At 41.1% G+C, this 144,179-nt stretch overlaps 3 protein-coding genes across 11 annotated transcripts; 1 reads left to right on the plus strand and 2 right to left on the minus strand.

Moving 5' to 3' along the window:
• Positions 1-58,618: 58,618 nt before the first annotated feature.
• On the minus strand, positions 58,619-61,965 carry LOC124195037 (phospholipid phosphatase 3-like). Of its 2 annotated transcripts, none has more exons than XM_046589502.1 (7): positions 61,223-61,965; positions 60,139-60,293; positions 59,833-60,062; positions 59,651-59,768; positions 59,433-59,548; positions 59,281-59,341; positions 58,619-59,202 (listed from the first exon to the last, which is right to left on the minus strand). In XM_046589502.1, the coding sequence occupies exons 1-7, from the start codon at positions 61,356-61,358 to the stop codon at positions 58,981-58,983; spliced, it is 1,038 nt and encodes a 345-aa protein (XP_046445458.1). In that variant the 5' UTR covers positions 61,359-61,965; the 3' UTR covers positions 58,619-58,980. The 2 variants fall into 2 exon arrangements, with proteins under 2 accessions (XP_046445458.1, XP_046445459.1); XM_046589503.1 differs by lacking the exon at positions 61,223-61,965 and adding an exon at positions 60,408-60,931.
• Positions 61,966-70,870: 8,905 nt separating this feature from the next.
• On the plus strand, positions 70,871-111,214 carry LOC124195038 (tyrosine-protein phosphatase Lar-like). Of its 8 annotated transcripts, XM_046589504.1 has the most exons (19): positions 70,871-71,483; positions 74,156-74,351; positions 79,290-79,610; positions 89,786-89,842; positions 91,082-91,206; positions 92,040-92,205; positions 97,212-97,412; positions 97,920-98,030; positions 98,175-98,447; positions 98,569-98,859; positions 99,123-99,146; positions 100,004-100,104; positions 100,419-100,748; positions 100,880-101,030; positions 102,027-102,338; positions 103,047-103,058; positions 105,330-105,469; positions 105,536-109,474; positions 109,561-111,214. In XM_046589504.1, the coding sequence occupies exons 3-19, from the start codon at positions 79,520-79,522 to the stop codon at positions 109,633-109,635; spliced, it is 6,399 nt and encodes a 2,132-aa protein (XP_046445460.1). In that variant the 5' UTR covers positions 70,871-71,483; positions 74,156-74,351; positions 79,290-79,519; the 3' UTR covers positions 109,636-111,214. The 8 variants fall into 8 exon arrangements, with proteins under 8 accessions (XP_046445460.1, XP_046445461.1, XP_046445466.1 ...); XM_046589505.1 differs by lacking the exon at positions 103,047-103,058; XM_046589506.1 differs by lacking the exon at positions 99,123-99,146 and having other exon boundaries at positions 70,872-71,483.
• On the minus strand, positions 110,358-113,777 carry LOC124194817 (lethal(3)malignant brain tumor-like protein 3). Its single transcript, XM_046589202.1, has 3 exons — positions 113,769-113,777; positions 111,638-112,048; positions 110,358-111,534 (listed from the first exon to the last, which is right to left on the minus strand). The coding sequence occupies exons 1-3, from the start codon at positions 113,775-113,777 to the stop codon at positions 111,394-111,396; spliced, it is 561 nt and encodes a 186-aa protein (XP_046445158.1). The 3' UTR covers positions 110,358-111,393.
• Positions 113,778-144,179: the final 30,402 nt, after the last annotated feature.

Here is a 144,179-nt window from a genome sequence, read left to right on the forward strand (position 1 = left end):
GAAAAATTTAGATTGGTTAAACCCGTGTTCCTGAGACGAAGACTGTTTGAAGATGTTCACATATGTATTTATGTATCAATGAAAACAAAATGAAAAAAAAAATTTGCTGTTGCATGAACATGCAACAGCATGAACATCGCGATAGTGACGAAACTTGAATTTTTCAGAATTTAAATATAACTGGAAACTTCCTTCAAAGTCTTTATGCCTTCCACCACTACGCTGTCCTCGGCCTCCTCTGCGTTAACCATTTTATTGTTGGCGACGAGGTTGCTGCATTCGTGAATGGTGTAATTGACGTCCCTGTTTATGTTGTTTTTGGCGTAACGGACTGCCACTAAGCTGCTGGTGTTGTCGCTGAGCTTGGCGTGGTTGTTGTTGGATTCGAAGGGGTCTTGCAACTTGAACTTGTAAGTTACGAGCCCTTGATTCTCTTGATAGTGAACGGTAGAGCAACATTAATTCCACTCTTCTACCACCCCAGCCAGGACCAATAATCAGCGCTTTATGCAAAGATAAGTGAAAAGTGTTAGAAAGTGTTAGAAGATAAATACGAAATAAGTAGATAGCATTTTAGACACAACGACGAAAAGCGTCAGGTTTTGTGTACAACTGTGGTGTTTAATTTTACTTCTACTCCAGTGGTGAATGTTGGGTCGATTTTCTTCAATTGTTTCTGTATTTCGCGATGAGCTTTGAATTGTTGCGTAAGAAGGGGTTAGTGGAAGGAAAAGTAAACCATAAAGGAATCGTGAATAAGACGATGGTGGTATTGATTACCCGTTACAGCCCTAGCCCTATAGTTATATCTATTACAGGTAAACCATTATTAAGTCAAATTTATGTCTGGAAAATTCAAGAACCAATACCAAATCCAGACAACTAACAACCGAAAACTAAGTGTTAAATCAAGAACAACACTTTCCGTGTCGCGTGTCAAATGAGCAGACTGACGCTAGCCTTGTAAAAAATAGCGTAACCGTGGGAACGAAGGTAATTTCAAAATAAGATTGCACTTCAATTATGGCTACTCAAAAAATTCTGTGACTACATTTTGTCTGTGTTACAATGCATTGCAAAGAATGCAAGTTACAGGAGAAAATGAATTTTTACAAAAAAGAACTGAAGTTACATTAAATTTGGGACATCCAGCCACCGCACTGCTTTCAACATTTTGATTTTGATTTCATGATTAACGTTGTTGACCATCAAAGACGTTGCTTACCACGTTGTTGACGACGTTGATTCCTATGCCTCTGTCCACGCTGACGATTATTAATTTGTTGTGGTTTCGTGGTGCTGGTTAAGATCTTTTGAAACTTGGTGGCATCTTGGTTCTCTAAGAAGTGAGAGACCACATAAAAAGAAGAAACCACATAAAAAAAAGCTGCACACTTCTTCCTCTCTAGCCAGGACCAACTATCGTAGGTTGCTGCAAAGAAGTAAGTAACAAGAGTGCAGTAATAGAAATACCAAGAGGGGAGATAGTTAAAGCGACATACCGATACGAAAAACCATGTGTTGTGCACGAGGGAGTTGTTGAATTTATATTAGATTCCATAAGCGGTTTATCTTCTTCATACTTTTTTACATTTGACGTTGAGCGTTGCACTGATGGGCGAAAGAGAGATTTGTGGCAGCATCCCTGGAGCATTGTGACATTCTATCCCAATGGTGAACGTTGGATCGATTTTTTATCAAACTTCTCTGTATTTCGCGATGAGCGTTGAATTGTTGCGTGAAACTAGGATTAGTGGTCAAGTAAGCCAAGACATCTAGGATACGGCGCTGATGATATCCATTACCCGTTACAGCCCTCAACGTCGTCAACCAAATATTGTTGTTGGCGACGAGGTTACTGTATTCGACGTGTCAGCTTATGTTGTTATTGGCGTAACGGAATGTTTTGTTACTTGTACGGTACTTGATGTTGACTGGAACGTGGTTGCTGGTGTTGTTGTTGAGTTTGGCGTGGTAGTTGTAGGATTTGAAGTGGTTTTGCAACTTCAACTTAGTTCTCTCAAATGCGGTTAATTTTTGTCGAAGGCTTAAAGCTTTGGTAGTAGACACATCTTTAGATTTCCGCTACGAAAAAGAGACTGAATCAATACCATTTTATCTTCTTTTGTTTCTTTTTGGGGTTTTCGTATTCTACTTTTTAATTAAAATTAGCTATTGAATTTCCTAAGTATTGATACTTGTTACTTTGTTCCTGTATTTTAAGAAAAATTGAAATGTCACGATCCAAAATTTTAATTTTTGTTAAAAAAAATGTGTTTCTTAGAATTCTGAATCGAAGATAAATATCCCTTTCAACTTCGTCCAGTGTCTTCCAATCTGCAATTGTGGAATTCGGATTCAATTGCTTGTAAATACTAAATGGATGGCAATTAGCTCTATCTTCGAAAGTTTTTAATTACAACTGTGTGCTGTCTTTACTAGTAACTGGTATCTTTGATAATTTATCTAACAAACTCGATAATATAATTACAGAAATTTATTTTTAATGCTAGAGATGAGGCAACATTAAAGAAGAGCTTCCATATAACCATGGAACATTGGTTTTTCTATTGCCATAGATTACCGTTAATAATGTACTATTGCCATAGAACATGAATTGAGAATAAGAATAAAATATTTCAACATGTTAAGAAAATAAAAGAAATTTTGTTTAAATTGTTATTTCATCTTGTGGTCAATCCCGTTAAATCCAGAGTTTAATGTTTCTTGGTTAGCTAACATGGAAACTACATAATATAGCTATACTACTCAAACGCAATTGTATCATCCTGCTGATTTTAAAAAATTTGGCTTTATGTTTATTCTACCAATTTTGCTTTAGTGAGTATGTGACAGAGGCAGTTGTTACACCCAATCAGCATGAAAAGAAATCCATGGGAAAAAGGATCGTCGTGATGAAACGAGTTGCACGCCAAAAGAAATCATCTGCCACACTCATTTATCCGAACTCGATCAACAACCAAGTTTTCAAGGGAATGAGAAATCGGGCATATCAAAGTATTTAAACGTATAGATTGCTTTAATGACTTTCTATCAAAATTAATAAAGATATTTCTGTTTGTTCAGCCCAAGAAGATGAAACTAATTGGTGTATGGAAGGCCAGAAAATGTTTCGTTTTAAACTTCGTTTTAACTTCTCGTCTTTTACTATCCAATCACGTCAACAATAGTCATTCAAATTCTAGTATATTTTTTAAATTTAAATTTTAAACGAACTGTTTTTTTTCCAATTCCCATGTTATGTTTGTGGTAAGATATTCACAACTAGAGAAATACTGAGAATACACAAAACACGTCTTCACGAAGGTAAATTTCAGTAAATACATTTTATTCGTTTCTAGCCTAAAATCTCTTTAATTGCACTTTTTTAGTTGATGAAAAACGTTGTGATTTGTGTAGTAGGGTGTACAGAAATAGCTTCTGTTTAAAATTATACGGAAAGTAGTTCATCATTGCGATTATAATTATTTCATTTAATGTGTGAAATCTTTAATTAGTTATAAATTTACTTATCCTTAGATGATTAAGTTACTTGTGACGAGGATGAAAGTTTTAGGAATCTATGACTTTTAAAGGAGCATAGAATTCGAGTACACTAAGGTTATATAACAAATTCAATTTGTTTCACACGTTAGAAGAATCTAATAACTATTTATTTTTGAAAGTCGAGAAAGTTATTTGTGATGCTTGTCTAAATATTTTTAACAATATTCAAAATTAAAATAGTCACAAAAAATTCGTTCATGAAGGTTAATAGTAATATTTCTTTTGCTTGCTACTTTATGTCTGATCATAATTGAAATTTCAATTAATTAGTTGGGAATGCTGTTTGTGGCGAATGTGGGAAAACGTTCAAGAATAATAAATATTTTAAGAGTCACAAAATTAACGTTCATGGAAGTTAGTAATATTTGTTTCGCTTGCTATTTTATGTCTGATCGTAATTGAAATTTTACTAGTTGAGAATGCTGTTTGTGGTGAAAGTGGGAAAAACTTCATTGTTTGAAAGCTCATAAATGCAATGCCCGAGGCGACAAGTCGGTAAGATCTCCTTTCTCTTCGCTTTTTACCACTGATCTCTCAAAACATTCAAGAGAAAACGTACATTATGGTGAGAAACCTCAACGTTGCTAATGTTCCTTTGTCTTGTAGAGAATACCGTATGGTGGCTGCGAAGAGGGCTTGCTTGGCAAATAAATTCCTGTACTGTTGCCTGGCTAACTCAAGGTCACTGCTCACAAATCAGACTGTCATACAGAAACACATCATTGAATCTGACCTAGACCTTATTGCCATCACCTTAACCTGGCTGACCCCTGAACACGGCGAGGAGATCATCCGATCTGTCTGCCTTGACGACTTCAGTGCAGTCAACATTACAAAACCTGGGAAAAGGGATGGTGGCCTGGCTATCATCCATCGAGACCATCCGTGTAAGTTCGCTTCCGATGGAAGCTCACACAGTCTCTTTGAAACAGCTGGCTCTCTCCCTCCAGTTCAACTCAAACGGCTTCAACCTTGTTGTTATTTACCGCCCACCTGCTAGCAAAACTGACGTCTTTCTGAGTGAATATTCTAACTTGTTGTAGGTTCTTCTTGCCCTCCCTGGCCGTTCGCGGATTGTGGGTGATTTCAACATCCACATAGACAACGCGTCCTGTTCCATTTGGTAGGGGATTTCTCTACATGGTCAAATTATTTGGCCTGCTTCTGCATGGATGAAGCTGGCCCCCGCCCCCGATCTAACCCAGCTGTCCACACGATGAGCCTAGCTAAGGATCGTCTTACACAATAGCAAAACCAGCGAAAAAATACTTGATTAACACCTTGGGAAACTCAGTAATCTATAATTATGAAAAGCGAAGCATGCAACCATAAATTATCAATAGAAAAGTCTTCTCAGATCGTGTAACAGCTAGGCATACTATACAACCAAAACTGCGACAAAGAAAACTCTAGAATGGGAAACAACAACAAACAGCGGCAAGTGACCACCCCTCAATTAACAAGAAATAAAACGCAAAGCCCTAGCCTAAATCTACTCTTGATTAATAAAAGCACAACTTGAATCAATGACGATCCCGACTCGTTACAAACAGAATCTCTGGGAACCAGAAAACATGCAAAAGGTGGCAACAGAACGCATCGAGGCCTCACACACTCAAAAACAAGCCAAACCTATATGGCGTTAGGCATAATAACATACCGATTAGAAGGGCACTAAAATGGACGCTGATGAAAACCTTCCTTAAATAAGTACACAGGTATTTTTTAATAAGTTTAATTGATAATTTTTTAATTGTGATATAATTAAACGATTGAAAGTGATAAGGTCAAGCAATGCAATAATATAATTAACTCTTGTTATTTTTTTTTCATAATCTACGTGGATAAAAAGTGATTAATAGTTCACGATTTCTTTGATTACTCTCCAGCTTTATGATGCAGCATTTTATCAACGTCTTTCTCTCCTCTCTCTAACAACCATTTTATTTGAATCTCTGTGGGAATTGCGATGTGTATACTTCTGTGTTGTGTTTTTTTTTTTTATTTCTAAATTGTTTGGGAGTCTTTCTTTGCTTTGATTTTGGAATATTATTACTTTTTCATGGAGGACCCGTAGTATGGACAAGTCAGAGACCAAGATGCACTCCCTTTTTAACCACAGAGGAAGAATATGTAACCGGATGTGAGTTATAAAAAGAAGCCAGATGGATCAACCGTCTACTACAAGATATAAGGCAGGATAAAACTTTTCTGAGATTCCGACTTTTCTGAGATTAGTGGAGCAAAAGTGGCACCCTAAATGGTAATCGGTTGGATGAAAAACAAGTTTTTTTAACCATACAACTTATTTGAATCGTTAAAGGAGACTATGAAAGCATGAATGTGACGAGTAGAGCTGATACACTGGATTGCGTTGGGGCTAAGAATGTTACAAAAAAAACCCTGTAGATTTGAAAGAAAAGTGGTATGTTATACAGTTAAGGAGAGAAAGAAGGCAATAAGCTGTGTGAGCTAAAAAACACAGTAACCATACGCCACGCAGTATGAAATAAAGGGGTAGTGGATAGCACCGGATATACTTAATAGAGCAAATAATTTACCCTCTGTCATCGAAACGGAGCCACCCACCAAAGTGAAATTAACAAACAACGAATCAAATGGTTTATGAGAAAGTAAATCAGTATCCATCCCAAGTAGAACACGATACATTAAATATCTTGTAGATTTCAAATTTTCTTCCCGTCTTTAAGTTTTCTTAGACAAAAGGTATCATTGGAAATTGTCTCAGATACTTCGCCAAGACAATGATTTAGGAATCAGATATTTATAAGCCATTACAAAACAAAGTTTTGTTTAAAAATTTTAAAAATTTCCTCGACCTAATGGATCTTTGAACAGAATTTAGAAGTCGATCATTCATTGTAGATAAGTTGATTAAACTCAGTTATATTAATAAATTGATGACTTATATTAGTTAAGTATTAACTAATACAACTTCAAGCAGTAACTGAAACATAGTCATTGAAACAGAAAATTGACTCGTACAAAATAGTCCATTTTAAACGGCAGGTACATAAACTGCAGCAACAGTTTGTGAGCTGTCTCGTTCTGCAGATCAGTTACATATATCTTCAGACCGGACGTTGGAAGCAGATATATGATGGTCTCTCAAAATCGTAGGCAAAAGTCCATCAATTGAATAAGATGATGAAGATTCCATGCCGTTTTAAGCTATTTAAGGAGCGCATTACCTTTAAAGCTAATTTGACTAGAATTATCATTAAAATGCTAGGATAATACGATGCGAAGAGCCTCTTTGTTTTTTGCAATATGGCAACTCTGATATGTGTTCTTAGACTATTTGTGTTTAGTGATGCGCATAAATGTCCGGTAGAGGGCCACCAAGGGCGAAGGAAGAAGCTGCCTCCGTCTAATAACTCATTCCGTCTAACACCGGTATGTAGAGAGGTTATCTTTCATGTCCGTGCATGTTTAATTTCTGGCGTATGTAACCAGATATCATACTGGTTTTTTAGTCGCTTATTTTTATGAATCCTATTCCCGTGATGAAATAGTTTACTTGGCATTTTTTGCCTTTACGAAGACTTTTTTTCTATTTAGTAGTTTGAAATAATATGTCAGGGCTATGCCGCTAGGAACTAGTTTTCTCTACAGGGTTCCCATTTCCACCCTTTTTTAATTCCTGTATTCGAACTTCCTGCTATTCGATCTTGGGCGACAGGGCCTTGGCGACGGTGGTTAGGTAAACTGGGCGGAAGAGGGTTATAATCACCGTCGCCATCGCAATGATTCGAATTGCGGTGAAAATGAGTTTTTGTCCTTGAGTTTCCTAACACCACGCCATGGCTTTCGATACCGCGCCATACTTCCCAACATCTAAATATTCATGCCCAATACTTCTTTTTTCAATTATATCCCAATTTACATGAAATTAATCATAAAAAAAAAATAATCACATCCGGAGAATCCTGAAGAATATTTCGGAACTAGTAGACTACCGAGTTTGCAACCCAACGCCATAAGCGTTTAACACCACGCAATGAATTCCAACACCGCGCTTTTAGTACAGTTCTGATAACATGGATCCAAAGGTCTTTCAAGAAAACTCAGTGACGACCCCGTTGTTGATTACGACCACCCCGTTGTTGACCACGACGTTGACCACGACCCCGTTGTTGGGCAACTCGTTGTTGACGCTGAGGACGAGGACTTTGATGTTGGCGGCGTTGACGGCATTGTTGGCCAGCTTGTTGTTGTTGTTGTTGTGGTTGTTGTGGAAAGGGTGGGCCAGCTCGTACTTGTTGACCACCTTGATGTGGTTGAACTCTAGGTTCTCGCTGGACAGATAAGTACATAAGCATGAGTTGGGCCCTCCTCCCTCCCCAGCCAGGACCAATGATCGGAGCTTCCTGCAAAAAGGTAAGTGAAAAGGTATGGTTAGAAAAATACCAATACGGGTTAGTCCAACAAAGAATATAACAAGATAATTAAAGAAACTTACATGTACGAAAAGCCAGTTATTGTGTGTCACACAATTGTTGAACTTGTACTCAGTATCATTGGTGAAGGTATGATTGACCTTCTTAAGACTCCTTTGGATCTCACGATGGGCGTTACATTAGATGATGAATGAATGGTTTCCAGAAGCCAAAAACCTCATTGCTTGACGAATTCGGCGCTCATGATACCCATTTCCAGTGACCGAATTGGCCCTGGTTTAATCAATCTCACGAATTACCATCTTTGAATCCGAGAGTGTCGAATAATCAGAGCGCGTGCGAGCGAGCAAGGCGAACAAGAGCGAGCGAGCGTGGGAAAAAAGCAAGCAAGCGTGGGAAAACAGCAGACTGGTTCAAAATGGCGGCTCTTTAGGTAATCTGTATATGTCCCGTTTCTCACATCCGGAGAATCCTGAAGAATATTTTGAACTAGCAGGCTACCGAGTTTGCAACACTACGCCGAGCTATACTGTTTTAATTAAAAACACAATTTGCCACAAATTTTCGTCAAATTCTTAAAAAAACACATTCAGAATTGGATACAATAAACGCTATCTGCTTGAATGTTCCTAAAAAAAACAATTTTTTCTCTTATAAAATTCCTGGAAAGAAAAAAGAATCATCTTCGCTTTGACTCGAATCTTCTGATTCACTGCTATCATGTCATCTTGTTCTGTATGTGACATTTTCTAGCTCAGGGTCCTATAATTTACATCAGAAATAAAATGTTGGATTGTCATTATCCTCGCAAAAAGTTAGCAAAAATAATTAGCATTTTAACGATTTCATCCGCTCGAAATGATGGGTCAATAAAACAGTGATCTTTTCGGAGATGACAATCCACTTCAATCTGTCTCCTTCAAGATCCTGCTTATCGGGATGATAGTGAAGCAACGCTGTCTTGTACCGAGATCGCATTAAAGGCTCAGTCGACTTGGTTCCTCGCTTCGGCGGATGTTTGTCGTATATATGATTAAACAGCTCCTGGGCCGATATCTTTGATGCTTCTTTTAGTTTATCCAGGGCTTGTTTCAACTCGATAAGAATAGTTTCTCTTTCGTCCATGTGGCGGCTTGGCGGCGAATTCGGCTCGTTGCGGTCAGCTCTCACAGTACAATATGGTATATGTTGCATATAATTAGTTTTACTTCCGTTACTAATTATCAAGTATACCAGGCAATGTTTACACTGTGCCTTCTAGAATTGAAAATACCTACTCATTCATACAACTTATTTTTATCTTCTTACACCGGTCTCACCCACCACAGAATTTTTTTTCGACACCACATTATGGCTTTCAAACACCAAGCCATGAACTTCAACACCACGCCATGATCTCCAACACCACGCCGGGACGTGTAACCTCCCGTCATGCCCTATATTTACTCAACAAACAAGTTTACGATATATTAGGTCGAATCCTTGTGTATTTTTCACCTTCTTCCAAATTTCAATCGACCACACATGGCATCCAAGGTTTTCCAACCACAAATTAACATTAGTCAACTTCAATCTCGATGCCGGACTCCCCATTGCCATTACCTATATTAACATGCTTATTTAAATCAAACAAACTTTCAAATTAAAACAAATAATACAATTAAAAGCTTGATAAACAATCTCGACTTCGAATCCGATCGATTCCTCACTTAAATCTTCATCCTCGACTGTGGTATCCATCTCCTGCTCCAATTGGGCCAAATAAATATATGTAATGTAATGTACGTATTTATATGGCGCCTTTCCATTATATATCATGGGATTTGGTTAAGGTCTACCACGTCCGCCATCGCCATCAATCCCCTTTCCGCCTATTCCAACTAGGCCACAAGATTCCATAAGATTTTCCTAAGAAGGGAAAATAATAGTTATTAATATTTAGTTAATATTTTAATTTTTTTAAACTTACCAATAGAAATGCCCACGGGTGGTGGACAACTATGTTGTTAAGACGCCGTTCCTGCCCCAACTGATAAATAAACTATTTAAAAAGAGATTATACTGTTATTACACTTAAATGCATGATAATGTATGAAATATTTACATTGAAATATTTTATAAAAGAATTCTTGTTAATTTGTTGAATCTCTTTGTGAGTGAAACTTTCCGTGAATCCATGGTCGTTGCAAAACTGGGACACATTCTTATCCATTCCCAATATACAGTTAATATCTGGTGGCGGACTTTCAAGAGCCCGAATCTCATAACTAGTCTTTATATTTTTACGACCAGTCATGTTTTTTTTGTTTGTTTCAGGAAAACAAGACAAGATATGATGGGTGTGAATTACGAGAATAAGTTGACGCTCAACTAGGTGTGAACAACTTAACGTTTAAGAGAGACTACGTGCGATATCTAGGGATGTATGATGTATGGCAATCCGTTTAACCGCAATTTTGTCTGCTCTTGTCTGCACCCTCTTTTTCCTTTTTTTGCGACACCTTGCCATTTAGCGCTCATCACTGAAACCCCCTATTTTTGTCTTGCAGACTTCTTCGATTCATGTTTTGAATTTGGGGGCTGTGGGTGGCGGAGGGATTGGTGGCTGGCGATGGTGGTTACGACGTCGTGGAGGGGTTGGGAGGACTGGGCGGAAGGGGTTTGTTGCGACGGCGACGGCGGTTCTGTGGGCGTTGGTCTACCGCATCTGCTATAAACATCAACTCTTCTTCCCGCCCATTCCAACCGGGCCCTTCAATAGGATGTTAAAAAAAAGAATAAGTTTTAAATTTAAATTTACATTTTAATTCGTTTTTTTAAACTTACCAGTAGAAATACCCACGGGTGGTGGGCAACAATGTGGTTAAACTGCCTTTCTTGCCCCACCACCAGTTCGGGAAAGATGATTTTGAGATTCTTCTGGAGCTCCCGATGGTATATACACTGTACCGTGAAATTTGTTACCCGAGGATATCCCGAACCTGCCTTTCCGCGAAAGTGACACCGGTCACCGATTGGGCAGCCACCATTTGGTCAGCAGTAACAATTTACGATACCACATCACACTTACAGCCAATATTATGCCAATGATAGTGTGATGTGGTTAAATTTAGGGCACTAAACTAGACTTTTATTTAACAAAGACAAAAATTCACGGAACCACGACCGGGAGCATCCTCTGTACATACATACATACAACTTAACTACACGCATTGCATACACACTTTTATGAATGAGCACTACCCCAGACGGAGTCTGGATGCTCATACCAATACAACAAAAAATCATGAGCACTACCCCAGACTCCGTCTGGATGCTCAGACCAATACATTAAATAGAAAACAATGACATAATAATATAAAAATTACTCACAGTACACACTTAATCCAACGAAATTTAAAAATCCATCACAAAAGAGTGTTAAAAGTCACACAAAAGAGCGCTTTACACCTCTTCTTCCGTAATTGGACCGAATAGGTCTTCAGGTAAAAATGTTTTCCGAAAAAGCTTTGCGGTTTCAACTCATTGGATCGTCACTTTGGGCGATTGTCTAGCGGAAGTCACCACCCGCACTGTTGGTGGATTGCCTCGAGTTCCACTTCCTTCACAGCGTCACAAGCGAAAAGTTAGCTTGTTTTTATGAATATTGAATGTCTAACCTTAAAGATAAACCTTATTGGTTTCGGCAACCAATTATTGTTTTCCTTTCCAACACCTCCTCTCAAACATATTGGTTAAATAGAGATAGGATGAACGCGATCATGATAGAAAACAAAAACCGACAGAAATATTACAAGGGGTACACACTTATTTGTTTCTGGAGCTGATTGAATCCCGGAGTCGGAAGAGGTTTCGTAAACAAGTCAGCCAGTTTATTTTTTATTGGAGTGTGGATGATCCCGATTTCCTTATCCTGATGTTTTTCGCGAAGTTCGTTGGTGGAACTCGGGGTTTTTCACCAGACGAATTGCACCTTCATTGTCACATAGGAGTGGGGTTGAACCCTTTTTTACGCAAAGAATTTCAGATAACGGCGAGCGTAGCCAGACTGCTTCTTTTTTTGACTCACAAGCAGCAATAAACTCTGCTTCCGTAGTGAAAAGGGACATACAACGTTGTAGCATGCTTGACTAGGAGATTCAGCAGCCACAGAGCATGAAGAAACGACGATTATCAATATTGCATAGTCTGAATCAAAATAACTGATCAGTTTTTCTTGTTTGTTGCCATCAAAGAGAAGACCAAAATGTGACGTTCCAGTGAGATAAGCCAGGATCATTTTGACTCCATTCCAGTGTCCTTTTCCGGGATTCTCGAAAAATTGAGAAGCTTGGCTTACCGAAAAAGCGATATCTGGGCGAGTCATTGTCATCACGTAGATGAGACTTCCGATGGCTTCACAATACAGCACTGGAGGCGCATTTTGGTGGTCATTGACTAAATCTGCAGGAGCATTTGGTTCTACTGGTTTCACTTTTGGGAGACAGGATTGCATGTTGAAACTTTCCGGAATTTTTTAGATGAAGTCAGGCTGTGAGAGGTGGAGTTAGCGTTTTCCATGTTCTCTGTTGATGTCTAGTCCTAGGAAACGATTGGCTGGAAAAAATCGTACTTCAAAAAAGTTTTTAGATGTTCAAGTATGTCAGTTAGTGTGTTTGCCCTGTTACTGCAGACTAAACCATCCTCAAAAACAATGAGAACAAAGGTGATTTCCTCCTTTTGACGGTGATAGTAAACACAGTGATCGGACGAGCAGCGAAACAGACCAAACTTGACTAAAAACGCACTGAATCTCTTCTCTTCCCTCAATCTCTTGGTAATTCAATCCACATTTTTTAGTGAAGCCCTTGCCCCTTGGCCACAAGTCTGGCTATGTAACGGATTAGAGTATCCTTAGAGCCAGGTCTAATCTTGAAAATCCACTTATCTCGTATCGGAACTTGAGGTTGAAGAGCCCAAGTCTCATTTGTCTTTAAATGTGAGTAATCGTCATCTATGGCAGCTTTCCAGAGGAGTGAATCATCAGAGGCCAGTGCTTCGGTGTATGTCTGCGGTTCCTGAGGATCGACTAGTGATATCAATCCTAGTGACTCTTTCCATTCTCTTTATTTTACTGTGGGGACGAGGTACTCGTATTGAACGCCTTGGTTCCAGTCTGGATTGTTCTTGAACGACTGCTGGGACGTCCAAAGCAATGTTAGGGACTGGAGCGATCTCACTTGGGCTGGTTTCTTCGATGGGGTTGGTTCTAGATTCCGTTTAAGTGTCCATCTGCTCTGGTGAAAGCATCGGTGATGAGAATTCGGTTGTAGCTTGGGTAAAGACACATGTGTTGTTTTTTTCCGGTTCAGGAAGTGTTAATTCAGGTTGTGTCTGAAACGGGGAAAACGTGTTTAAGAACCTGTATTGTATGTGGCAGGAAAAATTGTGTTAGTTTCATCAATGAACACATCGCGACTGGTAACAACTTTTTGTATACTGGGAATCCACTTTCTAAATGCTTTTGAAGGTTCACAATAACCTACAAATACACATTCACGACTTTTTGGATCTAACTTCTTGCGAAGTGATTCTGGGATGTGTACAAGTGTCCGTGAGCCATATATGCGTAGATGAGATACATCTGCTCTTTTCTTGTACCATGATTCATATGGAGTTACTTCGGCTGTGCTTGAGAGGACTCTATAGTCGTCCTTGAATGTAAAAAAGTATCTTTCCCCAGATGGCGATAGGTGTTCCATGGGACCGCAGACGTCGGAGTGGACTAAGTTGCCTACCGTGGTTGCTCTTTTTCTACCAATGGGGAAAGGTAGACGAGTCATTTTTCCAAGTTTACAGCCAACACAAAGACTATGGGACGGGGTAATGTTTTTGAGATTCAGCCCGTCTGTAAGACTTAGAGCCGACATTCTTAAGATGGTGTTGTCGGATCTATGAGCGAACCTCTCGTGCCAGGTTAGCACGAGAGAATGGATAAGTGAAGATGGATAAGAGAATGATATGAGAATCCGATAATGGACAGGAATGTTTTGCAGCCATAGCATCATTGGTCTCCTCCATATCTATTGAGATGTTGAGGCAGTATATGGTGCTTCTTGTTCGCTTTCTAAACAGATGAAGTTTTCCATCACTGTAGAGGTGTACTTCGTCGTTCGTGAAAGTAGCCTTTACGCCTTGTGATGTTGCAGCGCCAATTAAAATAGATTGGTTCATGATTTTGGGATATAGAGTACATTTGGAATTGGTATTACAGTTGTAGTACCATTGATGGTTGACTTTGCTTCTATGTCTCCTTTTCCTCTCACACGTAAACGTGTGTTGCCAATTCCAGTGAAAAACCATGACTCATGTTCAACGGGAATGAAATTCTCGAATACTGATTTCAGATGAGTCATATTTTGTGTCGCTCCGGATTAGGCGAACCATAGCTTGTCTTTATCGTGAATTTGAGCGGTTGATGGGAGAAAGGACTGGTAGCTGAAGTCAGCAAGGTCTTGGTTGTTGTTTGTCTCTGAACGGGGTTGTTGTATGTCGGTAGCGATGTTTGAGATTTTTGTCTTCTTGGCTTCTTCCTTTTCGGCTTTGATTCGCTCACGACTCGTTGCGATGAAGTGGCTCGTCCCTCCACAAAAATTGGCATTTTCGATTGGGCTGGGACAGATGTCCACTTCTTCTGGCTCCAAAACCTCCTCTGCTTCGTTAGCGTTGTCCTCTGAATAACGGCCTTTGAGGTTGACTTGAGAAACCTGGATAATTGGTTGAACTAGATTTGATATCTAGACAAAGCTTGCTAAAATTCTCTTCTTTAAAAAGACACTTAGTAAACAGAACTTTATTTTGGTCTGACGGTACATTGTCCCAAACTGACAGAAAGTATCTGAAGCTAGACGGAATAGTGATAAGGATTTTTTTAGAAGTTGGGATTCAGATATAGGTTTTTGAGATCATTCAGTTGTGAAGCCAGTTGTTCAATGGTTGGTATGTGTGTCATAACATCATGTTCTAGAGAGAAGAAAAGGGAAAGGAGTTAAAGTAAAATTTATACACGAAGCAAAGAAATGTCACTGATACCTGGTTGGTATTTGTACTAAAAAAATTCCCGCAGAAAAAGATGCTTTTTTTCTGCTGCACTCTGTGCTTAAACTGTCATCTATGTTAAAACGAAAAATCGTTGCCTCATGTCATGTGAGGTTCTGCATCCAAACAGTGTACTCTGTTGCTTCCTCGCGATGAGGGAAAATAAATAATTCCTGGCATTGAAATCTTTCGACTTCCACTCATCAATCATTTTCTGCTTGGTAACAGCTCTCTTGACTATAACCTGTATAGTGAAGAAAAAAATACACGAGTAAGAAAAACTTTTACTCGTAAACTTCCAAACATGTGACTTACTTCACCCAGGGATCTTCTAGATACCATAAATGACATCAATTAAGCCACGTGTCTCAAGAAGTAGCCTGCATCCAAATTTCAATTCATGAAAATTATTTCCATCAAATTTCACCAAGTGGCTAATGTCTTTTAGTGTTGAGCTGACCATTCTGACGAGTCGCAGGGCAATTTGTCTGATAGGTTTACATACACAAAAGAATATATATTTTCGGAATTCTGGTCCCGTAACCTAATAGCATGAATAAACCAAAGATTGTTTTCTTGATGGTCGTTTTGCCGGATTGCAACAGTTTGTACACAGTCATTGAAGTCCAATTCCAGGGGCGTCACCAACAGTTATAACTGATCCTAATTGGGGTAGTTGTCGAATTTTTCTTGATGTAATGCTACAGGTTTCCAGTCCGTGAAGCAGGCACTATTTCAATGAATTGATTGTCCAATAGGTCTTGAATCGACTTGCTGAAAATTTGAAGAGGGTGGGTTCTTTTTCCAGACTCGGAAGAATACCCTGAGTAATGGTGAAACCATTTTGAAATTTGATGGGAGCTGTGGATGCTCTTTCTTCGAGGAAAATTTAACAACATATCTCCTGTCTTGATAGCTGACGTTTTTTTTTGCGTATTCGGCCACCTCCTCCATTTTTTCGGTTTGTGGGTTAATTTCCAGGGATTCAAGACTCCATAAACAAGAAACGTCTACTTCTTCGACAGCTGTGATGTGGAGAAAAGAAATTTGGACTGATGACTGGTGTTCAAACAGTTCATACACATTTTGTTTTTTATGACAAAGTTCATGCGTTCTTCGGGTGTTGAATACTTGAAGTTGTGTAGTTGAAGGGTGTTGAGTACATTGAAAGGTTAAATGCTCAACGCGGAAAATACTTGCAGCTGAGTTTCATCGCACTGTTGAAAAATGACGTAGTCTGATGCGGAGATGGTTGAAATGGAGTTGATGATCTATGGCCGGCTTCGAGCACTTGCATTCTGGTACATAGAGTAGGTTTTAGGACGAGCCATAAGTTTGGGAACGATCCGTAGATTTATATGTGAAATAGATAACTTAAAGGAATAGAACTATAGAATAAGTTAAGCTAAAACGACGAGGATTTCTAAAAAAATGTACAGTTTCACAACCTCTACAACACTTTTAATTTTCAGATTTTTCACATTCAATTCATTGTTTCAATTGTAAATAGAAAAAAAAAACGAATTTACTTTTTTCCAAGGTCCAGTCCCTTTCTTCCCCCTCATCCCCCCGCGCCTTTTACTCTGTTAAAAAGAGAAAAAGCAAAAAAGGCGTGATAATCAGGGGGTGACAAATCCACGTGTGTGGAAATGGGGGGGGGGGAGGGACAAGTGATAGCAGGCATCTTTTTCATGAAACTTACGAACATCCGGGCCCCAATCATCCTCATCTATACCAAGGGATCGGTCATCAATATTCCTTCCTCCTCCAGTTATTTCGTCTTCATCCCGTAACTAAATGAATCTCAGTCCTGGCGCCTCAACCAAGGATCCAGTATTTTCTCGGCTGAAATACACGTTGTTCAAATACCCTGTCCGCCATCTATGGATCTGATTCCACAGTTCCGGTAATCCACATCTTCTCTGACTCTAGCTTCGCAATCAAAGCTATCTCGTCCTTCGATAAACCTACGAACCACTGCATCGCTGAAATAAGGAATCTGCTGAGCTGCCTCAAGTACAGCGGATCCAGCAGCAATATTAGCTGGATTTCCATCAACTCTGGGATCGCCGGAAATGAAGAAGTTGGCAATTGACAAGGCTGCATAAAGCCACATTTTGATGGGCGTTCGTAGAGGAAACTAACACCCTACGCTTACGTATCGGTTACTGTCACGACAAAATGACAAATTGACTATCCAGTCAGTAATAACTTTGAAATATAGTGGAATTTTGGAAACAAAAATATTTCCAGCTCTCACCCGTTATTTATGTATTTTTTCGATTTAAAATTATCATTGCTGCATGTTTCAAACTATTGGTTGAACTTAGCGATTTTTCTTAAAATTAACATTAAATAACTTGAAGCCCAATTTAGCGTTATACGTACATTTATTTTGTTTAGGAATTGCTGTCCCAACGCGTGACCAAAGCCGAGCAGATGGTACGAAAGGCACAGGGGAATCTCAGGATATCCCATTTCGAGCCGTTATTTGAACACGTTGCACGTTTTAATCTTGTCGTTAACTTTTTTTTACTCTCTTTCTTAGAATAGATTGATACGTCCCATTTTTAAATTTTGGCTCCATCGTGACCCTTAGAAAATTACGGAGAAATCGTCTTTGTTTTATTGAGGAATATTTTTTCTGAAATCTAATTATTACCTCTTCATTCTATCGTGTAAAAAATTATTCGTGACATATCTTTATAGTACTGGCAACGCACCAGTACGGTCTGGGTTCGATCCCCCTATTCGGGAACATATTTAAAAAACATTCCATTCAAAATAGTTTAATTAGTGAGGTCTTTCCAGGTATCCAGATCCGCGTTCCAACGTGAAATCTTATTAAACACAATCCGAAAAGGAAAAAAATATAAAAAAGGGAAAGTTAAGAAAAAGGAAAAGAAAATTCGAGAGAGTCTAGAAATAATTTATTGTTATTGACTGATTTCTTCCCCGTTCCAAGTACGTCCATAGTTCTACCAAGATAGGGAAGGGTATCCGATCTCGGCAAAGCGGATATTACCCATACATAAAAGATGTCCAAGGAATGTCAACTTTAGAATCTTTTATGTTCCAAGTACATCTCACACGTCTACAAGTAACGTGTTTGGGACGTCTCTTGTACGTACGACACTGTGTTACCTGGGTTATTAAATTCATGTGTAGAGTCTGAGGTGGGCGTCAATTGAATCCAATTGATAATTTTGGCACGGACGATATATATAATATACGATATATATAACAGGTATAAAAGGGAAAAGTAGTGTTCGTCACACAATTAACTGCAACGGAAAATATCCCTAATTGATAGACGATGGCTAATTTTACACCAGGGGTTTATTTATATTAGAAATCAATTAATTACTTTATGTTTGTGGAATATTGCTATTTTATTTCCAATTTTAATTTAAATTTAGTTGACAATTTTGATAATTCAATTTCAAAGGGCGTCAATAAAACTATGGAAAGGAACTTTTGGTCACCATTTTCCCGAGATTTAGTATTGTTAAATGGGGTACAGAAGACAGGAAAAAAAATTGCAGGGGATGTCTCGCAATTTTGTGTGCCCCTCTAGGACACTGCCGCCATTTTCCTTGATTTGGGGACAGATTTCTATATTTTTTTCCACCAATGTTTTACAAAATGTCCAAGCACGCTCACTACACTGACTTGCTTGGCTTCCGTGTTAAAGTGGGACACACGAGCGAGAAAAAAATAGTTTGTAAAAGGAGATCTGTCTTGGATTTTGTGAGCTTCATATTCGGGAATGTCAGTACAAATGCAACAGAGAGGAACGGCATGAGTTCTCTCGGAATTGACGCAGAGGACCTTGCGCAGTCCAGCTGGGTTACTGAATAGCCTTCAGGGAACTCACCAACAGGGAAGAAAGAAGCAGTTAAAAGCAATCAGCAAGGAATTTTGAGAGAGAAGTTGGAAAATAAGAAGCCGAACCAGAGGAGGAAGTGGAAAGAGGAGAGGTAGGAAAAGATCAAACACAGACCTGGTGAGTTTGTCATGGTTCAGTTTTCGAGCATAACCGTTTCACTGCAACATTTCGTAAATTACTTTTTTCCTACAAGACACATCACCTACACAATCACTGCAACAGTGTTTTTGTTGTGATATTCATTATATACAGTCTGTCTTAAGCTGAAAATAATTTTTGTTTTATTAGAAACTTTTATTACAGGGCTTTTTGAACGCTGTATACCTAGAGACTGTTAATTTTTATTTTTCCATTTTTTAACCTTTTCCATTTTTTAACCACAAGGTGTACCACCTCGCGGAAGTACAAAATAGTGGTATTGGTAGCTAAGATTGTTGTTCCAATAATGGGAAATTTGGCAACTTATATGGCGATCGACCATCGTCAGCAAGATATCTTCACGCAGCGATTCTTGGTGAGAAAACTTCCATGTGTCACGATGACACATGGATGTCACAATTTTTCCCCAATTCCAAATACCACTGAAAACCATTTGAAATTTTTGTGGTCCACGTTGTGACATTAAATATGCCAGCATTTTTACCAATTTGAAAGGAAAAGACAATAATTATGGTCGTTTAAACTGAATTTTCTATCACTTATAATCACCACCGCCTCCTTTCTTCGTCAATCACAACGTGGGCTTTACCGAAAAGGCCCCGTTCTTGATGATCGTTTTCGCTGAAAGTTTCAGGGTACAACACCAGCCGCACTTGGTGTTGTACTTTGAATTTTTTGTTGAACTTGGTGTAATAGAACTTTGAATTTTTTTGAACACCAGCCGTACTTTGAATTTTGTTGTTGAACACCAGCCGTACTTGGTGTTGTATTTTGAATTTCTTTTTTTACTTGTTGCAGTACTTTGAATTCTTTTATTGAACACCAGTCAGACTTGGTGTAGTACTTTTAATGTTTTTTGGTTGACGGGCCTGAAGGGTACCCCATTACGGGCCTGAACGTCATGCATCCGTGTAAATAAACTCCCCTAAACTAGACTTTTACCTTATGTTAAGTGGCAAAAGGATGTTCCCGGTCGTGATGCCATGAATTTCCTTAATTTTAATTTTCACTTTAAACGTTTTTTCAGATGGTTGTCACTACCAACCAAATGTCGGCTGCCCTCTTGGTGACCAGTGATACTCCCGTGGAAAGGTGGATTCAGGATATCCTCGACGCCCTTCCTTATTCAACTGAATTCAAGACCCAGTGCCTTTACCATCGGGAGCTACAGAAGGCTCTCAAAGTCATCTTTCCCGAGCTGGTGGTGGGGGAAGAACGGCAGTTCAACCACGTTGTTGCCCACCACCCGTGGGCATTTAGACAGGTAAGTTTTAAAATATAAATTAAAATATAAATTTAATTTTAAAAATTAATTTTTTTTTAGGAAATGATCACTGAAGAGCCCGGTTGGAATGGGCGGAAGGAGGAATTAAGGGCTGTTGCAGCCACCGTAGATCAACGCCCGCAGAACATCAACCCTCCTTCGCCCAATTCGCTTAGTCCATCAAACCCTCCACGACGTCGTAACCGCCACTGTTAGCCACCTATTCATTTCCACCCCCCCCCCTCAACAGAAATAGTCGCAATAGGCGACGTGATCGACAGCAGTTGATGACAGCAGTTCATTTACATTTACACATACATAACTTCCTGTGAGACGGGACTGTTTTCAACCTGCTCTAGCACCTGGCGAAATCCATCACCTACGCGGACAAAGTACTCGGCAGCCCCAGCTTCAATTTTCTATAAAAAAATTTTAAGAACATTTCGCTCAATTATCTCCTACGCACCTCAAATTCGATTTCGTCATCTTTTAATTCTTGGGCATTTTTCGCCATTGTACTTTGCAATTCTTTTGCTTGTTTGTCGATTTTAGCTTGTTTCTCTGCAAACCTGTAAAGAAAAAGGTATTTATGTATTAACAACGTCTTTTCAAATTATACTTGTTCAAAGTTTCTATGCTTTTTTGGAGCATTTATAATTCAATTTGCTGACGCATTTCAAGTGGATCGGAACGCAGAGCAGCGGATAAACTCTCCATCTCAGCCAACTCAGAAAGGTACAGTCGTTCGTGCACGCCATAAATTATTTGATGATTATGCAACAACGGAAACAAGAATAGCTCTTACCATTTCATAATGCTTAGCTGCTCGGCTTTCACATTCTGAAGATTTTCTTCTAGTCAAGATTTCAGATGTCCGGTGTGTTTCAATTCCATCTAAAAAAATTACGTTGGATATCGAAAGTGTAGAAAACAACGCGTTTGCATTTCATACCTTAAAACTGTGAGATTTCCGCAAAAATCCGCTCCTTTCTCTCTTTCAAGGCATAGCAGCGACTCTCGATATCCGACAAATTGCTTATTTTGGCTTCCAGAAAATTTTTCAGGGCTTCCTGTAAGATTTCAGTTGGTATAATATCAACAAACAATGACAGAAAGAAGGAAATTACCTTAGGATCCATGCCTGCCAGTACAGTCATTCCCATATCCATAAGATAAAATATTTAACTCACGATCAATTTGATCATGCTGAAATTAATAAATCGCAATTTGATTAGGATAGGATTATGATGGGATATTTTTATTTTTGATCTTACCTCGGCCGCGATATTGGCAAGCTGCATTTCACGTTCCTCTACGAGTTTAGCCACTTGTTTGCGCTGCTCTGAGGCAGCAGCGTAGTCTCTCTTATTGGCAGCGATGGCAGACTTTATGCGACGAGCCTCGTCGGCGCTGAATTTACAGTTTTTGATACCCGAGGAAGGGAGTGGAGGATATGCCGAATAAAGACGTTAATGAAGAAATTGATGCCATCAGGATGAATAGAACTGTGATTATGGTAATTGTTTTTTACTTGCTATTATTTTAGTTCCTTTTGCTCCAATTTATATGCGTTATTTGCAGGAATCAGGAAGTGAAGTGAGAAATGTTGAGCTAGACACCAAAAGGATTTATCAGAATGAAATTGAAATGTAACAGCGCTGCCAAGAGCTTCTAAAAGAAGAAAAGACACTCACAAAGCGCCTCAAATCGATAGGTAAGTTTCTATCCTCTGTTCCCTTACAATGAACGTCGAAATAATCAATGGAAAATTTGAAAACCCAAAAAAGAAAATGGTTGTGGTACAGAAAAGCCTAAATGCTACACAATCCTCGATCAACAAATTTCACGGTACAATGTATGCACCATCGGGAGCTCAAGAAGAACCTCAAAATCATCTTTTCCGAACTGGTGGTTGGGCAAGAAAATGTTGAGAGTCCTAAGAAAGGCAGTTTAACCACATTGTTTAACAGTTGCTCGGGTTCCTCCACTCCTTTGGCCGCAATCGTATTAACCGGGGTGACGAAGAATTTCAATTTGTTTCGCTGCTAATCGTTCGAGACCATTCAGGCCACGATGTTGCTATACGGTTTCCAAATTTGAGCAGCTTTCAGCCAACTTTTCGGAAAATGTAGTTTTCCCTTCTTACAACTGGGTTTTGATCGAAAGTTATGGAATAAACATAATTCTCATATGCTCAACCATAGCTTATGAAGCAAAGGAAGATAATTTAGCTGTTACGTCTTCCACTAACAGAAGACTCAGAAGGAATAGAGTCAAATGAATTAACAAGTTTAACCATTTCTTCACGAAAAAATCTGGCTTATCACAGATCAAATTTGGAATATGGAAAATTTTTGAAAACTGTGCAGACTTAAAGCTGAATTTTACCTGAATATAAATTTCAGGTATTAGTGGTTGAGAGGACGAAGAATAGAGAAAAGGAGGATACAATAGTTCGAGCGGCCTTCAGGTCACACACCAATCGTTATTGTAAGTTCTTTTAAAGCATGGCCTACTCTAATCAGGGTTTAGAGGCTGATAGTGTAATTTTGTTAACATCTTACTCCCCTCAGACGACGACGACGACGATTTCGATATCAACATACATTGGGTTGACCTTGAACGTTGGGGAACTGCAGGATGGATCCGGTATTTTGGAGTGGCAAAAATTTTGCGTAACAATTTTTTTTTTTGCTTTTTTTGCGTGTGTGATGAATAAATTGTTTGATAAATCTTAAAACCGATGTCTGTTATCACCAAACGACCCTGCCCTCCTTCAACCCACCATCCAACCTCACTCATGACGGGGGTGTTACGTTTTTTTTCCTACGGCTCGATGGCTCTTTTGGTAAATTTTTTCCATCTTCATGATCATCATCATATGACGTCCGAGGAGCTAGCTAGTCCTGGGGATACTGATACCAATACAGCGATATATCTTAAAATTCCAAATATCGATACAGATACATGTAAAATGCGATATATCGGTGTATCCCCAAACAACGCCATCTATCCATAGCAATTGAAACAATACTTTTTATTTTCTAATTAATAATTATTTCTTAACTGGGTCTACCTAATAAAACGCAGTCATTAAATCTGTCAGTGCCAATTTTGTTTTTTTCGATTAGTAGGGAGTTTTACTTTCTAAGTAGTTACGGGAAAAAAACAGTACAATATGGAAAGTCCTTCAGCAAGTGAGTGTGAACGAAAAGGAAATTGATGTTTGTTGTTAATTCAAAACAACAGCTTCATAGGTGTCCAAAACAAACTAATAGCAGTAAAAAATAAAAATAACAGTAAAGTAACACCACTTATCTTTGGTTAATCTTGAAGGTGGAGACCAAATACATAAAAATGAATTTGCCATGATATTATCGCTCAAACAACCGGCCAATAAACACAAAAGAACATAATCTGACCCTAATAGACTTCTCGACGCAATGACAGAGACAATATGATGACGACGTGGATGCAAATTCCTCTACCGTGTCATCCACCAGTAATAGTATACCAATATAAATATTTTGTATTGTTACAAAATAATAATATAAATCTGTAAATTCTAAGACTGAAACAGGTTCACAAACTTATGAAATGGGTACTTATGTACATAAAAGAAATTTTGTGAGTGCTTGCTATGTTTCTTGTCAGGGGCATGCATCCTCTCAGCATGATAGAGTACACACACTTTAGGGAATTAATCAAGGTGATTGATCCGCGAATCAAATTACCAGCCGGACAACTTTGTCGCATAAAATTATTTCTGAATTGTATGCGGAGGCGAAGGCGAAACTTCAGACTGAGCTTTCTCAAGCAGAATATATTGTTATAATACCGGACTGTGAGACCTCATTACCAAATTCCAGTTACATGACTGCAACTGTGTATTTTCTTAATGAGAAGCTCAAAATGGTTTCCTGAGTTCTATGCACATTGGCAATTGAAGTGAGCCCCACAGCCAAAAATCTGGCAGCTGATTTAAAATCCGTCACTGTGGAGTGGAGAATTCTCCATGAAAATATTGCTGAAATTGCTAGCGATAATGCGGCCAATGTCCGAAGCAATTGTTTTAATTTGCAAATGGCACCATGTGCAATATTTTTCTCATACATTGAGTCCCGTTGTAAAAGATGAAATTCATGAAAATGTTGAATTCTCAGGTTCTTTATTACTTTTAATAATAATGATAATGGTAATAATGCTAATATCTTTTGTACATAAATTCTAACCAAGTGCATCAATATCGTAACTTTTTTATCACAGCACTCCCGCTACTATAAAATAAGTGCATAACAGCCCTGGGAAAAAATTTAAACTTCAACAAAAAGTACCAATGCACTGAAATTCAACACTAATAATTATTATGAGTATTCTAGGTAGTTAAATATTCATAGCAATTTTTGCATAATTTCATTCCATGACTTATTAGAATTAAAGGAAGCAGTAACTGAAACACTGAAAGTTATGGATCGCCAGGATTTGTGGCTATCGGTCTGTGAATGTGAAACCCTTGCTGGCGCAGCTGTTCTCCAAAAAAACATTTGATATCCTTACTCAAGATTAAGTTCCCAGCATAACCATCTCTATAAAAAAAACTTCCTTCAGTATTTCAACTTCAAGACCATCTCAAAGAATTTTAAGGGATAGAATTCAATGTCGTTCTCATTATGATGAACAGTGCTCTCAACTTAAATCTGAAAGATCGTTTCAATGATGAATATTAATAATACTGTAAACACAGTAGCAATCTATATGGATCTACGGTAATATTAATAGCATTAACAATAATAACGTAAACTATATTATTGTCAATCAATTGTTTATAGTTTTCAAAAGGAATATCTTGATCCATCTGATAAAACTAACGATATAACAAATCAGACGCCATCTCTTGGAGAAGAATCGGCAGAGAAACATGTTATTAGTGAAATTCGATGAGCTGCTAACCGCAGTCGTCAACAACATGATTCTGACGCTTCAACCAGAAATCAATCGGAGGACAATACCGATGAAATCCGTTTCCTCCATGATAGCTGGATTTCAAAGCTAAATGCAGATACAGGAGGACAAGGAGACATTTCTGCGGCGTTACATAGTCGTTATCAGTGAATATTTAAAACTGCCACTTTTTCCTTGGGAAAAATACCCATTCTATTATTGGCGTTCCAAAAAGTATGAAGGTCTTTTGATTCCCATTTTGATTCCCAGTTGTAAAACAATTCCAGCCACATCGGTACCGTCCGAACAGATATTTTCAAAAGTTGTGGATCTTGTTCGGAAGAAAAGAAGTTCATTGTCCCACAGACATATTGATTTGTTATTATTCTTGAAATGCATATGCCAGTCAGTGCTTGCTTAAAATGCTTTTAAATTTTTTCCATCCTCTTCCAATTTTTGTGAGTTATTTACAAGTTGCTTTTTCGTTAAAATCAAATTGTGAGCTTTATTAATAGTTGCTAATTCAAAATCCTACTCATAAGAATCGTACCTGATGCTACCGTGTCGCAAGCCAGAACTCTTCGGCTACACCTCACATAATTTGGCTTTAATGGTGAACGTATCGCCAGTATTGACTTCATTACCGATACAAATACTGTGATGTATAATTCGACCGAATATACGATACATAGTGTATCGGAAAAATTCCAATGGTTTTCCAGGACTAGATAATCAGACAAATCAAATTGATAAAGTTCAACAGCAACAGGTTTCTTTGTGTGGCACTTTTTGTTATCTAAATCTTCAGTTTTCATTCTTCATTCGGTAGAATTTTTTTGGCCAAATAATTTTTTTTTTCCAAATCATACTAAAGAAAAAAACGTGGACGAATAAAAAAAAAAAAGTTTTTAGCCTTATGCGATTTTTTCAATTGCTTTTTGCAAATTTTTAAAATGCGTAATACAGCATTAAAAAATGTAGAATTCGCCGACGGCCAAACCATATACAGTTTACCAATACCACTAACAAATGTTTTCCCAGAAATCATCCCGTCATGAAAAATTTCTATTCAACATCGATTCACATCTGATTTATAACCCTCTGATGTCTAATAAAAAAACTTCGCGACAGAACAATGAAACCTGACTCTCTGATCAAATTCTTCGCGTGGAGGTACAGTAAAAATATGATTGGACCATAAAAAACGTTAATAATTATTCCTAATCTATCAAAATCAATTCATGCAAAATCCTCATAAGTAGAGAAATCAATGTTTATTATGAAACAATGTAATGTTGTTTGGCTGACTCGCTTTATCCTGTATGGTCTATCCCTGATTGCCTGTATGGTCAAATCTAATTAATTAGTTTATTTTGAAATTATCTTTACTTTAAATTTCTATTTTGATGTTAAAATTGAAAGTGGAACAGGCTGGACAGGTTGAAACAGGATGGAATGAATCCGATATTAATCTATCGTCCAACTACTTCCAATTGATGTATACTACAAAAGATGGCAAGACTTTTTTTTTAAACCTCATACGCCACCAGACAAAGATTAAGTTCAATAAAAAGGCAAGAAACGCTAAACAGCCGCCATTTCAGTGTTGATTGGTTTATTTTTGTACAAAATTTTATCAATTTCGATAGATTGATTGTTATTTAACAAAAAAATGGTAAATGATCAAGAAACTGGAACACTAGTCTTTTAAAACAAAATAAATTATTCTTAATTAATTTTTTTCACTTTTTTACTTGGACGGCTAATTGGAATCGGATAATCGGATGGGAAAATTGGATGTCGAAACATCCCGTTTCGACAAAATTAGAGATTCAATGGTCTATGATGAAAAACAAATGTATGTATACGCCATATCCTTCACGAATGACGTTTTAAGTTGAAAAAAAATTGAAATCCATTGTCGCACCCTGTGCCTGTGTAATTGTATAAAAGTAGCCAGTGTTTGTATAGACAGTGATGCCCCCGTCATATTCATATTGTCAGTGAAAAACGTAGCCAGTGTATTCATGCCGAGCTGTCCACATGTTACCATTTTCGTAAATATCAGTTGCTTTTTCAAGGGCCACGATGAGAATGGTCTTACAATAGTCTTTTTTGGGATTTTCTGTAAACAAAGATAGCTTTCTTAACTTTAGCTAACTTTTATGTAACCTCTTTATGCCTTGCCTGCAGGCAAGGCTAGCCAATACATCCACCAAACTTACTTTTTCAACAGCTCTCAACGGATATCAATCGCCATTAATGAATAACTAGGTTTAAATTCAATCATTGCACAAGTATTTTGTGGAGGAGTGGAGATTATTACCACGGTGAATGAATTTTTTGAAAAATGAAAGGGAAATGTTTTTGAAATTAAAGATCGACGAGTCAATCAATTGATTGAAAGCCAAGGATTTCAAAATGTCACCAACCAATGGACACCATGGACCAATGGACACCAACAGAATTCATACAGGTCAGACTAGCTACAAAATGTTTCGGTTGGTTGGCTCTCTCTAAACTAAAAACCTTTTGATCAAAGCTCCGTATTTGGTCATTTGTGAGATAATTAGTTTGGCAATTATTAAGTTTGTCAATAGTAGAAGAAACTTTTCAGCGACTGAGGTTAAGAAGTGGAGACCATTCATTAAGCCTCTGCAAAAGAAAATTGACCCACTCGTTATCCTTCTTCTAATAGATGCCAAATTGAGGAAATTGTACTAGATGATTAGGGTTGCTAGTTTTGAAAATACTGCCTTTTTCGTTGAAGAGTTGAAATTCTGTTTCCACAACAGTTTTTTCGGCTTCAATGTGATTTTTTATGTGACACGCACAATTGACGAATCAAGTAGAAGAAAACTTTTTAATGAGGAAAACAGTAAAGAGTTCATGACTTCCGAATGAAAAAAAAGTTCTTTGACGATCAGTTCTTCGTTGCAACTTTATCAGCAACTTTCTTCACCATTCTTTGATAGAGGAGGGAACAGCCTCTTATTAACTCCGAAGCATGTAACTGGATAAGCCGCTGTAGTGTTGTATACAAGACTGTAGTCAACACTGAAATCTTTTACATCAGCTGAAATTCTTGTGCTGAAACTCCGTGTGCGCGTTGGTTTTTACTGTTCGGAAAACAATTTTATGTCCAGTTACGGCGAGCCTGTCATAAAAGAGGACAGTCGAAAGTGAATTTTTGAAGTAAAAATCTTTAATATATCAAATGTGAAACAAATATTAGGAAAAGAATCATTATTTTTCAAACGATTTCATTGTTGTACTGAAATAATCTATCTAAAATCTCTGCGTCTATGCTATCAACTAAACAAGCAGCAGTAACACAATATTGTTTTTTCATGAATTTATAAAAGTTCCTAATCAAATTAATCAATGGCCTTGGAGCCATTTATACAAAATTTATTTGGTTGATTACTTGTCGAAGAGTCCCATTTTTGGCAGCTGATGCATTTTTTGCTACGGGCATGTAATTTCGAAGTTGTTTAACCAACGCCTAAATGCAAGAACAATTTGAGATGCTGTTTTGGACGGATCGCGACTCACCGTGTCTTGGAAATCGTGAAACAATTGTCAAGGCGATTGTTCGACACCTTCAACAGAGGAAGGAAATGTCCTTTCTGGTTTTATTCATCGAGCTTCAAATTATTATGAAAGTTGATAGAGGTTGACAAGGACATCTATGAATAAGTACCTTGAGATTGGGGTTAGACAAACGAATTGAAATGTAAACTGTAAAATATTTATACCGGCAGGGAGCGACATAAATGCTTGGCAAACTCATTTTGAGTTTTCAGACATGTAGTAACACCAATTAAAACACTCGAATCACTCCGATTCTTTTCGTGTGATAGCAATGATAATGTTGCCCAGTAATGAACATTTTTTCATATTCATGGTAGTGCAAAATGTTAATCTAGATGACAAAACCTGTACTGTGACATATTTTTCTCCCTTCTTACGAAGTATTACTATTTCGTCACTGAAAGAAAAACATTAACAAGTCTTTTTTTCCCTTGGCTAACCTAACCAATTAGGTCAATCAGTTTCAATTTTACTTGGCAAGTACCTGGCATTCTTAGTTACCGCTCTAATCTGAAAATTTTCACACTATTACACGTCACTATTAACTGAACTAACAATATTTACTTGTTCAAAAAATAATAAAAAGTTTGTCGATGCATTGAGTTTTATGGTCAACAATCCACCATCCTTTTATGCGTATTGGTTAATCAACCAGCCCCCTATGAATGAAAAACTATGCCATCTCAACCCCTCATTCTATAAGCTGAAAGGAATTACTCTGTGCTTTCATCATCAACATTCCCAAGAGCATATAAGTCTCTCTTAAATTTGATTTCAAAATATTTCACACTCCTTTTTCTCTAGTTAAAAAATTTGCCATTGAACAAGTAATCCACGACTCACCCAGCTGCACTGAATTCATGGAAACCCGTTTTTTTATATAGTTCCAGTATGATGTCTAAAAATAAAATAAAACAGGTTCCTCCGTTTTTTTTGTTTAGTGATACTAGATTTGTTGTAGTTGCATCAGTAACTCTGCAAATTAGAAACATATTCTCATTTAAAACATTGGGAGAATTGTAGTGAATCTAATAAAAATACGAAAATCACTTAACAAGACCTAGTTACCTTCAAACGACGGACAAATCCATGAATTATCTTGTTATCAGTAATGCGAACGTCACCGGAATTTTAGTGACGTATTAAATTACGTCAAAGTCATACGTAATTTGAAACTAATACGTAATCAGTCAAAAAAATTACGTCAACGTAACCTCAAGGGAGTAGGACTAATTGAATAATTGACGAATTTTCAGACGCAACAAAATAGTTGCCAAATTTAAAAATTACGTATTCGAAAATGCTGGAAAAAAAATTGTTTACGTCAAACGTATACTTCAAAAGTCAGTAAAAATTTTCAAATACATCAAAGTCATCGTAAACGTAAAAAACGGAAAAATTGACGTAACGTACGACGTAACGTCAATATTTGACGTAAGTCAGTAAATGACGTTCGCACCACTGCTTGTTATACTCATTTTTATTATTGTCTTCCACCCAAATCATTTTGAAAATGGGGTCGGAAACTAAAGGAATTATCAAATGATTTTGTTTACTTAAGTTCAAATATCGTACGTACGTTCAACCCGGTATGAATTGCAAATACAAGAGGGATACAATACATGATAGTAGGATCCTTGTAAAATTCTACCATTTTTTCATTTAATAACTTGATAGTAGGAATAACCCATACAATGAACATATTTTCTTCGTTTTGTAGCACGTCTAGTGCTTCAGTAAAAGTTTCCGTGGCTGCTTTTGTAAGTGGCTTAACTTTAAAGGGAAGAAAATATTTCTCATAACTCCGTCTGTTTCGTCACAACAACACATGGACACATCTCAAAGCATCGATACAATGTATACCAATTCCATAAACCTTTAAGTTTTAACATAAAAATTTCTAAGCTTAAGCTATAAGATCTACAACCTAGTCTATTCTACAAATCCAGTTAATGTTTGTATTAATCCTCCGATGCTAACTGTTGGCTTGCAACCAATTTCAGTTTTTGCTTCAAAGCATACTTTTTTTACGCTGCAAGCGTTTCGTTGTTAGTTTTGCACGAGGTTGGATTGGAACACCAACAATTCTTGCTGAAACTCAAAACCTTTTTACGAATCCGTCTTGTACCCTATCAATAGATTACTGCTTGAAATGAATTCAGTGTATGTATTACGTTATGTTTACTATTACGTTACTGTTTCCTTTTCTTTCTCTATTTTAAAGTGGCTTCGAACAAAGCTACAGGCTACGCGGATAAACCTCATCTACCAGCAAAAACAGAAAACGCTTTCATTTCATCTTTGATCAGTTAAAACGGTTGTTACTTCACAAAAATAGGAAAGAAGCCATTGAACTTATCCAGGGATAGGTACCTCACTTTTCCCGCAGCCAACTTGACCTTACTGTGTCTGCGAAAGCTATGGTATAACCCGTTTTCTGCGCTCCTATGGTAAAAAAAGACATCCCAGAAGAAAATCAATCGATTCTGCACTAGTTCATTACTACCTTAAAAAAGTATCATTCTGGAAAATATTACGTATGAATTAATGCTCTTGCGTACGAGGTTATGCTACAATTGGTAGTAGAAGAGTCACACGAAAAGGCTTGACTCGACAAGAAGATGTTTCAGAGATCTCAAAAGAAAAGGCCTAGGGGAAAGACACGACAGGAATACAAAAAAAAGAAGTCAGATGAGGAAGAAAATCTGCATAGGAGTAACTCTCTACCCATCCCTCAGGTAACGACAACAAAAGGAAAGAAGAGATAGGAGTTTAAGGGTTTGCCTTCTCCATCAAGACTGAAAACACGTATCAAAGTGCAATTATGTTGAAAGCAAGGTCTACAAAACGGTAAAAATATCAGCAACTAGAATTATGTAGCCCATCTAACATCGTATAACCGAAAGAATAAAGAGTCAACGATTTGTAAGCTCAGATTGTAAGCTAAGGCTTCGTTACATTTCTGAGATCGATTCCTTCACATCGTTTTCTTCAACTTTTGTATGTAATTGTTTCGGTAATTTCTCGTTTGATCCATTTGTTGATGACTGATTTTAAACATTTATTATTTTGTATATTTATATCGTAGCTATGACGTATCTGTATCAGCAGTCATGTCAGGGTTGAAGAGTGGATGGTAAGAACGCCCTGTTGGATTTGTCCGTAAGTCCTTATCTCAGGTGCAATGGCTTTTTTGAAAGTGGAATAAGAGAAGGGGGTAGGGGTAGGGTAAAGGGTAAATTATGGAAAAGTCTGGGGCAGAGTATATAGCATATTTACGGTGCTACCACCACCACGCTTTACTGACAAATGATCATTTGAGACTTTTTTTTACTTTTAAAGGTATGGAACTACATGTACTAAGATAAATAATAAAAAATAAATAAATCCTGCAAACTTAAATCATGATTTGTAGCAGTTGGTGGCCAAGAAGGAACAGCGGGGGTGATCTCCATACAAGAAGGCTTATGCTGCAAATCTGCGATAAAGTTCGCATTTTTTTCATCCTTGCATTTAGGGTAACATGTGTGACGAGAAGAGGATGTTTTGATCAAATCAATTTGAGCTTTTTCAAACTTGTTACCTAGAGGAGAAATGGACATGAATAAAATCAATTTTTATAATATAAATTTTACAAATATGAAAAAAATCAGATTATTTTAAACATAAGGACTTTATTTCGATATCTAATTCTTGTGAGGTAAATTTTCGCAAAAATTGACCATTTTTCTGATTTTTGATGCTGCTTATGCCCTGCTGTCGCACTTTTTGTGAATCTTAGTTATACCTCCCAAGCTTGAAAGAAGAGCTGATTACTTGGAATTGTGGCCTTAAAGAGAAAAAGAGGTTTATTTGTTCAATACCACTTCTCGTCTTCTTGGGGTGTTTTAGATCGCGAAGTCCGTCGATGATTTGAATGTCACAGGAACGGTAATGTTAAAGCTTCATGCCCGTTACTAACCTCAGCTGTGGTAAATGTACAAACCCCAATCAAATTTCTCACGACTGTAAAAACCAACTATGAAGAAATGCGTAAACTTTAATGACGGCCACCAATCTGTTGATTGTTTCTATTTCTCGCAAAATAAAATCCGTGTCAGGAAACAGAGCGAAGATAGAACGACGCCAAAATGCCCTGTAGTAAATGATCGTTCAGATTCCTGCAAATGAATCCTCGTCACTCAAGAGTGGCTTCGGCTCCCCTTACTGAGGTTAGTGTTGAAAACACCTTCGATGTCATTTTCGCTCAATAACCTTTTGCAAAAGGCCACTTGTCCCCCGCTATCTCAAATATCCAACCTGGTAAAATTGCCTATCACTGTATCTCTCAAGAGCACGTCTTTGGCGCCACAGTGCTGGTCAATCTCTCTCTTGCCAAGTCCTGTCGGAAGTTTAATCATAGCTGCTCTAGGCTGCTGTTGATTTTCTTACTGAAAATTGGTAATTCCCGCGTTATCTTCGTGTACTTTTGCCCTTCCATCCAAGACATTTTGCACCAGTTCAACGCTGGTCTCACTAACCTATTCACCAAACAGTCATCAAATGATTACTGTTAGCAATGTGGCTAACCTACTCACGAGAAACCCATCATTGCTGTTGACCCTTTTGCCTTGAGTAAAGAACGGAAGAGTAAAACCATGAACATGATAAGTTTGAATCTTGAATTGTTAATATCTAAACACTTTTTAAACGTTTTACGTTTCCCGCTGGCCAAATTGGATATCTTTACGCCTGGAACATCTTTCTTGATATCTCTCCCGCTAGGAGCTCCATCCAATATTTTCTCTCGTCCTATCCGTCAATTCCCTTTTTTTCTACATCTACTTTGAAATCTCTGGTCTCTCTACCAATCATGTCGGTTCTACGTAATCCTCCTCCAAATCGTAGATCATCCCTCACATTTCGCGCACTTGCCTTGATCAAAGTTAACAAAACACCTCGTAGCCTGGTCACAAATCGTCCTTGTAAGAGTTATGAAACAAACTTAGTTCTTTTTTAATTATGTGGCGGTTTTCCTTCTCTATGGAGTCATATAAAAGTTAAAAATTTGGATCATCCAAACATTTGGTAGTGGTGCTAGCGAGAGGAAATTACTCTCACTTGGTTTGAAGCTGATGACAAACGCTGGAGTTCAACGAATGGCATATGGTATGCCTCAGTGTCTGCTTAATTTCCAATGAAAGCCGATGGAGCAAAGGATACCAAAGAAAAAAAAATTCAAAGACGAAAACATCGAAGGAGAAGGGATGGGAGAAGCTGGGAGGAGTAGACACGGATGACGTTTTAAAAGCAAAAGATTGTGATGAGGAGACAGAAGAGAATGAGAAGAAGAAGAAGAAAAGGATGGAAAAATATATAAAGAAGGAGAGAATAAACAATGAGATATCTTCCGAATTTGAAACTAACAAATCCGGCTGCAACTCGCAGCCGGATGTCAGCCTTGTAAAAATTAAAAATTAAACATTATTTTTTATTTATTTTTAATAACGTTATCAATCTAATTTAGATGACAGAAACGAAAAAATCGATCTCTACGACGAATGGGACTACCCTATTACCCTAATTATTGCCCTGCAGTTAAAAATTGTCAAGATGCTGTGGTCGTCAGCTATTGCTGGAACATCTGATAACTGTATTTCAAACGATGCTACAGCTGCATTTTTTAGAGAGAAGTTGCAGAAGAAAAAGCAAAATCAAAGGTGGAAGAGGAAACAGAAGATGGGGGAAAAGAAGAAACAGAAGTTGGAGGGGAAAAAGCAGAAGAAGAAGAATAGAGAGGAAGAGGGGACAAAAGTTCGAGCAGCCTTCAGGTCACACACCAATCGTTATTGTAAGTTCTTTTAAAGCATGGCCTACTCTTATCACGGTCTAGAGGCTGGCTCCCTGTGTAATTTTGTGAACATCTAACCCCCACCCCCCCCCCCCACCCCCACATTTCCTGAATTTGTTTAGATGTGACTCATGGTTTAACAAATTGGGTGGCTCGCAACTCCAAATTAATTTCATATGTTTACAATAAAGATATGGTGTTCAGATTATGACGACGACAAATAATGTACAAGCCTGAAATTACTTTTGTCTTAAACTTGTGTCCTAATTCAAATAATAGTTGCAACAACAAAAGATATCAAAGAAGACAATTTGAAAAAAGAGAACATGGAAGTAAGTGAGCCGAGTTCTAATGAAATGCCAGGTTTCATTAAAAGTGAAGTAAAATGAAATATTAATCTCAACTTTGAACAAAAAAATGGAGAGCTGAAGAAATATAGAAAGAGAAAGAAGGGAAAGAAGAGGAAGCAGAGGGATTTGGCGGAAAAGGACGCTGAAGCAAAGGTGTTCAAAACAACTCGTAGCCGGGAAACCAATTATCCTTGTCATAACAGAACCTTTTTTTCTTGGTTTTTCCATAAGTCTAATTAAATACATAATCTTGTGTATTTAAAGACTACTATGAATTGTATGACGAAGATGACGAGTTTAAAACCAAATATCCTTATTTCAAGTAATCGCCACTTATCTAATGACATGGTAACACCTCGCAGCCGCCAGCATTATCAGTTTTTTCTTGCTATCCATCGACGGATGCTTCAGGATCTTCAATAAAATCCAATTACGCAATCAACATTCCGTCAACCCCAAACCAAATTTGCATAACTCGAAAATTTACAAAAATATCTCGCCGCTTGACAAAAGGTTGTTCCAACACAAGTAGAAAGTGGCTGCAAGAAATTTGTCGGACAACTACAGGCAGTCGGATTTTTCCGAGCAATTGGGAGCCGTTCGAACTAATAAAGAAGTATCACAACAAACTTCCTCAGCAGTCTCTCTTCAAAAAGAAGACAGATTTTTGAAGCCCAATAAATTCCATAATCAATATGCTATTACGCATCCATTATGGGTCTATCATGACCCAGTTAAGTCATCATTTTGAAGATAAAGACGGAGAAGTTTAGGAAATAAAAGAAGAAGCAGAAGGAAAAGAAGTTAGAGAGGATATTGGCGAAAGAGGTCACTGAAGGAAACGTTTTTAAAACACTTCAAAGCCGGGTTTAAATCCGCCCAAAAAAACCACATGTTTTCTGTTCATAACATACAATTTTTTAAAATTGAGATTGATCTTATGGACTACTAAGACCTGTATGATAAAGATGACGACGTGAAGACCAAAAATCCTTATAACAGCAACCACCTTTAATTTGACTTAATAATGCTAAAACTGAGAATTTGGAGAAGAGTAAGGTGGGGAGGAAGCTGAAAAACCGTTTTTGAAACACTCCGCAGCCGGCTTAAAAGCCATCCTAAAAAACCACCCTTTTTCTATTAATAAAATAACTAATCTTTACAAATTTTTGTAATTTCCAGTAAAATTTCTGACTTTTACGACTTGTATGATGAAGATGACGTACTGAAAACAAAATATCCTATTTTCAGTAATAACGTTTAAATTAATGGCACGGTAAAAGACTGCAAAAACATGAACTGCAATAATGGTTCCCAGTTTATTTGTTATAAGGCTTTCTATAATTAGTCTGCCTGTTATTGAAGTTTTCTATAATAGAAAAAATATTTTCATCTGCGGATGATGAAAAGAAGAAGAGACAACAGTCCATATGTTTCTGCTAAAGAAAACAGCCAGATTGAGCAAATTGTACTAGATGATCAGGGTTGCCAATTTTTAAAACACTTCCTTGTCGTTAAAGAGTTGAAAAATTCTGCTTCCATGACGACTGTTATGTCGGCTGCTCAACGTAACTCGTTTGGTTTTGTGACACGCCCTATTGACGAAACAAGTAGAAGACAATTGTCAAATTAGGAAAACTGTCAAGAGTTAATGACAACTGAATTCAAAACATAAGTCAGCTGACACAGCTTCCCAGATAGTATAGTGATGTCACCAAGATATTCATTTTACCTTCATTTCATGTTCGGTTTTTTTTTTATCAAATAAATCTTGTGTCGATGAAGTGGTTGTTGCCTCATCTAACATTTATTTAAATCCGAATTTGACTTCAGATTTTTATATGAATTAAACCCCATAATTTCACTTCTCTCGTTCAACACAAATGTTAGCGTTTTAGTAGCAATTTACAAAAAAAAATTAAAAATATCACGAATATGTTTTCAATCTCACATTTCATATAATTCTTACAATACAAATTTTTTATTCTGTTCTCTTAGTTGCGTTTTGGCCGCTCCTTTTGTTTCGCATGAGTCCCTCGTGCCCTAATTTCTGGCGTATTTGACCCTTCTGTCATCCTCTGGCTCTAGCGGGCGCCTTAACCGGACCGTGGCCGTAAGAGTCGTCCGTTGCTTCGCGGTGCTGGTGACATCCAAATCAGCATCTCGTCGCTCCGGACCATCTTTGGGGTCGACAGCGGCAGTCTTTTTACTCAGTCTGACAGCCGGAATGCTCTCCTGTGCCTAATAATATCACGTGCCGCTCCGCTCCACTCTTTCCAGAATTCCAGTTCTCCTTTCGATCTTCCACTCCTCCTTCTGCCTAATTTGTTTTCTTGGTTTCCTCTCTCTTCTTCCATCCTCCTTTCTTATCCTTATTTTATCTCTACTTCATAATAATTTGACTCTTGTATTTTACCATGCCTATGACAATAAATTGGTAACATTTGCCTTCGGCGAATACACACCTCATTAAAAAAAATACCAATTTTAGCGTTTATTAGTATCAATTATCGATAAAACATGTATACATATACATAAAATATTTAGAAATGTATGGAAATCTGTATATTTGAATCAACGTACAAGGAATAAAATTGTTCCTCCTTTTATTGTTGTTTTTCGTTACTGACACTGAACATCACTAGAGTATCTGAGAAAATATTACCAATTATATCTTAATTTCGTAATCACTGAGTTCGCTATTATCATCATTCCTTTCAATATACGATACTTGTTCATCATCGCCATCTTCATTGTATTTGGAAATCAAATTTTCTTGACTCTGAATGCCATCGGTTGGCTTCTTCATCTTAGCTTCCATCTTTGCCATTCAAACTTGCATCTTTTGGCCGTTAGTAGCACATTAAGTTTAGAGAAAACACATAAATGAATATTTAATTGTTGTCTCATCGAAACTGTTTTCTTTTTATCAAATATTGTTGTGTTTATTCTCTTTGTTTTGCTAGCGTTTCTTTGTTTTGTAAGTAAAATTATCTCGCTTGTTAATTTCTTTAACAAGAACTATTATTATTCTTTCAAATTTCAACTGAATGGCTTCTAAATAATAAAACCTAATTAGAAATGTAAGCCCATAATACTTTGAGCTTCATAATTTTACCGAATGTGCAAACTCTGAATTTTATTGTTTCGAATATTATTACTGTTGTTCTTGATTTCGTGCTAGTGATTACATGGTTCACCATTTAAAACTTAGGAACTTGGAATGCAAAAAAACTGGTTTTTTGGACACTCAGATTCGGAGATCGCTTGTTAAACACAACCTTTAAATCTCTATTTTAACATCAAATTTAATCTTAAATACAGGGTAATACAACGAGGAAGACGACAACAATATAAACTATGGACCAAGGCGTAACAACTGCGCCTAAGAAATATTTAGCCTAAAAAGGATTAAGTGTAAGGCTTCATCAGTTTTTTCAGTTTGGAATCTGCAGCTTATGAAATCACGCTTTATCTGACCAGAAAAACTCTTTCTCTCAAAGCGTTTTATAACATTTCAAACAGTCAACGATGTTTGGCGGCACGAACACGTAACAAAATGACAAAATGGTAAATTGCCGAAGAGTTGCCATTTCGAAGTTTTGTATTTTTAACCGATTTGAAGAATTCTGACAATAATTGTATCTCAATTTGGGTTTCTCCCTGCATAATGCACAATTCCATATTTTCGCTGATGTATTTTGTCCTTTTTTCTCGTTTCCGCTTATGCCGTGTCAATATGATGATGCGTTTTCAAAGAATCCTCTTCCCTGTATATACCTTCTGTATAGAGGCTATTCGCAAGTTCGCGCAGTTTCGCAAGTAAATTGTTTCGATGTCCGCCATTGTTGTTGGTTGTTTTGGTTGTCTGTATCGGCTGAAAGTGGGGTTTCCCAATACAAAGTGGATTTTGTGAATCAGTGTGTTATTTTTTTTTATTTTTTTTTGTGTCAGTCAATTGCTACGTGTCTTGGTTAGTATGTGTAGCAATTTTGTGTCTCCAGATCACATTCCTTTAATTAAAAAAATGTTTTCCCTGTTGTTTACTTTTTTGCGACCGAATCCACAGAGAATTGGCCCGGGGGAAGAAAAGGGAGAAAAGGAAAGTATGAAAAAGGAGGAACCCATACAATAATACTGTTTGTAGGCGCAAGCTAAATTTCATGACTCATTTCACGAGTGACAATTTTACGACTCAGTTCTTCTCAATTACACACAAGTTAACCAAAAAAAAATAAGCGGCGATTCTCGTACCTTTTAATCCTCTTTATTGTGATGTACTCAGTGATTGCGCTACACGACCATAAACAAAAACTTTGGTTCTTCTTCTTTGGTTTCCTTCGAACAGCTGTCGTCTCTCTCTCGTCGCTTGTCGTTTTCTTAGAACCTATTTAAGTATTATTCAAGAATTACGGAAATTCTTGAATGCATTTCCCCATTCAAAAAAGAGACAGATATAAAATTTCATACAAATGTCGAAAAATTGAATTGAGAAAGTAAGCGTTACTGAATGCAAATGTTTCGTTGTGGAACCTTGACGATCAAAATATATTTTATCAATTAACTTCTAAGTTGAGTCATTATTACCATAACGAATACATATTTGTAAAAATTGAAGGGGAAAAAGTTACTAATCAAATCAATGATTCAATTTCAATGGTTCTCATGGTACAAACAACGGTTGGTATATAGAAAACGCGGGACCTTTTGACAAGTAGCTGTGTCTCCAAAGATAGCCGGGTGATTGTTTTTTTAGGGTTATCATTTTAGTTTCGTATAATCCTCTGCAAAAGAAAGATTTTCAGTTTCATGATTGAAACTCAGCATCGTAAACTGAGATGTTTTGTTCCGTACAATCCAAGAATCAGGTTTTCATTAGATTAGTTGTTTGCCCAACTATATCCATGGAATTCTTCGATCTCGGCTTGTTCTTATTTGGCGAAAGAATGATGTGTTCTTCATCACATCTACAAATTAAATCAACATTAAATTAAAGTTTAACGATGTTTTTTTTATATAAAATTTACTTCAGAAGCAATTCCGTCACTTTGACTGGATCAGGCGAATAAATTGGATCGGTGCTTTTCCTACAATTATTTTTTCTCCCGAAACAGTCAGGGACTACATTTTAACTTTCATCTGCAGCTTCCCAATAGGGTTTTTTAAGTCAATTTAAAAAAATGTCAATGACTAACACTGTTGAATTATTCTCTTTAGTATCAATTCAGATTTCGTTTTCGTTTTTTTGGGGCAAGTATCCATTGGTAGATTTGGATTTCAAGTTATTCTTATCAAAGTATTTTCAAAGCCAATGCTTTATTGTAGTAGTAGTAAGCCAATCGATAATGTATCTATTCCGTTTAAAAATTAAATGCATTGAAGGATAAACTAAATTATTTTTTCGTTGTTGTTTAGTAGTATGTCTTTCCACATCCTGTGCAGTAATCTCGTGGTATTTTATTAGGGTCATAATTGGTTTTGTTTTCGAAGCACTCGACTTCGATGTTAACACCGATAATATTAACACTTTTTGAAACAACAAGCACGTTTTTTTGTCCGTACTTCATGTTCCAGTAAATGAAAAATAGATGTTGCCAAATTGAAGTGGACGTCGTATCGAAAAAAGTTATGGTAACATTGAATAAAAATGTTTAAATCAAAGCCTATTGGATAAATTTATTGTATGCAGGACGTTTACAAGAGAAAGCACAACTGAATAGTGCTAATCTCTTTACTACTTTCTGTTCGAAAAAAGATTAACGATGAAATGCTCAAATCAAATGATACAGAAATTTGAGCAGTCACCTTCAAAACAGCCAGCCAGTGTGCGTCAACCCGACCATGCTGAGAACCATGATTGGACAAATATATTGCTCGACTCGGTTTGAAGATTATCTGCCAATAGCAAAAGTAGAGCTGATTCACGGCACGGAAGCATGTTGGCCAGTGGTATAAAGTAATCAGGGCCCTTTCTCGTGTGGCCAAATAACGTTTATTGACTTAAATGTCTTGGTAACTGATGAACTTAGTAACTTAAGCTATCATCACCACTGTATTTATATTAAATTGCATGTTTTTTAATATAATGTTTTTCATTTTTAGTTTTTGTGTTGAATAGAGTAGACCACTTTTTTCTAAGAAAGTGACTGCTGTTGATTTTCCAGTGGTCTTCCATGACGTGTCGGTAGAGATGATTGTTGAAGCCTCTAAGAATTCTTTGCGAGTAAACAAGCGCCATGGGATTGTTACAAGGGTAACGTCTGAAAGGACCTTGTATTGCTTTGCTTTGACGTCCTATATAAGAAGAAAAAATTGAAACTACGACAGTTGTGTTTCATCTTTTGCCAAGAATGGAGTTTCTCGTGTGTAAGATAGCGTTTAAAATGGGAGATCAGAAAATGAAGTGCAATCAGTTCGAGATATCGGTTCTGTCTATCGACGCTGTTTTACATGTAAGTTCACTCCTGGAACTTTACTATTTTGTGGTCTGCTTATTACTGAAAGATTTGAAATGTAGAAAATTGAAGAGACTTTTTTCCATATCATCATTTCTTGTTTGCTGAAAACTTCTTTGTGAAATTGATGTTTTTCTATGATATTTACTGATTTTTAAATTTTACTTTAGCGATTGATAAGGATGGTTACAAGATCGCAAAGCGGGACAATTCGTTTAAATGTTTTGCTTGTGAGCTAGAGAGCATTTCTTCACCCATCGTTGTTAATTTGATTCCGCTCAAGCAATCACGACCTAATCTGAACAGAAAACTGAGCCCTCGTTGCCACCAAAGATCTCCGAAAAGGCACAATGCAGCAATCATTTCTTTCCCAGATTCAGTTATTGCTTCAACTTCTTTAACTAAAAGCACTATTGCCAATGAAACATTTACTATTCATAGCTCCTCGGGCCACTCAGTCTCCCGTAAAGAAGTTGTCCTACCATTGCCGTCACCAAATATGGAGTTTGCTGATATTCAACAAGAATGAATTGACATGGCAGTTGCCAATATGTCTTTAAATGACTGGTGAAATTAACCATTTTGACTTTTCCTTTTTCTGGATTAAACACTTCACTTCATCCACCAAGCCCGGTTAAAACGGAAAATAATTCCACATCTAACACGTATATACAAATTTTAAAAAAAACTTATTGCAAAAAATTAACTGAAACTTATTATTTATCGCTTCTATTATCCTATTAATAAGAGAATGGAGATCCTGTTCATTCGCCTCGTCAAGATAGTTTGATTCCCATCAGAGAGAAAAACCTGATTAACGAGTAGCAAAAAAACACCAGCAATCTGGGTAAAACACTTTTATATTGAATTTGGGGCTTTGATAAAGGGAAAGGATCAGTTTTTAGATGATATAGGTAATCGATTAGGAAGAAAAAGCAACAAATCTACTATAAAAGTGGAGTAGTGACTGGGCTATGTACGAGGCGTGGTTTAAAAGGGGAACAATCCCGTGTAGCGTTTGTGAAGCAAAAGGGCGGAGAATTTAAGGAAAGTGAAAAGGGTCATAGTCACTTTGCCGATCCCTCTCTGATTTTGAAAGTTCCCTTATAAAAGAAAGTAAAAGAAAATGCACTGTCCAAAAAATTTGAATCAGCGAAAGCTATCGCTGAAGATGCGCTTGCCCCATCTGCTATGCAGCATCCAGATTTATATCTACTGCAACTACCTAATTTAGCTAAGGCTGTCAATTACATCAGACAAAAGGACATGCCTTAATATCCAACTATCCTCCAATTTGAATTTCAAGACCATGCTCTGCCGAAGGATTTTGTTGTTGAAGACATCAATGTAGGGGAAAAACGGCACATTTTTTTCGCCAGTAAAGAACAGCTAAGAGATCTGCAAAACATGCGTAGATGGTATGTTAACGGGACTTTATGTGACTAAACTTCCATTTAGCCAATTGTTCAAAATCCATGGGTTCATCATGAAGAATGGAAAGTCAAAACAGATACCATTACTCTATGTATTTTCCGGACACGAGCTATGCGATTATGTTGCGGTCCTTGAAAAATTTTAATCTCTTTTTGATCCGGTGTACGAACCTTGTATAGAAGAAGAGTATGGAACGCCATAGTGATAATGAATTAAGTGCTCGAAAATTTAGTGCTCGGTTCAATTAAGTGCTCGGTCCTTTCCTTTTCGCCTGCTAGGGGGAGGGCCTATTTTTGTCGTTTCTCCTCCCCTTGGAGGGGGAGATCGGAGATATCGATTTAAATGCAATAGTTTTGAAACAATTGATTAACAGACGAAGTTTCCCGGTGTGTCACGCTGTCAGTCCTGTGGTTCGTGAGTTGTCGTGGACTTGTATTGTGTTGTTTCTCATTTGCAATTCTTGCTCATAATTTCTATTCCGGTAAGTTGAACAAGTGTTTTTCTTCTGATCGCCAATTGCATAACTAATTTCGTTCTTTTACCAGATCCTTAGCCTATTTTGGAAATTTTGGTTAAATTCTGTTAAAATCTCTGAGCAGATTAGCATACCAAAAAGAATTTAACCGAAATTTCCAAAGATAGACTCACGATCTGGTAAAAGAACGAAATTAGTTAAGCAATTACGAGCTAGTGCGCGACCAGCCTGGATATCTCCGATCTCCCCCTCCAAGGGGAGGAGAAACGACAAAAATAGGCCCGCCCCCTAGCAGGCGAAAAGGAAAGGACCGAGCACTTAATTGGACCGAGCACTAAATTTTCGAGCACTTAATTCATTATCACTATGGCGTTCCATAGAAGAGGTCTTGGATTTTGAAACGGCGACTAATAAAACAGATGATGTTTTCCCTGACACGAAGATTTTATGTTGCAATTTTTATTCAGCGCAAACAGTTAATCGTAATTTAAAAGACTTGTGTTTTCGGTAGCTTACAGGAGAGATTAAAAAATCAAAGAGTTAGTTTGGAAAGTATTAGCTTTGTCATTCACCCCATATCAAGAAATTCCAGGTTGTATAAAAAACTGAAGGATCGATCATTCCATTTAGTTTGTGATTTGTTTTGCATTAAACGAAGAAAGAACCGACGATAATCTTCCACCATTGCCTATTACAGATCTGAGAACGTTCTTCGACTATGTCGAGAAAAAGTGGATTACAATTCATGTTTGGTGTCGAGATACTTGGAGCGTCTTTTTTCCAGAAGTGCAGACGAATAATGATACCGAAGGATGGCATTATCGGATAAACATGCATGCTCCTAAGAAGGGTAATTTGTACTGATATAATCTAATTTAATTTCTATTCTAAGAAACTCGATTAATAAAAGATTGCTATTACAGGGAAAAGATGTCAGGATTCAGAACAATGTATTTATGAGGACCAACGAGAGGATTAAAGATATTAAGGAGAAAAATCAACACACAAAGAAATATTCCGTGGAGACTTATCACATGGCCTGTCAATATAACGAATCTTGTTAGGTAATTTACAAAATTTTGAAAAAGTCTAAGCATACATTTAAAAACGCTTTTTTTAATTAGAAGGCTTTCTTCGTCATTTGCCATCTGCAGTACTGGAACGTCTCGTCTTAAATTTTTAGTAGTTCAACAGTTTTTTTTTTTTACCGAATCGAGAATTTGTACAAGCTTTAGTCAAGCCATATAAATCCCGCTGTTTAATTGTGATGTTTCAATAGTTTATTTTGATTTTTTTATTCTGTTATTTCTTGACAAAATCTAGATAACTACAATAAATCATATTTTCAAAAAATAATGTTTCTAATTTCACCAACAAAGTAAAATGGTCAAAAAAAAAATTTTGGTTGGTCAGTAGCATTGATTAGAATTAAAAATTTGATTTTAGATGAATGAAAACGCAGCTGAACTTTTGGGATCTAAGCCATAACTTTAATATTCGTATAATACCATAGAGCTTGGTAGGTTACCTCGCCTGGATTGCATCCGCGAGGAGGCCACTCTCGCACAGTAATACTTCTTCACCGTAAGCATCTGCTCATTTTTGAAAATTAAAAGACAATTCTAATTCAGTAAAAGAAATATTCCGTAGTTACCCTTAGGTTTCAAAATCCACGGGTAAAAATCAATATTTCCAGCAAGGGCTAGAGCAGTTGTTATTTCTGGGAAAGTAATAAAGGCTCGCATAGCAGGTTTACCATCGTTACGAGCAGTGAAGTTTTGATTTTTTTTGTATATGAAACCCATCACTGTTACCGCACATTGCGTTCCAACCAGCAGCTAGAGAAATAACTGCGATGAGTAACGCTGTTTCCTCCAATTGAAAAGAAACTGGTGCTAAGTTTGGTTCTGAAAAATAGCACTCAATGAATCGCTGTGGAGGGTTTTATTTATAATTAGAATTAAGACCCCCTTGTTATCACGGAAGTGAAGAAAAGACAAATAATTAACGGGCATCCTAGGTTGCATGCCAGTGCGATACAATCACGTCACGAACTATATGTACATTTTTTCTCAGTACGAACAGTATAAGTTGTTATTTAATTCAGCGGTCGTCCTCGATAAACAAAGACACATTTCATTAAAATATTCTAATAATAAATCCTAAGATTGGTAAGAAAAAATCTATATTTCAGGTTCATTTCTTCTCCAAGGGAATCTTAAGAAAATGCTCAAAATGACTTAATGTCATAAAAATCGCCTTCATTGCATTCGAAGTGAGACATCCCAGTTTTGCACACTTTTTTCAATAAATTTCTATAATAAGAAATCCTCTCAATGCATTTAATAGCAATGATGGAATCGCTATATTTCATTACCATGACATAGTTTTATATGTGTACTGGCGTTGGCGCCTAAAAACACGCAATTCCTGGTGGTGGCAAATAAAAAGGGAATCGGGAAAATCCTCTTTTTCTAGCAGGTCTGCTGGTTGTGGGTAGTCACACCAAAAAGCGAACGTATTAATATTGCAGAGGACATTTCCCGATAGATTGAAGTTCTCTGTTTAAATAATTATTACGGAATTCGATAAGTATTTTAGGAGAGTGAATTTGGTGGCCAACAATCGTGTGATTGAAAAGTTTGAGTTTGACGTACAACTTTTGAGCGCATCTGTATGTCATTGCTTAATTGCAACGTTAAATGTGGAGTTCATCGACAAATGGTTGGATTTTGGGCAAGAGTTTGGCGACTAACTAGTTGTGCTTCCGAAAAAATGACGTTCTCAGTTTGGTTCCTATGGGTCGTTTTAATTTCGACATAAAAATGTTTTAAAAAAGTTCGATTATGGAGTTAATTGTGTTCGAGTTGGACATCAAATTACGTACGATTTTGACATGAAATCATGTTCGAGGTGTTCTGAGTAAAAATAAAATCATTTTCGAGGTGTTCAAGTTCGACACAAATTGTGTTCGAGGTCTAAATAAACTGCGTTCGAGACTTTGAGGCAAGATTTTTCAGGCATATCATTAAATACGGCCCTGTTATTGCAGGTCGCTCGGTGCTCTTGACAACAACTGATGAATGTTACAACTTAGTATTAGCTGTTGTACCAATCGTCAACATGCATGATTACGACGAAGAAGAAGACGACGAAATTAATGTAAAACTTGTTGACAGGCATTTCAACTGGGCCTAAGACACACACCTGCGTATAAACGTGAAAAATTCTCAAACGCATTACTGAAAAGATTTTGTCAGGTTTCTTCCTGTAGGGATTTAGTAGGGACTTAGGAGGAGACATTTTTGAGACGGAAGGAAATGGAGACCAATGAAACAAGCCTGATAAGCTCAGTATATGGATTTTGAGTAAATTTACAGTACAAAGAACTATTCTGGAAAAATGTTGTTATAACAGTGAACTCAGCTATTGCAAGGTTAACCCATAATTGGTAATGCTTCTCCGTTACTTAACTAGTGATGTTTTATCAGCAAAAGAACGACAACAACAAATATTATACGATGAAAAACATATTCATTGTGTTTCTAATATATATTTTTTGTCAATTGGTAATAAAAAGCTAAAATTTGTTTTGTACGAGGTTCATGGAAAAAATCTGATGTCATATTCGATTCAAATAAATAATGGAAGAGGCAACAACCAATTTATTGACACAACATTAATTTGATATAAATATTTTTACGTGAAACGAAGGTAAAATGAATATCTGGTTGAAATTCCTGTGCGATCTGAAAAGCTGCGCCAGGTGACTTATGTCTTGAATTCGGTTGTCATGAACGCATGACAGTTTTTTTAGTTTGAAAGTTGTGTTCTATATGTTCGTCAACATGGCATATCGCACAAAAAAACGAGTCATTTTTAGCAGCCGACACATCTGTCGTTACGGTAACATAATTTTTCAGCCCTTGTACGACAACTAAATGTTTTACAAACTTAAACCCTGATCATCTAGTACAATTTCCTCATTTCTTTTTATTCCTTTTTTTTAAGGTCATACATGACTTTTCCCGCTGGGTACTCTGCGGTATCCGTTCGAAGTTTATCAACAGCTCACAAATTACGTATATCATTTGACAACGCTGGTAAACTAACTCTATGTGTACAGTTTAAGTATATGGTTTAAGGAAATCAGCTCATAGGAAATTAACTCGACCAAGTGGGTCCTAAACAGACCCATAGAAGTTTCAACACTTTAACGACAAGGCAGTGTTTTTAAAACGGTCAACCCTGATCATCTAGTACAATTTCCTCAATCTGACATGTTTTTCTAGAGAGATTACGAGTTCATAAACATTTTATTCTGCAGGGACTTATTGTTGTTGTCTCTGCTTCTTCTCATCATCTATGGTTGAAAATATTTCTTCTATTTTAGACAAACTCAATAAAAGGCAGAATAATTATAACGGCCTTTATGACACAGAAACTGGGAACCGGTTTTATTGCAGTTTATGTTATTGCAGTATATTACCCTGTCATTAATTTAAATGTAGCTACTCGAAAAGAAGATATTTAGTTTTCAGCTTGTAATCTTCATCATACAGGTCGTATAAGTCCTTACAATCATCTAAACTTTGAAAGATTGTATGTTATTTATGGCAAAAAGGTAGTTAAACACGGATGGCTTGTAACCAAACTCGAAGTGTTTTAAAAACGTATGCTTCAGCTTCCTCCTTCGCCAAATTTCTCTCCAAATTTTTTTCCTTCTGTTTCTCCCTAATTTTTTTTTCAATTTTTCCATCCTTTTCTTCAAAATTGACAATAATTCCTCGTCTCTGGCCATTTTGGCGTCAGCCCTGAATAGGGATCCTTCCGTTTAGAAATTGCATTCCAAAGACATTAAATATTGTAGAAATTTCCTTCTGTAGGTTTTGAAATCCTTGGACTTTAATCATATTATGTTTTGCTGGTTGTGCTTTGCTTTCCAAAACATCACCCTTCCTTTTATTTAATATTCATTCGTCTTTGCGATGAGCTCATTGATAAAATTTTTTTTATCATCAATTTCATTAAGTAATTAAGCATACAACTTTTATTAAGTAAAGGTGACCTTTTGCTTGATTCTTGCCATATTGCATTTTTTCTCAAGCAATAACTTCTCTTATATTCCTCCTTTTCTCCGTCGGTAAGAAAGCAAATGAGCATCTGAAACAAGTAAAAGTAATTTTTCTTAACCCTAAAATTGATGAATTGTTGGAATTGTGGGTTATAGGAATACAGAAACACTAGATTTTGTGTTTCTCTTTTAGTGCATTGAAATACAGCAAAAAATTGACTTCAGAAATTGTATGCAAGATTATTGGTTTGTCTTTCCTTCAAAAATTCTTCATACGACATCCAGACAGAAACAACTTAAATTCCACGGGTGCGGTTTTTTAATATAGGAGAGGATATTTCGTGTTATATTTATCGTCTTCGTCGTAGAGGTGGTCATTACGGTTACCTATATTTTGAAAGATAAGTCATTTTTTTAATAAAAAAATGTTTTACGCCGACGGTTTGATTCAGCTTCCTTTCTCTTTAACTTCTCTTCCAACTACTTCTCTTCTTCTTATCCCTTTGCTTTTCTCTACATCTCTTCTCTCCAACCTTCAATACAATCGATTTCGTTCCTCAAAAAATCTGCATACATGTTTTACTTAAGTCTCTTTACACTGTTTTACAATAAGAAATGAGGATACTTTATATTTTTCGACGTAGAAATCAATTTCAAAAAATATTGGCTTACGACGACGCTTTGTTTCAGCTTCAGCTTCCTTTCTCTTTAACTTCTCTTCCAACTGCTTCTACTTTTTCATATCCCTTTGACTTTCTCGATATCTCTGATTCATATTCTTTTTTTTTCAAAATAAATTTCCGTTTTTCTTCATTTGCCATCTTGGCATTACTTTTAACACCGGCTGGCACGTCATTTCGCCTGCTCCCATAGTCTTTTCAGTGTATCCCTCTTCTTTATCTTCTTTTTCTCTCTGTCGCTGTACAAAATTTTTTAATTAGTGCACAAGTTTCACTACCCTACCAAGTCTGGGCAATGACGTCGTCGTATCAAATTATAGAAATCCATTTTGTAACATTATTTAGATATGAAATCGAAATTGGGCTGTTCCCTACCAAGACAAGTTTTTTGCTATCGAAAAACGATTAATACAGGGTTGTAGATCTTTTTATGCTGATCATTTTTCATATATGGTTTAGGGTGTGCAAATGAGCGGGAGTGCCCGTAAAACGCGTTCAAAGTTTCGAGTTTTACGGGGCTGACGCGCAGCCCACGCCGGCCAGAAAGGGGGTCGAGCGGGGGGGTGGCGCGTACCCATGGGAGAGGGGTGAGTGAAGGGGGGTATACCTGGGCCATACTATACGAGCCCATGTTTCCCCATCTGCTCCCATGTCACCGGTGGTCTAATGGTCAGGATCCCTGGCTGCTATGTCGAAGGACCGAGGTTCGAATCTCGGCCAAGTCAAAGAGAGAAATTCAAAAACAATAGAAATTTCAAAATTTTAAAATGGGAATAGCATCAGTCACTGCTATATCATGCGGTCATATGTTGAATTACATAAAGCTATGTTTGTGGGGAGCACCCATACTGCTCATGCTTTCCCTCATCTCACACATGTCAACGGTAGCCTTTCTGTTTTGAATTTGATATGAAACAATGCGATATAGACGTCGCTGAGTACGCAAAATGGTTACAAGAATATATTTTTATCTATTTGTATATTCTTGACTATTGTTCTTAATTTTTTGCTATTGATTACATACGTCCCAATGATAAACTTAGGAACAAAGAATCAGACGGTGGACCATTCTAAACGTCGCAATGTGCACACAAGTGATTTTTGTAAAAAGTTTTATAATAAAAAGTAAATTAGAAATACAAGCCCGTAATACTTTAAGCATCTTAAGTTTACCGAATGCGCAGTATCTAAATTCTGTTTCTAATTTTATGACTAGTATTGTTCTTGATTTTTTATAGTGATTACATACGTCATCATTGATAAACTTAGGAACAAAGAATCATACGGTGGATGGACCATTCTAATCGTCTCAACGTACAAACAAGTGATTTTTGTAAGTAGTGTAATCTGAATAAAGAAAAAAAATTCCTGGTTTAAATATTAAGAAATAAGAATTAGTTTGGATACACAATTAACATTATTGCTACTCTATGCATATCAAATACTGTTTCGCAAAATCACTGTTTTCCGAAAAAATGATTTCGATTGGAAAAGGAATGTTTGACGGAAGGGGATTTTATCGGTTCCCTTGAATTTGCCGGAATAGCGTGTTTTTTTGCGCCTTTAGTGAAACCCTCGGCGCAATTAAATGAGTTGATTTATTATCATAGAAATGTATTACTTTTGTATTTAATTTTCCATAAAGATTTAAATTAGAAGAAAAGTGTGGAAAAGCTTTTTTAAAAGAAAATGCACCTTTTCCAAAGACTTTTTGAGTCTTCAAAGAAAGAGAGAAACATTGTTTCGTCAATATGAAATTTCACCTATCATGAAAAAAGATTCTTAAACGAAATAAGTGATTTGAATGGCAACGGCGATGAAAAATCTATCTCATCTGCCATCACACAATAATAAAAAATATTTATCCACTCGAAATATTTCAGTGGCAAGACAAGGTATGTACAAAAGAGGTTGAGTGTAGAGTTTACATTACTGCTGTCAAATATTTTTTCTTCTCAGCCACGTCTAATTATTTCATTAATATGCCAAAATTTATTTTAAAACTATGTGCCAAGCTATTGGAAAAACATTTGGACATGGAAAGTGTTATTGAGATGTTACTGATCAAACACTCTAGCATATCTCATCACACACCATTAGAATGAGGCCAACAAAGATTAGTGAGTGAATATGCTCTAAGAAATTTTACCAAATCACAATGAAGACGATTACAGGACGATATTTAACTTAATTTATTTTTTAATGTATTTTTTTTATCTTTAATTTTAAAAACTTCTACCTTCTAATTTTTAATTTTTTTCGTCGCGAAAAAAATTTGATTTGCTTCAATTTTTATCGCATATTTCATGTCATGAAGAAATTATATGCCAAAGGATTATTTTTTATAAAGATCGTTTCGCCTTCAATAAAATGTTAGCGCTAAGTCTAGCACTTTTCATCAATTTTATGCTCGTTTTTTTTTATTTAAATTACTGTGCGGGTTATACTTACTATTTTTTAAAAAAAAGAAAATAGCGAAAAAAAAGACAATTTTTTCTCTTTCTAATTATGACCCCGTGAAATTTTTTTATTCTAGTTACTGCAATCTAAATCCTAAATGTAAATCGCATGTATGCATCCCTAGAATAAGAAATGGTATATTTCTAAATTAGTTGGCATCGAAGAAAATTGACGCAGAAGAAAAAGAATTTATTGTTATGTTGATGTTACCTGATAAGGAATCTGGTTTGCTTCAAGGCTTTAAGCATACTAAAACCAAACTAACTGTTTATTCTTCTCACATATTTTTTAAAGTTCTGTCATTAAAGTAAACGTCTGTTAGAAGTCGCATGTATAAAATTAATTAAGAAGAGTTTTCAAATATTTCAAATAAATTTGCTAATTTTCAGGAACGAAACTTTATGAACTTGTTATTTTCTTTGCAATATTTTTAAACACCATGTTCATCCATTAGGCATTATCTTATGCCTTGTTTTCATAGGACGGAAAGGTAGCACGCGCATCAAAGACATAGGGAAAACAAATTAAAATTTACAAAATTTATGACTAGCCTAGTTTAGATAAGTAACTAACTGATGAACCTGGAAAAAATTTCATTGTTTGATTGGGTGTTCTACACACCCTCAACTACAACTGATACAAATTTGCTTTCGATGCAAGAGACCATAGATTTGATCCGCTGACCATTAAAAAATAATTTTTAAACGAAGATTACTGCATGACGGCCAAACGTTTTTGCCATTTTAAATACATCATTAGAAGACACTGACCCTTGAGCCCCCACTCTCCAACCTGGGCGGGCTCTGTGGTCATCATAAAAGTCCAAGATCTAACACCTTCTCCTTCCGCAATCAAATAGTTTGTTCTCCATTCCGAAGAAAAGGCCTAAAAAAACCAACAAGTGATAGCAGACATCTTTTTCGGTCAACTTACGAACATCTGGGCCCCAATCACTCTCATCTAGACCGAGGAATCGGTCATCAACAACCCTCCCTCCTCCAGCTATGTCGTCTATATCCCGTAACTAAATGAATCTCAGTCCTGGTGCCTCACCCCAGATCCAGTATTTTCTCGGCTGAAATACAAGGTGTTCAAAAACCCTGTCCGCCATCTATGCATCTGATTCGACAGTTCCAGTAATCCACATCTTCCCTGACTCCAGCTCTGCAATCAAAGCTATCTCGTCCTCCGATAAACCATCGAATCACTGCATCGCTGAAATAAGGAATCTGCTGAGCTGTCTCAAGTACAGCGGATCAACCACCAATATTAGCTGGATTCCTACCCGCTCTGGGATCGTCGGAAATGAAGAAGCTGACAAATTAGCCACGGCAAAGGCCAGCTCTCCTTCAGGAAATTTTATCAATAATGAACTCTTTCCTAGCAACGGGGACCTCTGCAACAAGCCCGACGAAAAAATCAAGACTAAACTTGACATCATTTCCTGGCACCAAACCAAAGATCCCACCACTTCAACCACCCTCCATTCCCTTCGATCTGGCCACATCACTCACCTAAACGCTTTCTATAATGGAATGGACATCGAAGCTGATCCTCTCTGCTGTCAGAAAGTATCCAACATGTCTTGATCGAATTGCCTGCTCACAACTCTCAGCATAAAAAATCAGTAATTTCTTTGTAAGCGAAAGCATCTGACTTAACATCCGAACTTAACATCCGAAACTTAAAATGCCGAAATGTTTGCTCAGTCAGTAAACCTAAAAAAAGACGTTTCATGCAAACGTACTCACTTGTAACATAGTCTTTTGTATTCATGATGGGGTACTGAAATGCTAATTTAAGAGCTTCAAAAATGGAAGGGATTAATTTGCAAGGATATGGATGGTGTAAGATTACATAGACAAGACTGAATTTTCACAATTGGATGTTGCGAGGATGAGAGCCGAGGAAATTTCGCATCATTTCCAAAGTTCAATTATCGAATGTTTGCGTCATTTCTTGAAAGCGGAATGAACCAACTTGTGCATCCAACTGCGATATCTAAATTAAACAAGCAGTATTTTATTTTGTTGGTAGACACAACTTTTCCTTCAATGTTCATTTTCTTGGTATTTTTCATGGAAATCAAAACAAACATCTGTAGCGTCCAACTCAAACGAAGAAACGGTTATGTCGGCCAAAGGCGGGTACAACGTACACAGACAAGGTGGAAGAGGATTTCGTGGCCGTCGATGGAGCTACCGAAGAAACAAGCACGACTACGGGAATCGTCGACAGCATGGAGACAGCGGCTAAACCATCACATGCTTCTCGTGTGAACAAACAGGACACAAAGCTCACAACTGTCCACAGAAAAGAGATGAAGAAATGAAACAACTAAGAAGCAACAATCACAACAAGAATCGCACGTCTTTCGGCTGTGTCTTGCGTTCAATGTGTACCTGAGAAGTTCTGCAGCTTTTTTTTTATTTCGTTCAGTTGGATTAAGTACTGTGAGTAATTTTGTAATTATTCTTTCATTGTGTTGTAATGTATGTATGTGTCTGGGGTAGTGCTCATTATTTTGGCAAAAGTCTAGTTTCACCTAAATTTGACGAGAAATGGCAAGTTGTTAGTTTTTTGTACAAGTGCATGAAACGGCATGAAATGAGATTTTTTAACATAATTTTGAAATGTATGAATATAAAATGAAATGAAATAGTTAAAAATCCCTTGCAATAGTAATTTTGATTCAAAATTTTCAATAACTCAACGGCCTGCAACAGGAAGTAACAGAAAATGTAATCTAGTGTAATGTGGTAATGTCAATGTTGGGCACTAAACTAGACTTGTCAATGAAACGTGATTTTTAATATAATTTTGAAATGAACGAAGGAAGAGAAAATGAAATAGTTGAAAATCCCTTGCAATTGTAATTTGATTCAAAATTGCTAAAAACTCAATAGCCTGCAACACAAAGTAACATGAAACGTAATCTAATGTGACGTGCTAGTGTCCACTCCCAGACAGACTTGGTATATTACTTTGAATTTTTTTGTTGAACACCAGCCGCACTTGGCGTTGTACTTTGAATTTTTTGTTGAACTTGGTGTAATAGAACTCTGAATTTTTTATTGAACGCCAGTCGGACTTGATGTAGTACTTTTATTTAATTTTTTGTTGATGGGCCTGGAGGGTACCCCAGTACGGGCCTGAACGTCATGCATCCGTGTAAATTAACTCCCCTATACTAGACTTTTATCTTATATTTAGTGGCAAAAGGATGTTCCTGGTCGTGGTGCTGTGAATTTTCTTAATTTTAATTTTCACTTTCTACGTTTTTTCAGATGGTTGTCACTGCCGACCAAATTTCGGCTGCCGTCTTGGTGACCGGTGATACTCCCGTGGAAAGGCGGATTCAGGATATCCTCGACGCCCTTCCTTATGCAACTGAATTCACGACCCAGTGCCTTTACCGTCGGGAGCTACAGAAGGCTCTCAAGTCATCTTTCCCGAGCTGGTGGTGGGGGAAGAACGGCAGTTCAACCACGTGGATGTTGAGCAAGATGATGAGGGTTTCTTGGCAGTGAGGAAAGCGCAGCATTAAAGTTCGCCTCCTTCCACCCTATCCAGAACCTTGTATAGGAGGGAACTGTAAACTAGAGAAATAGGTTAGTACAAAGAATTAAACGGATGAGAACATGGATAATGATAAAGTAAATAAATATTTACTAGATGACTTGGGAATGCCCAAGAGTTATGAATCACGGCATTATTAAAGTGGTGCAGAAAGCCTGAACGGTAAAGCGGATTTAAGGCCCTGAGACTTCGTTGTATTTCCATGTGCGCGTTGCACTGCTCAACGAAGGTGAGCATATAAAACAATGAATTCAAAAATTGACGAATTTTATTTTTTGATAGCCTACTCCAGCAACATTTTCAGCTGTGACAACATCTTCCGCTCTAAAAATCATTCTGGTCAAGCCACGATCAAGCTATATGTTACAGAATATATATCAATACAATAACTACTGTGCTTGAACAAAATTACTAACAAAGTTGTAGACGTGGTTGGATGGATGGACAATAACGTGGTTGGATGGACAATAACGTGTTTCGGCACGTGCTGATCCACTTGCAGACGTTTGACTAATAGGACAGTCATTTTAGCTGAAAAGGGGTGTATACCTAGAACAAATTGTAATTAGAAATGTTTTACATGAACACTATTTCTAGGGGAGAGTGGGGTTATTTGAACCTGTTTTTGTTTTGCTCGTCTAGGGCCTTTCTTAATCATCCGATTTGTAAAAATACATGTTTTATTGTATTTGTCTCATTTTTTTTCTATCTCCAGTATTAAAATTTGTACTTTTTTCAACAAACTTGCACTTTCGCCAGCAGAGGGCGCCCAATTTCGCCAAATTTTGAAGTGGAAAACTTTGAGGTATAGGGAAGGGTTCTCTGAGTTGGTTTGATTGTAAATTATTCTTTATATTCGCATAGAGTGAAGAATTCTGCATCTTTTGGCACAAAGAAAAAGATTTTAACTTGATTTTTAGTATTTTTTGTAAATTTTGGAAAACGCCGTATTTAACACGGCGCATATGGGGGGAAAACGGGTGTACCTAATAAACTGAACGATACCGTAGCGCCGTGGGGGTTAATCCTACGACAACTTCATGTGTAGAAAAAATGTAGATCATCATTAGATCTACTCAGGGCCAAAAGAAAAAAAATCTAGCCCAAGCGGTTCAAGAGTTATTGCATTTTTTCTAGGACACGTAGTGCCATAAGAATGCATTGAAAATAGGGGGGTGTACCTAATAGTTTGGTGGGTACTGTACGTTCTTTTAAAGCACGCCTACTTTAATCACGGTCAAGAGGATGGCTATCCCTGTGATCCAAGCGGCATTTTAAGGAACCTTCTAAGTTCCTAGATTATTCTGGCTGACCAAAGGGATATAGGGCGTTTGGCTACCTCTTCTGGAAGACCGTGCTCCTACATTGAATTATCCTGTGGTAAGTCATAATTAAAATGATTTCATTAAAATATTTTCTGTATATGCTTTTATTTTCTATAAATTGGTTTGGTGCAAACCACCAGGGTATCATCTTTTGGTGGAATGCATGCATGATATCAACTTTTTCCGTCTCCTGCTTCATGTGATAGTCGAAAGGCCCTCCCAGAGGGGGGTCGAAAGCAGTGTTCGGAAGATCAATGGCGATTGAAATCGAAAATGATTTAAATCGCGATTTAGATGAACTTGTCTGTGATTTGGAATTTGATCTAAATATTTATTTTAATATTAAAAAATGTATAACTAATTAACAAAGCATGGGGAAAACTTGAAAATTTTACACGAGATGCGCACACTCAAGAACTATTGATGAGTTAACAAATTTTTAAATCGAAGTTAACATACTTTCGCAAGGCCTTTTTTTTAATTTTAAACCCCAATATCCTAACTTTGTTTTAATTCAATTTTAATTCCAAATAGATGGTTCACAAGAGAAACAAATTTTCCATCTTTACTTTTTTTTTTAAATCAGTAGCAAAAAACGGTATTGGAAAAAAATTGAAATTTAACGAAAAAATATATTTTTTTAATTTGAAAAGCCAAATTTTTAGGATTTTTCATCTTTAATTTGGTAAACGGGAAAATAGTTTCCCGTTACAGAGTATTTAATACACCAACTACGATATTATAGGAAAGGTACATTCTCGGCCATCCCCAAGACCGGCGGGTGTTTAGTAAAGGGTCCCAAGATTCCCCGCCAGGTTCGCTAGGTTAAGAGGCCTATCGCCTCTCGGAATTATAGTAAAAATATGGGTTTTCCGTTCGTTATTTATAAAATTACCAATGAATGTGTTCAGAAATTGATTTAGTTTAAGCTTAATGTGATTCCCTATCCTTAAATTCCTAATTCATCTAGATTAGGCAATTTTTCTATGTTTAATTCGTGATTGAAATTCTGAATTTTTTGAAAATTGCGCAAAAAAATAAAATCAAATGTGCTTTTAATTACTTATTTTTTGTTAAAGATGAATTTTTTTATTCATTTTTAATATTCAAAAACAGAATCAACAAAAATAAGTAATTAAAAACAATTGATTTGATTTTTTTGGCGCAATTTTCAAAAATTTGCGACTAAACACCAGCCGTTTCTTCCAAGAGACTGGGAAAGCGCGAGAGTGTACCTTTCCTATTATATCGTGCACCAACAATAAATAAACTGTAAAAAATTGGGATTATCGGTTGTGTTGAGCGCCGAAAATAATTCAATTCAGCGGAATGACCCAATACATGATTACAATCTCATTGGATCCAGCAGCGACCACGAAAAAAGCAGACGACAAAATTTTGTAAGTGCCATCTGGCGAAAAGAAGCACATCTGAAAGATGGCGAAAAGTTTGAAAAGTTTTCGATTTCATCAAAATAGAAATTTTTTCTAAATAGTTTATTGCCCTTTTTTACAGGGCAATGAGAATAACTTACAAAAAAAATCAGGAGAGGATACATCACCTTATATTAAAAAGCACCAGATCCCACAAAAACAAACAATTTGATAAAACAACTTTCTTTCGATTCTGCTTGTTTATCAGCTAAATAAAATTCAGAGCTGAAGGACGAACGAAAAGGTCTTCGGACTCAACTATTGCACCTGTAACCAAAGAAAGTTCGGGCGATTCCGAGAAGAGATACTCAATTGATTGTATTTGCGCCGTCGTGTGATTGTTTCCATGTCCTTGAACAAGAAAGTTGCGACATCCACCGCATGATGCGTAAGAATAGATGAGAGATAAAGGTAAACACGGTAAATCGTCGCATTTTACTGATTGAATAAAATTTTTCGAAAAATTTGCAGGCTCGTTCTTTTAGTGTTTTTACTGTCCTCGGTTGAATTTTATATCCCAACATCAAGCGAAAGAAAAAAATTAGAAACCGCTGAATATGCAAGACCGACCGTGCGTGACTTTAAAAAGAGCAGAACAGGGAACAGTAAAATCTTATTCCTACGTATATTCTTTCAGTATATTCACAGAGCGATAACAGCGTAACGTATAGGTTTCTTTTCTTTTCATCTGATAATCAAAGGCAATAAGATAATAAAAGACCCGGTGCCACTGTCACTATGCAAGGCGAAATCAAAACAAAACATACTGAAGCGGCACTTGGATGGGACGTTGCTCTATAATTACAGTCCATCGTCGAGTGAATGCATCTTTACGCGGAAAAATGGGAGAAAGTATTAATAATAACTTCGTTTGACGTAGTATTTGTGTTTTTTTAAAAATCGCACGATGAATGTCAACACAACAATTGAAACAAAACAAACAAAAAAGTGGGGCCAAGAATGAAGCTCTTCTTTAAATATTGATTTCGCTGTCTTCTGCGATAGTTGTGGCAGCCGAGGAAGTGGAGAGCAGCCGGCGAACGGAAGGTCGTTTGTTGTTTGACGAGGGATTGTTCGACTTGAGTTGGAAATCTGCACGACCGCTGCCGTCCTTGAACTGATTTGTTGAGTCATTACTGGCGGAATCAGAGTCGTCGTCGTCACCCCATCGAATACTCCGACTCACGGCTTGAACCTTGTTCGATTCCATTTCAAATAAGAATGTAGTTAAAAAAAAAAAACAGGGAAATTTGCACGTTAAGTGGTCAAATACCAGCATGAAAGCGACTGACAATCCCAAGGTGCCTCCGGCCAATACGTCCCACCAGTGGTGTCTGTTGAGAGAAAAAGAATAATGGATCATGTTCCGCTCGGCGAAATAATAACACGCAGCGCGTTTTGGGTTTCGTCTAGTTATCGTCTTACCTTCGGTCGGTGATACGAGTCAACGCGCAGAGGATTGCGAAACACGCCCACACGAGTTGAAGGCACGGCTTAAAGAAGTAGGAATGGCGCCAGTGAACGGCGCGATCTAAGTACCACTGCGAGGGTGAACGATAATAAAAAAATAAAAGAGAGAGAAAATCAGGATTTTGTACGCTCGTTGGCTCAAATGTGACACGAAACGGGGATCTCGTACGCACCATCATGAAGGCGGCCACGAAAAAGGAGACGGAAGTGTGACCCGAAGGAAACGATTTCTGTGCATCCAAGATCTTACGATTGCTGTAATCCGAGGTGCAATTGAAGTCGACGATATAACTGTAGACATTCAAGACGCGGGTTATTAGAGCTAGGGCAGCCGGAAGGAAGTGATTCAAATTACCCCGAATCGCAGATTTCTTTGGTGACGTTCGGTTGGCAAGTGTCCCAAAAGTGTGGGCGCGCTTCAGAGATCAAACTCTTGGAGATCTCTGTCAATACTAGAACCGATAAATTTCCTAGAAGCACAGCCCTCCAAACCGACCACGATTTCTTCCAGGCGCTCGCCAAATAAGAGCGAACCGCTGCCTCCCGCGACTTTCTCCATTTCTTCACCAGTTCAATTGGCAGAATCTATAAATATTCAATAATGTGTGTCATTCGACTTGTATGGTCAACATAATGAGTTGCTGATGAAAGTGAGCCTTACAAAGAATATCGGTGCCAGCAGACTTCCAAGAAAGAGTTGCACAACTGAAACAGTGTCCCCTCTGTAGGGGAATTTGATGGTGTGGTCATCACAGTAGAATCCTGCTCCACGGGGGCGGATCAGCCCAGAGTAGGACAAGCTCAATCCTCCAATAACTGTTACAGAGAAAATGAAAAGTTCACAGTTATTATGCAACTACAAAAACAGGTATCGGCACATATGGGGAATGAATAACTTAAAAGTGTGCCAACGGTCAAAAACTTTCTTACACCACTTCCACAGCTTTGTCCCAAGCAGCACATAGGCAGACTGACTGAACCTGTTGACGTTGTACATGACCAATCCCAGCCAAGAAAAGACTAACCGAGTTAATAAGATCGAATGTAAGAGACACTCTTTTAATGATGACAAAAAGGAACAAAAAAAAAGCTAGTCTGAGACACACACACACAACTGGAGAGTGATGTCAGGGTATATTACATTGAGCTCTGGCCTTCAGCTGTCAAAACTAGAAAGCCGGACGGAGAGAGAGAGAAAAAGAGAAAGAGAAGTGAAAACTTTATATACGCGTCTCTACTCGGCAGTGACAGCGGCGCAAGTTGCCAACCAAAAACACTCGAAGAGTAGGTTTGGAATTCGGCAAAAAAATGATTTATACAAGAACAACTTGGAAATGGCAGTGGGAAAGCACTTGGAGTTAAATAAGCGTGCTTGTTTTTTTCTTCAACACATCTCGCACACAGTCGACACAGTTCGATAAAAAAGAAAACAATTTTGACAGATAAGTTGCAAGGCAACGTTGCCGTTTTATCGGTAGAAATAATTCTCAAACTGCCGATCGAGAATTGTAAAAAATTTATGTTTGATTCGTGCGGCGCGTGAAATGAGCACTCACGAAATTGTTATCATGGCTTATAGCCGGCCAAATGTGATAAAACAATAAATAATGTGATAAAATACTTCATATGGCTTTCTCCCTTTGACCTAGTGTCCTAGTCCACCCCATAAAATGACCGAAAATGACAATTGACGGCTCGTAAAATTTGAAATTATAATTGTAAATTAAAATGAATTGTATGTATACCGAGAACTAGGACGATGACGTCAAGGATTCGCCCAGTGACTTTGATTGTGCAAAATTTGAGTAACCGGCCCATGGCGGTGGTCATAGGCGGATGAATCTGAGGATGAACGGAGGTCGGCAGTGAATTTTCCGTCATGAAGGAAAAGTTGGCGACTCTCAAACAACAACAACAGTTGTACAACAACGTCACACACACTCACAACCACTGAGAGCACAACAACAACACTTTTGGTAACGTGTGTGTGTGTGTGTACTCGACGAGTTTCGGTCGTAAAGTGACACACACACAAGTGTTGGAGTTTAGGAGGACCCCGGCAACACTTCCGCAAAATTTCGTTTAAAAAAAAAAAGGGAAAACCAGCAACACTAAGAAAAAAAACGACCTTCCCCAAGGTGGAAAGGGAATTTGAATAATCAGTGAAAAACCAAGCTGCGAATAATCGAGAAACAAAACGGCCAGCGCGGTTAACAACCCAAGGAAATAAAAGGAGCTAAACCATTGAGAACGATGGATGGGCCGTAACTGGGGGGGAATGCCAGTCACTCCGGAGTCGGTGTGGATTCAAATTTCGTATGGGAGGGGACTAAAAACAAAAAATAAAACGCCTTTTTTTTTAAATAACAAAAAAGAAGAGAGGGTTATTATTTAATTTTTTGGTTTTAATTTCGTCTTTTTTGGGGGGGTTTAATTTTCGAGGCGGGCGGGGCTGTTAACTGCCTATATGCTTTGCTGCTGCTGAGACTGTGTGGCTGCTAGTTGATTGCCTTGATTTCAGCCTTCCTTTCTCTTTTTCTCTGATGTGCTGTGTGAAGTGGGCTGGGTCACGCTTTCCCTTATGCTCCCGCTTTTATTTCGTTCCTCTTTTTTTAACTTTTCTCTCTCTCTCTCTCTCTCTTCGTTCTCTTCTTATTATTACGAAAGACGAAAAATAAAAAGGAGGTACAACTAGTTGATGGTGTACGAGAGAGTTTCATCCGGTTCAAATTTTTTTTTTCTATCAGTTTATTCCTTCATTCTCGTTCCTTTCTTCTTCTTCTTCTTCGCTCTTTCGCTCTCTGCCGGATGACGATATCGTGGCACCAGATCGACCGGAGCAGGAAATAAAAGACGACCGCACGACAGACGCGCAGCACTCCGTTGCTGCTGGCAGAATCTGTTTACACCAAAAATCTAAACAAATTTTTCCTTTTTTCTTTTCTTCTTCTTCTTTGGAAAATCAAATCATTTTGAATTGCGAGGCTATTTCCAAAACAGACGCTAACCAGAAATCAGAGATTTTGATTTGAAGCCATTCGAGTGCTGGGATGCAACAGCTGATAAACTGGTCGTCGAATGATTGAAATCTTTTTTCTATTTTCTTTAAAAACAAAAAAATTTAAAAGAAAAAGTCGATAAGAAGATATTTGAAAGAGGAAAATGTCAGAGGCCCGCAGCCATTTATGGAAATGAATTCAAAAAGAAAAATGAAAAATGAATATAAATTTTCCCCCCATTTGTTTCCCGATAGGAAAATTCCAAACAAGGCCGTGACGGACTGTGCGTCTCGACTTTGTGTCTGAGTGACGTCAAAAAGATTTATGCGGCCCAGGCACTGGACTAACTGCTGCTGCTGCTACTGCTGGGTCCCATATTCTTTGACCCAAATGGAGGAAATATTACAAAACTCCCCAACCACAAAACGAGGATCTTATTTAAGAGACCCACAATTCATGTAAGGGCACGCGTGCATTGCACACAGACACACTCACACATCATAGGGGCCAACACATCATTTGCTTGATCCGCTTAAGCATTCCGAAACACAGTGGCAGCAGCCAGGATATTGCGCTTGGGGTTTTCTTTTTTCTATACGGGACTCACGAAATTCCGCCCACTTCCTTTTTTATTTGGCGGCCGCGAAATCGAAGATGATGACGTCACATCAACATCCGAATTGTTTTTTTCTTATATTTCCCAATCCGGAATGGACCTTTGATCTTCTTTGACCATCGACGGAGCAAGAAAAAAAGGAAAATGTTCACGTGCCGGGAATTCCTTGTTCTTTTACTATTTTTTTGATTTGATGCTGCGCGGGAAAAAAGAAAAGAAAAAAAAATCTCTTGATGACTTGACATTGGCGTCCGTCTTTCCATCCGGAAGAAGAAAAAAAAACCATCACGCGGGTATATATGGAGAGACGTATATATATATATATAAATACAAAGGATCCAAATATGAAAAGCCGGAGGGTAGAAAGAAAAAAAAAAAAAAAAAGGTTTGAACGAAAATGAGAATCTCACGCAAGTCGTCTGAATGGCGATCATTGTGTGCGCCTGGCCCCTGGATATGTGTGGGTGGGTAGGGTCTGCCCCCGCATCGTCATTGTCTGGGAAACAATAGGGCGACTCCATATACCATACGACCAGATTCAAATTTCGCGCTCTCAATCGGAAACGAATTTCCACACAGCACAAAAGGTGTTGAGCCCCATTTCTTTTTTTTCTCCCCTCTCTCAGAATCCAGAAGGTCACAAAAAAATAAAAAAAATAAAAGACCAATCAAAATCTAATTAAAAAAAATTTAAAAAAAATGACTCCCGCCGTCCCGCGTGAGCGCTGCGCTGCACAACCGATCGATGAATGGGCGTTGCTCTTTTCATATAGCCACCCCAGCCAGTGGAATCGTCTCACATATCGGGTGCGGTGTGTTATGGTATCCGCACGCGTCTTCATCTTTGCGACAGAGTCGAGACATCCGCACGTTGGTGGGGGACGACGTCGAGGTTCTCTTCTGCCGGCAGCAGCTCAGAACGAAAAATATCTGCGACGACGACGATATTCATATCGCTGTGCTCTGCTTGCGCTGCCGAGTTGATTGATGTAACAGCGCGCGTCTACTAATCAACTCGCGTCGCTCCTTTTTTTGGCTTGTCTTTTGTGTCTGCTGTGCTGGGCGTCTGCGAGTTGTACGCGGTGCGGATTAGATGTCAACAGTGCGGATGACGTCGTTATTCTATCGCCATCCAAGCTGCGGGTGGATAGACAATTAGACATTGCTGAAATCTCATCAAGTCCAATCTAAAAGCCTCGCCCTTCTATCTTCTACTTCTACTCAGACTGACGTCTAATTGGAATTACTTGACATAATCAGGTGGGTGAATACCTCTCTCCTTATATCCTGATTGCCGAGAGTAGTCTATATAGAGTGCTGGCCAATGCGCTGACCATGCCAGCAACGGGTGAAATTCATGTCAAACGAATAGCGGACGGACGTCGGATTGTTCTTCTACTTCTTTCTCGCATTACAAACGTGCAAAATCAAAGCCGGGCTGGCATCGATCGACGTCGCCGCCGACACCACTCAACATCTCATGCGATAATGAACAAAAAAGGAGGGAAATACAAATCCGCCGCAGTATATAAAGGGGGAAACAAGGCACTCTAGCAAATTAGACAGATAGTATAACGCAAAACTTGGCTGTTTCTTTTTCCCCCATCCTCGGCTCATATCCTCTGAAGCTTTATTGCATTAGCTCTAGTCTTATCTATTACGTCGGAATATCATTTAAAAAAAAATGCTGCTGCTGCTGCGAGGCCCTCGGATATATTTATGGCGGCTAAATGACTCGACTAGATCGTCTAGCGCGCGCGCGCGTTATTAACTGCCGCAGAAATGTGTAGCGCATCCCATGATGGAGTATACTACTATATATAAAAGTATATAAATTTACCGGGAAATCAGAGTGGGAGAAAAAAGTATAAAGTTACAGCTGGTAGCTGCCTGATAAGGCGAAATTTTCTCGCTCCGCCGCTTGATTTATAGACACACAACAACAGCAACAACACGACTATATATACGGCACGAGCTGGTATAGAATCAGAAAGAATAAGACAAGAATATAACCGAAGAGAGAAGATCACTTTTGTGCTCCAAGTGCAGCGAGCTGTGTTCCGTTTACATTTGATTGCCATTGCCTATATAGATTTCGATACACAAAAGACTCGACGCTGATTGGCCGTTAGTCAAGCGAATCGATGCGGATTCGACGAAATTTCAATCCTCCACCAGAAAATAGAAAATCGCTTGGCGAAACATTTCACGGAAATGCGGAATTTTGATTTTATTATTGGATGCGCTGGAGAGAAAAGAACGAAGGTTCTGGGAATCGATTGAATTATTCTTTTTCCAATAGACTGAAATCGTCATGTGGGTGGCAACTCTGAATATCCCAAAAGGGAAGGAATATAAAAATATTAAAGAATATGGGCCGTGTTGGTTTACATGGAGTAAATATTACATGCACCTTACGTGGGAGAGAATAAAGAAGAAAGAGACGATATGTGGGTTGTCAAAATTCCTCAAATGTCAACCGCCCCTGCTGCTGATCTTTGGTTGTGTGCTGCATCAGGTGGAAAGAGGAGAGCTGTAAATAAATCTCGGTCGTGACGTCATCATCATCTCGACATTCATCGATATTTCATTTCCCTGCATGCGCTCACGTAGACAGCACGCACACACACACACAAAAGCCCAGCAGCGAAGATACTATTATATGATAGAGATATTGGATATGTCTTCTAACGTATATGTTGGAGAACTCTTCTTCTTCTTCTTCTAGCAACAGCAGAATATAAAGAAGAATCTTTACAAGATTCAGCCAGCAGCCATTTTGTGTGTGTCTAGGATAACATGGGGGTCTTATTTTCTGATTTCCTCCCAGTCAGGATTTTCCATATACTAGATTTCACTTTTAGACGAGATTGACTGTTATGTGTATAGCTAGCTATATATACGATCAACTCTAAAATATTTAAACTCCGCCGAGTTTGAACTTGCGAATATTGGACCAACCTCTGCGATGATTGAATTTCAGTTTTGGGATGACGCAGGTTACATTAGTTAGCTGCTGCTCTGGCCAAGGCTCTGGCGTTATTCTAGTATGTGTGTAGTGTAGTCGAAAGTTAGTTTTGCCACTGTGTGATGCTCTATACATACACATCTACAGGCAATTTCGACATAATGAAGTTATAAGCTCCTTTGGCTCTCCTGTTGTTTCGCCAGCGGCAGTGATTGTCCATTTTCGCCGTAGAGAATAAGAGAGAGAGGAGCTTCTCCGAAATGATATGAGATGCTCTTTTGTTTATTTTCCTATTAATTACATGTGAGACACAGCCGAGGCAAGCTAGACTATACCACTGTGAGCTGCACAAACTCATTAGTTGTTTTTCTCCTTAATTGTAATACTCTGCGCTTCTTCTTCTTCTTCTTCTTGTGTGGTGACGAGCAAATCTCCGTGAATATACGCCGCACTCTATTCTGGTTGATGGCTGGATTATAAAATCTTTTATCATCAAGTTATTTATAACAAGTCGCCAAAAAACAACAAACAACAAAATGATGAAGTTGAATCACGGAAAAGAACAAAGTCTAAATGTAACTTGTTTCTTTGTTTTGGAGGGGTAGTGGTGGTGATGGTTTAATGCGAGCAACATTTACATAACGTAAAATATGCGACATCCGGCCGCCGCTCGTGTCAGTTTGAATAAGATGAATCACCGCCCGTCGTCGTCTACTAGCTGCTGCGGTTGAACAGCTCTACACACATTCTCGTGTATATGTACACTAGTACATGTGTGCCATCAAACGGAATAACATTCTAGTGTTAACTCTACAGACATTTCATTATTTCAAGACTGTCTGTTATAATAATAAATGGAAGGGGTGTACTTTATCTCATCAACAATTGAAGGAAACGTATATACAAACACAGCAGCGGACAAAATGAAGTGAATTTATTTATTGACACGGAATTCCATTTTTGACGTATACACACAACACAGAACAGGACAACTAATCACAATCATTATACCAGCCAGTCCTGAGTACATCATATAAGCAATAATACAAATAAATGATGATGAATAACTGTTTGCCTATGTTGTATATACCTTATACCTATATACAAGATACACACGTGAAAAAGGTATTTCCAAGTATATCTAATATTCATATGTGCGGGAATCAATCAAAACCGAAAATGCCGGTCGTGATGGATATCCACCAGGCGCTGCTGGAGGGCGGGATTTATACCTTGTAACCAAACAGGAGAAGTTGAATAAGGGCGGAATATCAAAAAGAAAGAAAGAAAGAAAAAAAAAGGAGAGATCAAATCTATCAAAAGAGCGCGAGCTTCAACTTGTGTGTGACTCGGAACGTGACAGAAATCACGCAAAGGCTCCCCCCCCTCTTTTCTCAATATAATAATAATATGATACAATAATATTGACTCTATATCTTGTATGTTCTTTAACGGGTGATGATATCTCTTTCGATATGATCCTATATATTGCGTAACAGCCAAAGAATAAGAAAGAAAAAGAAATACAAGAATTCGATAACGACGTGCATTGTCGAGGGGGAAAAAAAGGAGTGGGAATCACCCGCGGGATCACATTTACGACATTGTGTATCGCCATGTTGTTGCTGTTGTTGCGATATAGTATAGATCGTCAATCAAACTTTCGGCCAGGCTCTATGCGTATATAGTAGTACCAAGTCCATATCAAGCTGGAAAAAGAAATGGCCGCCTTCAAACTGTGTGTGTAATTCGCTTTTGGTGGAATTTCCCTTCCACGACAACGCAAAACGATTTCCCCCGGTCAAAATGAAAAAAAAAAAAGGTAAACGGACGAATATACAAAAAAAAAAGAAAAGGGGGGCCCGAATATCATCAGTTTGCGTGTTTATCTCGTCTGTGTGCATTTCAAAAGCTGTGCAGGGCAGGAGAATGCGATTCTCCATTTCCCCTTTGATTCGCCAGCCCTTTGGTGCGCATGGTAGACGAAGTATAACAATAATGCACATTTCGCCATGTGTATAACACAGCAGGCCGCTACTGGCTGCTGCTGCTGGATCCAGTGTGCTATAGTATACAGTATCTATTTGGGCTGTTTTTCTTTGCCATCGGAAATCAATGCCCAGCCGACAAAACCTTAAAGGCAGAGAGTTGCGGCCGGTCACCGAAACACACATCTTCTTGCGCTAGCTAGCTGTGTATAGTTTCGCCTTAGACTTTATTTTGTTTTTTCTCGTTTTTTCCCGCTCGGATAAACAGCCGAGAGCAACTATTATTATACACAGCCGAGTGTGTGTGTGTGTATATATTTCTCCAACGAAAATTGTGTCTGAATAGGAGCGAGAGCGCAGTCGGGGTGTGTATTAAATTGCAATAAAACGCGTTGCGCGGGGTCGGAGAGAGAGAAAAGTTGTGACATGATTGCGTCAACTTATATGGAATAAGAACTAAGAAGAAATATTGAGAAGAAGAAGAAAAGACCCTGCTGTGCTGTAATAACATGGGCGGCACTATATACGACGACGGCGGCCGTTGGGTAGAATTTAACTCGTCCATCTATCGATCCCCGCCGACGACGACGACGATGCGGATATGCTGTGTGTGTGTGCATGTCAAAGGGACGACGTTAGCTCCATTACTGCATGTGTATAGTACTAGCTATAGTATATAACGGACGTGGGAAATGATTCAGGTGTTGTGTGCGTATTCATATTCCACTCATCGTTAGTTTAGACTTTGGACACAAAAGAAAAATGTTTAAGTTCCTTAGAAAAGTAAAAGGAGATGATGGAATCGTGTAGTAAAATCTCCCGGCGACCCTGGTTATTATATAGGGCCTATTTCAGCCAACTTTTTTCGTCGTCAAATATCTTATAACTGAGACGACAAAAGAGTGTACACGGAGAACTGCCAGGATACTACATACTACTACTACGTACTGCGCTATATAAAAGGAAAAGATGAAGAACCCGCAGTGTACCAACAAAAGAGGAGATTTGAAAAAATAACAATATGGCGACCGGCAAGAGATATTATAAGGTGGATCAAAAAATAGTAACTTATTCAAATCGTTGTGCGGTTCTACTGCACGCATGTACCAGCAACTTTTTTTATGTGCAGCGGAGAGAGAAAAAAACAACTTTGGTCGCGTAGAGCTATAAATATATCCGTCCAATTATTGTTATTGTTATATTCCACTGGAAAATCCCCTCTTCTTATATGAATTTAAAAAATAGAATTTAAAAATGGGGAAAAAAAAACACGTCGCGGATTTAGACGGGAGCCAGCCAGCCAGCAACGGTCTATGACACACAATACGACCCGACCGCAGACCCTGGGCTTTTGTGCTTGATATGAAGCCTCATATCAATTAGCTCATTGCTATTGATGTACCCTGGAGAGCAGCAGCAGGCACTTGTATGGGGTTTGACGTCAAACCCATCACTTTTGGCCTTGTGCACTCTAGATCTCTCTTAACTGCAATTACACTTAGACTTTGGACTAGAGAGAGAGAGCAGAGCTATACTGGATTGGCTTTCGTTTTTCTATCTATTCCCCATCGAAGCGGACGTGGGATTGAACTGTTGGCTGCTGGTCGTCGTCCGAAAGTGGTGAGAAGATCAGAGCTCCTTTTCTGTATCGTTGATAACAACAGTTGGACGTGAGAGCTCTAAATAAATGTCGAGGAATCATCGTCAATCAATTTGATAATAATCGGATGATCAGTTAGCGACGCCATCTGATGGCGACATTTATTCGGGCCCATCTCGGACGTAACCGACGGGCTGGAACGAGTCCAATCGGCGCGAGATCATTGACAATGGCCAGCGGGTCTCGTTTTGTGGATAGTTAATGGAATGACACGGGCCCACGCCTGATGACCTCCGCCATCTTCTCTCTCTCTCTGGCGTATATAGGGCCGGCCATTGGCAGCGACTGCAGCAGCACCTGTCAGAGAGATAAAACGGGGTGGCCGGCAACACAAAAGCGACAACGATGTATAGCACTACACGTCACAAAGTGGCCGAAAGTGGCTGCATTCCAACAACAACAGAGCAACAACAGCAACAACAACAAACAAAGCGGCCAGACTGAAACATGGACAAGGAAATGGACGAGGCTCAGCTGTCATCGTCGAGTCGTGATGAATCCGAGATTGGATTATCCGGCGGCAGCTCCTGCTGCCTATAGCTGGGCCTGTTTGGGTGTGTATAACTGACGTCCTATACGATACTGCGTTGTATAATCGGCTTTTGATTCGGGAGAGCCGGGCCAATCGTGTCACTGCCGAGTAGACATGTTTCCCAGTGTGTTGTTGTGGTCGGTCGCAATGTCGCCTGGATCAATGACACCTCGAGACTCGGCAGCTCCTACGACCCGTGCCGCTTCCTATCACGTCACGACCGACGGCTTCATCATGAATATTTCATCGGGTTTCATGGCCCCCCCCCCCCATCCTTCCCGTGATGTCGGAGCATTGGCTCGCGGGGGCTCAGCAGCGACTCTGTCTCAGCCCCATCAACAATTCATTCATTCTCAACAACTCCAATCGATTCTTCTTTCTTTTCTTCTTTTTATTGTCGGAAATGTGATCGCGCTAGATCTTGTCCCTCGCGGCTGATTTGTCTTTGGACGTGCAACATTTTTAGTTCTCGCTCTGTGCGGAAAAAAAAACAAAAGAGAAAAAAACCCCGTCCCGCCGGCCGAAAATTTGAATTTCCGACGACGGTTGGATTTGTCAATGATCTGGCAACGCGGCATTAGGCTCCGCCCACCCCTCCGCCAGTTGTTTGCCAGCGCCCACTGCGCCAGTGGCGCCCCCCGTGTCAGACTTTGACTTTAGTTAGTAGAGGCAGCCCCTATGGTAGTAGCAGCAGCAGCAGTTACAGCCCCAGCTTTTTTTTTCTTATTTCAGAGAGTCGTGAAACAAGAACTGAAGAACAAGTTCCACCAAAGTTTTGTGTGGTGCCCACACACCAGTCAGTCGTCAGTTTGGACCATGTTTCCTCTTGGCATCTGCTCACCAAGTTCCTAGTACCAATGCCGATGTTGAATCGGTTCGACGTTTAGTGAATTTGTTTCCGGCCCACAGCCATGAAACGTCTCGTGTGAAAACAATCGAGAGCTAAAGTCTGGCTTGCCCCCCTCACTAGTGATTGATTGGCCTGCAACGCCACAACACACACAAGACAGACGAAAAATAACCTAAAACCTAAACCTAAAAGAACAACTTTTTGGTGCTGCTGATTTTTTTGTGTTTCAGTGTGCTGCAGCTTGTGTTGTGTTTGCATTTCAAAGTGTTTGTTCATCACTGACGCCAGTTTTTTCGTTTTCGAACCTTTCGTTTTGTTTTTTTGGATCGACCATTGGAATTTTACACACACACACTCGTCTAAACATTGACCGAAAATCCCCAGAAAAAAAAGGTAAAATTGTTCATCCCCCCTTCCCCTACCGTGTGCAATGGCGGCGTCTGAAATCTTATTGGGGGTTTTTCTTTTCCCCACAAGAAAAAATTCTCTTTTTCTCGACTGCACCCCGTTACCCTTTAAAACAAAAAAGATATTATATTTATTTTCCCAAGAGAAGAGAAAAAAGAAAAAGAAAAAAAGAATATGAAAAATGGATGAGATAACGCCCTGGAGCATCGATTTTTTTTTCTCTCTCCATGTTGTTGTTGTTTCGAGATCGATGTAAAAGAAAAAAACAAGTTTACATTTTTTTTTCTCTCTCTCTCTCTCTAGTCCAACGACATTTATCGCTCACTTGTTTCTTCTTTTTGTTTTTGTGATTTGGCGATCGTTTTGTTGTCGTCGTGGCCAATTGGCCGGAGATGTTGTTGCAGCTGCAACAACAAGAAAGTCACACAAGTTGGCAAAAGGTCTAAATAAAATGTCTGGTTGGGAAAAACTTTTGTTTTCCAACTCGTTGCTTTTCATTAGATGCCCTAGGAAGTAAAGAAAAAGAAAAACTTTTTAGATTCAATCGCATTTTTATTATTACTTTTATTTCTTTTCTTGCCGGTCGTACGACGTGACCCTCACGTCCGGTCTCTTGTTTACTTTTTTTGTTTTTCACGCCGGCAAACGAACGCCCGATGCTCCCGTGTGTCGGTAACAGAAGAAGAAGAAGGAAAAAAGGGTCGTAACTCTAAACGCTTTTTTAGATTTGTTGTTTTCCTCTCAACCGGAGAAGGAAATCGCCAGAAAACGTCTCCTATTTTTCATTCTCTCGTTCTCGCTCTCCATTTTGTTGCCGTTTAGTTTTGACGTCATCCTCCTCCCCCCATTCAAGAAAAACATCTTTGCAAGACACCTTCTCAATCTAAAAATAAATAAATAAATATAATTTGTTATTCTTGATTTCGTATGTTGATCTTGCTCTGGTTACAGGTACCCCCTTTATTTGTAGACTAAAGGAGTTTGTTATTTTTACCTTTGAGGGGGGTGGCGAATTTCTTGTCAATTTTCTGATTGTCGAAACACATTTTACTTGTCAAGTCGCCACGAGTTTTTGATGGAGAAAAACGAAGAAACTTGATCTGCTCACTGTTGAGAAAAAAAGAGTTGGTCCTCCTCCCTCGGTCCTAACTCGGTTTCAGTTTTCTTCGAGTCAAAAGAAGAGATGGTGAATAGGTATTTTCCTTTTTATCCAAATGAAAATTTTTTTCCCTTTGAATATTTAAACAGAAAATGTTTCTCTCGTCGGGAGAGATACGCCCTCGTGGTTCACTTTTACAGCTTCTCAGGGGCTCTTTAATGATAAGAGATGGAACACACACACCAACAAAAAAAATCCTTTTTTACTTTCTTCTGAAGTTAACAAACACGTGTTTTTCCTACCCTGGCTGGCGCCAACTGTGTCCAGCTGCCTCTTTTCTGATAATTTCCCCAGTCGGTAGAGAATAGACGGGAGGGGGGTTCTCCCCTTCTCCATCAAACCGATCGATCCCTTTCAAGTCTTGCCCGTCTCTCCTCTCTCTCTCTCTTTTATAGAGTCAATCGATGGCGCATTTGTTCAGGCGCTGGGCGTCAAAGTGCGTCTAAAAAAGAGAACAGGCAAAGGGGGGACCGTTCCCTCTCTCTGTCTATTGATCTGTTTCGCCCCAATGTTTCGATCCAGTCCAGTCACCCGTGTAAAAAGAAGGAGAAGAAGTTGAGAGGCACCCACAACCTAGTAAAAGAATTCGGATCGATTTTTTTCCTTTTTTTTTCTGATTCCCGCCGACTAGTCGTCGTCGGCGTAGTATTTGACTCGTTACTTATTACGTATTACAGGGATCACTGTGTCTATTATCGTTGTCAAATAAGTGACGTCGCGCACAGTCGACTAGTGGGGGAAAAGATGTTGGTGCAGCTGTGCAGGGTTCGACTCTTTCTGCTTTTTCAATCACCTTCTTTCTTCTTTTCTCGACGCCGTCAAAGGGCCGAACGCTTGAAATTGCTCCGACGTCAATCTCGTGTCGGCTTCAGGGCCGGGCTTCTTCATTTACTTTTTTTCTTTGCTGGGCGCCCAGACGCGCGCGCCGGCCAAAAAGGAATAGGATGGATGGTGGGGGGTTTCCCCCCTTTTATTTTCTCGTTTCGTTGGCAACTTCATTTTGTTTCCTCCGATTTTGTGACTTGTTTACAAGGACCTGAAAGGACTGGTTGGAGGACGACCCCAGCTGGTTAACGTTTTCATTCGCTTCGTCACTTTGTGGGCCCCGTTTTCTAATAAGAATACGGGATCGATGGGATGCCCGTCTCGAATTTCCCCTTTTGTCTATTCGGTCGCTTCTTCCGAACTTCCGTTTTGGGCCGAATCCAAGAAATTCGATGAATGTCGTCGTCGGGCCGCCGAGGAGAATTGAGTCTATAGGTGCCGTACCATGCCTTTGGGATATTTGTCAACCTTTTTGGGGTTCGGGTGATTTATGACGTGATGGGGGTCTATCTAAGAAAGAAAACGATGGGACCCCCATCTTCATGTGTATTTTCCGTTGGTGGCGGGTTGCTGGAGACGTTCATAGACTCTCTCTTTTTGCTTTGCAAGTTGTTGTGTGTTTCCTCCCAATATTTAAACATATTTTTTTTTCCCCTCTATATTGTTTGTTTAGGTGTTTCCTTTCTTCTCTTTGGACTCGCTGGGTGGTGGTGGTGGTGTGGCCCGCTCCTCCTGGATGGGAGTTCTTCCGAGAAGATTGCAGCCACGACGACCGACTCCGGAGAAGACGAAAGAATTTCGTTTTTCTTTATCATCCGCCTCCCGTTTCAACCAGAATCCTTCTTCTGCTGCTTCTTCTTCTTTGAGAGGTATATAGAAACAAAACCAGAAACGCTCCGTCATTCCGGCACGACGATCTCGAGTCCATTTCCATAGATACAAAAGACACACATCTAAGCTGCTGCCAGCTGTATCTATAATATTCATAGGCATACAGACATGTAGTGTGTGTGTCTCTCTCTCTCTCTCTCTGTGTATGTGGAGAGAGAGGACTAGCCCCCTAAAGGGCTAGACAGTCGCACAGCATCTTTTGTATCTATGGAAATTTTCTTTTTCTATTTGTGAGTTTCAATTTTTCCTTTTTTCGAAATTGTTAACAAGAGAGCAGACGAGAAAGAAAAAAAAAAGAGTATCATCCGTTGCAACTGTTTGGTGGGAGGGTGGGCCCTTAGAACTAACGATTCCACGTAGCATACATTCACGGCAATAAGAATAACAAGAAGATGGTGGTTCTCTGGCGTCAGGATCGATAATCAAAATAACTCTACACGGCGTTATTGCAGCTCACGACGAGCAGCAGCCATAACAAAGTCAATAAGTCAAACTAGAATCAATCGGCTAGTAGTTTTAGTAGACGATTTTCATCTTTTTAAAAAAATTTTGAAATGCCGAGAGACTATTTTGACGTGACGGACGGATCTATACGGGAAAATGGTTGTTTGGGTGTGTGTGTGTGTGTGTGTGTAAAGGCTAGACGTTTTGGGGGTCGCCATGGGGGTGGAGCTGGAAAAACGCACGACTGTCGAGAGAGATGTAATAGATGGATGCAAGTTTTTCCCTGGTTGGTGAGGCAGGAGGGGTTGGGGGAATTGAAGAGGGGAGAGAGACACAAGAGTTTTTCTTTTTTTCTTTTTACGACCCTCAAAACTCGAGCCGAGAGAGAACAAGGGGGGATTATATATGCCGACCAACGTGCCTGTCGGGTGGGTAGGAGGGGGGTGTGTGTGGCGTGCGTGGTGTGGTTTATTGATCGATGCCTACACTAGTGCCCGATGCGGCGTGAATTGTCAAATACGACCGAGTCGTCTCGCCCACCGTTAGATGGCATGGGCGTAGGTGACGTTGCCTTAAATTTGGGATTGGGAGCTTTTTGGCGGGCCGATTCGATCGACCTTAATTGAATTGAATCGATTTTAATTATCGGTCCGAGTTTTAAGCCTGGGAGGACACAGAGTCACGAACAGCAATCGAAAAAGAACAAAAGGTCATCTCGACCACGGCCAATCGACTTGTTCTTTTCTCTAACAAACAAACCCAAACAGCTCACAACTCGTCGCTCAAGAGAAAATGAAAAATAAGAGAAATTGGAAGGTACTCTCTTCCATTTGTGGGGGTGTGTGATGATTGACGTTTTTTCTTTCTTCTTCTTTGGGTCCCTATTGATTTGTGGCTTTTCACAGGATACCTAACCGGTAACAGAGAGAATAGAAAGGGGGGGGGGGAAAGGACTTGGTCTTAATACTCGCTGTCGGTCCCTTTGGGAAAAGCTTTTAATTTAGAGGTTTTCATTATGAAAAGGTGTTGAAAAACAACGTCAGAGACGGGAGAAGAGGTCTTTGTTTTCCCGTCAACAGGGGAGATATTTTTACCTTTTTTGTTTCTTTCTCTCTCCTTTGAAGATTATGTGAAAACGTAAGCCAAAGTTGGACAGGGAAAGGATTTACCCTGGGAATGGACACGTCCAATGGAATTCACCTTCGCCCATTGTTTTTTCTTCTTTGGAGACTTGGGAGAGAGAAACGGCTCGATAGGATTTCATAAAAATAGTCGAAACGATTCCGTTATTTCCGCGCATTTGCTTTCGGATTGGGAAATGATTTAAAGAAAAAAATGAGCCTGGGATTGTTTTTTGTTTCGTTATTTCTGTTGTGATAGGTAAATCCCGAAAGATAGAAAGAGGATTGACTGACGGTATAGTCTATTAGTTTGCCTCCTCCCAGGTTCTCGTTGAAAGGGAAAAAAGAAAAAGAGATTGGAGAGAGAAGATAGGGCAAGACACACGTCCATACCTCACACACCCTTTCCCCAGTTGGAATTTTTTTTTCTTTTCGTCATTGGAAGTCGTCGTCTTCATGGAAGAAGAAAAAAAAAGGATCGAAAAAAAAAGGACAGTGTAATCCGATCAGAATCGCCTTTGGCAATGTTTTCACTTGAAGAAGAAAAGAAAATGCCAATAGAGTTTTTCTTCTTTCTTTCTTCTGGGAGGTGAGCTTTTTTTTTGGGCTTTTCTCGATATCGTACACACTCAAAGTTTAGTGTTGTATTTCATCCAGTTTGGGATATTGGCCGGGGTTTAGACGACACGCACGCATATACGCTGAGCTGCCCGGCCCCACTCTCGTCGACCGGCATTTGTTTTCCTTTCATTCTTTTTCAATGGGATTCGTTTCGTATTCAGGTGGGATACGGAGTGATGGTTTCGATAGACAAAACACGAGCAATACACACACACACACGGACGACGAGGGGGGGGGGATGGAGGGGCCAGTGTCATCGGACACAGACACGAACACAACACGAAAGACAAGCCAAAAGTTTTTGACTCGCAATAATAATCCCTTGCTTCCCTTTTTTTTCTTCTCCACTCCACTACCGACGGTGGATGGACGGATGGAATGTCTTAGCCGACGCAAGAGAAGGGTGGTTGGTGGGAGGGTTATTTGTCTTGTTTGTCTTCTTTCGTCTTTCTTCTCGCACACAGTGGCAACATTCTTCGTTGAAACTCTATACAAACAAGGCATAAGCCGATTGAATATTTAGACCGTGAGCCAGGGGGTACGGTACTCGAACGGGGAAATAAAGAAAAAGAGGCCCAACACATTTCGGGAGAAGTAGAAGCAAGAAGAAGAAGAAAAAGAAGAATAACGAGTTGGCCGGTCATGTCGAGCTGTAATGCGATTAATCAGTCCCGGGGAAAGGTAGACGCGTGAGTTCGGTACCTGTGGGTGTATGTGTGCTCTTGCTTGGGGTAGTAGTGAGTTACACAAGAGTCGCAAGTCCAAATGAATAGGCCGCTCTCTACCTCTCATCCGCTGGCTCTCAATCCATTAACGACGTGAAAAGAGAAGATGGGAGTTGGGAGAGGAGGGAGCTGCACTAGCAGTAATAGAATTCCGCACTTTACTTTACTCTTTATCATGGGGGCGGCGGCCCCGAGTCTTATTTTTTGCCTTGGCCTTCCCACCCTGAAACTGGCGGAATGCTTGGGAGGGTCGGGAATTGGGATGAAGCCGGAAGAGAATCGTAAGGCGAAAAAAAGAAAAGTAATAATCAAAAAAGCTTCTTTCTCGTTACCTTTTGTTTGATTGTGCAATCAGAGTGTAGTGTAGTTGGGTGTAGAGCGCAGTTGGTCGGTGACTGCCGAGCAGAGGGGGACGACGGCGACGTCAGGTAGCCAAGAGATGACTGGGCAGACTAGGGCGCTCCTTGGGTTCAACACTTGGATGGAATCGGGCGGCCCGGCCCAGGAACTCTTATCCTCGTACGTGGACTGGTGTGCGCCGATCTGATGAAAGAACCCCCCCACACACACACACACGGAGAGAGAGATAGAAAAGCGACTTGCGCATTTGAGCGATCCTTTCCAGCGGCGTTCCAGCTACTCATTTAGTCTGCCGTAGTCAGGGTCACAGTGCGGATGTGTACAAGTTTGCGCTTCACAAGTAACGAAACTCATCGGAGCACATTTTGGGCGCCAAAGTTGATTTTGATTTCTCTCTTCACTTTTTGTTGACCAGTGAATCGTCCGTCCGTGTGTCTCCACCCACCTTTCCCCCTCTCTCCCTACCCAGTGTCCAGGGGGCCCACCAACTTTCAATGATTGATTAGCAATTACCGAAAAAAACCATTCCGCAAAGGGTGTTCCGCTGGGTGGGGTGTGTGTGTTTGTGTGGTTGGAGGTGTACACACACGAGTCAAATAAATAATAATAAGGAAAAGAAGAAAAAAAGGGCCGGGTTCTAACGATCTAGTAATCCAGTCACTCACTCAATGGAATGGAATCCATCCAGCAACAGACCGGAAAGGAAGAAAGTCGTTGAAGAAAATGGAAAGGGATAATAATAATAACCAAAGAAAAGGAGGGGGCCAAAAAAAGGGCAAATAAGGAATCGATGTGAAACACGCAAACTTGTCGTTGCCGGCTCCTATTAGGCTCCTAGTAGAGTCCCGCTATCCCGTCGACAAAAGGATCTCGTATAACCCACCCTCCACTAGCTTATTCAATTCCTGTTTGTGTGTGTGTGTGTGGGGTCACCGGAACGTTTCTTTATTTGGCCCCGACCATCAATCGTCTCTTCACCACCACCGCCACCCTTCTCTTCTTCCTCCCTGGACGCCCGGTTATTGGCACAACAATAGAAAGGGGGAAATGTCCACCAAGATTAGCGTAGCACAATGACTCATCTGTCGTTGGTTATCACCTGGAAAAGGCACGAATGAAAACATTATCTGATTGGGTATTTTCCTTGTCAGGAATAGAAAAGAGAGAAATTGAATAAATTACCATTATTATTATGCGATCCCACTTCCTCCTTCCCTCCTCCCGGCTGAAAAGCGACGACTGTCTGCCATAAAAACGGGACAAAAATGGCCGTCAGAACAATAAGGAAAGAGCAATTATAAGGTTGTTTTGTTTTGTTTTCTTCTTCAGTCTGTGGCGTGGAATGTGCAACTTGAACGGATGATACTCGACGTATTGGTTGTTACTCTCTTGTCTGCTCTTGTGCGCAATGTGCTTCAGCGTTGTCGATATCCCAGTGATATTCCTCCGTTTGCTCTTTCTGTCTTTCCACGTTGCGACGGGCAGAGAGGGCAGAGTTGTAGTACGTGCCAGTGTCTAAAGTGATCAGATCAACTGCTTAAAAAACGAAAAAAGAAAAAAACTAACTATTTTGGTTCGGGTTTGTTGCCATTATCTCATTTTTTTGTCTTGTTCTTGTTTCCTCCCCTTTGCTCGGTCGTCACAGGTTGAGCCACGAGTCGAATTTTGGCTCCGTGTGTTATCAGAAGCCTTTTCAAAGAAAATCACTACCAGATTTTCCTTTATCCAATTTTTGTTTCACTGCGAGCAGCCAAATCAGCAACAAAAAATCCTCAAAAAACGAAAAAGAAAAAGAAAAAAAATATTTTAAAATTGGGGAATTTTTGTTGGTAAAAGAAATCCCTCCACCGGAAAAGAGACACACACACACCAAAAATGGAGCGGTCTGGCCGGCGACCGTGGCTCTGGTTCTTCACCTGCTTGACGCTCGTCTCCTTGTTCCAATTGATGCAATGCGCTGCCGATGGTGAGTCTAAAATTTTCCTTTTTTTCTTTTCACATTTTTTTGGCGTGTGGGGCAAATTTGGCGGGCGAGTGGAAAAAAGAAATCAACCCGGAATTCAACTGGATTTTTTTTTTTTCAAACACGGAGAAAGAGATAGAGGATGAAAGGAATGAATTGATCGATCGATTGACGTGCAAAACATCATTACCCACATCCAACAGCCTCTTTATTTTTTCCCCTCTCTTTTATGCCAAACTCTCCAAACTTTTACATTTTTTCCCCCTTCCTCCTCCCCTGGCTCGTGCCGCTCGTCATATTCGTACAGGGGGAAAGCGCAGGTTAAATGGCTGAGCCGGAGGACTTGTTCATCACATTATGGAAAAGTTGGAAATGGCAGCCGAGGTTTGCCCTAAAAGACTATTAGAGTACTACCCACTGCGGGATGAGAGAAAAAAAGGACAAAAGTTTTTTCTAAATTTTTTCGTTTTTTTGTTTCTTGCCTATTCCCTCGATGAGAGATGACACGCAACAAAAAACACGGACCACAAACTACGCGGTTTTGTCCGTGGCCAGCTACCGGTGTATAGCGCCCAGCCAAAAAAGCTTCTTGGTTGCTTTTTGCTGGGCCAAGTTTTGAGCCCAGTTGGAGGCTAATAGACGTGGAAAGGGGCCACGTCCTCTCACAGGAGGGATCGACGTTGGACCCGAATAAAAAAAAAAAAAAAGAAGGGCCGGATCCCGCTGGCTCCTTTCGGCTATAACCGCATTTCCAGGCGGAGGTAAAAAAGAGAAAAAACGAGTGAGGGGAAGATGTCTCTCTAGGGAGGAAGAATGTGAACAACTTTCTTTTTCACGGGAGTTGCTCCCGCTGTTGGTCTGTCGGTCGGTCCGTCGTCAGGGCCGGTTGAACGTACATAAAGAAGAAAAGTAAACCCCAAACTCTTGTACACCATAAACACAGCCTGGAAGAGAGAAAGCGCCGACGTCGTGTGTGTGTGTGTGTGTGTGTTTGTGATTGTGCTACTCCTGTTAGTTTGCTTTCTTTTTGTGTGTTGTTGTTGTTGCCGTTGTTGTACAACAAGAGGACAAAGTTGGGGGGTCCGATCCTTTTGTTGGCTGCGGGAAACGTAATCAATCCATCCCGATTGCAAAAGGCAGAAACGGGTGACGGTTGATCCGAATTTTCACGAGGGGGGAAAAGAAAGAAGGAAAAGGAAAGGAGGTTGGATCCGCCATTGACGCAATCAAACACGTACGCCGACGTTAGTAGAAGAAAAAAAGATCCACCCGTGCGTGTCCCGCTCTTTCTTCTCCCTTCCGATGCAGCCAATTGGAAATGAATTGAATACAAAAGAAATAAGAGAGAGAAAAGCAAAAAGGAAAAATCATTGGCCGACGACGACTCTCTCGGAGGGATCCTTTTTGGAGTCGACGACAACCTGTCGCCATCATGTCGCTCGTTCAGCGAGTGGGGTGGGGGCTTGTTTGTCTCTTTATTTTATTTCAACTTTTGTTTCCCCTGGCAGACGTGCGTGCGTGAGGGACAGCGGGACACTTGCATTTCTTTAATTGGGACTCGGACTAGAAGGAGAAGAAAAAGAAGAAGAAGCGCAAAGTCAGCGCAAGAGGAACAAAAGAAAAGGAGAGAGAATTGACCAACAGCAGAGGGTCGGGATTGTTAATCCTCGTCTGTAGTTGGCCTCTGGCAATTATCCTTCCCTTTTTTTCTTCTTCTTCTTCTTCTTCTTCCCGTTGTTGCCCGTTGATAGTTAGTTTATAGATCCCAGGCTAATAAAAGAATCGCCTTTGATTTATTCGGGCTCGGGATTTCATTCGAAAAGTTGTTGGAAACAAATCACCACACACACACACACACGGAGCGCCATCAACTTTATAGGAAGGAGGCTCGAACTGCAATTGTGTATCATCGTCCAGGGCTGATTCCAGGGCTGAGAAAAAAAGTTTTTCCCCTTCCCCATCCCCCTGCACATATACACACACAAGACACACACACACACACAGCGGGGCGGACAAGGAAATAAAAAAAAGGGGAGTTTTGATTCGATTCTTGTTGTTGTTCCCATTGTGTGGTCTTTTCATCCGCTGAATACCAAACGGACCGCCATTGTAGTCCTCATCTTATTCCCGACTCTATACTCTTAGTGTTTATATATATATATTGTATATTGTCTGTCCAAGATTTCCAGTCGACTTGGACGGGCCACGATTGTTCTCTTTTGCCCTTTTCTTCGTCTTCTTCTTCTTCTTGAAACAGTTGAAGGAGAGAAAACTCTTTTGTCGTTGCTTTTTACTCTATTGCTCCAGCCCCGGCTGGCCGGGATGGATCCATCTGGGAAGGATCGATCCTCCAATTCTCTCATAACTTCACTGGGGGCCACCGAGCCGATGACGGTCTGTGTGTACTGCCGGCCTTGTTCTATTGGAATATGTTGCACCCCACCCACTCACGTCAAGGATCAGTTACACTAACGGCGTAGAGTGTGTGTGTGTAGCTGTAGATTGTCTCTTGTGTTTGTGCACTTGATGATGGGCGGGCGAGAGAAGAGAGGTTCAGGGGAGAGGCTAAAGGAATGGATCGAATATCTGTGATGATCCGTAAGGAAAATGGGGGGAGTGGAAAGAGGGAGGGGGTGGGGGCAATTAGCGACTCCTTGTCGTTTAATCCTCTCTCTCTCTCTCGCTCGTTGCTGCTTTTCCCTTTTTGTTGATGTTTTCATCCTTGGCACGGCTTAAAACAAGAGAGAACCCAAACACACGGACACACTTAAACCCCTTGGAGTGAGATCCAGGCACGGGCAGCCGGCGGTGATGTCCGGCTTTGTCTCCCTGGGACCCTGCCCGTTGTCGTCGTCCTCGTCGTCGTCGTCGGACACGTTTGACACATGGAACGGGACGTCGCTTATCGATTGTTCCAACATTTTTTTCGTCTTTTGTGTTTTCCCCCCTCTCATCCGTTTTTGTTTTTTTTTGTTTTTCTGCTTTTTCTCTTTTGGCGACGGATTAACTGTGAAATGCGATGAGATGCGACGTGCAGAGAGACAGTCGGGACAGAGACGGTCGTCCGTCAGAACAACAACGACCGTGAAAGTCCACAGAGTTGGAAATAAGAAAAAGGAAAGAAACGGACAGAGAGCAGAGAGGGGGGGGGGGGACGCACATCATCCTCATGACTGGATCGATGATTCAACCATCTCGTGACTCTCGTCGTCGTCGGGTCCATTCTGGACATATCTTAACTTTGTCCGTCCGTCCCCCCCCCCCCCCTACCCATCAATTGCTGTGCTCCTTGTTTTGTCTTTTGCTTTTGGCTGGGATATAGAGTAGATTTGAGCTGATAATCGGAAGACGGGCGAACTCTCCAAACAGAAGCAGAACCGGAGCGGACGTTTGATTGGCAGTGATCACCCCGGGTTCCCCGGGTTGTTGTCCCGTCTCTTTCAATAGCCGAGGACTGTAGACAATTCACAACGTTATGTTTCCCTTTCCATTTTGCCAGTCTGAGGAGGGCCAAGGGATCCGGACGAAGAAGAAGCTCGTGGACTATACTTAGTACCGACCAAGGATCTCTGATGTGTTTGTCTCGCTTCTCTCTTTTCTCTGTCTGGATCGGGTCTTTTTGCTTTATTAGTTATTGAAGGGCTGCGAGAGACTCGCATCCGTCCCTCATTTTCCAAACGGGCGAGATTCGAACTCGTATCATAGTACCTTCCATATCTTCCATCTTTATATCTCTCTCTACGCTCAGAGTAGTAGTGTGCGCGATACGGATAGTGGATGGAAATACGGGATCCATATCTACTAGACGATTCCAAACGTCAAATTGAATCTGAAATGAGACGGCGAGGGTTCGGTTTCGTCATTTTCCTTCCCGGTACTATGACAGACTCTTTGTCTTTTCTCTTCTCTCTCTCTTGCCTTTTCTCTCTTTTATTTAGCGATTTGATGGAATAAGAAAACACAAACACACAACAACAAAAAAGAAGCGAATATCCATCATGACTTGACATTAACTCGGTTTTTTTTTCTCTTTTATTTTCTTTCTCTTTTTGTGTGTGTGTTTGTGTTGTCGGTTGCGAGTTGAAACTTGCCAGGGCGACGTGAATCGATTGTCAAATGGACATGTCTGTTGTCCGGTTATTAATGTTTCACTTTTATAGCTAGTCGCTTGTTTGAACTGTGCAATTGTAATCATCTTCCTTGTGGCCGTCGTCGCCCCGACAGCCGCAGGGAATTTGTCCAATTGATTTTGAATGCCAACACAAAATCCCGCCTGTCGGTCAGACGGACCAAGAGTCAAGTCGCAGAATGATTTGACGATGGATGGATGGATGGATGAGTAAGTAGTCGGGACGGTGGTGGGCGATGACATGTTTCGCCGATTCTTGATGGGCCCCGAGGCAACAACAACAACATCACAACCCGGCAACTTTTGAGGGGGGGGGGGAGAGGGGGATATACTACGGATATATCCAGCGGTCGTCGACATTACACAGCCGGCGGGCGGCAATACTTCCGAGACGGGACACGGGCTGATGGGCAGACTTTTGATGAGTTAAAAGTTTCAAGCCAACCCGCCGAGTTTAGGAAATCATTCCACGATCAGCCATCCGTGTGTGTGTATGTGTGTATGTGTATGTGTGTATGTGTGTGCGGGGGGTATTATGCTACAGAAACTTTTCTCGGCCTGAGTTGTCTATGTTTATTTGTTTTCGTTTTGTCCGCGCGCCCAAAATTGCGACAGCCAGCAGGGCGGAAAACTCAAACAAAAAAATAAAACAAAAAAGAAAGAAAAAGAAAAAAAGCCTGGGAAAAATCTGATTGAAGTGTAAAGAATATTTTTCCCATTTATTGGTTCGCGCCACCCGCTAAGAATACGCCATCATTTCTTCTTCTTCTTTTTTCTTTTATTTTCTTTCTTGCCGGTCGTTACTGTTTGTGTTTTTTTGTTCTTTTTACGCGATGATGGGTCACACGAGTCGGTTGGTGGTGTGCAAGACGAGTGGCGGGGGGTTGGTGAGTAGTATGGCGCAGGCCGTCACCAGCGAGCAAGAGAGCAGCCTGTGGTGTAAAAGAAAAGAAAAACGTTTCCAGTTGCGTTTCTTTTATTTGGCGATTCTTTCTTCGTTCCTTCCCGTCATCGGCTGTTTGTTGGTTTCCTCTTACAAAAATGGGAGACATATCTCTCTTGTAAGGGGGGTTGGGTGGGAGGACGCCATATTTGAACTGCCGGGCCGTGACCCCGTAGACTTTTAACAGAGACATGCAGGAGCGTGTGTAATAAGTTTCGGGTCGATTCGTCTCATTCGCTTTTCGCCATTTTCCCACCTCTTTGCCACGGCCCTGGCAATTCACTTTGTTGCTCTGCCACGCCCTGCAACTCTGCGAAATGAAGAAGCGGGAAGAGATGGATGGATGCGATGGATAGGCGAGGGAGGGGGCATCCATCATTCAAGCGCCTTGAAACTGTTGCCAAGACTCTGATAGCGCCGCCGACTCGACTCGACTCGACTAGAGACTAGAGGAATAGAGGTACGACGTGGTGGTATAGGTACCACCTTAATTCCATGCAAACAAGGCGGGCTAACAGTTAAAGGAGCAGTGCACGATGGATGGATGGATTGCCCGTCGGGTTGCCCTCGGCAACACGTGAGCAACCGTCTCTCTTATCTCGTCTCTCTATTCCATTTACTTTGTGTCTTATTATAATAAAGTGATGATGATGTTCTCGTCTGGCAACACTCGCAAACTTGTGCCGGGCTCATCCGTCTCTCTCCACCTCCCTTCCATCCTCCACGAAACTTGACACATAAGGTGAGTGTGTGTGTGTTTTGCCAAACGGGTTTGTTGTTGTTGTTGTTGCTCCTGCTGCTCCAGTCACTGTGAGCGGAGCAAACTGAGATGGAAGAGCGACTTTTGGGTGGCGGGAGAGAGAGTGACGTAAGCTGTTCACCTTTACCGAAATGTTCTTATCTGCTCCGCTCGTCAGAGTTTCGGTTCCTTTTTTTAAAATATGTATTCCAGATCGGAGATAGTCTGCGCTCTTATTTTGATTTGATTTGATCGATATTCATGAAAAGGAAGATGGCGGGAGAATCAAAGAAACAAGTCAAAGGAAACAGTTTTTGTTGTTGATCCGACTTTTTTGAGTCGCGAGTTTTTCTCTTGCGCCGCAAGAGACGGGATTCAGGGAACTGCAGACATTCGTGCGGAATGTTTAGTCGGCAGTCGGGCATACAAAATGGATCGCGACAAAAGAGATGATTGTTTGAGATTGTCTGGCGCTGCGACGGTATATAATACGCACACACACACACGCAGCCATTCGACATTGAAAAATGTTTTGAAAAGAATAGGCCCCATTCTGCCGATGAAAAAGTTGCTGTTTCTAAACTCCTTCTGTTTTTCTTCTTGCTTCCTTATTTATTCCTTAATGAGGATCGACGACGACAGTCTCAACGTTTTCCTCCTTCCCAAAAAGAAAGAGAAGAAGTGAGATGGGGGGGTCGGTCTGTTGCTTTTTTCCTCGGCGGCTATGATCGAGGCTAGATGAAGCTGAAAGCCCTAATAATCCCTCTTCTTCCGCCCTCTTTTGTGCACACACACCCACTCTGGCCACCACCCGCTTTTATGAACTTGGCGGATGAACTATGACGTGTCACTTTGTTACACAAGCCTTTTTACGGCTTGTCGCTGGCCGTAGTGTGAAGCTCAAAGAGTTGCAACTGGCAAGGGAAGAAAAAAGAGGATCACGAACGGACTGTTTGCGGTCGAGTTCCAACTTTTTCTTTTTTATTTCGGGAGTGGTGGTGGAATCGGAAAATGAAATAAAAAAAAAAACTCAACTCTTCTCACACCCACGCCCCAACTATTAGCCAAACTTTGACGGGTTCTTCCTTCCTTCCTCAATTATCTTGTGTGTCACATAAATCTATTGGCATTCTCCGCTGCTGCTGCTGCCGCTGCCGTTGCCATCTAATCCAGCTGATTGGATTGCAGCGAAGATAACAACAACAACAACAACGTTATTCCTTTAGTAGGTCTTCCCTGCGGCGTACGAGTTCCTGCTGTTGATAGTTTGACTATTTTGAATGTCCTTGTTTTGTTTGGGATTGATATGTCACCGGCGCTGAAAGGGTCGGTGGGTGGTTGTGGGGTGGGGTGGGGTGGGTGAAAGGAAGGTGGGAGGGGGGGGGGGTGAACTTGAGAGTCTATGAAGTCGATGACTTGTTTCCGGTCCCTTCTTTATTCGCTTGTTCCTGTGTACGACAGTTGTTGTTGTTGTTGTAGTTGTACGACTAGTAAGTCTGTGGGGTGCTTTTAAACGAGTCTCCCAAGGCCCTTTTGTGTGTGTAAAAACTCGGACTGGCGACTTGCGTGCGTGTGTGTGTGTGTCCGTTTTCTTTTGTCTCTTTTGGGACTCGTTGAGTCGCTCGTCCTCCGCTCGGCTGTTTTCGGCGTATCATGGGCGGCTCAAGTAGCCGGAGCCGGCCCCATCCGTCCGTCCGTCGGTCGGTCGGTCCTTTTCCCTTATCTTGACTTATTTAATGTCTACTTATCTTCTCTCTCTCTCTCTCTCTCTCTCTCCCCTTTTTGCCTACCCTTTTCCCTTAGGAGAATCCGTAGTTAGACGAGGAGAGAGAGATACTGGCACCGGGTTTGTAGTTGCGCGCCTACGTCCGTCCAAGACGGAACACACACACACACAGACACACTTTGATGTGTGTCTGACTGTCTGCCGTGTGTGTTGGCGTTTTCCTTCGTGTTTAGTCGGGCAGAAGCGACGGGAGAAACGACCTCGTCAAGACTCGATTCTCAACGGCGCCATCAAATCCGTTAAAAAGTCCAGCGCAGGCGACTCGCCCTTCAAATATAATAAAAAACAAGAAGAAGAAACAAGAAGAAACAAGAAAAGTCAAAATGGCTTCCTCCTGGTTCCGTCTTGGGGGAATTTGTTGGGGCCATTACAATTTTTCTTATGGATATGTAAGATGCAGGGGAAAAAAGTTGCGGTCCTGTCGCTCATCAGCCATTGGCTGTGTGCGGCTTGTGTCTTTAGGAGCGAATCGATAGACTCGCACCGCTCTTCTCTCTCCTTTTGGCACCTTCCGTCCTCCTCCTTCACCCTCCCCGCCCGTTTTCGGCAAATGCTTTTGGCTTGCCAACGCAGTAGGCCTCTGGTGGCCAAACCCGGTGAAGAGGGCCAACACTTTTCTTCATTTTTCTCTTCTCTTCTCTCGCCCCCCTGAAATATAACGAACGGTACACTAGCTGCAGTAGCTGCTACTGCTCATTACCATAGGTGTGTCAAGGAGGTCTTTGAAGAGTGTGACGCACTTGATAACGGGAGCGACCGTGATGGTTTTCACGGCAAACGGGACGAGTTGAGAGTAAGTCAGGAGCTCGGTGATGGATGTACGGGGAAATAAAAAAAGGAAAAAAATAGAAGAGAGAGAGAAAGAGATGGGGGGAAAAGCCATGCCATGTAGGAGGAGGTGATGGACGAGGCGGGAGCGGCGCCACTTTTAATAACATCACACCTAGTCGTTTGGGTTGAGGGTGGGGTGGGGGGGGGCTCCCTGGTTCGCGTTAAAAGTTATAACAAGGAGTGATGAAGAAACTCACTTGTACTCTGCTCCCGCCCACTGTTTGCTCCTAGCATTTGGCTTTCCCGCCGCGCTGGGAAAGATGAGAAATGCACTTGATCGTATTTTGTTGTTGCATTAAACCTTCCTTCTCTCCCTCTCGTTCGTTCGTTTACTCTCATTCAATGCGACAAGGAGGCCGGGAGAAAGAGATAGGCTCCACACGTGTGGTGACAAGGAGCTCCTGTTATTTTTATTTTATTTTATTTCATTTTTTATTTTCCTTTTTGGAAAACAAAGAAAAGTGAAACCTACACAATGCAAATTATTCTTGGACGGAGAAACGGGCAAAGGGCCGTCGTCGTCGTACCTACTCTGGCCGACGGCTTTATCTGTCTGCGTGTAGACACTGTGTGTCTGTGTGTGTGGGGTGTGTCACAAAGTCTTGGGAAATCTTGACGGCCGAGATGTATTGGTGGCTCCTGCTTTACTGACGACGTGCCGACAATGTCAGAGGAGCCAGGAGTGGAGCGGAGAAAAAGTGAAGAAAAAGGAGCAGCTTTTTTGCGGTTGACAAGGAGCAAAGTCGACGACGCCTAGAGAGACTCGAGGGGCCGCCCTGTCGTTTATTTATTTATTTTGCGCGAGATGAAAAGATACCACCACGGGTCGTGTGTGTCTGTGTGTGTGTGTGCGCGCCATTCGACCGGAGGGAAATTTTTTAATTGACTTTATTTTCCCCCTTCCATCTCTCCCGCACGCGCTCACGGAACCAGTACCGAGATTTCAGCCCCCCGGCAATGTTGGATCAGATTTTTTCCCTTTCTCGATTCCAAGCGCTTTATTGGAAAGTGAAAATATAAAAAAAGGCAAAAAGCCAACGGTGTAGTAACTTGCAACTACACAGGCTCCTTCTCATCGTGTGTGTGTATGGGCCGTCGCTCTATACGCAGTTCATATCCGCCAGCCAGGAGCCGCGCGCCAGATCAATAGACTTTGAAAGAGTCCCGAAGAGAGAAGGAGAGAGAAGGAAAGGGGATCTCGCGTGCCTTGTGTGTGTGTACATGTCAGTGTGCAGTGATGATCAATGTCTTGCAATAATATAGGAAGCCTTTTGGGCCCGCCTCTTTTGCTTTTGCTTTTGCCTTTACAAAATATGGCGAGTCAACTTTTTCCACCCTCATTCATGCGGAATGGAACGGGCGGAGGAGGAAAATAAGAAAATAAAAAATGAAAAATAAAGGTGAACTGTAGAGGAGCTGGGCGTATTGAAATTGCCTTCAGGTCCAGGGCATCATTAGTGCCGGGACTGGAGAAATCAGCCGAAGCTCCTTGCTCCTGTTTGGGATTTTGTGTGTGTGTGTGTGTGTGTATGTTGCGCCCCCGCTTTTGTTGGATGTTTTGCGATGCAAATCAAGAAGAGAGTCGGCAATCGATCGTCAATTCATTTGCTCTGCTGCCCTTTTTTTATTTTTATTTTTTTGTGTGTGGCGTTTTATTTCGTCGACAAAAGGGACAAAAGTTTATCGGGTAGTTCTTTTCATTCTCTTTCTCTTTCTCCGAATGAAAAAAAAAACAAAAAACAAAAATCAGGCTCCTTCACTTCCAATCACACCGTCAACTTCATCGACTTCGTCAAATATTTGACACGTGAGTATATATATAACAAACGCGGCGGGAAACGACACCATTTGAATTGGTTTCCACCTTCGTTTCTTTCTGTCTTTTTTTCTTTCCTTTTCTTTCCTTCAGCCCGGAAAGAAAATTAATTAAAAGTAAGCGAATAATAATAAAAGAAAAATAATAAAAGAAGAAGAAGAGGAGGAGGAGGGAATAGAATCTAATAGCAATAAACCTCTCACACAGTCCAGTGACGCTAATGGCCACAAGAGCCACGGCCATTAAGTTCTCAGTTGGGCCGGGGTGGGCCACTGGTGCTGTGTGAAACGTCGGGGGCTAAAAGAAAGATGAGACGAGCCTTTTGGATTGATGGGTTTGTTGCGCCTTTCTCTCCCTCCTCCTTTGAAACTGGACCTACACACACACCGACCGAGAGCTCTGGTAGACGGACACGGTCCAGTTGTAATGGCCGCTCTGGTCTAGTAGCCGGCCCATTGTCGTAGATTTGGAACTAATCAAATAAAAAGAAATTCCCGGAAGAAAAGAAACTTCCCCTCGTCCAGGAGAGTCCAGGGCGGGAAGGGAAATGGGGTCGGGTTCAAGCTAAACTCTTATTGGGGCTCCTTCTCTTAATCATTTTCTTCTTCTTCTTCCATAAAAAGTTTATACATTTCTGCATTGGCTCCTTTGTTGTAAGTTCAATCCCGTTGGTCCGTTTCTCCGGTTTAGTTGTTGTTGTTTCATCGAATACACACACAAAGTAAATATCCAGCCGGACGTAGTTTCCATTAAAAAAAAGGGGGAAGAAACAGGAGGGTGGGGGCAATCTTAAAAGAAATGTTGGCCATCAAAGGAATCGAAAAAGTATCGATGCGTTTACAAATGACCAGTACCCTCCTCTCCAAGTTCCATGAATGTTGTGAATTCTTCTTCGCTTTTTTATTTCGCCCGTCGTTTGTTGAATCGATACTCTCCGATGTGTGTGGGTAACGCGTGTAACTTGTGTAACGGTAATATGTCAGAATATCCAATGACCCACCTACCGACCCTCTCCAGGTCTCGGCTCTTCCCCCCTCCCCGTCGGATATATATTTCACTTTCCACGTTGTTATGAATTTCCCGTTTTTTTATTACTTGTTTGTTTGTTTGTTTATTCATTTTTTTGCGATAACGTCAAGGAGGGACCGGGGACTTGGGGGTTTGGCGAGTCGAAAGTTGTTGGAAAACAAAAAATAAAAAAAAAACTAACCGGATATTGTGTGTGTGTAGATCCGCCCGAGATTGTGGAGCGACCGAAAGACGTTGCCGTTCGTTCGGGAGGAATCGCCGCGTTTTACTGCCGGGCCCGAGGAGAACCGACGCCTCAACTCTCATGGCGCAAAAACGGACGCAAGGTGAGTCCAGCCAAAAGAAATATTTACTATTATTTTGTTCCCTCCTCCCGTTGCTTTTGGGTTATTATTCATTAGACTCGGGTCCATTGTCCAGGACTCAATTACCGTGGGTGGGCACAGACGAGAGACGAGAGATTGTTGTTGACTTATCAAGACTCTTTTTGAGTGGGTGGTTATACATGTGACTAGGTCCAGGATCGATCTGATTTCATAGATGATGACCAGACTGTCATATTGCGCCACATTCTCCCCCACATCCCCCTCCCACTGTGGACAATCAGATTGGGCGGTGGCTGGGCCGCCAGTGGGCCGAGGGTGGTGGTGGTGGTGGGGGGGATATCACGACGGTTCCTAGAAATTCTGGCCGGGATAAATGTGGTGGGTGGGTGGGTTGGGTGGCTGCCGCACGTAATAATGGACGAACGCACAAAATCCCTCTGCTGGATCATCTTGATGCGCCAATATCTTCCCATTTCCTTTCATCCCCTCTTTTCCCCGTTTTCCCGTTGGCCATCAGAATCTAATCATAGCCGCCGTCCTGATGCTGCTGCTGCTGCACGCACGCACGCACGACACGGCAGCAGCAGCAGACCAAGAATATTGCCGCTATGAAAAGAGAGGGGGAAGGATGATGACGATTCCGGATGGTTTCCTCCTTTCCATTTCCTCTTTGCTTTGTTTCTCCTTGGTCGTCATAACGTCTCATTAAACCCTCGTGATGATTTTGAAAACGTCCAGCAGCTTGTTCTTCTCTCTCTCTATCCCCTTGCTCCTGCTTCCGCTTTTCCTTTTGGCTCGACGTTCATCAATTGTTTTCTCTGGTTGGTCGGCAGGTTTCCCCGCAATCGCCGCGCTACCTGGTGATCCCGCAGCCGTCCATGTCGGTCCTGCGGATCGACTCGGCCAAGGCGGGCAAGGACGACGCCAAATACGAGTGCGTGGCCGAAAACGGAGTCGGAGACGCCGTCGTCGCATCCGCCACCTTATCCATCTACCCAGGTAAGAAGAACGAAGAAAAACAAAAACGAAAACTTTTGATTCCGTTCACGTTCACGACTTTTTCTGATCCTTTCTCCGTCGCCCGGAGCATTTATTCATGCGGGTGGCGGCGTGGGCGTGGGCGTCGTCTGAAAATGACACCCACGAGGTTATCAAAAGTGAAAACTATTCACGCTGCGTGTTGAAGCGTCACCCTGGAAATTTTTCGGGGGGTGTATAAAAATCGACATAAAGTTTTCCCTTTTTTTTATGATTATTATTATTTTTGATCGCTCCTGATTGGAAGGATTGCCGGAATAAAACGGTGAAAAGCGTAAAATTCCGTTTCACAGTCAATGGGGACTCTCGACCGTGAATGGTTGGCACTTTTCAAATCCCCGAAGCTAAACAGAAATTCGTCTAAACTGCAATAGTAAAAAATGGTGGGCCAATTTGGGTATTTTTTATTCGTCCATTTTTCAGGGGGTTCTTGATGCATTTTTCACGAGGCAATTTTCTTTGGCTTCATCAAAGTGAATGAGGGCTGGAATCCCGGCCGGGGAGGCGGCCAAAATGAAACGGCCAACTCGTGAATGTTTCAATTCAAAAGTTCATCGAGCATTTTTATTTTTTTTTTAGATTTTAAACTGGGAAAATGTCCGTCCTCCTCCTCCCTAGGTTACGTTTTTCCTTTTTTTTCGGGTGGGATGGAATCTGTCTGAATAAATATCCCACGGGCTAGTCGGAAGTGTAGTGGGGAACGGACCTTTTCATTCCTACGAGAAGGAGCCTTGAATTAGATATATTTCCCTTTTTTGTTACTTTCATCGTTTTATTCCTCTACTCGTTTTGGAGATGCAGAAGAAGAAGAAGAAAGAAAGAAAAGTAAGTTGAGTTGCTCATTGAATCAATAAGAGTTTGGACTCGTTTGGACTTTTTGATTTTCTTTCCTTCTCCTTTTTTTACCTGCCAAGTCCCTGGACTGTTGCTGGAAATGCCTGGGTCCTTTCATGTCGTTTATTACATCATTCATGATGCGTCTGCTATCTCGCAGTCGCCTGGTACCGACGATAGCGGGGGATCCTTGTAGTCTGGTGGTGGTGTTAAACAGCTGAGTCGACGAAGGGTAGGAGGGGGGCGTCCAATTGAATTTCAACCGGACTGGTGGCTCTTTCCGTGTCCAGGGTTACGCCGTGTTGGGCAGGTGGCCGGCCTTCTGTCCCATGTCGGACGGTCGTCCGTCTGGCATTACGCATACAAATTGGGTCAAGATTGCCGACGAGTGCTCGAGGTGATTTGATCCCCGAAATTTTTTCACGCAACGGGGGAAAGAAAAGAAAAAGGAAGGAAACCCCTGTGCTTTTCCTGGACCTTCCCGCGGTACAGTGAGATCGATATCGTGTGCCAGTTTTAGCACCTGAGTAGCAGCAGCACCACCAGCACACCGGTACGCATACAAACAGCGAGTTTTGTTGTGTGCCTTTTTCTTTCTTTTGTTTTTTTTTTTTTTTTTTGTTTTTTCGAAATCGATTTCCAACTTCATGGCCAGAAAACGAGTTGCTCTGGTTCTTTTCGCACGGTGTGGGGGGCAAATCTTTTTGCCGTCGAGTCACCGAGTCCATTCCCCCCTTCCCTCGCCACCGATTCACGCAATGCGCACGAACGTGAGCTAACCTTCTCTACCCCCTGCAAATATCAAGTGATTTCCAAGTGAGCGAAAAGTAAACGAAAAGAGAAAAAAGTCAAAAATTGTCGATGGGCGGAGCTCGGGGAGAGAAAGATATGTGGGAGTGTGGGTGGGAGCCGGTGCTGTTGATACCGGATCGAGGGATGAGAGATAGGATTTCATTTGCAATTGGGAATGGAGAGACTTCGTGTGTCCTCCCTACGTGCAGAGTGCAGTATCTCTGCTTCTCCCTGCGACGACTGGCACTGGGGCAACACTTAAATGTCGACGCCAATAAAACGAAGGGGGCCCGCCTAAGACTATTTGATGTCTACGTGAGAGACGGGCCTAGGAGACGAGACGAGACAGACAGAGAAACTGGATGGAAGAAGAAGAAGAGGAAGAAGATGGAAAAGGAGAAGAGGGAGGAGGAGGATCATTAAAAAAGAAGAGTGTGCAACACTTGAAGAGACTTGATCTCGTAATGCTCTTGGTCCTACTCTCTCCGTCTGGCTGGCGCTTTATTGTAGGAACGGCCGGGGCATTTGAAAGGTTCTGATCGGGCGACAGACGGCCCTGTCGTATTTCGGATGAGAGTCAAGAGTGAAACGAGTGAATAAGGCAGACGGAACAGCTAACGACGGCCGACATGGGCCACCCACCCACCGTCAAATTGCAGGGAGCGGGGAGCCACGAGCCCAGAAGAGCCGAGCACATTGAATATCTTTGCCCGTCGATATTAAGCCCTGGCGCTCCTTTATCCCTTTCGCAAGGATCTTTTCTCTCTCTCTGGCTCTCTCTCCTTCAGCCGGCCCTGATGCGATATGACGTCGTTTCACTCCGTCTCAAAAGGTATCATAATAATGTTAATAACAGTGTGTGGGGAGGGAGGGGGATGGGGGAATCAACGCCTGCGTATGGCCCGGCACTATAACTCGGCCCTTTCCTTTCTCTTTCTTGTCCGTCCGGCAACAAACGGAATATGAGAAATTGTTTGCGAGCTGCTGACGCACCGCACCGCCCGCCCGCCACCCTATTGTTATACGGCCGTTGCGCTGCCGAGAATCAAAGATGAGCGGCTTTGCTGAAATCTCTCCTTCCTCTCGTCTATTTCCCCATCCCCCTCACTCAGTGCGGCGATAAGGATCGAATGAGGAATGAGGAACACGGCCAGCGCGTCACGGCCGGCACACACACATACACATGATACTCATTTTCAGTAGGTTGTCACGACGACGACGACGGGCAGAAAAGGAAGGCAGCAACCGCAATCACCTCATCCCTCCCCCCCTGAATTTATATGTAATAATAATACGGTTGAAGTGGATCCGACAGGGCCGACTCCTGCTGGCTGGCCCCCTATCCCGGACTTTGCTGCCGGCCCCCCCGCTGCCTATATATCCTCCTCCCCCAAGTAAAGGGGCTAGAGATGGATGGTTGGATGGATTCCTTTTTCCTTGTGCTCTGAGCCCAAGTGGATCATTTCTCGAACGCCGACGACGACGATCATCGATGGATCATAAGAAAAGGGACTCGTATAGGAGATGAGAATGAAAGGACTCGGCAAGAGCAGCTCCTTGACTCCTTGCCATTGGGAAGAAGAAAAAGAAGATAAAGAGGATCGAGGAGATGAGAAGCCATTTTCGTCGATTTCTTTTCTCTCCTTTATTTGATCCTTGCTACTACCACTCGATCCCCGGCCAAGCTTTATTGCCCAGGTCCCATACACACACACACACACACACAATGCTCTTCTTCCTCCACACTTCTTCTTCTTGTGCGGCTAATGTAATCATAACCAGCGGCACCAGCGGTGGCAGCAGCCCATCTCTCTTATTCTTTTTCTCTTTTCTTTCTCACCACCATCCGAATGATGGCGATTATTATTATTTTTAATAAGAGTGTCGTATCAATCAAGGATCGTTTCAGCCAAAGAAAATGCGGATCATCAATGGGGCAAAGGCTTGGGCGAATGTCGTTATCTCTCCTTACACGTCCTTATTCTTTCTTAATTGTAATCATTTGAGTTTTTCTTTTTTCTTCTTGTTATGGAATGAGGCCGACTGATTTTGGTGGAAGATGAAGACCACAGGATCACTCGTTAAAATATCGGTTTGCCATCCGTAAAATGATGTCAAAGGACGGACGAGACATTGTTGGTATTTAAATCCATTTCGTAATAATGGGAGAGAATTGGGGGCCACGCCTGTGACCGTCGATGGACTAGGGCCGCTCGTTAGTTTTCCCCCCAGCCAGGAATGAAGGATTCGTTGCCCTGTGCCTTCACCAATTGTTTCTGGGTTTGGATGGCACACACAAGATGCCTTGTATAATAATATATATATGTCGTTAGTTTTCGTTTCTTTTTTCCCCGGCCGCCGCCTGCTTATCTCCGCAACGTTCTGCTGGAGACAGACAGACAGCAACACCAGCAATCCTCTCTCTCACTGTGCGCTCCTTTCCTTATCTTTTTTTCTTTTTGGGTGGGGAGGTTGGAAAAAGGGGAGGCAGAAGCGAATCGCTGACTCGGTCGTTGTCGCCATCCGAGCGGAAAATGCTTGACGGGTCAGAGACACACCACGACACCCGCAGCCCGGCGAAAGAAATCAAGAAAAAAGAAAGAAAGAAATAGGCAAAACATATAAGGAAACTTTTTTTTTCCCTTTATAGAAAAAAGGAAAAAAGAGGAAAAGATTTTCTGTTGGTTGGGTGGAGCTGGGCGGCTCAATCGTGGCCAGCTAAGCAATATATTATTGCATCGCTTGCTGTCTCGACTCTCTTTCCGAAAGAGCCAATAAACACGGGACGGACGGCGACGACGACGACGACGACAATGGACCCGCCCGAAACGGACGATAGTTTGGCGACAGTTTGCCACTGGGTGTCGGCCCGTCAGTCAGAGAGTTGCTGTCAACTTATTTCGCCCGACAGGGAGGAAAGAAAGAAAGAAAAAGAGAAGAAGAAGAAGAGGAATTGCAACTATCAAATCATTCCGACCCTCCTATTCTTCTTTCTATTATTTGTCCGGATGTGTGTCGAAAGGAGAGGGGGGGGGGGAAGTGGGAGTCCCACCCAATCGATGGGTAACGATCGATATCGGGACAATCTGGTCCGAAACTGACGTGATGCAACGCCGGTCGACCAATTAGTTGCAGGCCGTCCGTTATTAGGGCGACGATGGCGATATGATTAGGCCGTTGTCAATGAGGTTTTCCAACAACTGTCAAACAGATTCTTTTGGAATCAACCGTTTTAGGGTTTCTTTTCGTATTTTGAATAAATCAATTTTGAATTGAACAAGTTTCCTGTTTTAACTCAATTTTAAAATTTAATTTTCCTTTTTTCTCTACCGTCCCGATAGAAACGGATTTGCCCTCTGGATTTCCGCGCATCACGTCGTGGCCGGCTCAATTACCCGTCGTGGAAAAGGGGCGGACTCATCTCCTGGAATGCGGAGCTTCCGGCATTCCGGAACCGTCCATCTCTTGGATTCGTGACATGGTGCCCGTCAATCTTTCGAATCCGCGCTACCAGCAAATCGCTTCCGACTCGAAATCCAAAGGTAACCTCATCACTTTGATTCATCCGCCCAGTCATAAAACTTGACAAGTCAAAAATCAAAGGCAAAGTTTGGAAAGACGGAAACAAAAATTACCGTCAAGTGAATGCATTTCGTTCATCGGTCCGTGCAATTGATCCCGGCCGTGCCCCTTTTTTTTAGTGGCCCCCTCTAGTTGCATGAACAACTAACGAGCCGCCCCGAATGATTTGATGATTGATGCCTAAAATCATTTGGCTCTTTTGACTCTTATCTCTTGTCGATTGAACGAGTTTTGTGTGAACCGGCCGTCTGTCGATGACGTGATTGATCCCCGCTCTTGCGGAAATCCTTTTCCACTCGGCGGACATTTTTGCGCAAGGTTACGGGTTGAAGGTAAAAAGGTCGGACAGCCCGTTTGATTATGGAAGGGATCGATTCATTTGATTACATACAATTTGATGCGACGGCCAAGTGGAAAAAGATTTTTTATTTTTATTTTTCTATTTTATTTTTCGAATCATTTTTCAGGTTCGCTGCAAATCACCAACAGCGAAGAAGAGGATCAAGGCAAATACGAATGCGTGGCCGAGAACTCGCTGGGCATTGAAATATCGAACGTGTCGACGCTGCACGTCAGAGGTGAGCCGCAGCCGTCCTCAACTCAATTCTACTAATTTCTTACGTCCATTTTCTGGCCGTTTGTTAATTTTTTTTTCTTAATTGTTTTTCTATTTCTGTCAACTTGCACTTTGGACTAACCAAAAAATGAAATGGCCAAAAAAGTGCGCCGTGTTCCGCCCTACTTTTCGATGCCGGTGCAATCGATCCACGAGGTCAAGCCCGGCTCGTCGCTCAACATCACTTGCGTGGCCGGCGGCTCGCCCATGCCGTACGTCAAGTGGCGCAAAGGCCTGGAGGACCTGGAGCCGGAGCATTCGCTGCCCATTGGCCGCAACATCCTCGTCTTGGAAGACATACAAGAGTCGGCCAATTACACTTGCGTCGCTTCCAGCAAGCTGGGCCAAGTGGAAAACACGACCTTTGTCCGCGTCGAAGGTAATTCGCCCGGCATTCCTCTAGTCCTTTAGTCGAATTTAGACAATTTTCCGGCCGAAAGAAGAAGAAAAAAAAATGTTTTCTAACTTAATTTTGGTTCATTTCCACACCGGATGATTAGAACTGCCGTACGCGCCGTCCAACGTCCGCATTTCCGAGATAACGGCCACTTCGGTGCACATCAGCTGGCACTACGACGGGCCGCCGAGCGAGGCCGTCGAGTTTGTGATCCAGTACAAGCCGAAATTGGCGGCGGCCTCTGAGCATTCGGAAGTGGTCGGCCTCAAGACCAACTACTACACAGTGCAGGGACTCAACCCGTTCACTGAATACGAGTTCTACGTCGTGGCTGTCAGCGCCATCGGCCGTGGTCTGGCCAGCACGGCCACCTTCGTCACCACGGGAGAAACAGGTAAATATCGGCGAAACCCACCGGTCCCGTGTTGGGAGTGTGCGGCAGCATCCAGCCGTTGAAAGTCTTAGTCCGACTCTGATAATTAAATATGCCTAACGTGGAATTATTGAATTTGAAAATACTCGCAACTTTGCACTTTGCCATGCCATGCCCCCCTACCACCTCACCCCATCGATTAACCGACAACCGTTCTAAATTTCTAACCAAATTTCCATTGCAATTTGCGGCTCATTTCTAATCGATCCGCTTTGCCTTTGAAGCCGATCCCACATACGGAGGACCAAGTAAGTTTCCTAATTGGAATCACTTCGAAAATCACAAAGTTGTTTGGTCGCTTCTATAGCAGTTCGTATTTCAGTAGCAGTTCTTCTTCTTTCTTCTTTGAAAGTTTAAGTTTTTCCTATTCTTCCGAGAAAATGGCGTTTCTTCATTTTTTGTTTCCGTTTTAGCCTTCACCCCGGAGGACTATTTGCATACGCTATTCGCCCTCTCGTTTAGTTATTGTGATAATGATCTATTTTTTTTCTCCCCCCATTTGTGTTGCCTTTCGTTTGGGGCGGGAGGGGCTGGAAGAAAGAAGAGGAGATGAAAGAGGAGAGAGAGAGAGAGAAAAAAAAAGTTTTCGCCACTCTAGAAACGACCTACTCGACTGTCTCGAGTGCTCGCCTCGTTAACTTTCATTTCCCATCTTCTCTCTACCCGCTTGTTTTGCGCCCCCCCCCCTTTCCTTGTATTATGCACTCGGTGTATACTCTACATATTCAGTCGCTTTTTTATTTTTTTTAGTTTAGTTTAGTCTGATCATTTTGACACAAGTTGGAAACAAACAAAACAAAAAAGTTTTATTTTAGTTTTTTAAGTTTTTTCCCCATTTTACTATGTCGGAGAAAAGTTTGGTTTGTTTTATTTTTTTTTTATTATTTATCATGGAGATTAGTTGTATTTGATTGATTTATTTTTCCTCGTTTGGTTTGATTATGATTTGACGTTGAATTGATTGGCTGTTGGCCAAAGAGAAGAGGGGAGGAGTCGAGTGTCTTTTTTTTTTTCGCTTCGACTTGATTGTTTGTTTTTGTTTTTTATTTTTTGTTTCGGTTGAAATGGATAATGACGTTGTTGAATGTTTTGACGCGCCTTGCAGAGCCCGGATCTGCCCCTAAAAACGTGCAAGTGAGACCGTTGAGCTCGACGACGATGGTGATCCAGTGGGAAGAGCCCGACACGCCCAACGGCCAAGTAATTGTAAGTGCCGACGCTGCTACATCCCATTTTCTCCCTTTTTTTATGTTTTTAGTTTTTAGTTTCTTTTTTTTTTTTTGGTCGACTGGGCCAATAATGTCGAGACTCTATTTGATGGACGACGTCAAATGCCGCCGGTCGACTACTGTAATTGGTTTCTAAACGTTTGGGACTTACTTACCGACTATGGGCGTGTCTCGATTGTTTTTGATTGATGATGATGACCCGTTGATGATTTTGTTGGATTGTTTGAGGCTGGGCAAATATGAAATAATAAATGGGCGGTGTACTAATTTTGATTTGTGGCTGTTGCGCAGGGCTACAAAGTGTTTTACACGATGAACCCGGGGATGCCGATCGCGTCGTGGGACTCGCAGGTGGTGGACCACAACCCGCTGACGACCATCAGCGACTTGACGCCGCACACGATTTACACGATCCGCGTGCAGGCGGAGACGAGCGTCGGCGGCGGACCGCTGTCGACGCCCGTCCAGGTCAAGACCCAGCACGGCGTGCCCAGCCAACCGACGGGACTGAGGGCCATCGACGTCTCGGCCACTTCGGTCTCGCTCGAATGGGCACGACCTCATCACACGGGCGAAAATGTCAACAGCTACGAACTTTACTGGAACGACACGTTCACCAAAGTACGTGCTGTGTACCGACCCGTCGCCCGTTTCTTTCCTTTTTTTTTTTCATTTTCATTTTGATTTGATTTTTTACTTTTACTTTTCCCGCTCTTCTTTTGATGATCATTTTCGTCCACTTGGTCGATTAGGAGAAACATCATCGGCCTCTGCCCGTCAGTGAAACGTATGTCCTCAACGGCCTCCAACCCAACACGCTCTATTACATTTGGCTGGCGGCCAAATCGAAACGCGGCGAAGGGGCCACCACCCCGCCGATCCCCGTACGAACCGACCAATACGGTAAGTCTTTTTTTCGTCAAACCGTTTCTCTCTCTCTCGTTCTCCTGATTTTTTTGGTCAGTTTCTCTATTGCGTCCAGTCAACCGGAATGCTCCGCCCAACATTCCAGCGTTGTGCCCGTCTCTCTCTTATCTCTCCCGTCTCTCCTCCGGTATCCTCCTCCCCAATCCGATTGTGAATCTTTTCTAATTGGCCGCTAAACGAATAACTTAACGACACAAAAAAAAAATGACCCGAATTTCAATCTAATCTGTCGATTGATTAGTCAAATCCCGCTAGCGAACGATGCCCGAAACTAACAAAGTTCTAATTTAATACTAACAAGCTTTGACAAGGTAAGTGGCGAAATTGAAACTGAAACGTCTGGACGGTTTCATTCACTGTGAGTTCCACTTGACTCGTCACTAGCAACCATCACCGTCGCACTTCGTTCGATGTTTGATGCCGCCAATTTTCTGCTCTCGTTGTGTCTCATCACGCACCTTTATCATTTTTGCATCGAAATAATCACTTTATTAGTTTAGTTTGTTCACTTAAATTCCCGTTTTTTACCATTTTTTACTCTTTTTTTTTAATTTGAAAAATTTTTGCGATTGGCCCGGCTAGTTGAACTTGAACCGAACCAATAATAATCGAACGCGATTGGTAAAAACCGTATGCTATGCATGTATCGCCAGCTAATAATTATTCACTCATTCGATTGTTTAAGATGCCGAGAGGTTAAATGACTTCATAATTTTATTGCGCTAAATTAAGGATAACAATATCGAATTAAGATCGCACTACCTGACCCTCGTTACGTTATGATTTCATTCCATTTCATTCTGACAAAATTTTGAACTTTTTATGTTTTTGACCAGTTAATTAAATATCCCAATATGTTTTTGTTTATTTTCATCTGATTCGGTTGCCCGTCCCCCTTAATTTCGTGTCACGATGATTGAAAAAACGCCACAAAAACCAAAAAATCCAAAAAATGCCTTGCCCTCCTCAAAGTGCCGACAGCGCCGCCTGAGAATGTGCGGGCCGAGCCGGAGGACAGCAGTTCGGTGCGGGTCATGTGGAGTCCGCCGCCGGTGGACAAGCAGAACGGCCACATTTCCCACTACAAGCTGTATTACGTGGAGGCCAGCCGGCCGGACAAGGAGGCCATTGAGATGATGCTCAAGAGTCCGTTGCAGGACGGGACGGAATTCAAACTGGAGGAGCTCAAGAAATGGACCCAGTACCGCATTTGGCTCCTGGCCGGCACCGTGGTCGGAGACGGCCCTCCGTCCGAGTCCATCACCGTTCGAACCCAAGAAGATGGTACGTATCTCTTTCTCGATTCCGGGCCAGCTCCAACTCTCTCTCTCTCTCCCCCTACTTACTGCGACGGCGTTTATCTTCCTTTGCGTCTTGCCTATCTCTATTCTAATATGCCCGTCTGTTTCTTCTTTTTTGGATCTCTCATCTCCCGTGCACTTTGGACTACTACTAGAGCCACTAAGACTTGCTAAACTTAAATTACTGATGCCTTAACTTGCTATTCTCACGTGATTAGAAGGGCTAATGTCTTTCGTCGTCTCTTGTCGTCTAATGAAGAAACACAAAACGTTCATTTGCCTATTCAGATTCTATTTCAAACTTTTCCTGGTCGATTCTTCTCCACTTTGACTCTTCTGTCTCTCCTTCTTCTTCTACCTCTTCTTTCACTTCTTCACGACGACTTTCTCCGTCACTCTGTCACTTTGCATTTAGCGTTTAAGGGCGTGAGACGATTTGTACGATTAACTTGGCAAGCGTTTGAAACGGCCAGACGAATTTTTTTTTTCTGGAGCCGCTGGGATTTGATTGCAGTTTGTTGCAGGTGTCGTTTTTTTAACTCTCTTTCTTTCTCTTTCTCTCTTTTTTTTTGATCGTGTGTGTGTGTGTCCGTGTTTGTTGTGTGTCCGCTGCCTCCATCACACTGTTGCGCCACCTCACACGCACAAAACATTATGTCTCTCACAATGCAAAAACAAACAAATCACACAGACTCCGTCATTGGTACAGTGCCTTTCATTTTCCAATCGTTTGTCTTTTAGCCATCGTCTGTCTGTTTCGTCTTGACTTTAATTCGGTTTTTTAAAGTTTTGATTTAGATTTTTTTTTTTTTTTCGACGACCGTTGTAATTTGACTTGGATGTGGGCGTTATTTTAATTTCTCATTTGAATCATTTTTTTTGCCAACTTAAATAATTTATAGACTAAATGGCATTTGTATTTTACTCGGTGATATTCCTTCCGGTGGTGTTTTGCTATATCACTTCTTTCCTTGTCTCTCTCTAATTTTATTTCTTACTTTCTTCCGTCCATCTTTCTTTCATTTTTTTATTTTTGGGTTGCTCCCCTTTTTCGGTTTCCTCCTGTCTGGTTGAGCTTGTCCCTTTTTGTTTTTGCTTTTTTACTATTTGGTTTGGGCTTGACTTTTCACTTCTTCTTCTTTCCATCTATCACCTTGTATTCAACTCTTCTTCTTCTCAGTCTATAAATTACGTATTTTCTTCTTTATTCTTCTCGTCATCTTCCGTCTCACCTTTTTATTCTCTTTCTCATATCCTCGTTCCTTACTTCCGGTCCCAGACCCCTCTCCTCTCACACTCACGCCTCCGGTTCAATTCGTAAAGCTCTTTGGACCCAGTACGTCCGTCGCCGACAGACTTAAAAAAATATTAAAAAACCATCCGCATGTCTCGTCTCGTGCCGACAAGTCGCTTTCCGGAATTTAAAAAAATAAAATAAAATTTTTTAAATTAAAATGTCCCGTCGCGACAAGTCACTCGGATGGATGCGATTCGAGCCCATTTTTCACATGTTTTCTTTATTTACGTAACATTTCTCATATATCTTTTTTTTTTTTTTTTTTACTTTCTTTTATTCACTTGTCTTTGCACTTTCCGCTCTCACTCACTGCACCGACAAAAATTCACTTTGATCTCGTCGTCGTCGTCAAATCCGCACCGGCACTCGGACCGTTTTTGTCTCGTTTTTCACACATTCACACAGTCTCGCACTTTCACTTTGGCGAATTTTCTCGTTTCTCACACATTTCTCACCTACACGTTGGCATAATGCGAACAAGAAAAATAAGAAATAAGAAAGGAAACAGAAAAGAAAAAACAGACGTGAAAGGCTCTACACAACAGCCGGCCGCGTTCGGGCTCCTTCCGGCAGATGGCGAGTAAGTAATCAATACGGTGTAATAACACGCGCCCGCCTCCGCTTTTCGGCTGGCCCCTTTGAAGCAACTGGGTCTCGCCCTCCCATCCAGCAGCTCTACGGCAAACACGCTGGCCATTATCTAGACGTCCTCTCGCTCTCCGTTTTCATCGTTTTTCGTCGTCGATCCGTTAAGACGTCGAAATGGGCGACTTTTCAACATACTCCTCCCCATCCAGTCGATCCAGACGATCCACTCGCGTCCCGTTTTTTCTTTTTCTATTCCCATCCGTTTTTTTTTTTTGGCTCAGACTGCTGCCGTCGCTCTCACGAGCTCGCCGGATGAATTTTCATGACCGGTTATGAATCCCGCACATTTCCGCTCCTTATATTGCTGGCCAGCTTCTTTTTTTTTTCTTTTTTTAGCGCGTAGACGCTTTTATTGTAGTCGGCTGGTGAAAATGTGTTGCCTCGGTCAACGAGTTTGCGTCCGTCCAATTCCGTCAGCCGATGAAATCGTCAAATAAAAACAAAATGGAGAAAAAAATAAAAAAAAGTTCCGTCGATTTCCCCCCCCCCCCTCCCATCATCCTCAATCGACGGAAATGACAATCTACCGATCCTCCCTCAAATCCGACCCACAGTTTGTCCTCGACCCTTTCGATCCCAACTTTTGATCAACATTAACAACATCTTTTTTGTCTGTGGTGTGTGTGGGATATAGATGACCCTCTCTTTTCTCTTTCAACGTCATTCGAATGGAACTCTTCATATCGTCTAACCCGATCCTGAATTATTTTAATTTTTTGATTTCTCTTTTCCATTCTCCACATCCAACGTGTTTATAATGAAAAGAAAGACACAAATTCCTTCCGTGTTCGTTTTGATTTTTCCGTGTCTTGTTTTCTGTCGTTTGGTCACACACAACCCGAGTCCAGTTTTTTCGAAATTAATTTTTTTTCCGTCAGTCAAGTTTTCGAATTTCTTTTTTTATTTTATGTTTCTTTTTTTAAATTCAATTGATTGATTGTGAATGTTCGTCATTTCGAAATTGTGCGGAGCAGTGTACTAATTTATTTCTTTTCAAATTTCCCTTGGGTGGCCGTCGTGCGATTTTAGTTCCCGGCGATCCGCAGAAAGTGGCCGTCGTTTCGGTCAACTCGACGTCGATCCGAGTCGAGTGGAAACCGCCCGTCGAAAAGGAACAGTACGGCATCATCCGCGGATACCAAATTCACGTCCAGGAAGTCGACGCAAAGGTTCCAGTTCTCATTAAATTTTCTTCCGGCTCAACTGATCTTTCTAACTTTGACCGTTTAATTTAGGATGCCGTTGTTGGCCAGCCGTTGCGATACGACGTCGGCGCCGTTGAGGAATACACGATCGGCGGTCTCCAGCCGGACACGTCCTACTCGATCCAGGTGGCCGCACTCACCCGTAAAGGCGACGGGGCTCGTTCAGCTCCCAAGAAAGCGACGACGCCCGGCGGCGTCCCCAACCGCCCGGCCGTCAACCTCAAAATCGTCAAGGAAGAGCCGACCGTCAGCGTCGAAGTGGCCTGGAGCCGGCCCACTCAGTCGTATGGCGAACTGAAAGGCTACCGGCTGCGTTACGGACCCAAGGACACGTCGGGCATGCCGGCCAGCGACAACAACATGATCGAGCTGGCCCTGGACGGAACGCAAGTCCAGCACCGACTCATTGAAGGCCTCGAGCGCGGATTGGAGTACGAATTCCGGGTAGCCGGACGCAATCACATCGGCTTCGGCCAGGAAGCCGTCCAGGTTCTGCCGACGCCGGAAGGGGCCCCGTCGGGTCCGCCAACCAACATCACGTACCGTTTCCAGACGCCCGACGTGGTGGTCATCCGCTGGGACGTCCCGGCCCTGGAGCACCGCAACGGCCGAGTGACGGGCTACCTGATTCAATTCTACAAGAAGGTGGACAACAGCGTCGTGACGGAGCGCAACGTGTCGGGCTCGATGGGCAAGGCCGTCTTCACTTCACTGGAGGAGAACATGGACTACGAATTTCGCATCTACGCCAGGACCAACAAAGGATCGGGTCCGTTCAGCGACCGCGTCCTCTTCCGGACGGAGCGGGACATTGTCCGGGCGCCCATGACGGTCCGCGCCATGGCCACTTCCTTCTCTTCTGTCGAGGTGTGGTGGGAGACGGTGCCCGGCCGGGGCAAGGTCATCGGCTACACGGTCTTCTACACAATGACGGCCGTCGACGACCTGGACGAGTGGCAGCAGAAATCGGTGCCGGTGACGGGCTCGTGCGAGCTGTCCAACCTGGAGCGCAATTCCCAGTACGCGGTGACGGTGGCGGCCCGGACCAAGTCGGGCTACGGCCGTCTGTCGGACAAGGTGACGGTGACGGTCAAGCCGGAAGACGTTCCGACGGAGCTGCGTGCCCACTCTGTCAGCACCCACTCGATGTCGCTGTCGTGGCAGCAGCCGATCCGGCTCAACCCCATCAGCTACAAGGTGACGTTCGACGCCGTCAAGGAGTTTGTCGACTCGCAGGGCATCACTCAGACGCAGGTCATCAGTCCGCAGACGTCGATCCTATCGCAGGACACGCTGACCTTTTCCGTCAACGAGCTCTCGCCCTTCACCACCTACAACGTCAACGTCAGCGCCGTGCCGCCCGACCGCTCCTACCGGCCGCCGGCCCGCATCACCGTCACCACTCAGATGGCGGCCCCGCTGCCCATGGTCAAGCCGGACTTTTACGGCGTCCTCAACGGCGAGGAGATCACGGTCATCCTGCCGCAGGCCTCGGAGGAGTACGGACCCATCAGCCACTACCTGCTGGTCGTCGTGCCGGAAGACAAGCGCAGCGAGCACAAGCAGCCGGACCAGTTTATGAACAGCGATTTGATCCAGGCCAACAGTCACGCCGGAGGTGGAGGTGGTGGCGGTGGTGGAGGCGTCGGTGGGGGACAGCAGGGTCACGGCAATCTCAAGGCCGGCACGATGAAACCGTCGGAGGAGCGGGTGCAGCCCTACGTGGCGGCCAAGTTCCTGCGCCGCAACGTGCCCTACACTTTCCTGCTGGGCAACGGCGAGGAGTTTGAGGGCATGCTCAACCGCAAACTGGACAAGATGATGCGCTACCGGGTCTTCCTCCGGGCCGTCGTCGACACGCCCCACAAGCACCTCTACACGTCGAGTCCGTTCTCCGACTACCTGGCGCTGGACATGCGCGAAGCGCCCGCCGGCGAACTGCCGCAGCGGCCCAACCCCAACGTGGGCAACGTGGACTCGTCGTACGTGCCCGTCCCGTCCGAGACGGAGGAAGCCGGCCTCCTGTGGATCGCCCTGGCCACTTCGGCCGTCGTCTTCGTCATCCTGCTGGTCATCGTGGCCGTCGTCTGCTCGCGCAAGAAGCGCCGCTCTCCCAAATCGTCTGACCACTCGTCCGTCACCAAGCCGCTGATGGGCGGCGTCGGTCTGGCCGACGCCTCCCTGTCGGCCGGCGGGGCCGGAGCCGCCGGAGCCTCAACGGCCGTCAACGACCCGGTGGAACTGCGTCGGCTCAACTTCCAGACGCCGGGCATGGCCTCCCACCCGCCCATCATCATCCACGACATTTCGCTGCACATCGACGCGCTGAAGATGAACGACAATCTCAAGTTCTCGCAGGAGTACGAGTCGATCGAGACGGGCCAGCAGTTCACGTGGGAGCACTCGAACGCCGAGATCAACAAGCCCAAGAACCGCTACGCCAACGTCATCGCCTACGACCACTCGCGCATCATTTTGGAGCAGGTGCCGGGCGTGCCCGGCAGCGACTACATCAACGGCAACTTTTGCGACGGCTACCGCAAGAGGGACGCGTACATCGCGACCCAGGGGCCGCTGCCCGAGTCGTTCGCCGACTTTTGGCGCATGTGCTGGGAGCAGAAGACGTCGACCATCGTCATGATGACGCGGCTGGAGGAGCGGGCCCGCATCAAGTGCGACCAGTACTGGCCCAGCCGCGGCTCGGACACATACGGCGTCGTCAGCGTCATGATCACGGACGTCCAGGAGCTGGCCACCTACTGCGTCCGCACCTTCCAGCTCCACCGGCTGGGCACCAGCGAACACCGCGAGATCAAGCAGCTCCAGTTCACGGCCTGGCCGGATCACGGCGTGCCCGACCACCCGGCCCCTTTCCTCCAGTTCCTCAAGCGAGTCAGGGCCCTTAATTCGGCCGAGGCCGGCCCCATGATCGTCCACTGCAGCGCCGGCGTCGGCCGGACGGGCGCCTTCATCGTCATCGACTCGATGCTGGAGCGTCTGCGCTACGAGAACACGATCGACGTCTACGGCCACGTGACGGTCCTCCGTGCCCAGCGCAACTACATGGTCCAGACGGAGGACCAGTACATCTTCATCCACGACGCCCTGCTGGAGGCGGTCACGTGCGGCGACACGGAGATCCCGGCCCGCTCGCTCCACGCCCACCTGCAGAGTCTGATGCAGCCGTGCGTGCGCGGCGACTCTGGCACCCTGTCCAGCATGACGGGCATGCAGCAGGAGTTCAAGAAGCTGGCCGGCATCCGGACGCATCCGGGCCGCTTTGTCAGCGCCAGCCTGCCCGTCAACAAGCCCAAGAACCGGCTGGTCAACGTGTTGCCCTACGAGTCGACGCGGGTGATCCTGCAGCCGATGCGCGGAGTGGAGGGCAGCGACTACATCAACGCCAGCTTCGTCGACGGCTACCGCTACCGCAACGCCTACGTGGCCACCCAGGGGCCGCTGGCCGAGACGACCGAGGACTTTTGGCGCATGTTGTGGGAGCACAACTCGACCATCGTCGTCATGCTGACCAAACTGCAGGAGATGGGCCAGGAGAAGTGCCACCAGTACTGGCCGTCGGACCGATCCATCCGCTACCAGTACGTCGTGGTGGAGCCCGTCACCGAGTACAACATGCCGCAGTACATCCTGCGCGAGTTCAAGATGACGGACGCCAGGGACGGACAGTCGAGGACGGTGCGCCAGTTCCAGTTCACCGACTGGCCGGAGGAGGGCGTGCCCAAGTCGGGCGAGGGCTTCATCGAATTCCTGGGCCAGGTCCACAAGACCAAGGAGCAGTTTGGCCAGGAGGGACCCATCACGGTCCACTGCAGCGCCGGCGTCGGCCGCACCGGCGTCTTCATCACGCTCAGCATCGACTTGGAGCGGATGCAGTACGAAGGCGTCGTCGACGTCTTCCAGACGGTCCGCATCTTGCGCACCCAGAGGCCGGCCATGGTCCAGACGGAGGTAAAAACACACCGTCCATTGGTTTTATTTTAAATCTCTTTGATTTGGTTAAGTTTTAAACTCCTTTTGCTATTTGATACAATCAGGATCAGTACCAGTTCTGCTACCGGTCGGCGCTGGAATATCTGGGCTCGTTCGACCACTACGCCGGATGCGACTGACGTCAGGGGACACAGTGCGAGGCGGCCGGTGGCTCGTCGACACCGTCACCGCCTTGGTCGCAGGCCGAATCCCGACTTGCTGTCCCTCCGTGGCACGCCTTCACCACACCGCCACTCTCCTCGCACTGTGCCCTTCGATGATAGGATGATAGGACGAATAAGACAAACGTTTATGAGAGACGGATGGATGGATGGATGGAGTCCGTCTCGTCTCTTTGTCACAAAATAAGACACTCGAACAATCCTTGCAATGCCCCCACTACTCCTACCCCCACTCGTATTCCTCCTCCGCGACCTCCTTTTTTCTATGTCACTTTGCGTCTGATGTTTGGGTTCTAGTTGAAATCCATTACCGTGTGCCGTGTGGTTCCATCCGTCGCCATCACAAAGAAAGTCAAAAGAAAAACAAAAAAAAAGAAGAGAAGAAAAGTTGCGGCCCGAAATTTTTAATTTAAAAACTGGAAACTAAAAAAAAAAAAAAGAAAAAAGAAGCGAAAACAAAAGGCACAAAAAGTCAAAATGCGCGTCAATTTTTTGGGGGGCCGGGTGACTTGAAATTAAGGAAAGAAAATAAAACTTTTTTGAAATTCAGAAACCAACTCGCAACGCAAAAAAAAAAACCAAGAAAAGATTATTAAAATTGTGTAATGGCGCCAATAATGTACAGATCCGGGTGTGGAGACGAGACGAGATTTTTTTTTCTTGTTTGTTTTTAAAAAAGGAAAAAAGACAAAAATTCCCGCAAATACCGATTATTTTCAGTGTTCCGCTTTTTATTACCATACCGTACCGAATTTGTGCGCTTTTTTACGGAGCCCCACGTCAGTTATTATCGAAGGCAGCTCACACCACACCAACATTCTGCATTCTGCCATATCATTCCCGTCACGAGAAGACAAATAACTAAAACAAAAAAAATGGCACGCTGTAATTTTGGGATTTTATTTTTAACTTTGTAATTTATTTATTTCGTTGTTTTGTGCGATAATTGTTTTTTTTTTTAAGAAAACAAAACACGGAAACCGGAAAGGCCTTCCTCGGGGCGATTTCAACTTTGTACTTAAGTTTTCTTTTTTTTTTTAAAAACCGTCGAGTTTCATTTGTGTTTCTGAACGATTACAACCGATTTCCGTTGGCTCATGTCTCTCAGCCTCATACTGTCAGCGCGTTCGATCCCCCACTCATTAATGATTGTATTATTATTCTCTTCATCGTCGTGGCCAATCCTCCCAACCGTTTCATTATTATTTCCGTGTTCCTTCCCCCGTTTCATTTTGAGTTGCGCGTTTTCGTGTCGTTGGTTTTCTGGTTTTCTTTTGGGCGCAGACGAATATTTCTGATTTTTTCGAGAAAATGTTGGTTTGTGTGTGTGTGTGTGTGTGCAATTGCCGCGCGCGCGCGAGTGTGATGTGCGTATGTCTGTGTGTAAGTGTTTCTCATCATGCGTGTATGTAGCCGCTTCGCTGGAATTCGAACTGAAACTGAACTATTGTGGGCAGCTTATTTCGTTTTTCCCTTTATTGTAAATGTGTGACGATTATTACAACAAGAAAGGAATAACGAAAAGATGATTATGCAATTCCACGTCTGCTTGTTTTGAACTTGATCGGCGTCGAGATTTCATTGCATTTTGGGGGATTTTTGTCTTCTTCTTCTTCCGGCTTTCTTGTTCCAAGTTTCAAAAATGTTGGTGAGGAGAGGAGAAAGGTGGAAGGGAAATGTTGCAAACTTAGCGACGGTTTTTCTTCTACAATTGGCTTAAGCGTAAATCAGATCGTCGCGACGTGTCTGCAGACGGCGAATGTGGTTGTAGATCTTGACGGCCGGGCCCAGCTTCAATCCCATGTTGCCGACGACGTCGTTTCTCTTCATCAGCAACAGGGACGGACCGTCGATTTCCTGCCAATTGGAAAAAAAGGAAAAAAAAGGAAAAACAAAAAGGTGAGAAAATAAGAAACACACAGCTGCTGGGAACCATTTGTCGTTTTCTCGTGTCAATTACATTGTGGCGCAACAGAGCGGCCTGCTCTTCGAATCCCAGCCGGCTGAAGTAACTTTGAACGTCTTCCGAAGTCCAGAGCGAAGCGTCGGGAATACTCGGGTCGGGATTGGGGACGCAATTCCACTCGAACGGAGGGCCCTTGAGTTCCAGTTGGCGCGTGCCAAACACCCACGGACCGAGACTAATTGGCGCCAAGGGCTGAAACGACGATGACGACGAGATCTTGCTGCTGTTGTTCTCAACTTTGCCTTCTTCCGACGAGCTGTCCTTGACCGGAGTCTTCTCCACCGACTCGTTGGCTCGGCAGTCGTCGCAAGCCCAGTAACATCCGTCGGGCATAGACGCCGGTGGTGAAGCCAGGCACGAGCGGTGGAACGTCGTGTCGCACTCGCAGCATAGCAGAACCGTGTCCTATAGTGACAAGAGACGAAAAGAAACGATGAAAACACATACATAGAGGGGGGGGGATGATGTGACATTCGATATGACGATCGTGTTCGTTCATGTTCGTCATGAATTAAGGAACATTCGTGCAAAACAATCACTTTCAATACGCTAAAAGTAATCGTTTTTAAGTCATCAATTACAGGTGTTTTTATCACTACTATAAATATAGTTCAAATTAGGCTCCAAACAAGATTTATTGTGATATAGGCGAGTCTGTTTACGGCTTATGCTGGCTTCTTGTGGCCTGGTAGTGGGGGACCAAGGGGGACTGTATTTCAAAGGTGTTATCGTCGATTCTAATAATTCCAGTCAATCGAACTTACGATGTGAAATTTGAAGAAGGAATCACTTATATACAGTCACGCTTGTTAATTTCTTGAGCAGGCAAATTGCTCTATGTGTTTTTATTTCAAGTTGACGGAAGGTATACTGAGAATCAAACTACTCCCCCATTTTTAAATCCCTTTTTCACCTTTTAAGGAAAATAATGAGAGAAAGAAAAGGTGAAAAAGGGATTAAAAAATGGGGGAATAGTTAGATTTTAAGTATACCTTCCGTCAATTTGAAATAAAAACACATAGAGCAATTTGCCTGCTCAAGAAATTAACAAGCGTGACTATATTAAAAATTACAAAAAACGTTTTACGAATCATTTTGTCATCTCTGCACTTAGTTATTTATATCGGAGAGGGAAAAAGGCTCGGAAAAAGGCATCCGTCAAATGGAGGTAACGATGTAATGATGTTATTTTTATAAAATGGGTAGCAGGGAGGGAAGAAGAAAAGGTCTCATTTTTGGTTCTCCTTTTTGGCAAGACCATATGTGGTTATCCTCTGAATATTTTTTTTTAAATGTACATTTTGACCATTTTATCACAAAATGTCTCGTCCCCAACCACCTCGACCTCGGCACAGACCGAAAATTTATGAAAAACGGCTGAAAATACACGACGTCTGGTCTCTCACAAATTGATCAACTATAAGAAATTAACAAGCGATCCACGATTCAAGTAGACCGAAATCCCGGAGTGGCTTTCCAGATCTAAATCCGGAAAAGGCCTTAAAAATATAAAAAAATATAGGCATGTTTGTCTTCGCACGCCGGATTTACCTGCGTTTGCAGAATGACAAAATTCCTACCCGTTTAGGAGTTATTTAGCTCTAAAGTTTGGGTTTTTTAAAATTTTGTCAGAAAGTGGGGGGGCTTTAACATCCATTTTGGGAAAAGCGGGGGAGCTAGGGAAAAAACTAATTTTTTAAAAAGGTTTATTGCATACTCAACCATTGAAATCCAAAAAGAATTTTCTTTCCGGATTTTATTGGTTGAGATATGACTGATTTAGTGAAAGGATAATTTAGCTGGTTTCCCTCCCTGGCTTGCAGCCATTTTTTCGTACGGTCCGCTGCGCTCCTGGTGGAAGCCAGCAGAAGGTCTTATATATCGGCCTTCACATTAGACCCATTGCATTTATACAGGCCTTTATACATAGTGAACCCAGATTTCTTATTGGCCGATACTTACTTACTACGATACTTTCTTATGGTATTTACGTGTATCGACGAAATGCGAATTACACTTCTAAACGCTACGTTTCGACCCTAAGGGTGTAGACATGATGTATTTAGGGATTTAGCTCATACAAAAACAAAATAAGGCTACCTCGCCCCGGACAACGCCCCAATACTTTAGACATTTTTTAGCTCATTAACTATCATGTCGTCGCGTGCTCGATCTCCTTCAGTAGAAAGTATTTCAGTGATTTCGCTCCCATCCGGACGACGACATGTACGGCAATTTAGATTTTCCGGCTGCAAACGTGCTTATTCGTTCTCCAAGGGCCACTCGCAGCTCTCCCGCTCGTTCTCTTCAGCATGGTTTTGGCCCTCGTCCAGTTTCAGCTAGCAGTCATCGTGTCAATTTTGATGACTTTGAGGTGAGGTCGGAGTATCGGGCTAGTCGGGATCGGTCTCCTTTGAGACGTCCCTCTTCAATTGAACACCATGGCCAGTTTGGTGATCATTGAGGTGATTATGACGGGCACTATAGTCAGGATCGTTATGGCGATGTGGATCGCCAACATTATCGCGGTGAATCGGGGCCATGTCGTGGGTCTGGATACCCCGCTTGGCATTTTAATTCAGGAAACCAAGAGTTTGATGATAGGCAGTGGCGTCAGTCGGTTTATTCTTACGAGTCGGACGAAGAGTGGGGTCAGGACGAAGCGTTTAGACGGAATCAAGCATGGCATGGAGATCGTTTTCATGTACCGGACCTTAGGTACGACTTAGATTGGCGTCGCGAAGACGAGGAGCGACGCCGTGAGGAGGAGGAGCAGCATCGCCGTTTCTTAGCCGATCAAGAGGCAGCGCTCTATGTAGAACGGCTTCGGCTCGAGCAAGAAGAATTAAGCCGACGGGCCGCCACTGAAATGGTTCGTTCGAGTGCGTCTTCAGTCTCCGTTGTTCAAGATCCAACGCATAGTGCCCCTTCTCAGTTACCAGGTCAAAAGATTCCGCAGGAACCGACTCTACAGCCAGATGGTGGGCCCGATGATGCGTTTGATGGTGAAGTTACTCCCTGTCCTTCGGTTTCTGCGTCCCTTTGCAACGAAATTTCAGGCTATTTTACGTCAGGCATTACTACAGCGCAATCGAAGTCGATTTCGGCCATATATCCTCTTTTTTTAAGAGGACGGCTTCTCGTTGAAGCCTCCCAAGATGGACAACTATCTGTTGCGCCAAGCTAAAACGAAATCTATGCTCAAGGAGGTCCAGAATAAAGATGAGGCGCTGACAAAAATCCAACTGAAAATTATGGACATCGCTCCCCCACTCATAGAACTAGCTGCGCGGATTAGAAGTTTTAGCGACGGTCAAACGGAGGAGCCGTCGCCGATGGAAGCTAGAATTAGGCGCACAGTGGAAGCATCCCTGCAGCAGTGGGGTTGGGCGTACGCCAACATCACCAAGTTAAGACGTGAGGCATACGTGAAAAAAGTGGAGCCACACTTGGAATTTCTTCTGGAGGAAAAGAAAGCATTCGCGGAGGGCAAGGAGTCTCGAGAGCTCTTGTTCACCGACGTTTTCCTAACGTAAGCTTAAGGAAGCGCAGAATTACGTCACACTTAATGCGGCTGACAGAGCTATTGCGGCCTCGAATCCCGCTTCACTCGGAAGAGGCAAGAGAAAACCGAATTTCCGTCCAGCCCGCCACGGTCCGGCTGCTGGCCCACCTTCTGAGAGCCGACGCAGCGAGGGCTTCCGCGATTTTTGTTTCCAAGGAAAGAAAAATGGATTTCAGAGGCCAAAAAAAAATTTCAGCAACGACAGGAGGTATGTGCCGAGGTTGTCATTCATTAATTCCCCTTCTTTGCCCGTCATCTCTCCACCTCCAAGCGTAGGTGGTCGCTTACGGTGTTTGCGTCTGTTTGGGCTTCTATCTCCAACGATCCTTGGGTCTTAGATACGATTTCCAACGGGTTGAATATCGACTTTATTTCGGTCCCAGTTCAGACCGTCCGGCCGAGAGATATTGCTATGTCAGCTTAGATGGCGGCTGTTTGTAATGCGGAAATCGACAGCTTTTTACAGAAGAAAGCGGTTGTGGAGATTTTTGATAATTCTCCGGGCTTTGTGTGCGCTTTTTTATGCATTCCTAAATGCGGTGACGGCTCGTTCAGGCCTATCGTAAACTTGCGTCCATTGAACAGCTGCATCCGTTACGAACATTTCAAAATGGAAAATTTGAACTCAGTACGGTCGTTACTTAGGGAGGGGGACTTTATGGTTAAAATTGACCTTAAGGATGCGTATTTTTTAGTGGGCGTGCGCGAGTCGTTGCGTAAATTCATTCGTTTTTCTTGGAATGGCAGGATTTTTGAATTTCATTGTATGGCCTTCGGTCTTGCCCCTGCCCCCCGCGTTTTCACCAAGTTAATGAAGGTTGTCGTGGCTTGGCTTAGGAAAAGGGGGATTCGTTTGGTAATCTATTTGGACGACCTTTTTTTAGCATCACGAGGGAGGGGGCTCTTTCCGATCTATCGGTGGCCATTTCTTTGCTTGAGAGTTTGGGTTTTATAATTAATAGGGTTGGTGCATGAATAAGGGATTTGATTGAAAAAAATACCATTAGAATCAGTTTTTCATGCTGATTCTCATGGTATCTTTTTTATATTTTTAAAATAATTTCTTTAGAGCGTAATCTGTGTTCAAAGTACAGTTAGGCTCCTCCCACTTCAAAACGGACCCCCCGCCATTTTTCCCTAAAATGGGATGAAGTTTGCTCTTTTTCCCCCCTTTTCACCCTTTTTCGTGCTGCCTATACCCCCTCTTTTGCCCTTAGGGTCGAAAGGCGAAAGATGAAAAGGGTGAAAAGGGGGAAACTTCATCCCATTTTAAGGACCGCCCACCAAAAATGGCGTGGGGTCCGTTTTAAAATGGGGGGAGCTAATCTCAACTTTGAAGTGAGAGTACGGGGGATATTATTATTTTAAAAATATAAAAAAATACCATGAGAATCAGCGTGAAAAACTGATTCTAATGGTATTTTTTTCAAACGAATCCCTTATTCATGCACCAACCCTATTGGGCAAAATCTGTCGCTATCCCGACCCAAATTATTGAGTATCTGGGAATTGTAGTTAATTCGATTGATATGTCCTTTGCGCCTCCGGAAAAAAGAGTGATTTTGGTCCGGGATATGTCTAAAAAGGCCCTGGAGGCTAACACGTTGTCGTTGCGCATTGTCGCCTCTATTTTGGGGAATTTTAATTGGGCGATACCTACTTTTCCTTTCACCCAATCTCATTACCCGAGTATGCAACGCTTTTATATCAGTGAATCTAAAAAAGCACAGGGAAATTCATCGATTTGTTGTGCCTTGCCGCTAGCCGCTAGGGTTGATCTGGAGTGGTGGCTGGCAAATTTAGCTTACGTTAACGGGAAGCAATTTTTTTCAAAAGTTCTGGATGTGGAGATATGTTCCGACGCTTCATTATCGGGCTGGGGTGCAATTTGCAATGGCTTCACGGTACGGGGTCCTTGGACGCAGTCGGATTCGTCTAAGCATATTAACGAGCTAGAACTCTTAGTCGGTCTTTTCGCGCTTGAGTCTTCCCTGGGGGAGGCCCGGGAGCTCCCAGTGCGTTTGTATCCCGACAACACTACCGCCGTGTGCTACATTAATGAAAATGGAGGTACGCGCTCCTTGGCTTTATCAACAGCAGCCGTTCGCTTGACCGAATTTTGCGAGTCCCGGCGATTATCGGTGGAGGCAGTTCACTTGGCTGGTGTCTTAAACGTGGTGGCCAATAGAGAATCGTTCAGAAGGTGATTCCAGTGATTGGATGTTGTGCCGAAATACATTTGATCGCATCAATGGTACGTTTCCTTCGCGGACGGATTTGTTAAGTTCAGCGTGGAACGCGCAGTTGCCAAATTATTTCTCTTGGGGCCCTCAACCGGGCGCTGCGGGTGTCAATGCGTTCGCTCGCAATTGGAAGGGGTTATCAGGCTATGCCCCCCCCCCTTTGCCCTTATTGTTTTCCTGGAGCTGGTTTGCGACGTTCCTCTTATACTGAAGCCGATGTCGTCTCTCCTAGTCTCTCCGCGCGGGATTCCCCACCCACTTCTGTCCACGGGATCGCTCCAGCTAGCCGCCTGGAAATTACCTGGAAATCCTTTCATTTGCAAGGATTTTCGAAGCCGTTGGTCAACATTTTCTTGGCCGGCAACCGTCCGGCCACTCACGCAGCTTACGGGTCGGCTTGGAGAAATTGGGTCGATTGGTGCCTTCGAAGGAGTGAGAATCCCCTGTCGCCTCCTTTAAGTTCCGTTTTGGAATTGGCCTCGCTTCATACGGAAGGAAAGGCCTATAGTTCCATTAATGTCCATCGTTCCATGCTGTCCAGCACCCTCTCGCACATTGACAACCGTCCGATCGGTCAGCACCCTCTAGTGAAAAATGTGATGAGTGGCTGATACAACATTAATTCCCTAAACCGAAGTATAATTCCATTTGGGATCCGGAGCTGGTGGTTCGTTTCGTGTCAGTGCTAGGCGAAAGTTCTCGGTTGTCCATTAAAGATCTATCCCTCAAGACAATTACTCTTGTTGCATTGGCGTCTCTTTTGCGTGTTTCGGAGATAGAGGCCATCTCCCCTGATTCTTTGTTTTTTTTTCAGAATCCGGCGTAAAATTTTTCCTTTCTACGCCTAGAAAGGCTCAACACAACGGTATTCTGCAAGAAGTGTTTATTTCCCGCTTACAGGAGGAGTAATGTTGCCCGGTATGCGGGGGTTTTTGAAGCCGCTGCACCCCTAGTTGAATGCGCACTGAATACCGACGTGTCAACTCCGGCGAATCCTATGAAACACTTAATCCAACGGCTGATCGAATTGGACGAAACTTCACGGAATGGAGAGACTAACGCAATAAAAACATGAGTAGGCGTCGAGGCGTAAAAACGGGGCGAGATGTCTCTGGAGGGGGGCAAAATCTTTCATTCTGAAAAATTAGATTTTAGGTCTGGTTTGCCCGAAAACTGATGTCAAAAATAAGAAAAACACTAATGAAACTGGTAATGAAATATTTCGATAAATATTCAAAATATTGACAAAACCTTATATAATATTGTAGAACAGTTCACCTTCTATCTTTTGGTATAATTATTTAAGGGATTAATCCACTTATACTCTAGACATTCCTTTTGCCGCAATTTTGTTTGCTAACAGCCAACACAGAGCCCAAATTTCTTAGCCGTAAGCCAAATTCTTAAAATTCAATTAATGATATCTCGTTTAATTTTAAATATTATGTTACGTCCTTTTGCTTAATTGCATATCCCCCCCCCCCTATATTTTAAATTTAAAAAATTAGATTTTGCAATAAACCTAAATTTTTTTTTGTATTTTACTTAAAGAAAAATCGTCTATTGGTGTCCCAATTCGCGTTTTTGCGGGCCGTGTCCCAGTTCGCTGTTTTACCCTAGTGAGATTAATGCCAAAATTATCAATTGGGAAGAAAAGAAAAAACTACTCTGGGCGGTGAGACTCCGGGATAACAATCCACCTGAACATGTACATTACAGTCAAGTCACAATTGTAAATATCCAATTTAATTCATAAAATAATTAATAATTAAGTTTTTACCAAAAAATAAACACATTTACGTATTTAATTCACGCAATAGATTCTTGACAGCTGTCTTAATCGGTTAATCATAGGAATGTTCTACAGGTTCCCTAAAAGGCTATATTCTTTTCCTGAAAATGAAATCCATGAATTTTTCTTCAGGGAAGATTATCAACTATACAAAGGAATTTTAGAAGCAGACTACGATATATCAGAGAGGATCAACGAAGTGAGATATTACACTAACCCTTTGTACAGATGGCAACTGTCGAAATATTTCATTCATCACGCGTTCATCGTATTTAAAACTGAAAAATGGTAGTGGTCCATCGAAAAGAACGGAGAAGGAATCAGCACCATCGCGCGAGCCCAGCATTTAGGAAATATTCGAGACAAATATCAATTGCGTCGAAATCGCATCGTTAGTGAAAAGACTGGGATCGAATTGATAAAAACAGCTCCCCATCCCGTCAACATTACGGCGAAAGAACTCATCGATCGTTTGTGGAAAGGAAAACAAATGAATTTGAATTATAAAGAAAAGAACGGCAAGCAATTTGCCAATTACATTTATGATAAAATATTTCGTTTTTTAGATTAAATTGTAACATCTTAGTTTTAAATTAAATGTATTGTCACGAAATTTCCTTTCATCGCTCGAAACCAAACCTCTTCCCCATATTACAGTACCGGACCCTCCTCATTGAAGCGTGTACAATATGAATTGATAAACTAAGAATTGAATAAAACTTGTGTCTTCTGCATCTATTTTTTCTGAATTTTTTTTAGTGCCAAACAATTAACGTTCTGTTAGTTTTTTACTTTTCACTGCATTTGAGTAGCACGGGGTCTGCGACGGGTATATGGACTGTAAAACGGGCTTTTTCCGGTTTAAAAAAAAAATTAGTAGACGGATAATTGTGTCGACAGTTTTATCGACATTGTTTGTTCGACTGTGAGATAAACGAGACCATTTGGAAAATTAAGTTAACGTCAGCAGTTGGACAGCATCAACGATAGCCTACTTGACAGGGTGCAATATTGTTTGTTAGTATATTCTAGATTGAGCTACACAAGTTACACTCAAAACCGTAAATTAATCAAATGGGTTTTAAAGTGATATCCATTTTTAGTTAATTAAAAGGAATGTTCAAAAGAGTTCAAATACAATTGGGTGTTTTACTTAAAAAAGTCTTTTATTCGGGAAAATCACTGCCAAAATCGCCAATTGGCAAGAAAAAGCAATTCTTAATTATTCGAATGAACTCTAAATTGTCTAACCCGATCCTGAATTATTATTATTTTTTAAATTTTTCATTTCCAGTCTCCACATCAAACGTGTTCCTGTTAATAATGAAAAGAAAGAAAAAAATTCATTCCGTTTTCGTTTTGATTTTTTCGTGTCTTGTTTTCTGTCGTATGGTCACACACAGTACAGTTCTTTCGAAATTAATTTTTTTCCCCGTCAGTCCAGTTTGGGGCGGGGCATAGAAGATACACGGTGAAAATCCACGATTTAGTCTGCACACGCACACGGCTATATGCGCACACGAAATAGTCTGGCCCCTGTTGCATCTTTAAGATTTTCGAAACCGCTTCCCTCCCTTTTCAATAGTCGTTAATGACGTAATTAGCTCAAGTGAATCTATCACACGTCATTATCAGTAATTTACTCTCATTAGTTAAAATGGAGCATGTTTTCGTTACCGTTAGTGATTCTCAAGATTTTTCATCTTGTTGTGGGATCCCTGAACGTAATTGGGATGCATGGGTTCTTATTGAAAAACATTTGATCACGCTATCGGCGTGCTTCAGTGATAAAGAACCACAGTAAACAGGCGCTTATTTCCAAAAAAGACAAAACTTTTATTGAAGCGTCCTCAAATCTACTTTACTTTGTCTTCTTGGATAAGAAATGGCAGCGTGCCAAAGTTATTAATCCTGAAGTTAGTTCAGAGGGGACTGTCCAAGTGATGTGTGTGGACTCTGGAGAGACTGCAAAGATTCTTTTCGGCAGTGTCCGTTCTCTTGGTGGCTTTGGATTTGCCATGGAGGATGTCAGAGAATAGCCAGCTTTAGTAGAACAATACTTCCTTGCTGAGGACGAGAATTCTTGTGGTGCATCAGGGGCTCACTCGACGCGATATACTATCGTTAACCAAACTTGTAAGGTTTTCCCTGTCGACGGCTATCAAGTGAAATTGGAGTACCCAGACTTTACGTTCGGTCACCGTTCTGGTGTCAACCGTTCTTTTGTTCACAAAAGAATGCCGTGCGGTGAACTCAACGACGCAGTTATCTCCCACGTAGTCAAAGACCCCTCAGAGTTTTACATCCGACTGAAAAAAGAAGCTAGTGCGTTTCGTTCATTGCGCGATAGTCTGATCTTGCATAAATTGAACCCCTTCGAGGGAGTACCTCAGCCAGGATCTCTGTGCATCGCCCTTTCTTCCAAGGACAACTTTTTTCATCGTGGTATGACAACTGCTACAACTGAAGTCGGGTTCATCCATTTTTTGTTGTTGTTCTCGTTGACACCGGAATCAAACAACTTTTCAAGCAAAGTGAGCTATTTAACATCCCAGATGATCTTGCGGCACTCCCAGTGTTTTGCTACGTGTCTTTGTCTGACATAGGGGAAATTGTTGAACTCGACTGTTTTGATGAGCTTTTTCCGCTTTGGTGGATCAATTCAAGGATCTGCAGCCAACGGGAACAGTTTGCAAAATATCTTACGAGAATTTTGCTTAGGTGTTAGGTTGTAATCTGGGTAGTTAATTAAGTAAATTAACGGAGTGTATTCAGCGAGGCGTAATGAGCTTCTCTCTACAAACTCAGCCGAAACCAGACTGCCCTTCTTCCTGCTCGCTGCTTCCAAGCTTCAGCGCTTGAGCGCCGCACGACATCTAGCGGTCGCGGGAAGAAGGGCACAATAACACAACATTAGGTTACTTTTGATTTCATTTCATTATTTCTTTAAGTATCAATCACATCTGTTTTTATGAATAGCGCCTGTAGAAGATGAGTCAGAAGTCAATTCCCTTCCAAGCGACAACAACGTAAACGAGCTGCGTAGCCCTACGAGTCCTTCCATCTTCCATGTCGACCGAACCCAAACGGAGAGAAACCGGAAAAATGGAGCAGAGTGGAGGAAATTTCGAGCAGCTCTCTTTGGTCAGGTAGAAGAGAAGCCAGAAGACCTTGGTTTTTTACTCTTTATTTAAAAGAACAAAGCTAGTGGTTTTTGGCTTTTTTTTTATTTAGCATCTGTAAAACAAAGTAATTATTTTTTTTCTAGAAGATCCAGTTTTCGTATCGATGTGTCTTTCTTGTTAATTTTTTTTCGGCTCAGAAGAAAGGCGAGGGTTGGGACATTTCTTTTTGAATTTTTTTGCGACCGTTGTGAAACCAGAGACCCGAGAATGTGTAAGCGGTTAGAGGAGGCTTTCAAATTTGGTCCTGACAAATTCCTTTTATTCGCACAACTCAATGGGCTTTTCTTATGTATGTGTCTGTAAAACCAATGCTCTGTGTGTATATGTGTTTGTACCAAAATTTGCATTGTCAGATATTGCCTTGCCCTCTTTTGGATATTTCTACTGAAAAAACGGATCCCATTTCTACAAAACTTTGTCATGAGACTTTGTTTTTCTTATGTTTTTTTCTTGTGTCTTTTTCGTGAATTACTTTCACTTAATTCAGAAATCCAATAAAATATGATCGTTTTCATTTGACCGTTTCAAATTTTCAACATTTCTTGTTTACAGCGCTAGATGGCTTTCAGATGTCAGAAACATCATGAATATGACAATGACATCAGTTTCAGTTACTTTTGATTGATGACCATTGAAGACATTTATCGGCAGCTAACGTAAGATAATGTTGTGGATAATTGACCGTACATTTTCCAGCAAATAAGTTCACTTAATAGATTTTTGATAATTTAGCTTTTATGTCTACTTCCAGAAATTTGCATTGAGCCAGCAAGTTTCTGTGTACATTTCTCAAGATTTTATGTACGTTTAATAAGGCTTTAAGCTAATTAAAGTGCGTTGCTCAAGTTTTGTGAGTATTTAAATTTATTGTATTTGAAGTTGATTGTATAGTAATTAAAGTTTTGTGAGTATTTAAGTTTTCATCTGCACTTAAGTCTATCTAATGTTTAAGAGACGATTTTGATTCTTTTAGATCATAGACGTCAAGCACATTGACGAAACAAATTATAGACAAGGTGACTTATCTATTTATACAGCCATTGAGACGACCAAGAGACTATAGAAATACCGACTATGGGGTATGTTGTGTCAGTGTGCCCCTCTTTTCGTGACCGCTAGAATAAACCCTAGAATAAACCCCCTCTTCTCCCGATCGGTTAGTCGATGAGATCCGTGCGATGGCCGCGGATGACGGCGATTATTCTGCGTTAATCGCAGCGATTGAATCCGGGTTTCCTGACCGTCGAGACCGCGCACCTGCTGCAGTGGGAAATTATTGGGGCATCCGGCACCAGCTATCAGTGGACCACGGTATTGTGTTGTTTGGAAAACGGATCGTGATATCTCAGGTGGCCCGGAAGAACGTCCAAAAAGCTCCAAGCGGCCCATCAGGAGATCTTGCGGACTAACAGGCGGGCCCGACAGACCGTATACTAGCCGGGCATTACTAATGAAATCACAACACTTCTTTCCACCTGCTCTACATGCCAGGAACGTTTGTCAAGCAACCAGCAGGAGCCTATGATGCCCGACTTCTTGCCGACGCACGTGTTCAAGGATGTCTCAGCCGACCTGTTTCAGTCGGGTGAGCTCCATATGCTGGTTTACGCCGACCAATTGTTCGGATGGCCGATCGTCCACAGATGGAAGCGGGACCCAACCGCGCGGGAAGTATTGCACGCCGTTATCGACAATTTTGTCGAACTCGGTGTCCCAATGCCTTTCCGTTCCGACAATGGACCATAATTCGACGCTGGAGTTTTCCGAACAGCCTTGGACCGATGGGGCGTCGCCGTCAGCAATTCTTCGCCGAATTACAGTCAAAGTAACGGCCACGCGGAAGCGGCCTTCAAGGCCGTCAAAGAATTGGTCAAGAAAATTTCCCCATCCGGGGACTTAGACGCGGAGGAGTTTAAGCAGAGGCTCCTAGAATTCCGGAACACCCCCGGGAGAATGGACTGTCACCCGCGCAAATACTGTTCGGTCACCAGCTTCGTTCCATCGTCCCAGCCCATTGTTCGGCGTACGCGACGTGTTGGAAATCCGTCATGGAGGCGAGGGATCGGCAGGCGGCAATCAATGCGGACTCCAAGACACGATACGACCTTCGCTCCCGTGACCTCGAACCCCTTCCAATCGGCACCAACGTGCGCGTGCGGGACCCCAAATCGAAGCTGTGGAGCCATGTGGGCGTGGTCGTGGCGATCGGACGCTATCACGCATACCGTGTGAAATTTGCGAGCGACAGCGTGATGTGGAGGAACAGGCGTTTCCTACGCTGCCTGGTGAACGCCGAAGAAAGATAATGATAATGATAATTTTTATGTACTCAACACCCTTACGAGCGTGGGGAGGAGCTAAAACACCATTACGCTACACAAATTCTTTCGTGACACCAGCAGGTGGCGCTACGCTACGCTTTGCTCCGTAACGTTGCGTTAGTGGCAGTGTGAAAGCACCTTTACACTCAGGTTAGTAAAACTGTTCATTTTCACAAAATTCTGACCTTGGCAGTTTATACCTTTTTTATGGCAACACTAATGGGCCACCAGCTAAAATTTGGTGAACAGAAAGACTTGTACGTCCCAATATTTACATTTCTCCAAGTATGGGTAATTTTTTTCTTTCCTGTTTTACCACAAAGTTTTGCTGCAACGGTCTCAAACTAAATCTGATTTTTCTTTTTGTGTCTGTCTACTTTTTATTCTACATGGGGTGGCTGAAAGTGGCCGAAAGTTTGGTGAAACCGTTTGGTGAAGACAATGACGACTTTGAAACTAACTGATTGATTGATCGCAATCTCCAGGTACATATAGAAAGCGAGGCAGGATTTGAAAGCCATTCTTTCATTCACAATTTTTATTAGGTGTCATACTTGATCGTAGACGAAGTATATAATGAACATCCAGAGCTACTTTGTGATCAGTTCGTACTGGGACAAAGCTACGCCGCAAGAACTGCCGCACAGCGGCGTAAAGTGGCTGAAAATTCACACGGCGAAGAATGCTTAAAAGTGACAAGGTGCTTAAAATAAAAATGGGAGCTTAAAAAACTGGGTGCTTATCGTATTTTGAATGCTTAAAATAAAAGTTGTTTAGAAATATCTAAACAAGAGTCGTTTGCCACCACCTTAGAAATCGAATGTTTTCAAATTTTTTCGAAACCAAAATTTTTGCTAAACCTTAGCTCATTGTATCGAAAAAAGGGGCGCGAGTCCCTATTATAGTCACCTAACTCTTCCTTTCTACCTCATCAGCCATCTCCCTCGCCTTATATTCGTTCCCACCACCCACCACCACCCTCGGTTAGGTAACAGCAATCAAAAATTTTACTTGTCAACTTTTTTACTTTTTATCACTATGAGCGAGGTATGAACCTAAGACCTAATTGTCTTACTGTGCTACTGTTCGTTCCTCATAAACATTTAAGTATATCACACTAGCGATGTATCACTTGTGGTATGGACTTAGAAAATTTTTGAGTTTCACACTAACTGTCACAACAATAAACCTTGTGTAAGCGGCTTAGAACTACTCGTTATCTTTTTAGACTAATTATTATTATGATATGGTATAGATGTATGGCGATTGTGTCGTAAATAAGTAAATCGAATGGCTAAAACTGTCATTACTTGACACATAGCTGGGCTTGATTACGATCTGTTGGGTGATTGTATGTTGACAGTTAGGGTTGGTGGGTTCAAGAGAATTTAGCCCACAGCATGTCACCTGCTTTCACCCTTCTTCCCACTCTTTTACACCAAGCCTATTAAGCTGCCCACTAACAAAAGAAAAAACCGAGGACAAGGTCAGCACCAAGAGAAAACAGACGAGTAGGTGGGAGTAATAGAAGCCGACAAAAGAAAATAGTCGAATCAAAAAAATAATCTTTCCCTTACTGTTGCTTATGAATATCGCAACATTTTCTAACAAACCTTTGCTGTCTCTTCCCAATCAAGGGATGAAAAACGGCCATCTTTCCCCTTGCATAGGAAACGATGTTTCGAAAATGTACCGATTTTTTATCCATTCCCTATCCGCTTCTGGTAATGGCGCCAAATCCCAAGGAAGTGAAACAGCGCGAACAATTAGCAAGCTCAATGTTGGCTTATATGCAACCTGAAGTTTTTAAAGTTAGCGAAATATGCCCATGTTTACCTATTTCAAAACAGCGCTTCAATGAGAGCATCAGGGGAATGGCATCATAGTGAAATTTCATCAGGGTGCTTAAAAATTGAAAAGCCCTTTCTAAATTAAGCACCCTACAGAAAATAAGCATTGACTGTTGAAAAAAAGTATTCAGAGGGGGCTGAAAATTAAAAGTGCATGCTTAAACGGAAAACAGGGTGCTTATTTCCATAGTACTTTTAATTATTAAGCATGAAAATTGCGTTTTAAGCACCCAAACAAGGTGTAACTATATTTTCAGCATTCTAATAAAAGTACTTCTCGATTTAAGTATGCAGAGGGTTCTGAAAAACTGAATTTTAAGTACTATTGCGCCACTGTGCGTACACAGAAGCCTCTCAGCCTTCCGCACATCTACTCACATGGGCTCAACAGCTCAATTGAAGATAACATCTTACGAAAAATAATTATATCAATGATGTTCACAACTTCACAGACTGGATGAAGAAAGTGATGGAGATCCTTTTACCGAAAGTGAGGGCATCATTCCAGATGACGGGTATGAAGAACCGTAGTGTTATAGCAGATTGTCTCATTTAAACATTTATTTATTTTTGTAGTCCACCGGTTAAGAAATGAAGCCCAAAAAGAGAGTGCAAGGGCAAATGTCCTTGCGAATTTGAGGCCCGAAATTCGTTAATGATTGATTTTTACAATAATAAAATTATTTCGATATAATAATAAAAAAAAATAAATGAAATAGATCATGAGTTGCCACCAATAGAGTTGGCTAACTCTTGGTTTTTTCAATCACCTGGCACAGCAGTCACTCGACATAACTCTTCATTTTTCTCCTCCCCAATCACTTTGCTCAAATTCTTTATCTCCCCCAATCACTTGGCACAATTTCGTAATAAAGTTTTTTTCCAATCACCTAGCACAAATCTTTAAAAAAAATTGTTGTTCGCACAACTTCTCATTTAAAACCCTTTGTCTCCCAACACTTGGCGCAGATTTTTTAAATAATAAAAAAAAAATGTTTTAAAAAACAATTTTTTTGTTCTCCCAGTCACTAGAAATAATTTTTTTTACATTTCATCTCCAAAAATACTTCCATAATTACAATTTTTTAGAAAATCTTTCCAGTATTTTGACACGGATTCTTGAAATAATCTTTTTTCCTCCATATCTCTTCGTACACAAAATTTAATCATTTTTTTCCCTAACCACTCACCCCAAGTTTTCAACCATTTTTCTTTCCATCACCTGACACAGCTCTCCAAAATATTTTTTCTCTCCCAACCACTTGGCACAACTCATCAAGGATTTTTCTCCCTAAACACTTGACACAAATTTTCTTTAGAAACTCTTGTTTTCCTAATCTTTCGATACAACTGATTTCTAAAGAAAAAGTTTTTTTAATCCAATCACCTTTATTACAATTTCTTTTCCGCCTCCAATCACTTTTAACAACTCTTCAAAAATCCTTTTTCCTACTCGAGCATTTGACAAAAGCTCTTTCCTTCTCTTCTCTTCCTCAACCAAGCCACCGTAAGAATTCAACTTTGTGTTATTCCTTGTTTGACTAAGATCCTCCTCCCAATCACTTAGCTTAACCTTGTCAAAAATTTTCTTTACAATCACTCGACACAAACCCTTTAATAAGTGACTTTTCCCAACTATAGCACCTGGCACAAAAAATTCCTCGAAAACCCCTTTCATAACCAACCTCTGGAAAGATATCCCTTTATCTTCCGAACTAGGGACTATTTCCGTGGTATTAGCTCTCTCCTTCAAGCTATCTTCACTGAAAAGTTCAGCTTGTTTGACTAAAAATTCTTCTCCCATGCACTTGACGAAAAAAAATCTTTTTTCTTAATAATTTCTTTTGTATTCCCCATATCACTTGACATAACTCTCAAGATGACCTGACACAATTTCAAAATTTTTTTTTTCAACCACATGGTTAATTCTTACCAATCACTTGGCACCAACCTGTTCTGGCCTATATATCTAAAATTTCTTTCCCTTAGCACAAACCATTCTTGATGGTTACCTTCCCCAACAGAAGCACCAGATACAATTAATCCCTCTAAACTCCTTTCATAACTAACACTGGCTACTATATAAGAAACAACTTTTTTAAAAAATCTTTTCAATCCGTGATTAACGCTTCGCACAAATTCTTTCGAATTTATATTAGCATTCTTCTTTGGTCACCATCAGCCCCATAAAAACCACTTATCTCCCCCTTCTCTCTTCCACAGTTAAGCACTCTTATCTATACGACCCTCCAATTAAAACTTTATTCTACCAATCACTTGGCATTATGGCACAACTCTTCCAAAAGAGTTATTCTCCAATCGCCCGGCACAACTCTTCAAATGTTTTTAAACGATTTTATAATTTTTTTCCGATCACTTTGGCACTAGTTTTTTCCCCAACACCTGGCAAACTTTCTTACACTAACACGTTTTTAAATTTTGTTTTATTATTTCATCCCAACTCCTTTATTTTAATTCTCTCCAATCACTTGGCGCAACTTTAAAAAAAAATAAAATCACTCGACAAAAACCCTTCATTATATGGTTTCTCCCACCTTATGCACCTAACACAAGAATCCCTTGAAAATACTTTCTATTACAAACCCCTTGTAATGAATTTTTTATCTCTCCGTACTAACACTCAGCACAAATTCTGTCAAAATCCATTTTCCAAGCACGAACATCTGACACAATTGGGGCTATTTCTCTTAGTAGAAGCTCTCTCCCTGGCACAATTTTCTCATAATCTTAATAAAAATTCTTTCTTTGCTATCATATCTCTTCGAAAACCAACTTTCCTTCAAAGGGAATCTTACTTGACACAGTTTTCTATGAATCAATACTTGGTATTTTTCCCCACAATCACTTGGCACTTTTTTCTTCACCTGTCACCAACTCGATAAGTATGAATTTCTTTTTCTCCAACCCCGGATACTAACCTCTCTTTGTAAATTCTTACCAATCACTTGGCACAAACTTGTTCTCGTATATTAATAAAATCTATTTTCCAATCATCCGACACAAATCATTCAAAAACGGCCCTCCCCAACAGAAGCACCAGACGCAAAAAATTCCCTATAATTTCTTCTCATAACAAGCAACTACCACATTTCCAATAAAATCTTTTCTCTCCAAACAAACAACTGGCACAATTTTCTCGTAATCTAAATAAACATTCCTCCTTAGCCATCCATAGCCCCCAAAAAAACCACTTATCTCATTCTTCATTCTTCCATAGTTCAGCCACTCTTTATATTCTGTTCTCTCATGAATCAAAACCGACTATCGACACCCCATCCACCACTTTTTCACTTACACCCCCTAAAAAATTAACACATAACACGCTTACACGCTTCTTTCCTCCTTCTCTCTTCTTCGACCTAATCACCCTTAACTCATTTTTTTATAATTTTTATTCAATAACAACCCTCTTTTATTCAGAAAATGAGTACCCATGTAAGCCTGGACACGGTTGAAATTGACGGTGATAACTACAACCTTTCATTCATCATTCTTAAGAGTTCCAGTTCCAGCAACATTTGGTCCAACTTTTTTTGTCGTATTGATTGGAACAATGACGTACAGAAACCAAGAAATTTCTACACCCTGGACTTGGGAACAAATGGATTACATACTTACCACCCTTGGTTCCCATTCCACCTCAATGATGACGAATGTGGTCCCTGGCTACAATGGGCCTCGGTACGACCCAACAATGGCGAAGGAGACGAGATCAGAATGCTCCGATTCCGCGGCGACCATGAGGAAATTTTTTCTAATGAAACCACTTAAACTGGTATTTCGGCTCACATTCAACACTCCCTATTGGCTGAACAGTTAGTCAATAACAATCAGGTTCCCCTCGGAAATCTCTCCAGGATGTAAACCTTAATTCGACAAACCATCAATTACCAACTGCGCAGCATCCCTAACGAAATCGTCAACCGTGTTCGCAATGAAATACAAGACCACGACCAGAAAAGACGCCGCTCTCGGTCAAAATCACGTTCCCCAACACCACAACTGAACCTACAGCCAGAGCTTATCCCACATCAGTAATATTATATTCCCCAACAAATGACCCCCATACCTCAACAAATACAATGGAGTACTCCTGGAACGGCTATTAACAACCCACAACCTGGCGCTACTTACACTCCCCAACGTACTACAAATTAAAAATGTTTGTGTATTCTTCTCATTAGTAATTGAATAAAACTTTTGTCAGTTCCTTACAGGAATTTGCTCAAATCTATTGACAGTTCCTACTTACCTATGATATTCCTATATCAATATCCTACGATATCCTCCTATATCAACAATCTTTTAAATAATAACATCCTGATCAACCAATCCCCTGAACCATTGTCTAACGAAGCCATTGAAATATTATGCTCAGGCCTTAACTTTATTTCAGAATCCCTAGCAGCCCCCTTTCCACAACCACCAATCTCTCGCCTAATCCACAGCTTTAACACATCACTCTATTTTGCCCAGAAAAATATCCTAAACCACACCAAAGGTTGGATTAATCAATTTAATAGTAGCAACTTGACCCCACCAATACAATCATGTATTCGCCGATGACAGATACCAGAATCATTAATCTTCTTAACCTACTACCCGAATCCGGTAGCACCAGCAATGACATAAGTAACATAAAAATTCTTTCAGAACTTGATAAACTCAAAAACAGACAAGACATTCACATATTAAAATCTGACAAAGGGCGTAATACAGTGCTTTGGCTTATTAATGACTATGATAGAGAAGGCATGAGACAAGTTAATGATAAGGATACTTACCTGGAACTATCCAAGGACGAATACGATAAAAAAACTGTTGGCTATACAACTGCAATGCCATGAAAAATCTGAAAATCTACTCAGCCTTCGGCTTATTAGTCCTGTGGAAGATGAACACATCTGTAAAAGACCCCTCACCGGGTCTGCTATCTATTTTTTACCCAAGATTCACAAAAATGAACAAACATCCTGCAGAACCTTCCCAGGTCGCCCGAACGTAGCCACTTATTCCTCCGTAACATATCTACTTGACAAATATATAACCGAGATTACCGGCCACCTCTTACCACTCATACCAGGCTCCCTTATTGACACTCAAGACTTCTTACGCAAACTACCTGATAATCCCGTCTCTTCCGGCTCTACCTTATTCACCGCCGATGTCACCAGCCTGTACCCTAACATTCCTTGGGATGAAGGAATCATAGCCGCAACCGACATCAACATAACTAACATCAACATTCACACACAACCACGTCCCATACCACCTTTTATCAGGCTTACACCATGAACCTTTCAACACATTACCTAAAAACAGAAGTACGACTGTTCCACATACTGGGAAAAGGTAGGACTACACAGCCTTCCGACCCCCTCTGGCAAAACCTCTACATCCTATTCCAAGGTCCAGTCCTTAACAAATACTTTTTCTTGCGGCAACACCCATCCGCCAATGGAATCACGATCAACTATGAAGATCACTCGTTATACTTCTCTCCCATTAGACCATTGTCAAGCCCTATACATTTCGTTTCATCTACAAACAACTATCAAGTTTTGAAGCCCATACGACTGGTTACCCGTAGGAAATAACGATTTCCATTTCCTCACTAAAAACATACCACACATTATTCACCCCAAACTTTCTGATCTTCTATAAAAAAAAACTTTTTAAAGGACCACTTACCTAACAAGATCTTCCTATGAAATCGATGGAATACTCATCAACCTCGACTTCATCATTCTACCATCTTTTCAACCCGGATCTACTATTCCACAAGGAACTGACTACTTCCAGCGTGTAAAGTGGAATACCCACATACCACCGCCATCAAATTTACTCCAAATCCACCTGACCAACCATCGAAATTTCATCTACCGACGATTCCCTCCCTTCCGTATAGAACAAGACCCCTGTTATTCATGGATTGGATGGCACACCCTTAACCCCCCCACTAACAGCCAGTCCCATTAGAATACTCCTAATCCATAGTGGAATAAACCCTGCCATCATCATAAACTTTACCTCTATTTGCAATCATATTAATTACAACCTCTATGTATCCCAAGAATGAAGCCCTCGGGTTGTTGCATGTAGATTTCTTCGTCTAGGTTGCCGTAAAGGAAGGCAGTCTTAACGTCCAGTTGGACCATTTCTAAATCCCTTGTAGCAGCAATGACCATGATCACGTGAAGAGAATATAGTGTTTGGCTACTGGAGCGTAGGTCTCGGTGTAATCCAGCCCTGATATTTACGAATATCCTTTGATGACAAAGCGGGCTTTGTATCTTGGGGCGTGCTTTTGAATCCTGTTTTGTACTTCAGCACCCATTACCCTTGAATTGCTTTGCGGCCTAGTGGTAGCTGACATAAATCCCATGTATTATTTTGGATGAGTGACTCATACTCTTCGATAATCTCTGGAATCCAGAATTCTGAGTCGACACAGGAAATAGCCTCAAGATAACTGCTAGGCTCTATTGGTCGAGACTTCGTGCTTGAATTAGACGTTGTTGAAGGCACACCAAAGATAATTGCTTGTTTGGCTATTGATTGCCTATACTGGAGGTATTGATCAGAAAATTGTTGTCGGCTAGCCGATTGACGGGTTCTCTCGTTGTTAACTTGACGATCTATTTCAACGCGAGAACTTGCGTTGATTTCGTTAGGAGATGTGTCATGGACGATTTCTTCATCTATTGCTTCATTGTTGATTATCGCATCATCTTGTATTCCATCATCAAGTGGCCTTGAAATTTCTTGAGGAATATTGATATCGGTGGAAGCTTCGTTGAGGTCTAATTCCTGAAAGACGGGCTTATCCGTTTGTGGCTCCTTCGATTGTTTCTTCATGTCATTGTAGACCATAGTTTCGTCCACCTTAACGTCTTTGCTAATGAGAATCTTTTTGGCAGAAGGAATATAGACTCGAAAAGCGTTTTGAGTGATGCAGCGCCCAACGAAGACTCCTTCTTGGCTACGTGCATCCAATTTTGATGATACTAATGGATATATTATGAACGCTCTTGAACCGAAGATTTGGAATTTTGACAAGTTGGGTTTCTTGCCGTTCCAGTTGTTGTAAGGAGTGAGCTCACCAGTTCTGGAAAGAACTCTGTTTCGGATATAGGTAGCGTATGAGACGGCTTCTGCCCAAAGAGATGAGGGTTACAACTAGTTACAATTCTTTAAGAAAATCTCTCCCAATCAATTAGCACAACTTTTCAAACAGTCTTCTTCCCCAACCACTTAGCGCAATTTTTTTTCCAATCACATCTCTTCAACTTTTACAATCACGTGGCACAGCAGCCACTTTACATAACTCTTTATTCTTTTCCTCCCCAATCACTTGGCACAAATTCTTTATTCCTTCCAATAACTCGGCGAAATTTTTAAATAAAGTTTTTTTCTCAATTACTTAGCACAAATCTCAAAAAAATATTTTTTCGCACAATTTTCCAAAACCTTTCGTCCCCGAACCCCAAACTTTTAAATAAAAATTTTACTCTCCCAGTCACTAGACATAACTCTTTTTCACATTTCTTCTCCTAATTACGTGGCACAATTCTTAAAAAATCTTTTCAATTACTTGACACAGATTCTTGAAATATTTCTTTTCCCTCCCAATCTCGTTCCACATTAAATTAATCATTCCCTTTCCCCTAACCACTTAATCCGAGTCTTTAAACAATTTTTTGTCCATCACTTGACACTTCCCACACGTCCATCACACACAACTCTAAAAAAAATTTCTTTCTTTTTATCTCACAATCACTTTGGCACAAATCATCAAAGACTCTTATCCCCAACCTCCCTACACAAACTTTCTTCTGAAAATTCTTGCTTTCCCAATTACTTCAACTATTTAAAAAAAATTCCTTCCACCTCATACACTTGGCACAATTGGCAAATAGTTTTTTTATCACTTAACACAACTCTTAAATTAAAATTGGTTTTCTCCCCAATCACTTTTTCTCTTCCTAGCACATAACACAGACCTTTTAGGGAATTTTTTCCCGATCACTTGACACTTAAAAAACATTTTTTTCCTACTCACTCGGCACAATTTTTGAATAAAAATAAAAGTCTTTCCCCTTAATCGCTGGGCATAATTTCATTTAAAATTTTTTTTTCTTTCCAGACTCTTGGCACAATTAAAAAAACAACACTTACTTTAACTCCTCTAATTAAACTCTTAACCAACCAATTACACAAATTATAAAAAATAATTTTTTCTACCAATCACTTGAGACAAGAAATTTATTTTCTCAAACATTTTTTTTCACTTGTCACAACTTTTCAACAAGGAAAACTTTTTTAACCAACCACCTGGAAAAAATAATAAAAAAAATAATTCTAAACATTTCGAACAACATTCCTCTCCGATAACTTGACACAATTCTCCAACGAACTTTATTTCAACCATTTGGCACAATTTAAAAAAACATTATTATTATTACCAACACTTAGAACTCCCTCCCAATAAAATCGCTTTCCACAAACTTGGCACAACTCTCCAAACAATTTTTTTTCCCAACGACTTGGCACATTAAAAAAAAATGTTCGCTCTCCTAATCACTTGACATAATTTTTCATTTTGTTTTCTCCTCCCAATTAACTATACAATTCTTTACGATAATCCCTCCCAATCAAATAACCAAATATTTTTATAGAATTTTTCTTCCCCCAACCTCTTAGAAGAACTTAAAAAAATTTTTTTTCCAATCACTCATCACAGTTCTTGGTTTTTTTCAATCACCTGGCACAGAAGCCACTAGACATAACTCTTCAACTTTCCCCTCCCCAATCACTTTGCACAAATTCTTTATCTTCTCCGATCACTTCGTACAATCTTTAATCAAAGGTTTTCCCCAATCACTTAGCACAAATCTCCAATTGAATTTTCTTCGCACAACTTCTCAATAAACACTTTGCACTCCAAACACTTGGCGCAGTTTTTTAAAATAAACAAATGTTTTTTTAAATAAATATTTTTGTTCCCTCGGTTACTAGACATAACACTTTCTTTCCCCTCCTAATTACTTGACACAATTCTTATGAAATCTTCCCAATCATTTTACACTAACTCTTGAAATAATCTTTTTTCCTCCTAATCTCCTTACCCATCGAATTATTCATTCCCTTTCCCCCAACCAATTAATGAATTAACCCAAGTCTTCAACTAATTTTCTAATCCATCACTTGGCACAACTCTCCAAAGAATTCTTTTCTCTCCCAATTACTTGGCACAACTCATCAAAGATTTTTCTTCCCAATCACCTGACACAAACCTTCTTTTTATAATCCTTGCTTCCCCAATCACTTTTTGTAACTATTTAAAAACATTCCTTCCACCCCTATCACTTGGCACAATTAGCAAAAAAAAATTTTATCACTTGACACAACTCTTAAAATAAAAATTGGTTTTCTCCCTAATCACCTAGCACAATTTTTTCAAAACAGTTTTCCAAGCACGTAACACAAACAAAAAAAATTGTTTTTCCAATCACTTGACATTTAAATAATAATTTTTCTCTTACTCACTTGAAACAACATTTTTGGTAATAAATGTTTTTTCTACTAATCACTGGCTACGATTTCATCAACCAATTTTTGACTCTTTCATGACACTTGGCAAAACATTGTTTAAATATTTTTTTTTCTCCCCAATCACTTGCTGTAACTTCTCTTAATTATCTTTTTAACCAACCACTTACACAAATAAAAAAACTTTTCTCTACCAATCCCTTGAAACAAGAAATTTATTTTCTCAAAAACTTTTTCTAATCTCTTGTCACAACTCTTAACAAATAAAACTGTTTTACCAACCACCTGGAACAAATACTTTCCAAAAACTTTTTTTTTCCCAATGATCTGGAACAACTCTTTAATTTTCCTCTTCTCCGATAACTTAACTGACTAAATTCTCCAATCAACTCTCTCCTAACCATTTGGCACAACTTTTTCTAAAAAATTATAAACACTTAGCACCCCTTCCCTATAAAATTTTTTCTTCCCACAACTCTTGGCACAACTCTTCAAATAATTCTTTTTTCTTCCAACCACTTAACACATTTTTGAAAAAATTGTTTCGCTCCCCCGATAACTTGACAAAACTTTTCATTTTTTTTCTCATTCCAATTCCTTATACAAATTCTTTAAGAAAATCCCTTCCAATCAATTAGCAAAACTTTTCATAGAATTTTTCTTCCCCCAAACACTTAGCACAAATTCTCAAGAAAAATGTTTTTTCTTATCACTCATCACAGCTCTTGTTTTTTCAATCACCTGGCACAGCAGCCACTCGACATAACTCTTCATTTTTCTCCTCTCCAATCACTTTGCTCAAATTCTTTATCTCTTGTCGTTGTCTTTCAATATAACTGATTGCTAAAAAAAAGTTTTTTACTCTAATCACTTGTATATCAATTTCTTTTCCCCCTCAAATCACTTATAACAACTCTTCAAAAATTATTTTTCCTACGCGAGCATTTGAAAAAAGCTCTTTCCTTCTCTTCTCTTCTTCAACCAAGCCACCTTAAGAATTCAACTTTGTTTTATTTCTTGTTTGAGTAAGATCCTCCTCCCAATCACTTAGCATAACCTTGTCAAAAATTTTCTTTACAATTAGTCGACAAAAACCTTTAATAAGTGACTTTTCCCAACTATAGCACCTGGCACAAAAAATTCCTCGAAAACCCCTTTCATAACCAACCCCTGGAAAGATATCCCTTTATCTTCCGAACTAGGGACTATTTCCGTGGTATTAGCTCTCTACTTCAAGCTATCCACACTAAAAAGTTCAGCTTGTTTGACTAAAATTTCTTCTCTCAAGCACTTGACGAAAAAAAACTTTTTTTAAAATAATTTCTTTTGTATTCCCCATATCACTTGACATAACTCTCAAAATGACCTGACACAATTTCAAAAAAATTTTTTCAACCACATGGTTAATTCTTACCAATCACTTGGCACCAACCTGCTCCTATTTATATAAAATTTCTTTCACTTGGCACAAACCATTCTTGGTGGTAACTTTCCCCAACAGAAGCACCTGATACAATTAATCCCTCTAAATTCCTTTCATAACAAACACTGGCTACTTTATTTAAAAAAAAATTTTAAAAAATCTTTTCATTCCGTGATAAACGCTTCGCACAAATTCTTTCGAATTTATACGAGCATTCTTCTTTGGCCACCATCAGCCCCATAAAAACCACTTATCTCCCCCTTCTCTCTTTCACGGTTTAGCAATCCTTTCTATACGACCTTCCAGTTAAATCTTTTTTCTACCAATCACTTGGCATTCTGGCACAACTCTTCCAAAAGAGTTATTCTACAATCGCCCAGCACAACTCTTCAAATGTTTTTAAACGATTTGCATCTTTTTCAGGTTCAAGTATATCGCCTTGTTATTAGCGACTCCAACAGCTAATAAATACATTTTGTTAGCGGTTGGAACAGCAAATAGGTTAAGTATCTAAGAATAGGTATATTATATCGCCTTGCGATTAGCGACTCCAACAGCAAATAAAATTTGACTATTAGCGGTTGGAGCCGCTAATAACAAGGCGATATAAGATGCGGGATTGGTTTGTCAGCTAATAACAGAGACATATTTAACATCGGTTTATTCGCTAAAATAGCCAATGAAGACGACCCTTTGCTATCATATCTCTTAAAAAAAAACTTTCCTCCTAAGGGAATCTCACTTGACACAGATTTCTATGAATCAATACTTGTTTTTTTCCCTCAATCACTTGGCACACCTGTCACCAACTCGATAAGTATGAATTTCTTTTTCTCCAACCCCGGATACTAACCTCTCTTTGTAAATTCTTACCAATCACTTGGCACAAACTTGTTCTCGTATATTAATAAAATTTATTTTCCAATCACCTGACAAAAAACATTCAAAAATGGCCCTCCCCAACAGAAGCACCTGACGCAATAAATTCCTTATAAACTCTTCTCATAAAAAGCACCTACCACATTTCTAATAAAATCTTTTCTCTCCAAACAAACACCTGGCACAATTTTCTCGTAATCTAAATAAACATTCTTCCTTAGCCATCAGCAATAGCCCCATTAAAAAGCACTTATCTCTTTCTTCACTCTTCCATAGTTCAGCCACTCTTTACTTCTATTCTCTCATGAATCAAAACCGACTATCGACCCCCCATCCACCACTTTTTCACTTACACCCCCTAAAAAATTAACACATAACACGCTTCTTTTTTCCTTCTCTCTTCTTCGACCAAACCAACCTAAACTCATTTTTTATTATTTTTATTCAATAACAACTAAATTCTTTCGTTATCAGGTAATCTTTAAATTTTTATTTCCCCTCGATAGTCATTGTAGTTTATTTTTTATTCATTTTTTTTAAACGTCCCTACCGTGTTTACAAAAAAATATCGCCATTTCCTGTCCCAAGGGAAGAATGGAAAGAAGAGACGAAGGAATAAACTAAGAGGGAACAAAGGGTGGCGCGGGGTTCTCTTTCCTCGGGCAGAGCTATAGAATACTGGTAGCGCCACTGCCATGTTAACTCTTCCTCTCAGAAATTTTCTCTGGGGCTGGAGCCAACTTTAGCAATCGATAGTGAAAATCGGAGCTAAGATATCGATCTCGACCCTTACCACTCCTCCACTTTTCCCTCCATTCCTATACCATGCCTATACCCTACTTCCCCACACACCCGCCGTGGCGCTTATAGCTACGGGACAGGGCAGGCAAGCAGGCTTCACTCCCAGAGAAAAAAGGAATGGAAGGGCTCGCATTATAAGTGGTGCTACCAGTATTCTATAGCTCTGAGCAGGGGTATGGAGAGATGGTTGCCAATGACAGTGTTAAATTTCCCATAATTCAACGAGAAGCTACTTTTTTACTAGCGATTTTTTATGGAGGTTGTAGTAAAAGTGCGCCATCTAGGAGTGGTCTGGAGATTTAGTTAAGTTTTCAGTCGCTTTTTTAGCCTCTCCTGAACGTTACAATCACTGAAACTTAATAATTTCTTGAAAATTATTCACAATTAACACTAAAAAGTTCCAAAATGTGCTTAAATTTTAACAATTGCAGAAAAAATGAAAATGTGTTCATGCATTTTGAAGGGAAATAGCAAGTAGTCCACTTACACACCCGTTTGGTGGCGCGATTCCGTTACAACATTTAAGTAAAATAAGCTTATGAGAAATTTAACACGAAGAATGGAAACCATCTCTCCATACCCCTAGAACCAGTGGCCTATGCAGATTTGACACAATTTTTGATAATTAAACAGGAATTCAGAAAAAGGTAAATGTATGAAAAAATCCCATGTTCAATTTATTTCAGTATAAACTGGAATTAAACTACAGACTGTAACCTAAAGGATCCTAAATTTTTTTAATTACATTACATTTTATTACATTTTTAACCGAAAAAAAACAAGGGAAAAAACGAGTGGGAGAGAAAACAAAAGTTAGTGTGTGACATGGCAACTGTGTAAGGGTCATGTGTGTACAATTCCTTTCTCTGGCAATGGGGTTGGAACTTCAACCCCATGAAGTTGTGTTGAAGATCCGACACACCAATTAAGTGGCGCTATGTTCCGTAGCATTTCGTTTCTTCCATTATGAACGCGCCTTTAGACACAGTTACTACAGAATAACTCCATGAGAATACTATCGTCTTCCATTCATCTTTAAAAATAATTATGAAACAATTATCAGATTCAATTTCCAAAATATATATTTTATTGCCTTTAAACAAATACAATCTTAAAATTTATATAACGGTTAATTTAGACGGCAACATTCGAATTCTATGAATTTTTTAAGTGTTTTGTGTTAAAAGAGTTGTTTGTGAAGATATATAAGCGTTGTAAAATTAAGGATTCTGGGGCTTTTCCAGCTGAACTAAGATAAACATTTTGCCAATTATTACGTCGGCATTAATATGTAGCATGAATTGCTGTAGCTGTAACAATAGGGCGCATACTTTGTAGTGTGACTGTATGACAGCTGACATTAATGGGATTTATCCGTGGTTAAAAAATCTGGCCGTTGTGCTATGAATTAGGAGACAAATTCCAATTTGCCTTTAAAACATGCGAAATAAAGGGGAGTCATTCCATTTGCATCGTAGTGTTCCAGATGTTTGGTGATATGAGATTGTAAAAGAAAGTTGAAGGTCTCTGGGTTTCAGGGTCATATCAGGAGAAGGGTATGTTCCAACCCCCTCACCCCCCCCCCCCACCATTCAGTCGGAACTATACTTGATGAGAGTACCAAAGACTGTTCCATATCCATTTTTGGCTGTCAGAGTAAGGGGTGTATCGATATTAAGGTGGACAGGATCAAATATTCTGTTGGCCTTGGCCAATCGAGCGGCTGTTTGGGGGTTATTATGAATGACTACCCAGTGCAGCGGGGTATTTCCTTGATCATCAGTTATCAGTACCGACACCTTACGTCTCACTAGTTCGTGAATTTTTTAAAATTTCCTGCTTTAGTTGCATCAATCAAAGGCGTAACTTGCAAAAAATCACGAATATAGACGTCTTGTGCTGCTTCCAGTTTTTTCTTAAAAAGGCGTCGTAAGGTGGCCACATCAGCATGAGCAGCGGCCAAGTTCAAGCATGACTTACCCTCTTTGTTGAGGATACAGGTTTCCGCACCTGCTTCACATAGACGTCCAGTGACGGCCAAGTCATGGTTGTGAACAGATTGTTCGAAAGGTTGTTCGGTTATCCCCTACGGGGATAACCTTGGCAAAAGGGGAAGTCACAGAAAGAGGAAGAGGTGGTTATCGCCTTAGGCGATAACCTTGGCCAAACAAAAATTTTGTAGTACAATATGAAAAAAAAGCCAAACCATAGATTCAGTCGAAATAGTGTAGAAACAGCTTTCTGAATCATGGTTTTAATAAATTTATTGTGTGTTCAAGACGTAGTAAAAATAATCAACACTTGAATATTTGTATCAAAATATTCAAGGGTTTCACTAATCTTCGAAATCCGTGTCGCTTTTCAGTTCGAGACGTTGTTTCTTATTTTTGGGTGCTGCAACTTCTTCAATCAAAGACACGGCATACTGTACAAAAGTAAGATGACTTTAATTAGAAATAAAACTAGTTTTTTTAATTAGATCACAAAAACAAACCTCTGAGATTGGCCAACGAAAACCAAAACGTATTCTGCCAGAACATTTCCAAGCTACTTTTTGAGTGACTGGGTCCGTAAATTGATATGTATAGTGGATAGGTAACAATTTCTTCGTCAAGAATGCCATCAATTATTAAACGACGAATAAAGGACTTTATATCGCGTTGTTTCCATTCTATCAGATTAGAAAAATAAAAATAAAATGGTAAATTTTTGTTATAAAATTTACCGTTTCGGAAAGATTTCTCCTTTTTTGCCGTCGAGAAAAGTTTTACCAATTTTGTAAATGTAAAAGATTCGTTTGGGTTGTTTTCGATTAGAGCACGGATACACTCAACTTCTTTGGAAACAATTTAGTCACATGAATAAACTAATATGACTCACACAGTTAATTAATGGTATGCATACATTGCTGTAGAAATCATCGAAGTTTTCGGAAATTATTTCGCTTAGAAGTAAAGTTGCCTTTTGCCGTAAATGTTCTTCTATTTCAGTGTTGCGGATGGATGCCCAAAGGTATACTGCTCTTGATCCTACAGGAAAACCACCAATTTGTATCTGCAATCATATAAAAAATAAAAAATTCAACAAATATTTTAAAAAAAAATATGTGTAGACAAACGTATTAAAAAAGTACTAACCTTGGCCGCGCTACGGATAGAGTTGTTAGTATTAAACAGTGCGCTAAGCAGACGTAAGAAATGCTGCTGCTGATTCCGCTCGTATTGTGCCATGATAAGATTTCTTACCGAGAAACGGTAAGAAGTTCCAATGTGAACAGCGTGGTGAAGCACGGTGTTACCTTTGCAATCTTGAACGTTGATATCCCAAGGGAGGCTTTAAAATTTCTTTCCTTGACGGCTGTGATGAGCGGCGTTTCTCCGTCCAAATTTGGTGCGTTAACGACGTCTCGAGGGTAATTTTGAAGCGGTTCATATTCCCCATACCCTCGAGCGGCTGCATGAAGGACATTGTCGCCGCTGAGTGGGTTCATCTGAAAATATAGCGTAGTTTAAAACGATCGTCAGCTCTTCTCCTCTATAAAATAAATGATCATGCGTAATCAAAATCGTTCCGGGGTCGTAAGGGGTGGTTCTGTGGGTGTCCTGTTTCGGCTTATTATACGGTACTCTCGGCAAGCTGGTTTTGTCCCAGGGATGCTTCTTGAAGCTTTATAGCAAAATTGGTGACATTCTCTTGGTTGGTGTTGTATACATAACCGAGTGAAGGAAATAAAGGCATAGAGGACAATTGACAAAAGAAAAATTACTGATACGGTAAGGAATAACCTTTTTAATGTAAATGTCCAACTACTTAAGTTCCAAAATTGAAATTCTGAACGAGTGTTTAGACACAGGACAAGGACATGCGAGGAAAGGGAGTCTGCATTTTCTTCGTGTATTATTCGCGTGATCAATTCATTCAGTACATTTAACTGTTCGAATTCGACCTTGATCTCGAATTCTTTATGCTGCCTGAAAATGTACTTTTACTTGTTATTGAATTACGTAAATTTGGAAGTTAACTTCAATGTTGTCAAATGATACGTTGGATATAGCTGGCCTCACTCGCGTTTTTCGATATTCCAGCTATATGATAGTCCATTTAAATTTGTGATGCCACCCTTCCAAAAACATTCTTGAAAAGGATGGAGTGATCTCTTCCTATGGTATAGTTGTTGTCCGCAGGTTCGTAGCCGCATTTAGTTTGCTTTGCTGACACGGTTATAATAAGGGTTGCGAATTTTTGCACGATCAGATGTTTTCCATTTGGTTTGATTCGGTGACATTCTGGCAGATTTTTTGCCATTGCCGCAAGGAGTCCATTTGATTCTGCAAGCATGAGGGGTTTAAATAGTCGCAACTGTAGGTTGCCACAATATGCAGCTTTTCCAGTTGGTTGTCTCTTGATACTGCTTTATCTTCAATGAATTTGTGGTGCTGGGCACGTTCTCAAATTTTAAACAAGTTTCCATTGCGGGATTGTATCAAGCATTTATCTACATTCTTTTGTTGATACAGTTTGAATATTTAAAGCTGTATTGGTATCAAATCCACCGAAAAAGAATCCAGTGACTTTTTTTCTTTTAACCAAGCCATGCAAAGGTTTCCCGACCAAGTCGAAAGATAAGGCTCTTCTGTAATGAAAAATTCGTACTTGGTGGGTACTGCTGTTTCAATACTGGCATTGCAATACGAAGGCTGCTGTATGTCCATCAATCCCACTATTTCTGCTTAGCTGCAATTACAGACCGTCATTTTGAGAGCCGATCCCACTTGGAGGGATCCCATTAAGAATAAAACGAAAAAGCTCCACCTGAAAAATATGTTGGCTATTTAAACTAGGTGTTTCTATCGGTTTGCTACTGTGATTTTATATTTATTTTCTTGACAAGTCATAATCTCGTT

This window comes from Daphnia pulex, chromosome 5, assembly GCF_021134715.1.
Source record: "Daphnia pulex isolate KAP4 chromosome 5, ASM2113471v1".
NCBI classification, from domain to species: domain Eukaryota; kingdom Metazoa; phylum Arthropoda; class Branchiopoda; order Diplostraca; family Daphniidae; genus Daphnia; species Daphnia pulex.

Excerpts from the sequence above, each read along its gene's own strand:
- LOC124195037 (XM_046589502.1), bottom strand. The coding sequence starts at position 61,358 with ATGACGGAAAATTCACTGCCGACCTCCGTTCATCCTCAGATTCATCCG. Across the intron at positions 59,549-59,650 it reads TCGTGGCCGCCTTCATGATG|TGGTACTTAGATCGCGCCGT; the intron begins GTGCGTACGAGA and ends TCACCCTCGCAG. Across the intron at positions 59,203-59,280 it reads TGTCAGTCGCTTTCATGCTG|GTTCAAGCCGTGAGTCGGAG; the intron begins GTATTTGACCAC and ends GAATCGAACAAG.
- LOC124195038 (XM_046589504.1), top strand. The coding sequence starts at position 79,520 with ATGGAGCGGTCTGGCCGGCGACCGTGGCTCTGGTTCTTCACCTGCTTG. Across the intron at positions 91,207-92,039 it reads GGCGCAAAAACGGACGCAAG|GTTTCCCCGCAATCGCCGCG; the intron begins GTGAGTCCAGCC and ends GTTGGTCGGCAG. Across the intron at positions 92,206-97,211 it reads CACCTTATCCATCTACCCAG|AAACGGATTTGCCCTCTGGA; the intron begins GTAAGAAGAACG and ends CCGTCCCGATAG.
- LOC124194817 (XM_046589202.1), bottom strand. Across the intron at positions 111,535-111,637 it reads CCGCTCTGTTGCGCCACAAT|GAAATCGACGGTCCGTCCCT; the intron begins GTAATTGACACG and ends TCCAATTGGCAG.